Raw genomic sequence first — 144,179 nt, 5'->3', positions numbered from 1 at the left:
CTGTTGGTGGGGATGCAAGCTAATACAACCACTCTGGAAATCTGTCTGGCGATACCTCAGAAAATTGGATATAGTACTACCTGAAGACCCAGCTATTCCACTTCTGGGCATATACCCCAGAGACACTTTAATACACAACAAAGATATATGCACCACAATGTTCATAGCGGCTCTATTTATAATAGCCAGAAGCTGGAAGGAACCCAGATGTCCATCAGAAGACGAATGGATACAAAAATTGTGGTACATATACACAATGGAATACTACTCAGCCACCAGAAACAATGACTTAACCAAATTCTTACGAAAATGGCTGCATCTAGAGAATATCATCCTGAGTGAGATACCCCAGCCACAAAAGAACAGACATAATATGCAGTCACTGATAGTGGGAAGCTAACCCCAGAGGCTTGCACTCCCCCAGAAACAACTCACAGACTGTATGAAGTCCAAGAAATAAAGAAAACAAATATATATATATATATATATTTACAAAACAAGAAGACTTTGACTATTTCCATGTTGCATTTTGTTTTGCATGTACTTTACGCTTATTGTAACTATTAGGTTTTCAATGCATACTGTCAAGCCCTTGAAAAAAATCAAGTACTGACTAAAAAATATATTCACATAGTTTTATGTAAAAATTATTTTAATGTCTGAAAAAACAGTACTGACAAAAACGTATAATTTTAAGCAAAAAATGTTTAAAATCTGTACATTTATCTTTGTTTTGTAAAATAAAGTCGTTTAAAAAAAAAAAACAATAGGAGCCAGAAATGGAAGTAGACATTGTTAGCACGAAGCACAAAATGGGTCATGATATAAGAGACACATAGTCCTATGGCATTGCATTTTCTGTAACAGAAAAAAAAATATGGTGTCAGGCTGATAGTTTCAATGTTATAATTACAAGAGTAGGAAGAATGTATGTCTGGTTGATTCTCCATGTGGCTTGTTTTTTCTTGTCCTTCAGAATTATATTTCAGTGTCAGATCATTCGTGAAGCCTTCCAATGAACCCTTCCATTGATCCTAAATAAACCTTTCTGTCAGAATCTCAACTTTATCACATTGTATAGAAACTTTCAGTGCAAGACTTAACATCAGAAATAACAGCAAGTACCTGAATCTTGGAGTGAATGTCTTGTAATTGCAAACCTTCTGTGTTCAATCTTGACTCATCATGCATTCAAAGGTGGACTGAAGGACCAATGGATGGATGGATAGATGGATAGATGGATAGATGGATGGATGGATGGTTAGATGAATGATGGGTGTATAAGGAAAAGCATGTGGATCAAGGAATACTATTGGAATGTTAAATAAATGGGGGAATTGTAAACATGAGAATAAAACATGGGGTCCAAGAAACTTCAGGAGAATTGATTTGTCTTATAAGTATATGGGTAGAAAGGTGGCAGGAAATAACCACTGATAATAATCGATGGAAATAATCTGAGATCTTTCACAACAGGTAACACTTAGATTGAGGTTTTCATTGACAAGAAAAAAACACCAGAACTAAAAAATAATAATAATAATTAATAATAATAAGAAGAAGAAGGAGTAGCAAGAGGAGAAGAGTGAAAAAGGCAGCTAAAGCTGTGTGTTAAGTGTAGCCCCTTAGCAGAGTGCTGCAAAATCCAACAAAGTAGCAGCTAATCTGCTTCCTGCACCAGCCTGCTGCAGCCATAAATTACCCTTGCAGGAACTGTCAAAAATGGCAGTTCCTTTTTTGCTTCTAATTCTTTTTCTTAATTACTTACTATTTATTTAATGTATATGAATGTCTTCAGACACTCCAGAAGATGGCACCTTACTATTCTGTCTCCTGGACCCTAAGTCTGCCTACTCCCCAACCCTACTACTCTCTCTCCTACTACTAGTACTTTCTCCCAGATCTCAGTCTTTGCTGACTTTTTTAGATCTTCTCCTGTTCCCAGAAGTCCAAGGCCCAACCGACACCATAGAGCAGAGTAACATTACCAAAGCCAGACACATTAAGTATTTCATAATACAGACTAACAATCAGGATGTTTCTTTATGTATGCAGATTCCACAGAAAAGGCAAACTTATGATTTAAAAAGAAATACAAATAGAAATTTTGTCCCTGGACAAGTGTTACAAGTATGACGAGAATAGATATCATCATTCTCAAATCATTTTAGACTATGTGAGCCTTTATAACATATGACATTCTATTCTTCAGGAAAGTGAAACATTAAACAGAAAAATATCTGAGTCAGTCTAGATACATTCTCAAGCCTTGAACACTGTATAGTGTTTGAAATATTGCTTGTGAGTTAGCCTAGCTTAAAAGTTTGAAAGCTCACTCATACTACAAGCTGACTAGTCTCAATTCATTTGCTTTCTCTTGTTTTTTTTTTTTTTTTTTTTTTTTTTAGTTAAAAGACCTCACTGTAATTTAACTTAATGTGAGCCATTCTTTGTATAATTGAAAAATTGTTATATTTCTTTTATATTAAGTTCAGGTCACTGCACATATTATTAAAGGTTATTTTGGGCAAACTACCTTTGTAATTAAAATTTTCTTTGCATGGAGCAGTGGCCTATAAACTACTTATAGGAGGGAGCCTGTAATCTGATCTGTTGCCAAATCTATTGTATCTGAGTTTGCTTAGGGGATCGTGTGCCAAGAAAACTCTGGGGCTACCCAACTTTTTTGTTCTTTTCACAATGAATCTGAGTGGGGCCAGATAAGGTTACTTCTTTTGGAGCAGAAGTAATTTTCTTGGAAAAGATGTGAATGAAATGTAATGTAAAAAGTCTCCCACAAATGTGACACATACAATCCGAGACCTACAGTGAAAAACAATACCATGGCAAAGACAGCATCTGGGTCAGGTTTTTTAGACTGGGTCAAATAGCTGTGCTAGCTTCATGGCCCTGGCTGTTTTTCACTACTCACAGCTGTACCAGTGACCCTGCCTTTAACCTCCATGCTGAAAGACTGACTAGGTTTTAATGCTGATATAATTTTTAGATCGTACATTTATCCAAAAAAAAACTCTCTTAATATTGTGTCAGAATAGTTTAATATTTGATGTGTAATTAATTACAAATAAAACATTACAAATGAAAGTATGATCTTTTGATGATTCAGTATTTTTAACAGCCATGAGCCAGTTCTATACCATTTTGTGCCTAATCAATGAGAGATAACTTCAAATCATTTCACCTTAAAACTGTAAAGAGACATATACATTGTCATTAAGTGTGCAAGTCAAATTGTTTGTATTTTATATCTGAGATTTACTGAACTTACTGCCTATTAGGAAAGTAACAGCAATAAATACAAAGTTACAAAAACAGTATTACTGAGAGACACAGGATTTGTTACTAACTTTTTAGAAAGCATATGTTCAATACTCAACATCTCAGGAAAGGAATGGAGGGCATTAGGATTGAAATATTTTGAGGAGAAAAGGAACCACATTATTAGAAATATGCCATTTTCTAGCTCTGTTTGAAAATTGAAAGATACTGTTAAGATATTTCATTTGTGTGAACAAATGAAAAAGAAGATGTCTTGTGGATTTTCATTTTCTATATTGCTCTATGGCTTGAAAAATTATTTTTCTCTTTCCCAGAGTGAATGAAAAGCCAAATAAATACACAAACAGAATAAAGCAATGAAGGCTAAAGAAACAAGTGTCCTCTCTTCATACATGTGATACAAACTTGTCTAATAATTATAAGGGTTATGGTGAAGACACTTTAGGAATTGTTCTCTCCCAGACAAACCTGGAGCAATGTCATTCCTCACTTCACAGAAGCTTATGTTTCCCCATTAATTTTATCAGTATTTCAAACCCGTCAGTCTCCTGCCTCTGAAAGCACAGATTATCTTCCAAGAACTGTTTACATCTTAAGCTCCCAGAGAAGGCTTCAGAACAGTAACTTTAATTTCTTTTGTTTTACTTGTACTATTGCTCTGCCTGTGTGTTATTGTGAACCATGTGCATGCCTGACACTCAGAAGAGAGAGAGAATTGGTGCCCCTGGAACTAGTGGCAAACACTTGTGATCCACCTTACAAGACTGAGAAAATTAACATGGTCTGCTTGAAAAGCTGCAGGGTTAACAACTCAGCAATTTCCTCTAGCTTTAGAGCCATAAGGTTAAAAAATGGAACTATTTCAGAGAGGTATCAACAGGAAGAGTAAGGGTCTCCTTGAAACCAGCCACTGTTTTTATTTGATATAAACTTATAAAACAGAAAATTAAAAAAAAAACATTCGTGAGCCATTTTATACAATATCGGATGAATTGTGTTTATTTATAGCCTTTGTTTTAAATCTTAATGAAACGGTTTCCAAATTCAATCATAAGTAACATTCTAATCTATGCGAAAGAGCCTGTCACAGAACAAAATACCATTCACCAGGTTAACTTTACATCAAAACAGCCACAACCAGTAACACCCTATAGAATCAGCAGCTGCTTCACGGACAATATAAAAAGAAAGGCTAAGCTAGGTTGTCATCCAGCCTTCCATGTCCCGTGGAGCTCACAGCTCTACTCATCCAGAACAGTGGACACCGTGGTGTTGTTAAGCTCACTTCCCACAGAAGCTGAGGTCAGCTGGATGCTCCTGTCAACAGTGGGGACTCTTCCACCAACAGTTTCATCAGTGTTCCTCTTTGGCCTCAGCAAGATAATGAAGCACTTGGGAAGAAATAAACAGCCTAACAAGCCATAACTGGATGCCAAAATGGCAAATATCTCCACAGCCACTTTGAATTTGCCTTTGGTGCTCAGGTAAGCAGGGACAAAAGAGATCCAGACAATGAAAAAGACCAGCATCCCAAAAGTGATGCATTTCCCTTCATAATAGTTATCTGGCATCTGGCGAGCCACAAAGGTTGTAAGGAAACACAGCAGAGCCAGAAGAACATCAACCCCGAATATGGAGCACAGAAACTCTATAGAACCTTCATTGCATTCAAAGATGATCTTTACATTCTGAGGTTCAATGTTCTTGAACATCCTTGGAGGATCCAACACCAAGTAAGCTGCGCATACACCAACCTCCCCTACAACACAGATCAGTACAATGAGTTTACGACAAATGGGGTGCATGGATATAAGCCAGGTTTTAGATATGGAAATCCTGTAGGCAAAAAAGAGTGAGATAGTCTTTCCAAGAATGGAAGACAGACAAAGGCAAAAGCCCAGTGCCAGAGTGACCTGGCGGGCCATGCAGGACCAGTTGTGTGGTTTTCCTATGAACAGCATGGAGGACAGCACTGTGATAACCAGAGACATCTGAATGAGGAAGCTCAGCTCCCGGTCATTGGCTTTCACCAGTGGCGTGTGCCTGTGGATCACATACACAACAGTTACTGCCAGGACCACAAGAGCTCCAAATATGGAAAGGATAACAAGGGTGAACCCCAGAGCCTCCTCATAAGCTAGGAATTCCACAAGCTTTGGCACACACTTGTTCTTCTCTGCATTGGACCAGTCATCTTCACTGCATGGATCACATTCCCTTTGGCCTATTGAGAAAGAACAGGGAATTGAGTTCAGTGGGACCCAGTTGTCACTTTTAACTGTGAACAGTCTAGAGAAGTTAAAGACCTGAACAATGTTTACTGGAAATCTGTTATAAAATAGATATCTTATATTTAATAGTGGGGTGGAAATATTCTTGGTATCTATATATGCATTGACAGATTTCAGGTTGTTTTCAACTGCAGAACTTGAGAATTTCTTCTCAATTTCAGCCTTTCTTGAACCTTTTCTCCTTTAACTATCTATTGAAGAAAGAGGTATGTTTCTTCATCAACTCCAGAACAGCCCAGGAATGAGAGTCACAGCTTCTGGGGTAAGTAACCAAAGTGACTGGGGCACAGCTGCTCAAACCCCTTATGCTTTTGTCTCTCATCCAATATCCTCTCATGGAAGAGGATCAATCGTGCACGTGTTCACTCAAATGCCCCCAACTCATGATGCTCATTCCAGTGAGTGATGAGGGAAAAAAGACAAAACCACCAATCCTGGCCCCGAGGCTAAGAAGGCTAAGTCTGGAGGGGGCTCTAAGAAGAACCATTGGTGAACAAGGCAAAGCTAGTTGAGCTGAGGGTTTGCTAGATGATGAAATGGGTCTATTCAATGTTAAGTTAGAAAGTCAGGTCAAGAGTGGTTTTTCTTTCAACCACTCTGACTCCTGGTGTGGACATCTCTGAGTGTGATTCTGTGTGTGGCCTGGGAGAACAGTTGCCAGGTAGTTGTGCAGGTTACCGGTGCTTGTTTTTCACCACAGGCCATTTTATCATTTTTTACACAATTACTTTGAGGACTATCTGACAAAAGACAAAAGCAGTTTTGGTTCTTCAAACAAAAACAAATGGAAATATAAGTAACCCTGGTCCAACTGTGCACACAACAGCAAGCCGGCCCAAGTCACCTTCAGAGAGCTGTGACCTGGCAGGCGGTTACAGCAGCTCATCCACAGCAGCCGTGCAAGGCATGTGCTCTCAGTGCCTTCAACCTTAAGGCCAATGGGTGACCTTTTCCCAACTACTGCTAATGCTGCGTCTACTTAAAAGGAAGTAATGTAAAGATTTTATGAACTTGCTTATATTTCACATTTTATTTATTTTGTTTGGTGTCTCTTTATTAACTTGTTTTGTGGTAGATCTTGTCTTATATTAGAAGTGAAAACCAATGTTTCCTTTGGTCACAGTGCACAGTGATAAATTGTGTTTGTTTCTTGACTTTTGTTATAGGCTGCTTATATCTTTTCAAAAGACTTATAAGAAGTTCCCTTATAACATCCCTTGGATAATTTAATTGTATTACTACCAATGCAAAAATGGCCATGTCTACCTGGTGTCTCTGACACATATCCATCAGCACATGGGATGCAATCAAAGCAGCATATGGGCTGCCCCTGGCGAATCCCCTTCCGGGTCCCTGGAGGACATACTTGTGTGCAGAATGAATCTGGACGCTAGCAAAGACAAAGACAGTAAATATTTTGAAAGCCTCAGAACTTTCCCACTTGTGAAATGTTGTTAGTTCTGGTTTGTATTCCCATGGAGTCACGTCTTTTTTAATAAAAGAAATCAGCCCAGGATACTAAGAAAAGAGAGCAGACAAACTATGACACTATGGAGAGCCTAGAAAGAACTGTGGCTGAAGAACAATATTTCTCTGACTCTGGAATTGCTGAACTAATATAGTGACAGCTCTTTGTCACCTTGGTGACCAAGAGTAAACTAATGTCACATGGAATGCTGCAGATGGGACAGTTTGCTTAGTCTGTTCCCATTAAAAAGAATTTAATACTAATAATCTTCCTGAAAACCTGAAATACATTTCCTGCCAGCATAATCACCCTAATATAATATTAAAATTAAAGATGTTTTATAGATGGTAAAAAAATTAAATTAAGTCAGTTCTAGGGAGAAACTTAAAACATATACAGAATTGTTGAAGAGAAATTGTTCAGAAATATTTTCTTGCTAAGACAATTTATAAATTTTTATGTCAAACATGGAGGGACCTGTCTCATATGTAGCAGAGAATAACCTTACTGGACATCAACGGGCGGAGAGGCCCTTGGTCCTGGGAAGGTTCATTGCCCCAGTGCAGGCGAATGCCAGGGTGGGGAGAGGGGAGGAGGTGGTTTAGGAGGGAGCACCCTTACAGAAGCAGGAGGAGGGGGAACAGGATAGGAATTTCCCAGAGGGAAATCCTGGAAAGGGGATAATATTTGAAATGTAAATAAAGAAAATATCTAATAAAAATTTTTGTTTCAAATACAATCCTTTCATAGCATATATTTTTACAAAGATATATACTTTGAAATACTGAATAAAGGTTATATTCACAAATAAATTTATATCATATTCTAGACATGAGAAAATGTTTCTTTTTTTACTTAATTTTTTCATATAGTAGATTTTGATGATCTTTTTCTCCTCTCATCTCTTCCTATATCTTCCCCTTCTTCCTACCCAGGTACCCTCATGTTCTTTCTCTCCATTTCTTAAGAAAGGAGAAAACAAAGCAAAAAAAAAAAAAAAAAAAAAATATATATATATATATATATATATATATATATATATAACAAAATAAATTCTGAAACAAAACAACTGCCTGAACATACACACACACACACACACACACACACACACACACACACACACACACACACTGGAATTCATTTTGTGTTAGTCACCTATTTCTGGGCATGTTCCTGAAGTGTGGTTGATATATCCAGTAACATTCAATTGAAGAAAACTGATACTCACTTTACCAGCAATTGCAAATAATACTTTTGTTCGTGGTGGACCTGGTACCCACTTCCCACTCCCCATGATGGGATCTCACCCAGTCTGAACCGGTCAGCTCCTGTCCTACAGCACACGCCTCACCACCACACAGATAGAAAAAATGACTATGCTCAGAGTACTTGAGAAGGAACATAGTGACTCTCATGGTTAATAGAAAAATCCTAGTAAATATTCCACAAGTTAAAACCATGAGTCATGTTATATTTTTAAGTATTTATTAGTCAGAAACATTGAATTGTATTTAGAATAATTTCTTAGATTTTAGCCTTCCATTTGTACCTTTAAAAATCTATAAACTTCTATAAATATAAAGAAGATAATATATCAGATCAACTCACTCTTGATGACTCAGTGTTCCAAAATATTGTAGAATTTGTTGGGATAATGAGCTCATACATTCCAGGTCTGAAGTTATATCTCCCAACTGTCATAAAGGAAATTCCTCCATTGTCGTCTAAATGCCAGTTTAGGATATCATAGTGTCCATATTTCAAATCTCCACTATCATCCAGAACTACCCATTTTCCCTCGTGTGATTTAAATTTAATTTCCTTCATATAGTACATTAGCTAGAAAGCAACACAAAATAAAAAAAAACAATAGAAGAAAACATTTTGTAAAAATTCAGTGGTCTAAAAATAATTTTGTATAGAAAATCACTTCGAATCGTTTTTTAATTCATGAAACCACAGTGCTTGTTCTCGGTCTCTCTTTCTTATGGACTGTGACAACCTCTATCCACAGTGTAAATGAAACCCGAAGCATGGTTTGGAATGTGGTGATGTGCTTTAAATGCCAATGTGCACTGCTTCGTAAAGATTTCACTCGGAAGATTCTTGCCAGGTGGTGGAAGCGCTGCCATGTAGGCTAGTCAAAGAATAGGGGAAAGGCAAGAGTTGGTTCTGAGGCTTGGATCTGGAATCTGCGTATGAGCCCGATTGGTTCTTGATCGATTGATCAATAAAGATTCTAGCTGCCACTGGCTGGCAGAAGAGATAGGACTTCCATATTCCCACAGGCAGGCTAGGAGACAGAAGGAAAGAAAAATTCGCCATGCTTTGAAGGGGGAGAGAACCACCAGCCAAGTGAGATCTCATGGGGCGTGGCCATGCCTCTTCCCTGATTTGGCCTGGGGTAGCAGGAGGGCGACTGGAAAAGCAGCTAAGCTAAGGGCAGATTTAAGGTGCTGAGCAGTGAGAGTATAACGGGGTAACTAAGTTGAGGGCAGATTTAAAGATGTTAATCTGGACTAAAGGTAACTTAAGCAACTAAACTGAGGCCAGAATTAGAGGTGTTATGCTGGGGGTGAAGGTAAGGGCATGTTAGCCATGGGAGGCTTAGAAGTGCCTGGCCATTGAGCTAAAAAGCACATTAAAAATAAGCTCTATGTATGTGTGTGTGTAGAGTAGTAGAAACTGCGTACTACAAGGGAAAAGTAGACTTCAGACCAAAAAGGGAGAGCTTCAGAAATCCAGAGAGGAAAGAAAACCGTATGTGAAAGGTGTAAAGAAAAGAGATCAGGACGGACCATTTTGGGGGACTCTGCAAGCTGCTGTGTTCTCTGTCTCTTAGAGATGAGACTAAGGTAGCCGTAGATGTGGCAGGGAGAGAATTACTCTCATTTTAGATATTGTCATCAGTTTTTCTGCTTTGATCACACTCCAGCCCCAGATCCTCCTTACTGATATCAATGGCAGGCTCCAACCAGAGAGTTTATATCCCTGTTTCCCTGCAATGTATGCAAAGCTTTCTGTTCTGGTCCTAGGAATTGTTCCATTCCCTTTCTAAGTAGACAGACCTTGTCTAACTTTCAGGCTGATTTAAATCTCTGTGAAGCTCCAGAGCTCTTGATGCACTTCTGATACCAAGCCCATGTCTCATCATAGCACAGAGTCATCTGGAGCCTCAAAGGGTCAACATACATGGTCTACTTTAGACCCTATGTCACGCAACAAGTTGTTCCTGCAGTAGGAAATTCGTCCACTCCTACCAGCAAGCACTACTGACACAATTACTCTTAAAAAACCACAACATCTTCTTCAAAGGCCTAAATATCTTTTAAAGCTGAAGGCACATTCATAATTTTCTGACTTACTGAACCACTGTAATTCTGTGTGACATCCCAGACTTGGCAATAAAATTGTGAGATAGAGCCTACGGAAGCAGCTGTGAACTGAAGGCCATAGATGAGGCTGTAATCACACTTCACCCTTCTTCTTGGACAGGTAACCTCTAATACCTCCTGATTCACAGTGTCAGCCTTTAAGCCTGCCGTTATCTGTAGTGCCACACTGCCATACTCTCAAACCGCAGTGGCCACCAAATGGATTACCTCTTCACCTAGGTTATCCAACAGCTTACTTTGTTACCTCAAGAACCTTGATGTACTTCCTACCTCTCCGGGCAAGTCTTAGCCAAAGACCTGCCCTCTCTTAACCACCTCCCCCCAGGAGATTAGGCCCCTTCAGGGTATAGATGACTTATTAATCTTGCTGCAGCTCAGACTAATGTACATCGTATCAGAATACTATTCTAATTCTTTACAACTTAGTGGTACATGGATATAAAACTTCTTCAAAGGCCCAAATCTCTCAGCAGAAAGGTCTGGCTAGTTCTTAGGGCTTATATTCAACTGCATGTACATGGAGCCCAGCTAGTCAGGCTTTCAAATCAGAGGCCAGAACATGGTTCAAAAACCACCAACAAGATCACTGGAGCATTTCTCTGGGGAACAACCAATCTGATCAGCAGGCAAAACAAGGGGCATAGCTTCTCCTTCAGGCTACTTTAGTTCCAAATTCCACTCCCCAGTATCCTCTCTACGTCCCTAAGTGGACTCAACAGATTTTAAACCAGGACATCACAGCAACCTTGGGGAATGGTTGCACAGCCCAGAAAAACAGCCTGTTACTCCCTGTATCCTCCCAATGAAAGATTTTTGTTTTCATCAAGCCACACTTCCGGGACCACAGCCATCCATGTTCTAGTTGCAATATTTTCACAAGCACCAGAGGTCCTTGTGGTTCATTTCCAAAGCTTTCCTGGACTGTTGTCAGGCCAATCCTAAACAAACCCTCAGACCACTTTCCTTTTACAACTTGCCCAACATAGTAGAGTATGCCAGAACAAGATTAGACAAAACAGTTCATTCACCTACCTCCATGCAAGGGACTCAAATGCCTGTTAGTTCTTCTGAACACCTTCAGTAGGTGGAGAGAGGTATTTCCCACAAAAATCAAAAGGATCTTATCATTTTTAGAATACATTATCCTTCACTTTGGGATCCTCTGATCCCTAAATTCAGATACTCACCCAGCTTTTGTTTCTAATATCATTCTCAAGATTAAGTATTATTTCTATGTATCCTGGTACCCTCATCTTTGGGTTTTCGTTGGTGGTGGTGGTAGTGGTGGTGGTGATGGTGGTTGGTTGGTTGGTTGGTGTTTGTTTGTTTGTTTGTTTGTTTGGGAGAGTGTCTCATTACAGAACTCTGACTTGCCTGCAACTTGCTGTGTAGACCAGATTGGCCTGGAACTCAGAGGGATCAACCTGTCTCTGTCTCCCAGGTACTGAAAAGGTTTGCACCACCAGAACTGACGTCCTCAGTCTTCCAGGAATGTCGACTGAGCTAGTTAAATTCTTGGAAGAAATCTTACTAAGCTTGTACTCAAGCCAACATTCTTGGTCTATTCTTCTCCCAATTATACTGTCATGATCCTGTATTACTCCAAAATTTTCAACCTATCTCAACCTCACTGAGGTTCTTTGTGGTAGTAGGCCCTTCCTCAAGTCAAACCTTCTGCTAGAACCAGAATTTATTATCTATCTCAGCATGTTACACTTTTCAGATACATGATCAAGGTTGCCGCTGATAGCCAGGACAAAAATGGCCACAAACATGGCTCCACACTTTCAGGATCCCTTCCTTACATTAACTTAAGAGACTAACTAGATCTATCTTAAAATCCTCTTGCATAATAAATGACCACTCAAATCTATGTGAATAGAACTTAACTGAGTCTTCCTTCCAACTTAAGCTACAAAGCCTGCCATTGTGAATTCTTTCGTACGGAGTTAAGAGTGTTCCACCCCCAGAAGCTCATACAATCTCTTCCTCTGAGTATTTTGGAAATCTGATTTCCCATCTGACAAGACTCAGGAAAAACACATCTACAGATACTCCAATTACGCCATGAGTAGCCAGGAAAGTCTGTTATCTCACTGAGCTTTGATATAAATTTATAATTACTCTTTCTCTCTCTCTGTCTCTCTCTCTCTCTGTCTCTCTCTCTCTCTGTCTCTCTCTCTCTCTCTCTCTCTCTCTCTCTCTCTCCTTCTCTCTCATACACACATCCATTCATTATTCTAATAAACAAGATTCTACGAAGTTTGAAGAGTTCACTTTAAACCTATTTATTCAGAGAGGTCTCCTGGATTATTTCTGGACAAAAGTAATCACCTTTAGCTAAATTGTGTTTCTACATTTATATAGAAAGACAAAAATGATGGAATACTGTGTTAAAGACCTGCTCATTGTCTTTTTACTCATATGCCTCTGTCATCAGGAGCTGAACCCACCACCAGAAAGGCACACAATAATAATAACAAACAAGTTTTGAGGAAGAATTATCAGTGAGTAATAAAACTAGTGCACAAAAAGTATACTTAAAAAGCAATACACATTCTCAAATATTCCCAACAAGATAATTATTATTTTCCAAGAGAAGCACCAACTTCATACAGAAAAAAATATGGTGATACTACTATAATTAAGTTACCAAAGTTAATATTACCAGCAATAATGAGAGATATTTATATAATGTGCCTTCCTTTATTTTAATATTTTTATGTAGCCCAGGCTAGTCAGTATATCACTAAGAATAACATCAAATATCTGGTGCTCCTGCCTCTAATTCCTGAATGCTAAAATAATAGACAGGCAGCACATGCTCAGATTTTGTGTGGTCCATGGAATTGAAGCCAGGACTTTGTACATGTTTGAAAAGTGCTCTATCTACTGAGCTATACCTCCAGCCCATGGTATGACTTCTGATAGGCAGAATTTGACAAGATGCAGTATTACTTTTGTGTTGTTTGTGCCAAAAATGCATAAACTCAACCAAATCATAAAGAAGACAAAGCCAAATAGAAAACATTGTAAAAATTGCTGACCAATCCTGATCAAAATTATCAAGTTCAGTGAAAAAACTGGGGGGAGGGTGACACCACAGAGTACTGACTAGTGAGATTTTAAAGTAGAAGGCAAGCAATTGAAAGTCATAGACAAAGGGAAATTCATAGTGTCCAGTCACTGTGGCCTCGGTTGGATTAATAGATTATAGAAGAACCAAGTGGTGGTGGTCAGACAAGGAAGAAGTCACAAGACAGAGATGCTAAGTGGACGTCCTGCAGGGCTGCCGGACCAGAGCAGGATTCTCAAGCTCTGTCTTTCCAGGTAAGGGTGAGAATGTTGGATCAGACCAGACTGTGTAAGACTCCCCGGGCTCCTCTAAGCCAACTGGAATTGCTTAACATGAGATCAAGGGCAAGAAGCACAGAAATAAGTCTTCCAGGGAATGTTGCAGGGACTTCACCCCTGGAAGACACAGCATCCTACATTTCTCACACTACATAAAGACTCCATTCTCTACTGCCCTTCAAGCTAGGTAAGACCACATGACTAAAATATGGCTATGAAAATGTAAGAAGAATTGCATATAACTCCCAGAAATGACCTTCATGCCTTTTACTTCTTGCTGTTAAAAGTACGAGCATGGCATGTGGAACTCAATTATGCTAGACTACAAAATGAAGTCCCATTGTGTGGGTAGGAACAGGAAACTCGAAAAGGCTGGAGTCTCTCTGCCATTTATTTAGTCCTAGAATGTTTACCTTTGGTTTTTATCTATGATTTTAAAAATCAGCTTATCTAGTAAAGGAATTATATTTTGTGAGGAATATAGATTCGATTAATAACAAACCTAATACTTGTGTGGATAAATGAGGACTTAAAACACACATTCAGACCAAACAGGGAAACAATTTCTTTTAAATGGTCATACAAGGAAACTGTGACTATCAAATACAGAAGCAAATCGCTTTAATGGCTATTTGTATTAATAGGTATGAATAGCAGGCTATACCATGAAGTAAAACAACTTACCTGCCAGAATTCAAAGGTAGGTATATACGCACATTCTTTATTTGTACCAAATGGTCCCCGTCCTTCTTGACATCTGCTGAGGAGATCCAGGGCATGAGCTATAGCATACACAGCTTGTTTGACATTGTTCGTGATTCTTAGCTGAGTCAAATCCAGATAGGTATTTTTCAGATCTTTCAGCTTCTCCTCTCCAGTGCAGAGCTGATCAGACATGGCATACAATCTGTCTTCTTTCCCAGTCATATTCACTCTGTGGTCCACATTGTAAGGCACACTGCTGTTGGGCCAGGTACAGTTAAAAGCAGTTTGCCAGAATTCCATGGTCAAGACATCATTTGGATCCTTGCTAGGGTGTACATCATAAAGAAATTCTTTTAATCCTGGTATGACACTTCTGGGTATTGCAAATCCAATGGTTCCACCAAAATAGGGAAAATACTCAGGCTTTGCAATGAGAGCTGAGGTAATCCAGGCTTCGCTGGCTATCCATGTCCTGTCCGTTATGTTATGATGAATCACTTCCAGCACAAAGGGGCTCAGGTCAATGTCAGAAGTATAAAGCACAACGACTTTGGCAGTGGAACTCTTTACTGCCTTAACAGCTTGTTGCATTTTCTCATTGGAGTATACTTTTGGAATGGTTTCAGAGAAAGCAACACAGAGGTTGGCATTCTCCATATTTTCCTTAAAAGTCTTTACTCCATATTTTCCATAATCATCATCAGCTGCAATAGCACCTACCCAGACCCAACCGAAGTGTATGATAAGATTAACCATGGCCTCAGACTGGATCTTATCACTGGGTACCACACGAAGATAAGTTGGAAACTGGAATTTGTCACTAAGAATTGAGCAGGAAGAAGTATAGCCCACCTAAAATTGAAAATATTTATAATTACTAGAAATCCAGAACCAAATCTTAAATTAGAGCTTTCTGAATGTTTTGAGATAGATGGAGCCAAATAGTTCTCAGTTTCCTCCCATTTTTCCATGAAAAATAACTTTTTCCTCTTACTCAATGAGTGGGAACTGCTGATGGAAATTCTTTGGCCTGGGCTGTCAACCCCAATAGGGTTAAGGCAGCCGACAATTGATAAAATTCAGGAGACTAGTTTTCATGGATGGCACTGACAGGTCACTGGCTCTTCCCTTTATCCCTCCTGGAAATATGGTGACTTCCCTGAGTTACAACATCCAGACTCGCCATGACCTTCAGTCTCTCATGCATAAGGGATTCGTCCATACCCCATACATTTGACAGCAGTACTTTCTCTGCTTACACTGTCTCACGCCTCTCCCATCTCAATCAGTTTTGTTCTTTCCTTTCCTTTTTATTTTAAGGAGTTTTTCTTTATTTATCTCATTCTGGCAGGACTTCTGCATGAGTAGATGCTAAAACTTGGATTAACAGAAATACTTCTAACCTCAGGTCTAAGCAATTTTCTACAACAAAATTTCTTAACACTCTCATTTTATAGGCCCAAAAGTATGCCCAGCAGCAAATCACTTTTGTAATTTCCTCAGTAATCCTTACATTCATTTCTCATCTTTAGGGAGTTGATAATGGAAGTTAGGTCACTCACCATATGTGGGTGACCTTTTTTATGCATTTCTTTATCTTAAGTCTCCACATCACTCATTCACTTTCCTATGTTACTAATGCATCACAGTCAGTAGGGTCTTCTCTAGAGCTGTCAGCCCCTTCATGAAGTCAGTTTACTCCCATGTTCTCTTTCTTAGTCTTTGGTTTGATTCTTAATCCTTTGGCTAACATCTATACTTTTCTTTAGAATCATACAATCAGCAAGAGCTTAGAAGCTATCCACAGGAAAGTACATTTTTGAAGAAGCAAAGACAGGACTAAGGTGGGCAAAGATTCATGGGTAAAGTGCTTGCCATGAAAACCTGATGACTTAAGTTTCATCCCCAAAATCTAAGTTAAAAAGAATAGATGTAGTGGCATATATCTCAGCATTTCTATAGCAAGATGGAGGCACAGAGAGAAGAATCAGCCAGAAGCTCATGGGACACTTAGCCTGGAGTATACTAGACAGCAGCAGCAACAAGAAAATCCCTGCCTCAACTAAGTGGAAGGCAAAGGCTTACTGTAAAATTGTCCTCTAACCTCCATTTTTATGCCGTGGACAATATTTATGTATATAGTTGCACATGTACAATAAGTTGTAAAGTTGTTTCAGCTTTTGATAGTATCCCAAATGATATCATTTTGTGAAACTCTCAAACCCATTTTAGAATGTGAGTATGATGACTTAGGTCATGACTAATAGATACAATAGAGACAAAGGAAAAACCAAAATATAGCCTTTTTCAGCTATTGATCAACTGCCAAGTGTTTATTCAGTACTGTGGAACTTGGTGAGTAGTGAGAAGTATGTAATCACTGCATCGCAACTCAGTCAAGTAACTGAAACCACCTCTCAGTAAGCTCCACCTCTCATGGCTGAAGCTTAGTAATACAGTGTCACTAAGAACACCATCCCACCCATCCTAGACTTAGTTACACAATGTCACTAAGAACACCATCCCACCCATCCTAGACTTAGTTACACAATGTCACTAAGAACACCATCCCACCCATCCAAGACTTAGTTACACAATGTCACTAAGAACACCATCCCACCCATCCTAGGCTTAGTTACACAATGTCACTAAGAACACCATCCCACCCATCCTAGGCTTAGTTATATATACAATGTCACTAAGAACACCATCCCACTCATCCTAGGTTTAGTCATACAGTGTCACTAAGAACACCACCTCGCCTATTCTAGGCTATATCCTAGCTTATCTCAACTTCTTCTGCCTTTCTTATTTTCAATAATATATAAACCGTGTATTTTTTAAATATTTTTGTTTATTTTTTGAGGCAGAGTTTCTTTGTATAAGCCTAGTTGTCTGGAAACTAACTCTGTAGAGGAGACTAGCCTCTAACTCAGAGTTCTGTGTACCTCTACTTCCTGAGTGCTGGAATTAAATGTCTGCCACCATTGCCACCGTGTGGGTGGGTGTTCACGAATGTGTATGTGCATGTGTGCACATGGGCGTGTGCGTGTCCATGTGCATTTTCGGGCTTTCATGAGTTTATGTACTGCATGCATAAGGAAGCCTCTAAAAGCCAAAGGGTGTGGGGGAAGGGGACCTTCAGATCCTCATAACTGGGGTTTCAGATGGTTGTAAACTACCCTATCAGTTCTGGGGACTGACTCTAAGTCCTCTGCAAGAACAAGTACTCTTAACTTCTTAGCCATCTCAAGTACTCAGCACAATATTCTGACATACCTGAGGCATATAATACAACCCTAGAACTCTTGAAGCAGCAACTGACAAGGATGATCCCCCTGCTCCAACCATAGCTGCCAGAATTGATCCAGTGCTGTTTCTAAAATTGGGTTTGAATTCTTCCTGCCCTGTAAGAAACACCAGAGATGACTCCATTGCTTTGGAGATAGTATAACAGGAATCAAAGATCTGGTAGCCCAGAGTGTGGTTGGGCAAAATGTCCTTCCTCTCATTAATCTCCTTGATGGTGTGGATCATGGTCTTCATCCAGCGGAAACCCCGGAAGTTAAACCTGGAAAGGAAGAGCTTTTGTGAGGCACTGGTAGTTGAGGTGGGGGTGGGGCCTTTCAGGGAAGGAGATTCAGTTCAATGAAGGATTACAGCCTTTTGGTGAAGCAACAGTGGGCATCTCAGTTGTCTGCATGCATCAAATTTTATTCAAGTGACTCATATTCACTATTGATTAGTAATCTTGGCAAGCAACTTTTGGATTTTTTTTACTATATATCTTTTATATGATGTGGTTTTCTGAAATGGTCAATTCTCTCTCTTCTAGTCAGAATATTCTTTACCAGCAGACAGATACACAACAGTCTCTTTGAACATATTTTCCCCATTCACTGAAAGTCCATGAGTGCTATATGATTCTTCTCCTTACCTGAACCTATGCTCTTCTGAACACTAACTGTAGTTATAAAAACCCTAAAATACATTGAAGCACTTAAGACGGGAGTACAGTAAATCATGACAAGAATTATGTGTAATACAATTGTAATTGCATAACCCTTCTCTGAGATTTTAGTTTTAATATTGCAGAATATTTATTGTTTCTCACATATAAAGAGAATCATGATGCATCAGACTTTTAATTCTTTAGCAATTAAAAACAATATTGCAGTTCAATATCACATTTTTTCAATTCTCCCTATGTTTGTCAACTAGCTCTTCTATTTTCTTCTTTTTCCAACATAAAAGCAAATTTTAACTTATTAAAGCCAAGTACCCCAATATGACTTCAATGTGTCTTTAAATCTTTTATAAATATTTAACCTTGTCTTCTGTTTAGTAAATTTTTTATTAAGTATCCAACAACAGAATACTGGAGAGTTGCTCAACATTTAAGAACATTTGTTGCTTTTGCAGAGGGTCTGGGTTTAATTCCCAGCACCCACATGGATGTGACAACTATTCCTAACTGCAATTTCAGATCTGATATCCTCTCCTGGTGGCCTCCACATGCTTCACACATGTACATGTTACACATAGATGCATGAAGACAAAACAATAAAAATTTATATGTTAAGGATCACACACTAAAAAATAAATCTAACAATTTTAAAAAATATATCAATAACAAATATCCCTTTGGAACAATGAAATTCCCTTTCATGTCATCTTAATTGAATTTTCATATAGGATGTAGTTTCATTGGTTTCTCAGACAGTATCACACAATATTAAAAGAATAAGCACAGAAAATTAGCCAAGCAGTTAAAACACCACAAAATGGTAAATGCAGCCATCAAGGTAGATAAGGAACAGTGAGCCTTGTAGGGACGTCTAGCCCTGGAGGAACACAGCCAAGCTGAGGCTTAGAGGATGACACGCAGAGAGAAGGAAAATTCTCTTTTTTCAAACAGTGTTGGGGCTCTGCAACAGGAGAACATGTTATTATCAAGGAATGGGAAAATCAGTAATTAGGGGAGATGAGGGTGGAGAAGTGCAGTAAAGAAACAAGAGAGCAGGAAACGCCACAGCAACACCCCCGCTGCTGTTTCCAGACTAACAGTAAGACCATCAGCGTTTAAAATAAATGTAGCTGTATAGTTTTTAAAAGAAGATGAAATTTTAAGAGCTAAAACAATATTTGCCTGCTTTGAACTAGTGACTCCAACCCTTAAGACATTAACTGAGAAAGTGCTCTTCCCACAGGGAGAAATCTACCCCCAAAGGGCAGTACAGAGGTTTTCATAGTACTGTAAAACTAGAACATCTAACGTGCTCACTGATAGAGCCTCAATTGTATAAGAATATTTCCCATCATTACAAAACACTCCATTTAGAATCTGATACGGCAGTAAGAAGACAATTGTAAGAGAAATGGACAGTGTGAAGACTTCCTATAATCAGTGCTGTGTGAGAAGTGTTTTAAGGATTAGCAGGGAAATTACTTTAAATCATTATAGGATAATCACTAAAAGGATGAGATTTGAAATAAATCTTCCTTTATTGATTAATTTTTATTACAATGTTCACAACATTTCATATCTAAAACTCCTCTTATGACTATCAAGCAAAACGTAAAATACTCCGTTTTTTCTATTTCATTATTTTTTCTATTCAAGAAACATTTTCAAAATAATACAATGTCTTCCTGTTTTATATACATGGACAGCTGAAATTAGTATTGAGTTAAAGTTGCTTATTTCAGAACAGAATTTCTCCAAACTCCAAGTTGAAGCTCTTAATCAGCTAGTTAAAGCTTATGATTAAATATATAAAATTAATATTGCTTAATTTGACCTTGGATTCTGAACACTACGTAGACCTTTGGAAGGAAAAGTTGAATTATATGGAAGAAAAATAAGAGGCTTGAAAAGCACTGGGGTCTGGTAGATAGAAGAAAATGCTGATGAATGTTTGTGGAAAATAGTTATAAAGATCTAATTTTAAAGAAATATATTTTAACATTGTAAGACCAAGATGTAACCACTCAAATCATAATTTCAACAATTAAACAAATCCCAAAGTAACCCTAATTAGGGAATTATTTTAAATAGGCCATATTTGCTTCTCTCCACTCCTTCAACTACAATATAATAAGATATTTTTAAACAAGAGAAATGCATATTCTGAAATCTGTGTACTAGCCTTTACCTAGTAAGGGGGGAGAAACCTTTGGAAGTTCCAGTGCGGGGTGTAGCACTATCAGTGTGCTCCATTGCGAAGTGCTCTAAGTTCTCATCTCAAGTTGTTGGCAATTAAAGTGAGAACTCCTGATGTAAAATAACACTGAGGTAAAGTAACTACAGTAATCTAGCTGTAAGTAGTGCGGTGTCTTCTTCCTCCATTTCCTCTGCTTCACTATAAGAGTGGGAAACAGTCCTAGGACTGGGGTGGGATACAGCAGGAACCTCTGTATTTTCTGAAGATATAGAGATGATTATCACCCTCCACACAATGACATATCACATATGGAGCATGGAACATATGAAAGAAAAGCTGTGATCAGTGAAGATGTGAGCTAGCAGAAACCACTAGATACACACTGTGCACTGGCAACTGTAATGGCCTAGAAGCTTCAGGGAAATGCCTGCTGTGTTAGGTCACATTTCCAACTGTGTGTGTGTTACAGTTACAACTATGCAAAGGCAGAATATATGTGTTTGTATTTATATATACATTGAATGTAAAATATGAATATATATAAATACAAGAAATAATACAGAAAGAGGAAAAATGTTGCTTTCTAATAACAATAAACTTACTGATAATTGCTTTGCTTTATTAATATGTGGCATTCATGTGTGTGTGTGTGTGTGTGTGTGTGTGTGTGTGTGTTTGCGTTACACATAGTTGTCCTATCCATGCTTTGCATTTCTCACAACAGATTACAGATTATAGTATCAGGCACGGATCTTATTTCCTAAGGTGGCAACGTGGAAGTACCAATACCATGGACAAAAGCCTGCCAGGGTAGTTCTTGCTCAGATACATCAGTGCTCCCCTGCAGTGCGCTTCTCTTGAAAAGCATTTTAGTCTCAGCTAGTAAACAATAAAGCTGCAATGCTTCATAATTCTGCATCTGTTCTTCTGAAACCTCAGTGCACACATGAATCAACAGGAGTCTTCTAAACACATAGGTTCTGGTTCTGCAAATCTGGGTGGAAATCCTTAACTCTACACACCTAGTAACCTCTTTGCTGCTGCTGCACCACAGAGCACTCTGTGAGAAGCAATGTTCTGCACAGCATCAGGACCCCAGCTGGAGACCCAAGCCCACGCTCATCACCACTCCCACCCCTACCTGAATCGACAAGAAAGAAGATGGCTTACCCTTCACACATGGGTGAAACCGGCTCCAAAATAGACTCATCTACTGGGATGATTCTGGAGTGGATAGGAAACAGTCCTGCAATGACAAGTGAATGGTTTTTGGCATCTACATATCCAGACAAATTAAACTTGGCCATCAACCTGCATTGTACTTCCTCTGTTTTGTTTTGAGCACCCAATTCAGCCCACAAAAATGCAAGAAATCCCAGTGCTAAGCATATCTTGTTACTGGCCATTTTAATATGATGAGTTTTAAGAAACTGAGTAGCCTGGAAACCACACACGCTTTAGTGAAGCTCCTTGATTGAGTGTATATGCGGATGTCCCAGTGGACTTGGCTTGTCACTACTTGCTACATAATTTTCATGTCTCAATCACAGGCCTTGCAATCACTTGCAATTTCTGGATCTGGACTAGGAGCCGAGTAACCCTGTGAGAAGAACTTTGGAAGATCCCCGTATTCTTTGGAATAATAAATGATAGAAACGTGGATTCTGAGTTTAAGATTCATTTTAATGTAGAAAGTATCCCCTTTTGTGTAGCATTGAGTCTCACTACAGCCAATTCCATGGTCTTCTCTACTCCAAAGGTAAGGAACAAAACCCTACTTCATCATAAAACACCAGAAGAGGTGACAGGAGTCTTGTTACTTCATTGATGACTAGCACACTAACAAAACACCTTAGAAAAATTCTGTATATACTTAATGAGCTTTTTCACACATACCATTTTCTTTATCCTTTAACATCAGAAGTACTACTCTCGGCAATCACTATAGACTCAGGCTCAAATCTCTGGTTTCTTCTAAAAGGAATCTTCCTCCCTACCTCCCTCTTTCCTTCCCTCCAGTCTCTCCTCTCTCTTCCTTCCCTTCTCCCTCCTCTTTCTCTCGTTCCCCATTTCTCCTTCTCCTTTCTAATCTCTAACCCCACCCCACCACCATTCTAATGCTGAGCCACACAATTCTAGTACATATGCTTTCTTTTTCACTAGACTTAGCTCAAAGACAAATCTCACTTAAAAGATCGATTTGCTGTTCTTTCAGTCCTTTCCAGTTGCCCTCTCACCCCCATCTCAAACATCTCCTAAGCCCTTTGTCCTGGGAAGGCTTGTTTCCCCATTGTAGGGGAATGCCAGGGTGATGAGGTGGGAGTGGGTGGAAGGGAGGGGAAGCATCCTCATAGAATCAGGAGAAAAAGGAATGAGAGAGGGGGGTTAACATTTGAAATGTAAATACATAAGCTATCCAAGAAAAAAGAAAAAAAAATCTCTCCTTGGAGTATATATAAAATATAAAATTAATATTTTCAGAAAACAGCCCACCCAATGTATTAGATCTTGATATCAGTATAGACCCTTTTATTATGCAACTGGTCTCCACAGCATTACTCACAGACGCAATAAAACCTTTACAAAATGGATGTACACTGGAAATGAATCTAGCTTTAATTGCCATCCTAAGGCATAGAATAAGCTAAAAGTATGCAATATGGAGATTTTGGGTTATATATGGTCTAGTCAAATGATGGAGTGCAAAGCCTTTTAGACCTTGTTCCTAAGAACAAAAATACACAAGCAGCTGGAGAGATGTGCCAGTAGTTAAGCATGCACACAGAGGCCCTGCTGTACCCACACTAAGTAGCTTACAACAGTTTTCGATTTCAGTTCCAAGGGGTCTGACACCTCTTCTGGCTCAGCGGGCACCTATATGCACACTATCCACATAGTTTATATAAAGGAACACATACACTCACCACTAATTTTTAATTAACCTTCAAAAACACAGAAGAAAATCTCACCATGTGCATAAAGTGAAATTATAGTCTAAGTTTCTAGAATTTACCAATAAATGGTAAGACCTGTGTATTTCTTTCTTAAAAGTAAAATAAAACTGCCAAATAGAAATCAGAAGAAACAGAGTTTCCCTGGCCATACTACTTTAACAGACCAACCAGTTTTCATGATTCCATGTTCATTTCTAGCCCTAGGCAGTGCTCATGCGGTATTCTTAGGTCAATGTGCAGATTTTAACTTTCTCTTTTATATATTTTCCTATACAAAATCAACAGTGTGGCACTGGGCCAATGTGTCAGTGGTCAGAGCCATTGCTCTATAAGTATGAGGAGCAGGGTTTGGATCCTCAGCATTCATTGAAATGTGGAAAAGGCACACATGACAGACAGCCTGTAGGCAGAAACAGTATCCTAAGGACAAACCAGCAAGCCACCCTAGAAAAATTGGCTCTTAGTTTAAGTGCAAGACTGCTACAGTTTGTAAAGTGGAGCACGGGAAGGAAGGCAGCCAATGTCAATCTTGCCTTCTAGGCAACAGGCACACATGTGTGCATGGTCCTGCCTACACATACACAAACACATACCCCCCACACATCCCTCATAAGATAGTACATACATATTGTGTGTGTGTGATACATACATATGTGTGTGCATTTTATATGTGTATACATATATATTTATATATAACAAAAATATACTAATATAGACTTTCTACTACAAGCATGCTCCCTCAACTGTTACTCTCAGCACATTTTGCATATGATCCTATTATTATCACCTGGGTCGCCATTCATCCCTAGTATATGATTTCTCAGTTGTTGGCTAAGCATAGACTCCACTGACCAGGGGGAACTCCCAGAGAACCCATGCCTGGTTCACTGGTGAACTGTGGGGGAAATTCTCATTTTACCACAGCAGGCTCAGCCTGCATAAGTGACCGTGAAGGTGGCTGTCAAAGTCCTCACTAGTCTTCTTTTTCTGAAATGTGGATGGTTCATGTGTTCTCCCTTCATACTTCCCAATGCTGGTAGCCAGATTTAGTGAATAAACTGATTCCCAAAAGATACTCCCTAAATGGCTTTAAAGTTTGGCTCTGTCCAAACTGTGCTTGTTGAAATACTATATAATGGAATAATGACTCCTCACTTCTAACAGCATAATAATCCCTACTGAGTTTAATTAAGACTTAGTTTACAACTTTCTCAGAATGTCCTTTCTCATGTTTGCCCTCCCTTTCTTACCTTGGCATCTATTTCTGAAAAATTACCCTTTGGTTGCCAAGGGTTGGAAAAGGCATGCTTATCATTCAGGAAGATCAGTCTTTGAGACCACAAAATCATTGGTATACGTTGTTATCCTAGTTTTTAATGTTTTTGGAAAATGTATTCATAATACTGTGGAAGTGTGTGTTTGCACATTGTCATGTACACAAGAGCACAGGTATCCTTAGAAGCCAAAGGCATTGGATCTCCTGGAAAGGAAAATACAAATGGTTGTGAACAGCCTGACCTGGGTTCTGGGAAGCAAACTCAGGTTCGTGGAAGTGTATCAAGTGTTCTTAACTGCTGAGTCAACTCCCTAGACCTTATATTGATATTTCGAAACTATCTTTATACTTTCAAATAGTCTCCACATTCCTTACCCTTTTTCACATAATGAATTAGATTTGGGTTGAGGAGGCTTCTGATTTGTGCACTAATATCTGTTATCCAGCTTTAAAACCTTCAGAATGCTGTTCTATTTCTACCAGAGGCACAGTGATTGCTTTCTTCAGATGCCACAAAGATCAAATGAAGATGGCACAAAGCCACCTCAGTACTCTCACAGGGAGGGGTCTTATGAAATGCACACTGATAGGTAATCAATGCCTCATTTCTTAGAATACCACCTCAGGTTACTTTATTGGTTTCTTCACTTCACAAATGAACAGATATAAGATCCCATGGAAAATGCATGCTGAGATACAGGAACCAAAGCCCATGATATACTTTAGACCTTGTGGAAAGGAATATGTCATATCCTAGACATACATTACTGTTGCACTCCAGAGTGGCCTGCACTGTCTGAAGGAAGGTAGCTTCACACAGCCAGTCTGGGGAAGGCAGCTTCTGGAGTGCAGGTGTTCAGGCTAGGAACAAATCCCAGCGGGGTGCCACCAGGCCTGTAAACTCTGGGTGGGTCAATGCTCAGCAGGGTGCTGAGATTAATGCCCTTCCAGCAGGGCTATTAACCCCAACCTGACTATCAGATAGCAGTGGAGAGCCAGCAATAAGGCTCTGGAATAGAGTGTTCACAGAGGACAAAGGAGTCAGGACCACAAAGGAGACAAGACTGAGAAGATTTCAATGTGTGTCTTTGCTTTTGCATTCTTCTCTCCTTTGTTCTGTTCTTTTTAAACAGCCTGGGATCCAATCACCCGCTTCCCATTTGTTTGCCTCTGAGATTGGCCATAGTTGTTTGTGTAACGCTACCTGTGTGTGTGTGTGCGCTCGCGAGCGCGCGTGCGTGCGTTTGTGCGTGCAGGGGAAGGATTAGGGAGTGGCTGATCTGGCTGGAGTCTACATCAGTCTCTCCTGTGGAGGCGGGATTTGGGTTATAGCTAGATCCTTGCACATCTGCCCCATTGAGGATTTACAATCGGGAGTTCAGAAAGCACCTATGGGTTGATGATTATTTGCATAACCGTCTTCGGGGCATCTACAGATCTCAACCTTTTGTACTTTCTGCCCCACACATTACTGCAGATCTTTCTCAGAAACTAAAGACTTAATGAAGCTGTGATGTCCTGCTTGTGTGTGGACATTTCTAAGGCTCCAACTGAATGGCACTTTAATAGTAATGTTGCTATTACTTGCAGTGGTAGAATTTCTTTTATGGTACTTTGAGACAAAATATAATTTTCACAGAATTCTGACTTCAAGATCCCTTAGTTCAGAAAAACATAAATGACCTTGGGTGTTTGATCACATGTGCAGAGCCCAGACTCCTGGGTCAATACACTGACTATATTTTCTGCACTCTCCTAGCCTTGTTTGATTGATCCTTGAAGGTCTGAAGTAGTCAGGCCTCTTTTCAGAAAGACTGACAGATTCTGTTTAGACTTGTCTTTGCCTCCAAGTTAAGAACACACCTGAGCCAGGAAGGCTCTGAAAAACCAACTGCCTTACTAACACTTACTAATCATGCTTGACAGTGTTTGAATATGAAATCTCCACTATAAACTCATGCCTGATTCTCTAGCTGGTGCTGCTGACAGAGTAGGTTCTGTAACTCTTAGGAAGCAAGGCCTAGATATAGAAAGGCCTACTTTCTGTCTTCCTGACTGCTATCCCAGTGTAGCCTGCCACAAAACTACAAACTTAGGCAAGAGCTCCAACCGTTAAGATTCTTCATCATGAAATGGTCTAAAATGAATCATACTTTCTCTAACTTACTTCTGTCAGACTGTGCTGGTGATCTGTACCTATACTGGAAAACAATACTGAATTAAATAATTCTGCATAGGTGATATGGTGGTATACATAAGTAACTCCCAAAATCCTATCAGAAAACTCCTACAGCTGATAAACACCTTCAGCAAGGAGTCTGGATACAGAATTAACTCAAGAAAATCAGTAACTCTCCCTTATGTAAATGATAAATGGGCTAAGAAAAAGATTAAGGAGAAAACAACCCTCACAAAAGTCACAAATGATATAAAACATCTTTATTTAACTCTAACCAAGCAAGTGAAAGACTTGTATGACAAAACTTCAAGTACCATAAGAAACTGAAGAACATCTCAGATGATGGAAAGATCTCCCATGCTCATGAATCGGTAGGAATAACACAGTGAAAATAGTCATCTTACCAAGAGCAATCTACAGATTAAATGTAATTCCCATAAAAATTCTGACACAATTTTTAGAGAACTTGTTTTTAGTTTCAAAGAACAATTTTTAGAAGAACAATTCTCAACTTTATATTCAAAAATAAGAAATCCAAAATAGCTAAAACAATTCTGTACAATACAATAAAGTATAAAGTTATCACCATCCCTGCCTTCAAGTTGTACTTTAGAATAATAGTAATAAAAACCACACGGTATTGGTATAAGAAAAAGACAGGCTGATCAATAGAATAAAATCAAAGACCCAGAAATAAATCCACTAACTCACAGACACTTGGAAAAGGGTTGTAGATCTGCATATAGAAGAATGCAATTGATGAATATTTATCTATATCTTATCAATATTATCCTGCACAAAACACAAGTTCAAGTGGATCAAATAACTAAACATAAAACCAGATACACTGAATCTAATAAATCAAAAAGTGGAGAATAGCCTTGAACTCAGAAGATAACTTCCTGAACAGAACATCGATGGCTCAGGCTCTACTATCAACAATTGATAAATAGGACCTCATGAAACTGAAAAGCAAAGGACACCATCAACAGGACAAGATGACAGCTCAGAGATTGAGGAAAGACCTTTATTAACACCACGTCTGACAAGGGCTAATATACAATATAGATAAAGAACTCAAGAAGTTAGAAACAAAAAATCCAAATAACCCAACTTAAAAAACAAGGTTCAGAGTTAAACAGAGAATTCTCAACAGAGGCTGAAAACGCTTAAAGAAATACTGAATGCCCTTAGTCATCAGGGAAATGCAAATCAAAATGGCTCTCAGATTCTACCTTACACCTGTCAGAATGGCTAAGAACTCCAAAGATAACACATGCCACGGAGGTATGGAGCTAGAAAACACTCTCACATTGATGCTGGAAGTGCAAGCTTCTAAACCATTCTGGAAATCAATTTGGGGTTTCTCAGAAAATTGGGAATAGTTTTAAACCTCAAGGCCCAGCTATGGCACTCCAGGACTCTCCGCCATCCCACAAAGACACTTGCTCAACTATGTTTATCAAAGCTTAATTCATAAAAGCTAGAAACTGGAAACAACATACATGTTCCTCAACTGAGAATGGATAAAAAAAAATCTGGTTTTTTTACACAATAGAATGCTACTCAGTGATTAAAAACAAGGACAACATGAACTTTTCATCCTGAGTGAGGTAAACCAGACCCAAAAGGACATGCATGGTATGCACCCACTGATATGACTAAGTGGATATTAGCCATAAAGTACAGAATAATCTGAGCTACAATCTTCTGACCCAAGGAAGAGAGACATTAAAACAGGAATTGACACAATAAAGAAAACACAAAAGAGATAACCCGAGAGGCAGAACACCAAAAAAAGAAATCAAGAGTCACAGAAGCAAGCATTTCAAACAGATTACAAGAGATCGAGGAGAGAATCTCGGGGGCAGAAGACAACATTGCAAACATAGACAAAAGAGCCAGAGAAGATGCAAAAAACAAAAAGCTCCTAACCCAAAATGTCCATGAAATACAAAAAACAATGAGAAGACCAAACCTGAGGATAATAGGAATAGAAGAGGGAGAAGAGTATCAACTAAGAGGCACAGTAAATATCTTCAACAAAATCATAGAAGAAAACTTCCCTACCCTCAAGAATGAGATGACCACGAGCATAAAAGAAGCCTTCAGAACTCCAAATAGGTTGGACCAGAAAAGAAATACCTCCCGACACATAATAGTAAAAACATCAAGTGCCCAAAGTAAAGAAAGAATACTAAAAGCAGTAAGGGAAAAAGGTCAGGTAACATATAAAGGCAGACCAATCAGACTCACACCCGATTTCTCAACAGAGACTATGAAAGCTAGAAGAGCCTGGACAGACATCATGCACTCCTTAAGAGAGCACAAGTGCCAGCCCAAGCTGCTATACCCAGCAAAACTATCAGTCACCATCGATGGAGAGACAAAGATATTTCAAGACAAATCAAAATTCACACAATATCTGACCACAAACCCAGCACTACAATGAATTATAGGTGGAAAACCCAATACAAGGAGGGTTTTACAGCCTAGTAAAAACAAGAAAACTCCTAAACAAGAAAACTAAAAGAAGAAAAAAACACAGACACAACTCAACCCAAAAAAGCAAAAATGGCAGGAAACAGAAACAATTATTCCTTCATATCTATTAACATAAATGGTCTCAACTCCCCAATAAGGAGACATAGACTATCAGACTGGATACATAAACAAAATCCAGCCTTTTGCTGCATACAGGAAACTAATCTCAGAGACAGAGACAGACACTATCTCAGAGTAAAAGGGTGGGAAAAAAACTTCCAAGCAAACAACTCCAAGAAGCAAGCTGGAGTGGCTATTCTAATATCGAATAAAGAAAACTTCCAACCAAAAGTTATCAAAAAAGATAAAGAAGGACACTTTTTACTCATTACCGGGGAAATCTGTCAGGAGGAACTCTCAATCCTTAACATACATGCTCCAAATAAAAAAATCACCCACATTCATAAAAGAAACTCTACTAAAGCTAAAAAAATACATTTTACCCCACACAATAATAGTGGGAGACTTTAACACCCCACACTCACCAATGGACAGATCAGGGAAACAGAAACTGAACAAGGACACTGCAAAACTAGCAGAGACTTTGAACCAACTAGAATTAATAGATATATACAGAACATACTATCCTAAAGTAAAAGAATACACCTTCTTCACACCACCCCATGGCACCTTCTCGAAAATTGACCACATAATTGGACACAGAACGAGCCTTCATCGATATAAGAAGATTGAAATACTCCCATGCATCCTCTCAGATCACCATGGTCTACAGCTGGTCTTTAACAACAACAAATACAACAAAATGCCCACATACACATGAAAACTAAACAACGCTCTGTTAAAGGATAGCAGGGTCAAAGAAGAAATAAAGAAAGAAATTAAGGACTTTCTAGAATTCAACGATAATGATAACAAAACATACCGAAACCTATGGGATGCAATGAAAGCAGTATTGAGAGGAAAACTCATTGCCCTAAGTGCTTCCAAGAAGAAACTGGAGAGAGCTCACATCAGCAACCTGACAGCACAGCTAAAAGCCCTAGAACAAAAGGAAGCAGATACACCCAAAAAGAGTAGACGGCAAGAAATAATCAAAATTAGGGCAGAAATAGACCAAATAGAAACAAAAAAAAACCATTGAAAAAATCAACAAAACAAAGAGTTGGTTCTTTGAGAAAATCAACAAGATTGATAAACCCCTAGCCAGACTAACTAAAGGGCAAAGAGAGAGTATCCAAATTAACAAAATCAGAAAGGAAAGTGGTGACATAACAACTGAAACTAAGGAAATTCAAGAAATCATCAGATCCTACTACAAAAACTTATACTCCACAAAATTGGAAAATCTGGAGGAAATGGACGAATTCCTAGACAGATACAAGGTCCCAAAGTTTAACCAGGACCAAGTAAACCATCTAAATAACCCTATAACACCTAAAGAAATAGAAGAAGTCATCAAAAGCCTCCCAACCAAAAAAAGCCCAGGTCCAGATGGGTTCAGTGCAGAATTTTATCAGACATTTATTGCGGACATAACACCAATACTCGCCAAATTATTCCACAAGATAGAATCAGATGGAATACTACCTAACTCATTTTTTCAGGCTACAATAACGCTGGTACCTAAACTACACAAAGACCCTACAAGAAAAGAGAACTTCAGACCAATCTCACTTATGAACATTGACGCAAATATATTCAACAAAATCCTTGCAAACAGAATCCAAGAACACATCAAAACGATCATTCATCATGACCAAGTAGGCTTCATCCCTGGGATGCAGGGATGTTTTAATATAAGGAAATCCATCAATGTAATCCACCATAAAAACAAACTCAAAGAACAAAATCACATGGTCATCTCACTAGATGCAGAGAAAGCATTTGACAAAATTCAACACCCCTTCATGTTAAAAGTCCTGGAAAGATCAGGAATACAAGGTCCATACTTAAATATAATAAAAGCAATATAAAGCAAACCAACAGCCAACATCAAACTTAACGGTGGGAAACTTGAAGCAATCCCACTAAAATCAGGGACTCGACAAGGCTGCCCACTCTCCCTCTACCTATTCAACATAGTACTGGAAGTCCTAGCTGGAGCAATTAGACAGCAAAAGGAGATCAAGGGGATACAAATCGGAAAGGAAGAGATGAAAACATCACTCTTTGCCGATGACATGATAGTGTACTTAAGTGACCCCAAAAACTCCACCAGAGAACTCCTACAGCTGATAAACAAGTTCAGCAAAGTGGCTGGATACAAAATCAACTCAAACAAGTCAGTAGCCTTCCTATACTCAAAGGACAAACATGTGGAGAAAGAAATTAGGGAAAAGGTACCCTTCACAATCGTCACAAAAACGATGAAATACCTTGGTGTGACTCTAACTAAGCAAGTGAAGGACCTGTACGACAAGAACTTCAAACCTCTAAAGAAGGAAATTGAGGAAGATCTAAGAAAATGGAAAGATCTCCCATGCTCATGGATTGGAAAGATCAACATTTTAAAAATGGCCATCCTACCAAAAGTAATCTACAGTTTCAATGCAATCCCCATCAAAATTCCAACACAGTTATTCATGGAATTGGAAAGATCAATGTGCAATTTCATATGGAATAACAAAAGACCTAGAATAGCGAAATCTATCCTCAACAACAAGAAAACATCTTCGGGAATCACTATCCCTGACCTCAAGCTATATTACAAGGCAATTGTGCTGAAAACTGCATGGTACTGGTACAGAAATAGGCAAGTGGATCAATGAAATAGAATAGAAGATCCAGAAATGAGCCCTCACATATATGGTCACCTGATTTTTGACAAGGAGCTGTAAACATTCAATGGAAAAAGGACAGCCTATTCAACAAATGGTGCTGGTCCAACTGGCACTCAACATGCAAAAGATTGAAAATAGACCCGTTCTTATCTCCTTGTACAAAGCTCAAGTGTAAGTGGATCAAAGATCTCCACATTAAACCAGATACACTGAAAATATTCGATGAGAAAGTTAGGAAAACTTTAGTACATATAGCAACAGGAGAAAATTTTCTGAACAAAACACCAATGGCTCAAGCTCTAAGGTCAAAGATTAACAAATGGGACTTAATGAGATTGCAAAGTTTCTGTAAGGCTAAGAACATTGTCAAGAAAACAAAACGGCAGCCAACAGAATGGGAAAAGATCTTTACCAACTCCACATCAGATAGAGGCCTAATATCTAAGGTATACAAAGAACTCAAAAAGCTAGGCACTAGAGAATCAAATAACCCTATTAAAAAATGGGGTACAGAGCTAAACAAAACGTTCTCAGTTGAGGAATATCAAATGGCTGAGAAATATCTGAGGAAGTGCTCGACATTCTTAGCCATCAGGGAAATGCAAATCAAAACAACCCTGAGATTCCACCTTACACCAGTCAGATTGGCCACGATCCAAAACTCAGATGACAACAGATGCTGGCGAGGTTGTGGAGAAAGAGGAACACTTCTCCACTGTTGATGGGGTTGCAAACTAATACAACCACTCTGGAAATCAGTCTGGCGATACCTCAGAAAATTGGACATAATACTACCTGAAGACCCAGCTATTCCACTTCTGGGCATATACCCCAGAGACAGTTTAATACACAACAAAGATATATGCACCACAATGTTCATAGCAGCTCTATTTATAATAGCCAGAAGCTGGAAGGAACCCAGATGTCCTTCAGAAGGTGAATGGATACAAAAATTGTGGTACATTTACACAATAGAATACTACTCAGCCACCGGAAACAATGACTTGACCAAATTCTTAAGAAAATGGCTGCATCTAGAGAATATCATCCTGAGTAAGGTAACCCAGTCACAAAAGAACAGACATAATATGCAGTCACTGATAATGGGATGCTAACTCTAGAGGCTCGCACTGCCCCAGAAACAATTCACAGACTGTATGAAGTCCAAGAAATAAAGAAAACAAAACAAAACAAAAAAATCTTTATACAACAAGAAAACTTTAACTATTTCCATGTTACATTTTGTTTTACATGTACTTTATGCCCACTGTAACTATTAAGTTTTCAATGCATACTATCAAACCTTTAAAAATATCAAGTACTGACTAACAAATATATTCATAGTTTTATGTAAAAATTATTTTAAAATCTGGAAAAAAAGTACTGACAAATATGTATTGTATAATTTTATGCAAAAAATGATTAAAATCTGTACATTTATCTTTGTTTTGTAAAATAAAGTTGTTAAAAAAAGATATAAAATGAGTAAACTAATGGAAAAACTGTTCTGCTTGAGTCAGTGGTATATAAATGAATGGCAAATGTCCCTGTAAGATCTGGCATGCAGACAGTTGGCTCCAGTTGGTAGCACCATTTGGCAGAGTAGTACAGCACTGGAAGTAGACTTGGAGTTTAAAGCTGCAGTTTCTTCACTCTGGGCTCACTGCTTTCATTTGAAGATCTGGAAATTCAGCTCTGCCAGCGTGATCGTCAGTATTTTGCTTGAGACAGAGTTTCACTAATGTAACTCTGGATGGCCTGGAACTCACAAAGGTCTATTTACCTCTGCCTCCTGGGGGCTGAGATTAAAGGTGTGACCACACTTGGTTCATAATGTACTCATATCCCTCAGGAACCATAAACTCAAATAAATTCTTTCTTCTCCGTGTTGTTTCTGGTCATGGTACTTTAACATAAAAACAAAATTAGTATGATAAAATAAACTTGAAAAACTATGTGGAGACTGAAGTGGTTAACTTTGCTTCTGCCAGGGAATGGACCAGAAATAAAGATGTTTTCAATCAAGAGTTAAATCTAGGGCTAGAGAGATGGCTCATTGGTTAAGAGCACTGACTGTTCTTTCCAAGGTCCTGAGTTCAATTCCCTGCTACCACGTGGTGGCTCACAACCATCTGTAATGAGATCTGATGCCCTCTTCTGGTGTGTCTGAAGACAGCTACAGTGTACTGATATATAATAAATAAATGCATCTTTAAAAAAGTTACATCTAGCCTTATTTTTATTTCAATTTTTATTTAAAATGTTATTCTAGGCCAGCATGTTGGTGCACGCATTAAATCCAACCTCTCAGGAAGCAGAAGGCTCTGAGGCCTGTCCTAAGGACACAGAAAAACCCTGTCACACAAAGCAACTTATTCCAGTTACTAAGAAAAGAGTGAAGTATAGGGGTGGTCTTGGTTGAAGAACTGTTACAATCTTTAAAAAGTAACATGTATGCTGTTCTCTAGTGGGCAGCAATGTCAGCAGTTTCTTAGACACACTCCCTGATGGCTCCTAACTCACTCTAGCTCAGCTTGAGTCTTAAACCCTCCACTGATCTTCAAGGGCACTTGCACTCATCATATGCACATACTCACATACAGCCACACACATATACACAATTTTGAAAACAAAATCTTTTAAAAAATTCATCAAAAAACTATAAATTTTCACTGATAAAAGAATATTCAAGGATCAATTGTCATAGAATATCATTAGTGAATGGCGATTCACCGTACTTTTTTTTTTTTAATTGCACTGTCCTAAGCTTTGTATTTTAAATTTTTCAAGTTTAGAGAAGCTTGTGGAGTGATCAGTCCTTGATGTATGTGTGTCATGTGTATAGACTTCTTGATACTTTCCCAATAAAATGCTTTAAGAATTAGTTCAGTAATTAATGTCTTCACCACATATAATCAAACAGAAGCTGCATTAGAAAGAATCACAAGATTCTTGCACTCAGCTAAATACTTTTTATTCCACAAATTAGAGTAAATGACAGTCACTGCGATGCAATTAGACAAAGACACCTTAGCAAGGGGCTCATGTCTATTGTTATTTTACATAGCCACTTAAGTAGAAATTTTTAAATAGTTTTCACTAACACAGTTTAAAAGAAAACTTAAGTGTATTTGGCAGTGATAGGTTGTCTAAAAGAATAGTGTTGCAGGCACAGCATTCTATTTAAAAACAAACTTGGTAAGGATTTAACTTAATATCAAGGTTAGGTAAGGATCTCTAAATTCTTAGGATCTAAATAAAGTCTTGTAATATATATCACAAATATCTTTAAACACGAAAAAAAAAAAAAACTTGCCCATGTTAAACATGGTGTTTTTTAAGTGAAGAATGACAGTTTTAATTTATGAACTCTCCAGATTTAAACTCAGAAACATTTTTTTAAGCTGTGGTAAGATATTAACAAATTTTTCAAAAATAAAGTTGAATTTGTTTTCTGTTAGCAGAAGGCTCTACCAGGTCAGATTTGAAGCACTAACAACTGGCTGTCAGCACTGTCGCTGTCCAAGCTCTTCTCTAATCCTCTCTGACAGGAGATGGCTTTGCTCCATTCATAACACAGCTATAAACAAATATGAACCCAATTCACATGATATAGCTGTGAAAATGCTTGCACATCAGTCACTGGGCTTTACTTGCAGCACTACAAAATACATAGATTAGTAAATTCATTTTGAGAAGCTGAATAAAGATTTACATAAAATCAATATTTAGATCATCAAGTCTGTGGCTAATCTTAAAAGCATACATGCATACACATACTTTTAGATGGTCATTTAACTAAAGAGCAACAGTGTGTGTCCACTGTTAACATTGTACAAGATGTTGACATATTACTACACACCTAAGGGAAGTTGATTCATCTTCTGCTCAGAACCCTTGATAATATATGCAATGTTTTGACAATCTGAACATGTCAGGTCCTTTTTGGTTCTTGCTTCCCTTTTTGATAAACACCAAGACAAACACATGACAAATTATGAAATCACCATTTACTCCTTTATGAAATTTACTGAAGACAGAAGAGATTTTAGTTATTCACATTAATTTAGCAAAGCGATTTTATAGTCAATATTGTTGCAACATAAAATACATGGCACTCACTAGCAATTATACAGCAACTCACAAAAACTACACTATTCATTTCAGCTAACTAGTAGGGCTTTATTTTCTGAGGATGTTTACATTCACTTTATGTAAATAACAAGGTTGTGATAGTTACAGTTGATCTAAAAAAAACAGTACAAATGTGTTCCACAAAGGTTTGTGACTCCAGTAGATTCCACCCAGTTCAGGCTTTTCAACTCATGTTTTGCTGTTTCTGAATGTAACACATAAAAGAATAACCAACCTCTTTTGTGTCTTTACTAACTCTAAATAAGACAAAAAGCTGCCACAAGGTTCACAGAAAACAAAGACTTTAAATAACTAGTTGATGTGTCTCTAGTTCTAACAGCTAATAACCAAATGGCACAGGTCCCAAAGGGTTGTTTCTGTTTTCAGCTATGTAGGGATAGCTCAGCCTTAGCTCATGACCTGAGCAATCTCAGAACTTCAGGTGGCTTCAACACAAGGGTAGATTTCTTCTCTTTAAGAGGAAATAAGAAATAGGAAGAGAGTGAATTGGTCCATGTGTGTATATAGATCTCAACGTGGGTAACAATGTTAGTTACCCTTCAGGTTCCCTGCACAGGCTGTGGAACACAGATGCAGTCAGATCCAAAAGCCTATACCCAGGACTCTCCAGTTTTCATTCCTCACCTGCTTGACTCTAACAAGAGTTATAGCCCTTAATAGTATCTTTTCACTTCTGAGAAACTTATAACTACACACACACACACACACACACACACACACACACACACACACACACACACACACACACGCAGAGATGACAAGCAACCAAGGCTGGGATCCAATTAAAAAGGTGGACATTTCCTCGGGGTGTTGACTGTTCTGCATACAAAGTGCCCACTGTTGAAAGGTGGTGCCCTAATATTCTGGGAACTCATCTGGCTGCTATATGTTCACAAACATCCAACTGGATCTAGGTTCAATTCCCAATGACGGTCCCCAACCCTAACAAACATGCAGACACAGCAAAGCTTCATGTGATGATAGTTTTCCTCTTCCACCTGCTACAGCTACTTCAATCAAGACAAGAGGAAGTTGTCAAGTCAAAATATTTAGCTTGTACTCAGTTAAAGGAGTATCCACCACTGAGGTAATGGTGAAGGCTTGCCTGCTAACATCACTCTTCAGTCTTGGAGAGTGAAGAGGGGTGAGATCATGCAGGAGTCGTGTGAAAGCATGGTCAAAACACTGGGAGTCAGATGTTGGTATCATTTCTGAAAGGCAATGGGGCTCAGAGAACTCCTGCTAAGAGTCAATACTGTGACAGTGGATTTATTCCTGATTAGCTGTACGTAGAACCTCAACAGAAAATCAGAAAGCCTGAATGCAGCTCTTGCTCTGCCAGCAGAATACTTATCTGTTGTCAAAGCATAAACATATCCTAGCAGCTCTTCCAAACACACAGTAAAGAGACTGTCTGCAAACAAGCATTTTTAAGAATGACCGAATCTTAATGGGATGTTCTTCATGTGGTGGCAACAGATCAATGTGTTTGTTTAAACAAAAAAAGTAAGCACTTTCCAGCGTCTCCATCTCCTGCTATGCCTTTTCCTGCTGATAACTGAGAATGCACCTAAGCATGTGGCTCAACTGGTAGTGTTTGCAAACATACACATATGGTTCTGGGTTCAATTACCAATAGCATTAACTGAGCACAGGACTGAGGTGGTGCAGGCAAGAGTGACAAGCTTCAAGGCCATCCTCAAATGCATGAGGAACTTGAGGATGAGCCACATGAATGTTGTTTCAAAGAGACAGAAACACTCAGAGTTGGGTTGATGTTAGATGAACTGACCTTTCCCGGTTCACACATCCTTAACAGCAAGGCAACCAGTAAGATGGACAGTGTTCTCTATACAGAATAGAACTCAGGTATTCTCCACAACTGGCCATCAGAAGCTAAGTCCCAACACAGCAAGGAAATCAATTTTATAATTTATGGTTGCATGCAGCTACTACAAAAAGAAGAGAGGGGAAAAAAAAAACAAAAATCACTGATATATCTAAACTTATGTCAGGGGCTAGAGAGACGGCTCAGTGGTTAAGAGCACTGTCTGCTCTTCCAGAGGTCCTGAGTTCAATTCCTATCACCACATGGTGGCTCACAACCATCTGTAATGGGATCTGATGCCTTCAGTGTGTCTGGAGACAGCTACAGTGCACTCATAAACACAGAATAAATTACTCTTAAAACTTAAAAAAAAAAAAAAAAAAAAAAAGCAATAAACCTTATGTCAGGTTGCTACACCCCATGGAACAGACCATCACTGACAGGTCCACTAAGACAGGGCTAAGGTTTATTTATTTGACTTTTAAATTTTTCTGGTCTGCCAGTTTTGAAATAAATCTCATTTCACAGATTTCACTCTAATAGTTACGAAGAAATAAAATTATGTAGACAAGTGTCCCAAGTAAAGGAATAGGGTAAGCCAAAACTGCCCAGGATATCAAGTGATAAATGTTACTATACACAAACCCCAAACAAAAAGTAAACATCTGGTAAGGTCAGGTGCTTTTAGGGCTGCAATACACATAATAGAAGAATGGCTCCCTCTAAGAAAACCGGGCAGTTGGTTCTTAAAGTCCCTGGTAACCATTTCCAAGTTGAGCTTGTCTCCTTGACTGTAACTATTTTCAGTGGCCCACATGAAACACTGTGGCATCAAGTAAGCTCTACAGTACAAGGCAGAATACCTCACAGGAAGATAGATAGTAAACATGAAATTATCTCAGTCTCACAGTTTCTATACCATGTGCACATATGTTCTGGGGAAATTTTCTTTTCAGCATTAAGGATTCCATAAAGGCATGAAAGAGACCATATGAGAAAACCAGTAAGAACATTTCACCTCCAAGCTTTCGGAGTATTATATATACCATCAATGTTCAGAATGCAAAAGCCACAAATAAGCAGCACTTGAAAAGATCACCTGACCATGGCAGTGACCAGGATGCCACAAAACAAAGCTCAGGGTAAGAACATCTATTCTTCCTGATGCTTGTTGTTTGCACCAGTTACTTTTGCTAGAACAAAGTTTTTTTTTTATGTAATCAAACATGCACTGATACCTTGGCAACCATTCTCTATTTGGCAGCTCCCACTCAGAAATAACACAACCCTCAATCTGCAAAAATCTATCACAAAGAACTTTCTCGATAGGATAATGAGCACTTAACCTTGTGTAGAAGACAAATACTGTTTCCTGTGTGGATGTCTCTGTTAGAGATCTTTTCCTCTTGGTTCAGTAGCAGTTTCTGACTATCCTCTAGACTATCCAAAAAGATGACTTTTGCTATATGTCCTTTTGGTTTCATGTAACACTAAATCTAGACAGAAACTGGTACTTGAGTAATAGAAGAGATCTTCTAGTCAACAGACTGCAACCTGGAGCAAAAGTGAGAAAAACATGGTAACATTTCTTAAACGTTAACTTTGTACTGCCTTCTTTCTCAGGCCTGTGTGGCTGTCAAAGAACCTGGGAGAACTATTGGCAATGACATCAGGACCTGCACTGCTCTTGAATCCTCCCCAGAAGTGAGCAGAAAAGATGTTGGCAAATACCCTACATCAACCAAGACTCCTGAGCAAGGAGTAATGAGCCGAGATCAGACCTAGGTGTCCTTTTACAGCTCTTTCCTAAGTAACAGAGACATTTCCTCTCCCAAAGAAAAGGAACAAGTCTGCATCTCTTAACCTTTTCTGAGACAGCTCTTTTGGGGAGAGAGTCTCTGAGACGGCCCTGAGGACAGACACAAGACTGGACGGAGATGACAGTGAAAAGCATGGCATCTGTAGGAAACATGGTCAGTTCCGTTTTACCCATGGCTATGACACCAAACTCTAAGTACCTCTATAATAAATTCTTGGTGTGCTACATATTTGAAGCATCTTATCTTTTACTTTACTCGTATCGTGCCAAAAAAAAAAAAAAAAAAAAAAGTTGAAACAGCTTTCTATGGCATGAATAGGTTTTCCTCACTCGTTTAAGAAAAAATAAGCATTAAAAAAATTTTTTTAAAAATTCAGATTCTTCAAAAGGCATACAAAGTGAGCCATACTGGTAATTAAAGGGTGTTTTGGTTTCAAGAATCCATACAGAAGAGTCAGTGAGAGAGACAAAAGCAAAAACTCTGTCTGCATTTGGCAATGGTGCCTTGATCATTTACCCAGACAACTAAGTATTCCTTCCCTTTAGTCATCCTCAGGCCCCACACGAAACCATGGGAAGCCATGGGTCCCTGCTATGAGAACTCAGACATGAAGTAGCTGCTTCAGTAACATTTTCCACAGTACCGCATGTCAATAACAAGTGGTATCTAATGAGCCTCAATTACACACAGTTCTTCAACAACACATTTATTACTCCCACTCCGTGGTTCCCGGGGGCTTTGATGTTAGGTCATACATAATTCTAGAAATTCCAGGAATCTTCTTTATCTCAGTGACCATCTTTAGCACCACCTGTTTACCAAAACAAAGATTACAGGAAAAAATGAGAATACACCACATGCTCAATAATCCTAAAGGGCTATGCTTGCATCTGAAAACTAAAACATGATCCGTTTTAGCTATTACTCTTCACATATGAGAGATGGGTCTGAATAAACTTAAGATTATTTTTCTCCATAGATATAGTGACTTTGAGTCATTACTCCTCAAAGTGTTTGAAATCAGAGCATATCACTTTATGTGTTAATACAATACTTTGTAAATTATCTATGGCTTAAACACACAACTCTAGCACTACCAAAATATCACAGGAAGCACTCTAATAACAATCTGTCAAAGACAGTTTGAGCACCTGTCTGTCAAGATCTGACAAAGTTGGCCATAAGAAATAGGTGCTACGCATCGTCCACCCGGCCATCCAGCAGCCCCCAGAGCCTCGGTTGTGCAGCAGTGAAGAGCTCTCTCCACTCATCAGAGCCCCAGTCCCCTTTTCACCAGCTGCTGACAACAACTCCTGTGGAACTTCACTTTGGTAAAACAAGGAGAGTGGTGAAGAACAAGAGCTGTAGGGTTCAGTCCCCAGCAGGGTGGCACATGCCTAGAATCCCAGCACTTGGGAGAAGGCAGGATGATCAGAAGTTCAAGATCACCCTCAGCCAGAGTAATTGTAAATATCATCAAATCTCATTCTTCTTTCTCAAAAATCCCAACTTTTCTCCACTCCTAGGAGCGTGTCCTTTATATGAGAAAACTATTTATAGTAAGTAAATAATCAGCAGGGTTATAATAATCAGAAAGGCAGGTATCTCAAATTCGTATTAGATTTAAAGTCCCTTTCAGCTACACTGCATTAAATTAGTGAAAACAGAAAGAAAAATAAGCCTGCCTTATAAAGAACCAATCCTAGAAGTACAAGCTGTCATGGCCTGTCTCTGTTGCTGTGCTGTGTAATTATGAGGCACTGACATACATGTATATTAGGAAAAGTAACATAAATTACCTCTACGGGAATCTCACTGCCAGGTGTTGCAGGTACCCCAGTCATGAAGTCACTAGTAATGAAGGTTCGAATAACCACAGACCTCTGGCATGAAGGCTGCTTCTGAAGTGGATCTCGGTCGAAATGTAATGGGGTCAAAATCACTGGCATCTGGCTGATTTTCCCAGCATACCCTAAAGAAAAACCATGTAGTGCTTAGTTAGTATCATCCCTCAACAGAAAAATACTCTTACCCTAACTCAAGAAAGTCCTAGCAAAGAGTCTCTAATTACCTCTCCCTGCTCCCTTCCTTGCACACATAACACTCGTCATACATGGAGTTCAACAGTTTTGAAAGTGAACACAGCAGAATTGCATGCAGACGTGGTACTTCACATCTATACTCACACCACGTGAGAGGCTGAGACAGGAAGGTCTCAAAAGTGAGAGCTACCCAGACTACAGAGAGCCCCTCACAAAAGAAAGCAAACATAAGCAAATGAATGGTTCGTCCACAGCAATGAGAGACATAAAAGAAAATCAATTCTGTTATTCAATGTAGTTTCACATTCTACACTGTGAACACCAACTTAGTGATCCACAGCCCACTTTTCCCAGAAGTGGAAACAGGAATAGGTTCCTATAAACCTACAGTCAAATGTGCTCCCTGCAAAATAATGCCTTGAGTGTATTTCTGTTTATAGACATCTAATTTATTTATTATTAACATTTATTTATTAAACTTACAATTAATGGAACTACAACTCCTGCCTTGATTATCTAATACCTGGATCTTCACATGAGTTACAGCACAGCTTTCTTGCCAGCTTTTCAGCATTTCACTTCAGGGTGATTTTTCAATAGCAAAATCATCAACAACAAAAGACCCTGAAAATGTTGAAAATATATCGGCAAATAGAGCATGAGAAGAACAGTTGCGTACAAGCTCAAACAAGAACTGTTGCTGTAGTCCACGTCAGCTGCTGCGAAGACAAGCGTGGGTATGCACATTTCTTGCTACTCTAAGTGTCTGTGAATAGCCGAAAAATTAAAGTAATTGTATTTAAAAAGCTATATTATGGAAACTCCCATAATAAACAGCAAAAACTACATCCTACTGTTTGAAATTATTAAGGCCAAATTTCTAAAAACCCTGTTTTTATGCATATGCAATGTACTGTGAAACACAGAATGAGCACTTACCAGACTCCCTGAGAATGTTGTGGGCCTCAAAGTCAGCTTGGCGTAAAGTACTGAGCACCCCGGTTGTCAGAAACGTTGGGGTGACATCTGTAGGAGGTTCTTTAACTGGCGGGCCAAAGATATAGACAACTCTAGATGGAAAAAGGTCAGAGGAAACACTACTGTGAGAAGGTCTATGTGGGACTTTCAATCATCTGAGGATAGTTCAGGGTGGCATCTGCCTATGGATTTGGAATTCTGGCTTTCCTAACTCTCTCCTCACCGTTAACAACTCTTCCAGGTTAACCCTATCTGACACACTTCAAGTTTCTGTACAAACTAAAGACAAAAGAAGTTACAAGCAACTCTTGTTGGCTAAGCAAATAATATATTCATGAAAAAAAAACTGGAAAGAGACAACTATGAAATAATATTTAATTAGCAATTCTGACACTAAACAACTTGACTTTTTTGGTAAAAAGTGTTAATCATCCATTATTTGATAATATATACTACACTAAATATTGAGTAATTCTTTGATAATATAAACCACACTAAACTGCCTTTCTGTAAGCAAAAGTAAACACTTTGAATTCGGGGAATCCTAATTAAATTGGCATAGTCAAGAACAATAAGGACAGATGCTACCTCATCTTTAATGACCACAGACACACAGAAGCGTTCTGCTTGGTCCCCAGTGATTCCTAAGCATACTGTCATAACCAGTGACATAATCTAAGTATTAATCCAATCTTTGAGGTGGCATCATCAATCCATATGTGTGATATGATGAGCGTTAACAGTTAATCCAGCTTTATCTTACAATGAAAAGCAATGACAGTATTTATGGAAGTAGGATTACTACTTTGAGAAATTATATTCACTTTACTGCAATCCAATTTTACTTAAATCTGGACTGTCCAAAAATTTTTTCTATAAGCTTTTTATGATCTGAGTTGAAGCCTAATATACAAATTGCATTATGGTAAAGACTAAAAGACACATGATTATTTTTGCTTTGTAATAAACACAGTGGCTATCATTCATTAGTGGCCTTTTAAATTCATTTTTATGTATATAAGTGCACTGTGTCTTCAGACACACCAGAAGATGGCCTCAGATCTCATTACAGATGGTTGTTAAGAAACCATGTGGTTGATGGGAACTGACCTCAAGACCTCTGGAAATGCAGCCACTGCTCTTAACCTCTGAGCCATCTCTCCAGCCCCATTAGTGGCCTCTTTAAAGATAAGCTATTAAATCTGCATTTTCTCCCTCCTTAATTCCAGCAGTGACCATTCCTTATCCAAGGATGCACTGTTGGGATTCTCAATACTCTCTTTGAGTGTTTCCTTCCTCTACCCTGTGCTCTTGTTTGGCATCTGTGTAAGAGAATCCAGTGGCCTGACATGTCTTCCTAGCCAGACTATGGAGGTTCAATTTAATCCTTCTTCAACAATGCCCAATTTTAATTTGCTCTCCAGTAACCACTACCACCACCCCCAGCACAAACATTACTGCTCCAAAGCCAAACACTAGTTGTCTAGGCCAAAGACATCCCAGTTTACTATTGTCTTACTTATGGCTTCTATTGCTGTAATAAAATACCATGACTAATGGCAACTAGGAGGGGAGGGTTTATTTCTTATACTTCCAGGCAACAGTCTATCACCAAAGGAGGGCAAGGCAGGAACTCAGACAGAGAAAAATCCTGGAATCAGTAAGTGATGCAGAGGCCATTAAGGAATGCAACTTACTGGCTTGGCTTGGTCATCATGGCTGGCTCAGTTTGCCTTCTTATAACACCAGGACTTCCAGCCCAGGGCGGCACTGGCTTTCAATGGACTGGGCAGTCCTACATCAGCCACTAATTAAGAAGATGCACTACAGGCTTGCCTACAGGCCAGTCCAGTGAAGTCATGTTCTCAGTTGAAAGTTCCTCCTCCCAAATGACTTAAGCTGATATCAAACTAGACTTTGGCTTTTTTGGATGCATATATATTGTATCACATGTATGGAGGTGAGAAAACAACTTGTCGAAAATCCTTCTCTCCCTGCCATGAGGATGCCAGGCATCTAACTCAGGTCTTCCAGCTTAGCAGCAAGAATGTTTTCCTGCTGAGCCATCTACCTAGCTCCCAAAATTATTCTTTCTTTCAATATTTTCTTCATAAATAAGCAAAATAATACTATGAAAAGGGATTAAAATATAGGATAAATTAAGTATTCCCCTAACAATAGCCAAGTTGCCCACAGCACATTACAAAGGGATGTGAGTATACCACTCTCATCTCCTATCTTACTCACATGGGTAAGTAAGCCTTCTAATCCTTCATTCAGAAAAGATCTCCCAGTACACATTCTCCCACCACCCATGGAATATACCTGTTAATGTTGTGACACATTCGAGGAATAAGTCTGGCAAGGAAAATAAGAGATTCCCAGTCAGGTTCATCTTTGCTGGAGATTCCACACACATAACTGTAAGAACGGCAGTCACCCTGTACAAATAGATATAATCAACTTTTAACAGTTAAGTCAAAAGATGGACTAGAAAATGTTCTTTAAAGTGACATTATCAGTAGTAATTTGTTTTTTGCTTTTTAATATATATCTGAAAAGCATATTCTACATTTGTCTAATAATAAAACTTAGGTCTTAAATTAAAACCCCTCACTAAATCCCACCTCGATCAATTCAGGAATAAACCATCATGGACATTTCAACAATTTATAAAACATGCAGGAGTCCCCTTGAAGTCATTCCAAATGGCTGCCCAACTATGACAAACCAGCATATTTAGTTTGACAGACAAGATCTATTACCTATATTTATCGATTGAGTAAAACAGAATGGAAACAACTTAAATATTCATCAATAGAACTGAAAATTTCTATCTACATATCTATCTATCCATCCATCCATCCACCCATCCATCTATCATCTATCTATCTATCTATCTATCTATCTATCTATCTATCTATCTATCTATCTATCTATCTACCTACCTACCTATCATAGTACAATGAAATGCTATTCAGCCACTGAAAAATGAAATCCTTTCCTTTGTGTAGAACTCAAGATCTTTAAAGTAAGATCTGCACCCAAAAGACAAGAAGCACGTGATTACACTCACAGATAGAACTTAAAAAGTTTATCCTACATAAGTTGTGAGAACAATAGTGGTTGCCAGAGGCTGAGGAAGGGTTTATCAAAGACATAAGGTTACAAAATTAAGATTGAACAGTCTAAATACATGGCAATAATAAATGTCTTAAGAGCAGACTTAAGCATAATACAATTTACACGTGCACCAAAGCCTCAATCGTCAGTAGCTGGGAATGGTAGCAGGAAGGCAACTCTTCCACAGCACAGACCTGCACTTGAGATAACCGCAATCAGGACAAATAATACCCCAAGGCGTACACTCAGAAGTCTAAGAGGGGTGAGAGGCCCAGCCCAAATAAGGCTCCAAGGTCTATGCAGTGCCACAAGAAGGAGTTCCTGACGGGCAGCAGCTCTGCACTGCACATTTGCCTACCACACCTACAGAAGAACAAGATACATAGGCTACAAGCTTAACCAGTGCTCCACCTGCCATGTGAAACCGCCCTTCTCCAAGCTACAGCACTAAGAAAAAAGACTGGTCCAATACATCATCTTTCTACAGTGATTTACATTGGTGGTAGAAAGGGTGGCGTGGTGGTATCCAAAGCCCACCAGATGCCCTGGAGCTAGAGTTAATGCGCTAGGGACAGCCTGACTGAGGATCTGCTCGGGTCCTCTGGAAGAACAGCAAGTGTTGTCACTGAGCTATCCTCCTAGACCCTAATATTTCTTTAGTAACATTTTAGCTTTAGAGAGAGGGGTCTTTAAGGTATGATTATTTATTTGTTACTCTTAAAGATTTGTTTTTGACTGGACTAAGATGTAAAAGTAGATGCTTTCAGTGCCAACAGCCTATGTCTCTTGTAATCAGTTCTGATATTTTTCTTCAGCTTCCTTTATTCTCTTGGCCAATAATTTAACATATCCTACAGTGTCCTCCTTGTTTCTTGAGAGCAATACGCCAGCATTGTTGTTCCACGACATGTGGAGTGCCATAATGCTAAATCTTGGGTGCTCTGGTCATGGGCTTCTTACCTTCTTTGTTTGAGGGCTAACTACATATTGGTAGACGTCATCTTCTTTCAGAGACCAAAAGCTTTCTGATTCTGCTAGTTCTTTAAGTTCCCAATCAATGAGGCACAGTCCTGTCTGTCAGTCCTGGTATTTTTCTCTCTTTTTTTAACAACAATGAAATTGAGAAACCCTCAGACTGGCACCCACAATGCATCTGTGAACTGACTTGCACTTCCGCTCCCCAGTTCTCCTTGGTCTATAATATTAACGCCCCTTTCTCAACAGCAGGAGCTCTCTGCCACGGGTCAAAATGCCTTGCTTCGTGGAAAAGGCTTACTACATTTCCACCGCCAACTCAGACCCCAGAACCCTTCCACTATTCATCTAGAGGATCAGCAACTGCTTCTATGGCCATAAACTTCCCACAGAACATCAAAGTCTGTTCATCGTCCACATCAGAGTTTCTGACACCTGGTGGCAGGGAAGGAGATACTCAGCTTTATCCTGACACAGCCAACCTCCTAGCAGGCACCACAGCAAAAGAGCTATTCTATTTTGCCTGTTGTTTAATATAGTTATTCTGATTTTCATTATATTGGGGTTTGGGGCTTGCTTTTTCTTGGCTTTACACCTGTTTTTGTTTTTAATCCCCCTTCTAGTTATGTAAAATTGGTCATGTATTTTTTCCTTACCATTAGAAAACCTTGTTTTAAAAACTAGCAAAGAAAAACCAAAAGAATCTCTTGTTCTTTTCCCTTTTGCAACATTCTCTATTTTTATTCTTTTTTAACTTAACTTTATTTCTTACGATTTTTCCCTCTTCCTGCCTCCTCCTTTTATCTCATTTACTATTTTCCCTTTACCTTAAGTAATTTTTAATGCTACAACATACTTTACAATAGTTTTGCCATCTCTCTGTTTTGTCTTCTTTGTTGATATACTAACAGGTTTATTGAATTTTAGGTGTCTTTCTGTATCCTGTACCATTTGATGTTGATGCCCCTTTCTTCTGCAAATGGTACTAAGGATAGAATTCTGAAAAACAGGCTGCTTGGCTGGTGTGCTGTCACTTGCCTATAATGCCAGCATTTGCCAATCAAAGGTGGGAGGTGGTAAATTCAAGAACAGCCTCCATTATGTATAGACTGAGGGCAGCCTGAGTCTCTGACACACACACACACACACACACACACACACACACACACACACACGGGGGTTGGGAACAGTATCTTTTAAAAGATCCAGATTCCTCTCTTGCTAAACACAAAAGTACTGAATAAGGTGGGATGTCACAGGTAGTCTTCAAAGATAAACTAATATAAATGACCCACGACCTCACATACAAATAAGCTGACAGAATTCCATCTTGGATCTGTGGGGGTATTCAACATAGAAGAAAAAGCAAAAAAATGGATGAAAAAGCCAGCAATAAAAGAAATATTCTGGAAACAAATTAGAAACAATAAGGACAAACTTAAGCTTAACCAAATAAAAGGCACAGGACGAGTATCTAACAAACTCCAAGAAACACAAAGAAAGTAGACAAGCCCTAGAATCACAACATTCGAACATCAGGAAAGAGGGAAACTGGAGAAGAACATGACACTGTTCAGGACTCAGACAAACAGACCATGGGTAGAGAAGTTTACAAACAGTATGATGGTTTGAATACAAAGGACCCCACAGCATCCTAGAATTGAATGCTCTCTTCCTAACTGAAAGAGCGGTTTTGAGAGGATTTGCTGTCTTGTTAGTGTCACCAGGAGGTGTATTTAAAAATAGAAACAAACGGAAGAGCTGACTGAGTGGCCCAGGGCACTGGCTGCTGCTGTAGAGCCCCTGAGCTCAGTCTTCACACCCACACGTAGCTAACACCATAGTAACATCCGTTCCGGGGAATCTAACTCCCTCTCCTAGCCTTCAAGCAGACATGCAATCAGGCAAAACATCCAATACACACTAATAAAAAAAAATTGAAAAGAAATCAGTCATCAAATACCAAGAATAAATATCTATCTTAACAAAAACTTCTTGGGAAAAAAAAAAAAAGTAATAGGGAACTATTTTATCTTCACATTTCACAGAAATTACAAATAGACAAGTTTCTTTAGTAAACTCTCCTAAGGGTTTAACTAGGCAATAGTGGCACACGCCTCTAATCCCAACACTTGGAAGGTAGAGGAAGGCAGATCTCTGAGCTCAAGACAACCCTGGTTTATAGGACCAGTCTCAGGGCAGCCAGGGCTACAAAGAGATCACTGGGGTCTTGAAAAGCCAAAACAAAATGTGGTCTTTTACTACTGTTGTTTTAACTGTATTGAGACTGAATCCCACGTGCCATAAGAACTAAGAAATGTTTAAAAAAAACCAATCTACACTTTGACTTTTATAAGATATATTTGACAGATATATTTGCAAATATCTGTCTATAAATATCAGAGCAAAGCTCAAAAACTCCCTGAAGGGTAATGAAATAGAACTTAATGTGGTCACTTATCAACAGCATTCCAAAACCCAACTACCATTATCCTCAGTTTTACACCTAGAAAAAGCAGAATAATCATAATTTTAAAAGCAGTGTGTCACAGTTAAAAGAGATGACACATTAAAGAGGAGATAATACTGGGCCTACAAAATCTTCAATGAAAATCTTGGAACATTGAGGCACTAGTGTACAAAGTTCACACTCAAGTTGCATGCAATTAAATCATAACAACAAAACCACAGGCAGGTGAGGTGCTCAGTAGGTACTGTAGCTAGCCTTGTAAGCCTAAGCACCTCAGTTCAATCTCTGGAATCCATGTCATATAAACATAGGCAAGTACTGTGATACACATGTAATCTAAGTACTCTTATAGGACATAGGAGAGAGAGAAGAATCACTCACATCACAGTCCAGCTGTGGCAGAAACAAGAGACCCTGCCTCAACACACAAGACAGAACTGATGGCTAAAAGTTGCCCTCTCATCTACAACACACACACACACACACACACACACACACACACACACACACACACACACACGTACTGTTGTATACAAGTGTGTACATACTGTGGTATATGAGTATGTACACACACACAAATCTCGATGTTTTAATAAGCTTATGATTTTGTGTTAAGTTATATATGCTTGCATATATAACTCAGTCACATATGCTTGCAGAACAGAAGCTAAACATGTACACATTCATCTGATACCTCTTGCAGCTAAAGAAAAGCCTTCTCAAGCCACAGCACATATAAGTGCACAGATAAACAAGGACCTGACCTTTATCAGCAAACTGTGAAGTAAATGGTTCTCTGATCATTTTCCTTTGACTAGAGGACAAAACAAAAAACTAAAGCTATAAAATCTTTGCCTAAATGTTCAGTTTTTATAAGTTTATTCACTCCATTAACCATCTATAAACTTATTTTACCGCTCTAAACTTAGAATATACTTAGGATATAATGTCACACTTAATTTTCCAAAGTAATTTCAAACTCAAAACTTTATAAATCAAACAGCAGAAAGTTATATCCCAATATGTGAAATTATATAACTCACCTGCACACCCACAGTCTTAATTGGAAGCAAGAAAGCATTCAATGAATGCTGACTTGTAATTTGCATGAGCTTCTCCTGGTCCTCTTCAGTCGTGCAGGCTTTGACTCTTTGCAACAATGTATGAGGCTGAGAAAACCAAACAGACATTTTTGTTCAAGTTGTAAAAAAATCATAATCTTATGTACCTGCTAGTTTTTAACAGTAGATCATGTAGAATATGCTATGTGCTACATACTACAGCAGAAATTCATTTGGGGGGTAAGAAATATAAATTAAATGTCTATATCCTGATGTTTTTACTTCCCTGTCACCTTTTGTGCATTTTGTGTGTTGCCTTCCCACTTTGTGTTTTGCCCCTTTTGCTTTTTTGAACTGGTGATTCTCCCAACTCACTGCTTCTTTACTGGCTTGAAGTTAAACCCTTGATTTCTACATGATACTTAGTATCACTACTTAAATTGAATCAACCTTTCTGTCCTCTTGGCAAAACAATCATTTTTAATGCTTTATGAGTTAACAACTCACATTTGAGGGACTAAGAAACTGCTACACATTCACAATTTGTAGCTAAAGTGTTACTAAGAAAACCTGTTATCTAATGACAGTTCTTTTCTGGTCCAAGATCTCTTATTCAGATGGAACTAGTAAAATGCTGCCTTCAATGGAGCACACAGCCTTCTTAAACTGACTTCTACTTCAATCGTGATTTACTTTCTTACAGCCTATGAAGGCGCATCTTATGTAGCTCACCTGGAACTCCTATGGACAGAGGTATGCAGTCTGGTTGCTTATACAGACATATCTACCTAGCCTCTGTGACATGATTTTTATATAGTCATTGTGAGTAAATACTGCTCTGAACATGAAATAAATTCATTTTAAAACAAGAATACAAAAGCAATCTATCTTGTCTAGATATGTCAAATCATTTATTACCTTCTTAACACTCGCAGAAAAATCAGCTACTATTTTCAAAATATTGTTGGTTTCAGGAAAGTCTTTACAAATATAAGGTTCTTCAGCACATATTACTCTGATTGCCAGGCCAGGACCTGAAGAATAACAATTTTGAACATAAAATCTATAAATTTTAGTTTTAATAGAAAATTGACACTATCTCTAAAACATAAAACCCCTATAAATTAGAATCTAACTGCCATGACGGGGTGCTTTGTTCTCCCCTTTTTATCTTAAGAGTGTTAGGGCTCAAACCCAGGCCATGGCGCATGCTAATATATAGTCTACCATTGACTCCTAGCACTCTAATTTTCAAGGTCAAAAATGTAGCTCTTTGGTAGAGCCAATATTCAGTATGCATGAACACATAGGGGCTCAATCTAAAACTGTATCAAATGAACACAAGATATTTAATTTCAAATATATGTATTAATTTCCCATCCAAACTGACTAATCTATGTATTCTCACAAAAATGTTCCAGATAATATTTTAATTCATACTATATATACAGTAATGTACTGAAAATCTCATTTGATGATAAAATCTATCATACACAAATGTGAAAAATGTAAGAAACCACCTTATCTCATAGGGTATTTAAAATTAAAATATAAAAGTGAAAATATTGTTTAATGCAAACATGTGAGCTAGTGCTTTCATTTACCAAATAAATAATACTCATAAAGTAAGTAAGTAGGCAAACAAGCAAGTAAATGAGTAAACAGCAGGGTAGAGAGGTCACTGGGTAGTTACAAGTAGCAGGTTTTAGTTGCCAGCACCACGTGTCTCAGGGGCTCTGATGCCCTCTTCTGACTTCTCTAGGCCTCTGGCATGCCCATGGAGAATACACATACATGCAGGCAAAAACATGTGCAAACAAAATAAATCTCACATAAAACTAAAATAGAATAAAAGGCATGCACAAGATCTGCTGCTTTACTAGAACATGCAGAAAAAACCTACTGAGGTGTCTAGAAGCAAAATGAAAATCATATTCCATCAGTTGTTCTCAAGTCTCATTACTAGTTTTAGAATAAACATCCAGGGGTTTTTCTGTGTGTGTGTATGGTGTTTTGTTGTTGGCTTTAATTTGGTTTTTTTCTTTGTATAGCTCTGGCTGTCCTGGAATCACTCTGTAGACCAGGCTGGCCTTAAATGCATGAAGTCAGAGCATCCAAAGCAACCTGGAGGTGGGAATGAGGGGAATATCACTATTTTTCAAGAGAACTATTTTTAAAAGACCCTATCTTTTTAAAATCAGAAGAAGTGAAATGAAGATTTAATTTAATACACAGTACTCAGGGTATGAAAATCCTAGATCTACAACTAAGAACTATGAAAATGTAATGAAAATCTCTCTTTGCTCTACCTCCTTATCTGGAACCAATGTTATATGCTAGATTTCCAGGAATTATCCAGTATCTAATGCAAACAAGCAAGAGAATGAGTCTCATATGGTATAAATGCAGTGCGTTCTTCAGAGAATGTGTTCCCTGTCACCTTCTTTCATGTCACACATTCCCTAAGAAGACACACAAATTCAAACAAATTCCAGCTGTATTTTTACCTGGAAAAGGATGCCTGGAAACCAATTCTTCTGGCAGGTCAAGCTCTCTGCCTAAAATCCTGACTTCGTCTTTATGAAAATCTTTTAGAGGTTCTATTACTTTTCCCTATAAAAAAGAGAGACCAGTTAAAAGATTAGACTATCATTTAAGATATTTTCTCCCATGAGGCTTAGAAGGAATTCAGTGGCATTCATAATCTTTGTTGAAACACATTATATGTATAATGCTTACAAGTCTTATAAGGAGAGATGGCTCATTGTTTAAGAGCCCTGGTTCCTCCCTTCTAGAGAATGCAGCATCAATTCTCAGTACACATACAAGTCTAGAGGTCAGTTCTAAGGGATCCAATACCCTCTTTCTAACCTCCACTGGCACCAGGCACACACGTGATGCACAGACATACACAAAGATAAAAGAATCAAACACACAAAATAAAGAAAATCTTAAAAAAGATGAGACCCATCAGCTCTCATCTATTTCTCACAGGATACAAGGCGGGCAATTGGAAAACATGTTTATGCTAATAAGTCCAAATGAGCTGGGTATGGTGGTATACACCTTAACCTTAGCAATGGGATGAAGAGGCAGCCAAATTTCTATGAGTTCTAGGTCTAGCCTGGTCTACACAAAGTGCCTGTCTTTAAAAAAAAAACAACTTTTCTAACAGTATCAAAAAATAAAAGGATAAATGGCAAATGATTAGAAGTAAATAAAATGTATTTCTTTCATGTGCATAGGTATTTTGTCTGCTTGCATGCATATACCTGTAGCACTTGCATGCCTTTCAGAACCTTGGAACTAGAGTTACATACAGAGGATTGTGAGCTACCTTGTACATGCTAGGAACTGAACCCCAGTCCTTAGCAGCCAAGTGTTCTTAACTGCAAAATCTTTTTTCCAACCCCAAGAAAAAAATAATTCTAACTGGTATCAAATTAAAACTCAGTATATGAACAAAGAAAGGGTATGAACAGTCATTTCTCCAAGATAAACAAACAAATGGCCAATAAGCATCTGAAAAGATTCTAGACATTACTCCAGGGAAATGAAAATCAAAACCACTGAGCTTACCACAGCAGTGCTTGCACACCTGCAAGTGCAGTGCTGGGAAGGTAAAACAGCAAATTCAAGAAACTCGGAGACCCTGTCTCAGTTGACAACAGATACCACTTTATCAAGGGAACAGTGACATGGCTATTAGATGGCTAATAAACACAAACACAAAACAGCCAATGACCACCACGATATTTAAAAAAAAAAAAAAAAAAAAAAAAAAAAAAAAGATGGGATCCAAGCACTACAGTTAATGCTGAGTATTTACTGGCAGGAACCAGACAGAGATGCCCCCTCAGGGACTATGCTAGAATCATATAGATACAGCTGAGCATGTTTGCAGCTAACCATCATTCTGAACTTGGTGACCCCAACGAGGTTGCTATAGAATGGACCAAGAAGTTGAAAGGGGTTGCAACCTGTGATGGTTTGCATATGTTTGGCCCAGGGAGTGGCACTAGAAGAAGGTGTGGCCTTGGAGGAAGTGTGTCACTCTGGAGGTGGGCTTGGAGATACTCCTAACTGCCTAAGGATGCTCAGTCTGTTTCTGGCATCCTTTGGATGAAGATGTAGAACTCTCAGCTCCCCCTGCACCATGCCTGCCTGGATGCTGCTATGCTCTTGTCTTGATGAATGGACTGCACCTCTGAACCTGTCAGCCAGCCAGCCCCAATTAAATGTTGTTATTTGCAAGACTTGCCTAGGTCATGGTGTCTGTTCACAGCAATAAAACCCTACCACACAACCTCAAGGGAAGAATAAGATAATCAACTGACCAAACCCTCCAAAACACCCATGAACTAAAACACCAACCTTTGAGCAACATTGAGAGACCTACTGATCCACTTTCATATGTAGCTGAAGATAGCATTGTCTGGCATCAATGTAAGAAGAGGCTTTTGTTCCAGGGAGGGCATGTTTTCCCAATGTAGGGGAATGCCAAGGCAATGGGAAGGAGAGGGGGATCAGGAGGAAGTGAACCTTTGTGAAGGCAAATGGACGGCGAGGGAGGATAGGAGCAGGCGGGGTAAAAGGATAACATCTCAAATGTAAATACAGAGTTACTAATAAATTAAAAAACAAAACAAAACAAAACAGAACTCCTGTACAACTGCTGCACATACTTCCCACAACAGAAACTTTGAAACAGAATAGAAAAAAACAAAACAATCTCACTCCTAAGTATATGTAGACTGAAGGACTGAAAGAAGATTCTTGAAGCATTAAGTATATATCTACTTTCATAGCAAAACTCACAATATTCAAAGCATAGATGTATCACAAAGGTCCGATGATGAAAAATTAGATAAACAAAATGTAGTATCCACCATGCAATGTTCTGTTACTTAGCACTTGAAAAGAAGGGAATCAGATCACATAATACAGCCTTAACATTTTAAGGACACTATTTATGCTAACTATGAAATAAGCTAGTAACAACAAGATACTACTAAAGACAGAATAAAGGAAAGACATGTTTGTATGGTGCCACTTGTATCAGGTATACAAGGGACTCAAATAGAATTTAAGTATAAGAGTAGTTATCAGGCAGTACTATAGGGACAAAATGAAATATGCTTAATGGGTAACTTTCAATTCTGCGCGGAGAAAGTTACAGAGATTCTACTATTCTATTCCGCATGGAAGGATTTATTTTATGTTTTATACAATGATTTTAAGAAGACAGATAAGTCCGGATAAGATATGAAAACTGGAAACCAAATGAAAATGTATAAATTGAACATTTTGGACAACAGTCTTTCAAAAGATCAAAAATGCTAAAGCTATTATGAAATTTGAGAATTATTTTTTGTTTTTGAAACAGGTTCACCTATAATCTAATCTTGGATTTTAACTTGGTATGTTATTGAAAGACCATGAAACTCTAGATCCTGCTGCCTGACGTCCTAGTGATGGGTTTACAGCAACGCACACCACAGTGTGCTGCTCTACCAACTCTACACCTGTCCAGCAGAAGAAAAGGCAAGTTTTACAAGAATTTGTAACCAGTATTTATAATGCCATTTCTAATGTCCTTGGCGATGTAACAAGTTAAAGGCATAAGTTACTTGAGGTCATCTTTTTAAAAAGAAAGTTAAAAAGCCAATCACAAAAGCCCAGGTGATAAAGTTAAACAAGGTGTCCAAACCAAGCAAAACTACAAAAGAAATTAGTAGTTTGAAGGGAATGATAGCCTTTAATCTCAGCATGTGGGAGGCAGAGGGAGGCAGATCTGAGTTTGAGGCCAGACTAGCTACATAGCTAGTTCCAGGCCAGCCAGCCAGGAATACATACAGATACCATGTCTCCACATGTAAAAATAAAAAAAGTGGTGGCTCATGGTGGTCCAGGTTTGACAGGAGGTGAGGGAAGCACAGTTAAAATGAACAATAACTAACTGCTACTGAGCTCAAGACGCATTGCATTCCTTTGGAGGGGGATATAAATATTCTATGATTAGTTTATAGCAATGGTTAGTTAACCTTCAAAGTACTGAGAAGAAACCAGAAAGAATGGAAAAAAGGGAATCTATGTACACACTTTATGGAAAAGTTCTCACAAGCCTTTACCTCTTCCCTTAACTTCCTGATAAGTTCCGTATCGTTGTGGTGGGTTTTGATGAGTTCAGCTTTGCCACTTGCAACAAGGGATGCACTTTCGATTAGATCAGGCCGTAACGTGCCTTGGGCAAGAAAAACCTCCTCTGGCTTCAGACTCATTTCACTGATTACTTCATTGGCAATCTGTTACCACAAGAGCAGAACAGTTTTCTGAGAAATCAATCTTTCAACAAAGTTTCAATTCGACTCTTTCTGAAGTACCAACCAGGAATGTAGGTACATCAAACTACCAAAAATAAAACACTATACATTGCAGGTGATTTAAAAATGTGTATATGAGCACTCCCTTTAATATTCCCTAAACTCTGACCCCTGGTTAACCCACAGTGCAGTGCTAGCTGAAAGGCCCGTTCCTAAATTCCCAGAACAGCACCTTAGCAACATGCATCCTCCTTAAACAAAAGTGCCCATGTGTCACGGAACACACACTGTACATATTTGCAGATACTTAAAAAACGTACCTTAACAAAAGTATCACCAATAATTTTTCTTTTCTCCTCAGGACTTGTTGTCATATTTAATGTTTTGCTTATTCTTTTCCGTGGGGTCCTGTCTTCATCTGAGATTGGTAGAGTAGTTGTCCCATTATAGAAAGAATGAGCAGCATTTATCACTGGGGAAAATGGAAGAAGTATTTTAAACTTCTGTATTTCTTTAAATAATAACTCAAAGCATAGAATAAAAACCAAGACATACCCACCATTTGATGTCCCTTACATTTTCCCATGTGTTCAAAAACCAAGCAATAAACCAGCAGTGAGAAGTCAGACCTAGAGATCAGAAATCTGACTTCATTTAGAACCTCCGTGGCCCTCGTGCCAACAGTGCTGGGTGCTTTCTCTCTGTTCATGTTGCACTAGAACAATCCTGTAGATACATATAGCCCCAGGACAGTCAAAAGCAGCAGCTCCTCTAAAGAAAACCATAGTCCTCAGACCATCACACTGATTCTTCCAAACTTCTATTTATACATTTACCATCACGTGGGTGTTCTGTTATTTATTATTATATAAGATCAAGTAACCGTGGTGTAGTTCAGTAGCAAAGTGTTTGCCTAGAAGGCTGTGGGTTTGAATCCTATCACTATCAAAAACGAGAAGCATGTAAACATAAAACACTATGACCACTATTTGGAAATAGAGCATAACTACTAGTAAGCTCCAGCATGAGATGAAGGAGGCTGCTGCTTCCATCAGGGTTCATCAGATACCTATAGCTCCTTCTTGTAGCCTGGTCAGTTACCCATCAACATTTATGCAGTTAAACTGAGCAAGGGCTGGAAGGAAGAAATCACTATTTAATGTCACTCAGTTCTGTTCCTCCTGTACAGTAACTCCTACCTGTAACCTCAACTATGGCTGGGGCACTGTTGCAAGTTCAAGGCCTCTTAGTAAACCGTTAGCTTTCTCAGGGTGAGGACAGAGGTAGCGTACTCTGCAGTAAGGAAAAAAAATTGTTTCTCATGTTTTCACACACCCTTGCTTTAGTCACACCCAGTGACCCATTTCTCCCAAAATGCAATGTTCCTAATTCCAGAGCCTCCCCTAGAAGTCTGCAGGACAAGTCAGCTTGTTTCCTATTGACTTCCTTCCCATTTTAGGCCCAAGACTTTGAACTCCTCCATTCTATTGGTCCAAGTTTCTGTCCCACTGAAGTTTCTCTACTCTGAGGACTACCTTAGAAAAAAAATGTAACTACACAAAAATGGTTTTTGCAAACCCTAGTAGATTAAAACTAAGGGCATCTCTAGGTCAACTTTTTTTAGCCTGACCTCAAAATGTTCACATTAAACCCCACATAACAGATACAGCTACACTACAGTGTGAGTGTGTGTGTGTGTGTGTATGTGTATTTGAAAATTTACTTGTATAAGATACTTACTTATGCAAGTGAGTATCTAAGTCCCTCTATAAATACAGGTTGTTTTGCAATCAAGCTCATACATAGAAAGTAAATCAATTTTTTTAATTTGTAAATTCTAAAAATATTTGGATAAGTGAAGGCACTGGTAGGTCCCTGTTGGGACTATGTAAGAAGACTACTTACAAAGTTAAAATTCATTAGCTTGTTAGAGAGAATCCTCCCTCCTCAGACACCTGCATCTTACTCTCTGATGTTCTTTGAATTGCTTATTCTTTCCACCTTTATCACTGCACCTTTGCTGTTAGTCTTGCTTCAAAAAGGAAAGTGCTTATCTTATGTAGGAGCCATTACCTTACACTCAGCCTTTTAGCATCAATTAAACTGATAATGTAACTGTGTCCAACTGTACTTTTAACCTATTGTATCCTTTCTTCATTGTAGCCATTGGTTATGTTTTTCAGAGGATAAATATAAAGTCAGCTTATTAGTGATTATCACTGCCCTTTAAAGTGGGTTACTGAGGATCCTCTTATTTTTAAATTTTGTGCGTCTGCCAGCACTCACCTACACATGACAGACATCATGTGTCTTCTTCCACAGACCAGTTTTCTAGAGTGTCTTTCACTTAAATGTGGAGCTACCAAGTTGAGCCAGATGGGCTAGCCTGCAGGCCCCAGGGATTCACCAGTCTCCATCATCCCAGTTTGGGGGATTATAGGCATACAGACACATCTGGATTTTTATATGGGTTCTAAAGAGAAGTGCAGATCCTCATGCTCCTGTGGGAAGCACTTTATTAACTGAGCTGCATACCTGGCTCACCTTAAGTCTGACAATGTTGTCTAAGCTGATTCCAAGCTCCTGGTATCTCCTGCCTTAGATTACAGATGCATACAACAAACATGTCTTGCTAATTTTAGACTTTCTTTCTCTGTATGAGCCTGATTGAAAACAACCTGCATTTGTAGAAGGGCTTAGGTACTCACTTGCATAAAGAATGTTGTAAAATATGGGAGAGGGCAGATTTTGAGAGGACAAAACGGTAAATGCAAAATGGCAACTTACAAGCTTCAGTATCCTAGTATAAACAGTCAATGAACTTTTCTTGAAACAGGAAAGTATACATATGAACTTAAAGGTATGTTAGCCTGTAGTTTATAGGGGAAGGTACATGTTTAAGATTGGACTCAGCTTGAAGAGTTAAACCCTGGTAAAAATGAACTTCTCCATGATTAATTAGTACCTTTGACCTGAATTCCAAGCTTTTTGAGGGCCTCTTCAACAGACTGGCTTTCTCGTTTTCTCATAAAGCCATTATCAATGTGTACAGCAATGACTTGATCTTTATTCAAAGCACGATTTAGCAAAGCTGTACAAACAGTTGAATCTACACCACCACTGAGTAAAACCTGTAAATAAAATGGAGAAGAAAAGCAGAATAAACAAACAAAAAATGAAGAGACATTGTTACCTTGTATAATTCTTAAAAGTAAAATACACACACACACACACACACACACACAGGAACTAAAAAGACTCTGGAGGATACAGCATACAAACTATTTGTATACACTCAGTAGTCAGGGCTAGTCAATTCTCCTCTGGAGTCCGCTATTTCTGACCTAAGTCTGTAGACTAGAAGAAGTAGATCAAACACTTACCAACACTTTTGACGTTCCTACTTGTTCTTTAATCTCTCGAATGCATTCAAGTTCTCGGTTCTGCACAGTAAAGTTCCCACTGCATCCAGCTATATCATATAGGAAATTCTTCAAGATTACTTTCCCATTTTCTGTAAGGCCAACTTCAGGGTGGAACTGTACACCATATAGCTTTTTAGATTCATTGGCTATACCTTCATGGAGAAAACAATCACAAAGCAACTTTATGTTGAAGATTTAACTAATACTCACCATCCATTCTTCATTCCTCAAAATCTTTCTCTATAAATATTAAATATATATGGCCTATTCAACTTTTAACTACAGAGAAAGAAAATAAATAACAAAGCTATGTTACTATGATCTTTATAAAGTATGCAGCAATAAAAAATATGAGATTTAGGAAAGAGCAGAGACTATTTCACTAGATTGTTATTTCTCTATCATTACTTCGATTTTCTTATCTATTTGATATAGAAAGCAACTCAATTTTGGTTCTCAGTCCTACATGACTTCCACATACACTCAGCAACTTCTAATGCCCAACATTAAAAAAAAACTTCATACAACAAACTTTTTGGTATATCCTAATATTTTCTCTTCCAGTTCCAATAACTACAAATACAGGTTAGATAGCCCTACTTGGAAATGTCTGGGTGCAGAAGTGTTTTAAATTGTCATAGTGTAACAGTTTCCAAGATTGAAACATTGCATCCTAGGAAGCACCTTAAGCAGAAAGTTAACAAACAATTCAAAAGCTTCAGGAAGTTCCTGAAATTAACCAGATTCACTAGAATCTCTTTAGGATGGGAGAAGCTGAACTACAAAGACAACCAAGACCAGGCCAGCTGCCTGGAAGACGTTTCCACCCATTTGGGCACCTAGAATAGATATTCTTCAACCACTTATTAAGATGCGAAGAAGCAGTGTTGTGTGTTCCAGATTCGCAGCTTTGTGAACTGTCACCCATGTTGTGGTACGCTTTGGTAAAGCAGCTCTCTAAATCATTTCTGTTCCTTTAAGTAGCCTCTCACTCATATTCCTATAGTAACCCCAGGGAAACTCACTGCTTCACCTAACTGAACTTGGTGATATTCATACTTTGGTCTGTTATTGGTTCACTATCAACTGTATGTTGTATCTCCCAATAGGAAAAGTTTCGTCACATGACAGACATTATTAACTTTTGGATGAGATCCAAGTACAAACAAAAAGTCACATAGATAAGTAGCCTAAAATTACACAATATTTTAAGTGTACTTAGATTTGGCTACAACTTGTCATTTAAGGACACTTAAAGAATTTGCAACTGCGACATTTGTTAATAATCAAATAGTTTTGGACTGTGGAGAATTTCAGGTATTCAGATTGGGGATATTTATTATATCGTTGCACATACTTGACAAAAGAGTTTAGCGGATTATCTGCTAAGCAACAGGTGCTGAGTTGAGGCTTTACATGGGTATCATTACCCTTAATTTATGGTTCACAGATCACAAAATTTGTCCCAACTCTTGTAACTCATGCCTGGCAGGCTCAAGATGGAGGCACTTATACTCTGTGTGTCTCCAGGACACCACTCTCAGTTTATGTATTTTACTGTTTGCTGCTTCCTACTCTTCACTGCTGATCCCTCTTCACCTGGCGAATCTCTACATTTAGAACCTGCCAGACCTCAGGCCTTAAAGATCCTCTTCATGAATTCTTAAGTGATCTCACATTCTTATGAAACTAAGATTCCATACTTCAGCCCATCTGCATACCTCTAGCATAGGTTTCTTCTCTGAACCAAGATGTACAACTGCTTACATAGACACTTTTATTTTGATGTTATTTAATAAAGCCTCCTGAATTTCATATGAAATCCCAAACTCCTAAAGCCTTTTCCATTAGGTAAGTAGAAATTCCACCCATCTGTTACTCAGGCAATAAACAAACAAACAAATCCGGCATTTAAAACTTGACTGTTTTACCTTTGCTACTCCATACTCAATCCATTAGCAAATCTTTGTTTCTGCACTGGGAGAATTATCACAATCCAAGGATATAATAGTTCATGTCTACGGTCCTGCTCCAAGCTTTACTTTTTCTTCCCTGATTGCCAGAATATATATCAGGCAGCTTCAGAAAACCCACACCACTCTCACCTCCTTGGGCACATACACAGATACACATACATTCACATGAATAAATTAATTATATTTTAAGTGTTTTAAAGCATTATATGACCTCTGAATAATTGCCTTGGTTAATAATAGATCCTACCACCTTCACGACAGCTCTAAAAAATAAAAAAGAACCCAAAAGACAGCTGAATGGGAAAAGGCACTTGATATCAAACCTGAACCTAATGGGATCCAGAAAAGAACCCTTCAGCAGTCCTCTGACCCACAGGCACAGTACATGCATTTAAAAAACAAATAAAGTAAAATAAACATTTTTAATGAAAATTTAGAATTTTTACCTGCCACAATGTTCCCAGAACGTGCTACAACCTTGAATCCATCAGCTACTTTGTCTACACTGTCTCCATGTGTAAGTAAAACAATTTCTTCCTTCTGCAGGCCCCTAAACATAAGTAAAATTTAACACAAGTATCTCAAGATGAACCAGGATTGATAGGTCAGTGAATTGTCTAGTTTTATAACAATTTGATACAAGCTAGAGTCATCAGAGAGGAGGAAGCCTCAACTGAGAAAATGCCTCCCTAATATTTGGCTGTATGAAAATCTGTAGGACACTCTCTCAATTAGAGGTTGACTATGGAGGGCCCGTTATGGGTGGTGCCATCCCTGAGCTGGTGGTCCTGGGCTGTGTAAGGAAACATACATGAGTAAGCCATGAAGAGGCAGCCATTAGGCAACACCCCTTCATGGTCTCTATGTTAGCCCTGCCTCTAAGTCCCAACCCTGCTTGAGTTCATGTCCTGTCGAACTTTCATGATGAACAGAGCTGTATGAATAAATAAGCTAAATAAATAAGTAAACTAAATAAATCCTTTCTTCCCTAAGTTTCTTTGATTGTAGTGTTTTATGACAGAAATAGTAACCCTAACCAAAACAGTCATTTTGTTTGGAAATGCAAGTTTGCTGTACGGTAAATTTTTAAAAAATTCAGGAGGTAAAAGCTATGTAGCAATGCAACACTGTTAGAATTTACATAGAATTTATATCTGAACATACACATATTATTATAAATAATGCCAATAAAAAAGATTAAATCTGAAAAGGGGGCAACTAACAAAATAGAAAACTAGGTGATTATAAAGACATCTTGATGGTTTAAAATACTTGCTTAAAACAAGCATGAGGATGAAAGTTCAAATCCTCAGTATGCACATAGAAAGTCAGTTGCAGCAGCATGTAGACCTGTAAGCCCAAGTCTGAGGGCTAACGAAACAGAAATCACAGGTATTCCCTGGCTGCCAGTCGGAGAACATGGCTCAAGAGGATAAGAGAGCAGTAGAAGAGTGTCTAATGTCCTCCTGTGGCTTCTATATGTACGCACACATGTGCACAGAGCACACATAAACACACACAACATATACCCATCATACAGCATGCACACGCATGCACACACACACATTCCATGCAGCACACACAGAATAATTTTAAAACTTGGAAATTAAACTGATGAAGCTGGACTCTAATTACACTAAAAAAATTACATATAATAAAACTGTAATTTCAGCATTTAATTTCAGCATTTCATTTCTGAGATTTTATCTTTAAAACATATTTCTTTTTTCTTTATTTTATAAAATATTATTACAGCTCACAAAATTTGTTACATAATAATATTATGAATACATGATTTTTTTTTCTTTTTTTTCCTAAGAAGAACAGAAGCTTTCACATGTTGACTTTCCTTCTTTTTTAGCTTCATAAGGTCTGTAAGTTGTTTCTTTAAAACACATCTCAATGACTTAATAGCTCACTGTCATATTACTGAATTCATCGTTACTGAATAATGCTGCTGGCACTGTTATTCGGCAGCTATATGCAGAGTATAGATACATGTAAGATGCGGGTTATTATGTAATCAGGCTGACTGCAGTGATGGCTCCATGGTTTAGAGTGCTTATTTCCCTGCTGGAACAGCCACATTCTGTTCCCAGTACCCACATCAGAGGACTCACGACCACTTATAACTCCAGTTCCAGGAGATCTAACACTCTCCCTTCTGATCTCAAGAGTTATGCACACACATGGACTGAACACACACACACAACAAAGGAAGGAAGGAAAACAGGCAAGCAGGCTTAAAAGTAAGAGATATTAAAATCAAACAGTTGGATAAAATCCTATAAACTTTTATATTAATATAAAAATCATTATATATACTGATTGTATCTTTCTAAAAAAATACATATTGCCCGACAGTTTACAAAGACACCTAGAAATAAGCACAAGCCAGCAGGCAAGGTGGAACTCTAGTGCAAAAACAAAAACAGAAGCAATGGCACTTAATTATAAGAAGGAAGCTCTTGATCCCTGTGTCCCACATGGAGAAGTAGAGAACCAACTCCTAGTTTTTACCTCAATGTACGCTCCAATGGCAAGTGTACAGACAAAAAATGAATAAATATAGCAAAAAACTCAGTACACATCTAAATTAAACACATGGGACTAGCAAGATAGCTGGGCTGATGAAGGCATCTGCCACCAAGCCTGACAAAGGAGAGAACCAACTCCCACACACTGTCCTCTACACACACACACATTGGCATACACGTATGGTTTGACTCAAAATTAAGTAAATGTAATTTAAAAATAATACCTGAATAATGAACATGTATTATCCATAGTAATGTTGAAAACTCCATCCTCTCTAACACTTTTCTTATGCACAGTGCCTCCAAAAACCTTATTCAGCATCTGTTCAAAAAAAAAAAAAAAAAAATTAGTACATGAGTATGAATCAAAAGAAAAGTTTGTATGCTAATAATTATTTATAACCTTTGTCTTCAAAATGCTGTTTGTACCATAAATATATCTGAGTAAACAAGTGTTTAATGTGTGCAGGTAACTATTATCATGGTATAACATTATAAGAGGCATGAATTTATAAGAAAATTTCAGCCAGGTGTAGTGGAGCATTCGCCCTTAATCCCAGACCTCGAGAAACACAGGCAGTGAAGCTCTGTGGGCTCAGGCCATGTTTGGTCTACATGCTGTTAAGTTCCAGGACAGCCAGACCTACATAGTAAGACTTTATCTCAAAAAGAAATAAGAGAACCATTTCTTTAATACTTAAGTAGCAATTTAATTTACAACCAGCCACAAAGGTACTTTGAGATTTAAAAGCCATTGCAGGTGAAAAACTATAGCAATAACACAGGAGTTAGGGATGAACAAAGAAAGTATGAACCACTTTGATATTATCCAAGTTTGAATGGCTGAATTCCAGAATGACAAGATGGGAGGCGGTGCAACCAAATGTATTGTGTTTAATATAAAGGGCATGCAGGCATGGCGGAGCACATCTTTAATACCAGCACTCGGGAGGCAGAGGCAGAGGCAAAGGCAGAAGGCAGAAGGATCTCCGTAAATTCAAGGCCAATTAAGTCAATTCCAGGACAGCAGAGGCTATTTTACAGAGAATCCACGTCTTGGGGGAGTGGGAACAACAACAACAACAACAATAATAATAACGGGGATGAGCAAGAGCCAGGCAGTGGTGGCACACTCCTTTAATCCCAGCACTGGAGAGGCAGAAGCAGGTGGATCTCTGAATTCAAAGCCAGCCTGGTCTATGGAATGAGTTCCAGGATAGGCAGGGCTACATGGAGAAACCCTGTATCAAAAACCAAAAGAAAAATAGGGCATGAACTTTATCTGTAAACCACAAAAGTGGCCAACTCAATCTGTTTTACCCATCATGTGGGTACAGGGATTCAAACCCACATGTTTGCTCTTAACCACTGAACCATCTCCAGCCTCTTGGCTATTCTTAAGACAACAAAAAAACCTTAAGAGTAAATGCATATACATATAAAACTAAAATTAACTGAAGACCAAGTTGGTAGGTAGTCTGTGAGGAATTTTTAGTTAACTGGCTCATTTGACATAGGAAGACCCACTCTTAAATCCAGATTGAGGGTAAAAAAAAAAAAAAAAAATCCTGTCCCCCTCCAAAATCTAGGCCACCCCTTCTCCTGTTCTCCTGTCAGCCAACATAAAGGACAAGAAACCAGCTTGGCCTTTGCCTGCTTACCTATGCTTACCTCACTGGCATTACACACTGTCTCTTTGGACTTCTGATGCATACTGAAGTCTAGCTGAGACGTACAGCCTCAGACTAATGGATTCTTTTTTTTTTCTTACAACTTTATTTAAAAAAGAGAGATACATGTACAGATTTTTAAGAGCATTTGGAAAGACTAATGGAATCTTAGACTTTACATTAAGGAGACAGCCAATGTTGGACTAGCTGGACCATACCCTGTAAGCCACTGTAATAAATTCTCTTTTGATAGATAGATAGACAGACAGATAAATTGATTCATTCATTCTATCAGTTCTGTACTTCCAGATTAATACCCTAATATGGGGAGAGGCGTTTGTTTTTTTTTTTTTTTTTTTTGTTTTTTGGTTTTTTTGTTTTTTGTTTTTTAGGTAAAAATGTTACAGCACTCAAGAAGCTTGAGCAGGAAGAGTAACAATTTTTGGGTTATTTGGACTATCCAGTTCTGTACCTAAGCAAGATGAAAGAGAGGGAAGAAGGGTGGAGAAGAAAAGGAGAAGGGGAGGAAAGGAGAGGGAAGCACAGAAAATGTGCTAATATGCAAGTAAATATAATACATGATTCAAGGATGATTTCTGGCTCTGTTTCCAGATGATCCACTCAAGTAAGCCAATGTTTAAATGTTATAACGTGAAAATCCTAGGCTTACAAGCATAAAGGTGAACTTATATGCATGGTTTATGTTTTTATTCCTTTAGATCTTGCTCAATAACCGTTTCTTTGATAAGTGGGACTGTAGCCTGTTTTGCTTTAATGTTATCTGTCTATCTATCATCATGTTTAATGACACCATTCTTGTCTAATAAGTGGTTAAAATGGCCATGAATAAGAACTCAATATATGAAAGGAGCTGGGAGAAACAACAGGAATTCTCACTGTTTGAAAGTGGACAGTGGGAGGGGCACAAAGGATCACACCTTTAATCACAGTACTTGGGGAGGCCATAGCCCAGCCTAATTTACATAACATCTTCTAGGCTAGCCAGTGCTAAACTGTGAAACCCTGTATGAAATAAGTGAATGGATGGATGGACGGATGGAAGGACAGACAAATAAATAGTAGTTTGCTAAGTGATCTAGTTACTTATGATAGGTCAGTTCCATCACAGAATAGTAATTAATATACAGTAGTACTTTGCCCAAATTATCTTAGAAACAAAGTGTTTAAATCGAAAAAAGAAAAGATTAAGTCAACTCTCAAAATCAATTTGTAGCTATACCTGCATGCCATAGCAAATTCCTAGAATAGGCTTGCCAATGGTAAATATTGCTGGATCAAACCAGGGAGCATCCTCTGCATACACAGAATTCGGTCCTCCAGATATGATAATAGCCCTATGGATGATTGAAAGAAGAGTCAGTAAACAATGTGACTACTACTTTTTAATTATTTAATACAACAATATATATAAAGGTTGAAGCAAAAACAATTACGAACACAGGTCCTCTGTATGGATCAATACTATAGTTGTTCCTGATACTCAACACACTTGGAAGACCACTATCAGCTACACCTGGGAATATGATAAAGTATGAGAACTGTGAGAAAAACTGCCTAGACCACAAGATGAGAAGCTGAGTGAGTGTGCAGCAGAGGCCTCTGGCGTACAGAGAAGAAACACTTGAGGCAGGAAAATCATGAGTTCAACCTTATCCTCAAGTTAAACACCAAGTTCAAGGCCAGCCTGGATTACATAAAGGCCTTGTCTCAAAACATAAAGAAAAACAACAAACCATACAGCTATGCCTTGTAGTACATGCCTCTAATTCTAGTATTTGGGAGGGAGGTTGAAGCAAGAGAATCACCACAAATCTCTACAATATTGAATTCAATAACAGCCAAAGAGAGCTACAAGGCAAGAACCTGTATTCTGTTTTCTTTTTATAAAGAAAGAAAAATGAAAATGAAAATGCCTCTGTGGCCAGTGAAATGAACCGTCAGGTAAAGGCACTTGCTACCAATCCTGATGGCCTGAGCTTGATCCGTCGGATTCATATGGTAAAAGGAGAAAACCAACTCCCACAAACTGTTTTCTGACTGCCTCAAGCTCACATGTAGATGTACACATATACATGCACTCAGTTTAATTTTTAAAAATAACACATTTGAAGAGAGAGACAGCACACCTAGTATTAAGTGTCAAACCACAGACAACTGGCTGAGGTGCCCATTAGAAAAAGCTGTGAACCAGAAAGCCTCACATAACTTGGCTACTTTCCCTGGTAGAAACTTGAGCCACTGGAATTAGCCTCATATGGCTTAGGTTTTTCTCCTTTAGCAGCTAGTTTTTCCGGGGTTGGAAACAAAGGGGACTCTGTACAAATCCTTCTTCCCTTTCAGCTACTCATCCAATCCAATCATCTGTACATTTTTCTTTGATTAAATGCTCTAAGAGCAATGAACACATGATCACTTTAACTGCATGTAACTGTGGCCCACAAACCACATAAAATATAAACTTCAACAAGGCGGTCAGCTATATAATGAAAATCAAGGTAAACTCCCCAGCATCATCAAAACAAACAAAAAAAAAGAATACATCTAAACTATAAATTATTCCAAATCAGAGCTACAGAAAATTTCTTACAAAACTATACTGAATTTTTATAGAAAAAGTCAATGCCCAATATTTAAAAAATATTCCAAAATCTAAACACAATCTCATTGACAATGTATCAGTCAGAAGCTACCGAAATCCTTGTTCCTTGATGGCAAAGGCTGGTGTTTCCAAGGGAAAGATTTCAGACTGCACAAAGAGCTCCCGAACTCTTCGGTCAATGACTTTCCCATACTGAGCTCCAGCATCCAGAATGACAACAGCTCCTTCGTAGTGGTAGTGACCATCCTTAAGGTCTCCTCCAGCATTCTCCGGCTACAAGTAAAACAAACACAAATTCTTATTTTGTACTCCCTCTCATGGATACGTGAACCTGTGAACACAAGGCACCATTACTGATGTGGCTACTCCTGATAATGAGCTTTAGGTACACGGTCCAGCAGGAAAACAATCCTCCTGTCCTGTGCCCTGCCTGTAATGCCAACCTTCATATTACTTGTGACTCCTCTGACAGTAAGTGATATGATCATCCCATTACGCACAGCATTCCTAAGAAACATATTAATGAGGTAATTAAAACCTGCTGCTAGAGTGTAAGTATGGCCAAATTCACTTTAAAATTTTTTACACCACCTGAGAAAAACAACACACACATCTAACCTAGAACACTTTTATTTTTTATTTTAAACTTTCAAACCTGTCGAGCATAAATTTTTAACACCACTAGAAAGCAATTTAGCAAATCTAGAATTGCGATTTGGTTTTTTACAGCCAACTGAACATAACCTAGAGTCACCAGGGAAGAGAAAATATCAACTGTTTTCTGTTTGGGCCTGTGGGCTTCTTTGTAGGGTGTTGGTCTGAGGGCTCATTCACACAGAATGGCTCAGTCCACAGGAGCAATGCCATCCATCCATACCTAAGCAGGTAGTCCTAGTGTATTAAAGAACGTTTGCCAAGCATTAAGTTTGGAAAGAAACAAGAAAGCAAGCCTGCAAGCAGCATTCCTACATGGTAAGTCTTTACTTCCCTCAATGACAGATTATGTCCTTCTGTAAACCAAACCAACCCCTTTCCTTACCAAGTTGCCAATGGTCAAAATGTCTTATCACAGAAAACTGGAACAAATGTGCTAAGAGATATCTGCCTGGACAATAATGCAAGCATAGAAGAGTGGGCGTAAGTGCAGCAAAAGTCCCTGTGTTCCACAAGCAACTGATGTTGGATGATAAACCCCATGCACTATTTTAGTCTAGGCTCTTATCTCAGCTTCTACAAGGCCTGGGACTGGGGAGAGTATCCAGAGAAGGGGCTGGAAAGGAGGAGGAAGAGAAATGGGGGGAACAAAAAGGAAAATGTAGCTCAGCAGACTGTGCCAGCCTGGAAAGTGAGAAGTCCTTTACTGGTCTTGTTTCTACTTTGCCACCATTATGAGGAAATCAAGAGCTTACCAGCACCAGAAGACACAAAGTAAAGTGGAGCTAGACAAAGACAGGTGGCCCATAAACTTCTGAACAAAGAATAATAATACAATCCTAAGTTCCTTATTTTTGTGTCAGTTAATTCATCCCCAAGGCTACAGCTAGCAGATAGGTGTAACATAATCAATATATAGTGTAGTGGTACCGCCCAGCTCCACCTCTCCAGGGCACCTTCAATAAATAGGACCATCCTATCCATAAAACAAACAAACAAACCCTCCCCACAGTCTGGCCTACAGGCCACCTGGGAGGTATTTTCAACTTCTTCTTTCCATCTACCTTCCAGATAACAAAAAGCCAAACAGAATACTCATTTACATAAAATATCCTAACAGAATTTTTAAAGGTTTTAAAAACAGGGGCTGGGAATATGGCTCAGGGATTATGAGCACTGTACTGGCTGCTCTTCCAGAGGACCCAGGTTCAATTCTCAGAACCCACATGGCAGCTCACAACTGTCAGTAATTCCAGTCACAGGGAATCTGATGTCCTTTTCTGACCTCCATGGACACACAGGCATGAATACATGGTACACAGACACACATGCAAGCATAAAACCCATAAACATGTGTGTGTGTGTGTGTGTAGGAAGCTAGCCTTAAACTGGTGTATGTCTCCACCTTGATAGTGCTGGAAATAGCATCAGTGATGGTTAAGTCTAACTGGCCAGCTTAAGAATTAGTTTGTCATTTTTATTAAGTTGTTTGCATTTTACTTTTAAGTTCCTTATAAACAGTGTTTTGCCTGCATGTCTGTCTGCACCATGTACATGCAGTGTCCAAAGGGGCCAGGTGAGGGCATTGGATCATCTAGGCAGGAGTAATAGCTGTGAATAGCTCACCCTGCCACATGACCTTGACATAAAATTTAGCTATTCGCCTTAAAAAGCAAATATATCACAAGGATCAAAAATATCATCCTAAGAAAATGTTGAAAAATGTGCTCATACTGTTTGAGAAAATTTTGTGAAAATATTCTTCTAGATCGCAGTATGTTCTATAATACCGCAGCAAACTCATCCACCATAAAAATGAATTCTTCCAGTGAGCTGTAAGATTAAAAATTAAAGACAGGTGTATAGAATTGTAAAGCAAGACTTATTCTTCCGACCGTTATGGGTGACCACGTTTGAGAATACAGGAGCTACCTCACAATGTTTATTCATATGTGCAATACAGGTTTTGAATGATTACTACATATTAAACAGCCATTCACGAGGTTGTAACAATTAAGCTCCACGGGTAGAAATTATTCCTGGCTGTAGAACAGCTATCCCCACTCCAAAGTTTGGAGTTTCATACACCCGAAGAGAAATTTAACCAGATTGCTAAAGCTAGGCCACAATCATGCACAAGAGTGATGTACACCTTCCTAAAGAAAACTGTATTTCAACACAGTAGTTCCTCCCTGACAAAACTGACTGAGGAAGGTCAGAAAGCTCTCCAGGTCAAAGACAACTTTAGGTCGGAAGGGAAAAGGAGCCAATTCAGAGGCCAGGCAAGAAAGAACGACGTCTAAGACTGGGAGTTGAAGGCCACAAACGCGCATCAACGGCCCAACGCTCCGGCGTCTAGGCTAACTCAGCCAACTTTAGCCAGCACCCAGCACCTCCGCTCCCAGAGAACGGCCCCGAGGGCGGGAAAACACGTTGCCCAAAACCAGCATGTAAGACCTACAGAGTGCGCAGGAGCAGAACCTCCGAGGATGGCGGGAGAGGAGGGTGACGGAGCACACCTGGGAACAGGAACAGAAGCTGCGGTCGACCGGAGACAGAGAGGCCTGCACTAGGCTGAAAAGAATGCAGGCCAGCCTGGCGCGCCGCAAGCGAGGCCCGGACCCTGCCCCGCGACTGAAGGGCCTGGAGTCCCCAAGAACCGCGGCCCAGGGCCGGGTCCCCTCTGCGCTGGAACTTGACGCTTTCGGCCGCCGGCGCCTCTCCCGCCGCTCGGATACACACAGTAGCAAAGCCAACAAAGCGCCTCTGATACCGGAAAGCCGCGCCGCAGGCCGGGCTGGCACCTGAGGAGCGCCGCTGACCCAGCCAAGGGAGGCAGACAGACCCCGAGGCCTCGCTCACACTACCGGAGGACGCCGGAGACCCCAACCACAGACTGACCTTGGAATCTCCGTTGCACAGGGCCATTGGGGACCAGCGCCGCGGACGCAGACCGCTGACAAGGCCTGGACGCGAGCGGCTCAGCACCGGGACCGGCTGAAGCGTGAAGCACAGCAGCCGGAACCTGGCACAGGCCTTGGAATCCAGAAGCGCGCGCTGCTCCCTCCTCCAGCTTCCGCTCCACCGCCTCTAACCGGTCCCGCCTCCAGGCCCCGCCCTCCGAGAGGCGGGGACGCGAAAGCCCCGCCCTTGTCGTCACCCAGCCTACTGAAAAGGAAAGCATCAGCCTTGCCTCTAGGCAGGGCAATATAACTGGATATGATAATTGGCATTAATTAAGTAGTGGCTACTTACCATCTCAAACCTCAGATCTTTGTAAACTGCAAGATACATTTAAGTAATGGATTCATTGTGTCACAATTGAGTGGCTCAATTTTTCTGTTGTGTTTTGTTTTGGTATTGGTTTTGTTGTTGTTCTAAATATGGTCACTCTGCAGAGCAGGCTAGCCTCAAACTTAGATCCACCTGTCTCTGCCTCTTAAGTGCTAAAATTAAAGTAGTGTGCCACCACCTCAGTTTTGAAAGAATAAGCTGTAAATTTCTCATAGAGCCTACCTTGTTGAAGAAATTACTTTCTATTCACTTGATTGCCTATTTATTTTTGTTTCTTTCTTTCTTTTATAAGAATGAATGGTAGCCAGTCACCACCACCTTTGATCCCAGCACTCTGTGAAGGCCAGACTAAAAAAAATAAGGAAAGGGAGTAAGTAAAACAAAATGTTCAGAGGCTCTTGATCTATCTCTCTCTCACTCTGGTCTGCAGAGTGAGCTCCAGGACAGCCAGGGCTGTATAGGGAAACCCTGGGTCACTGAGCAGGGTGGCTAGGGAGATGACTCAACAGGTAAGAACTACCCAACGTGGAGGATCCGGGTTTAATTCCCAGCACTCACATCAAACCCAGCTGCAGCCACATTCACCAATAAACCCAGATTAGAGATACAGATAAAGATACAGACGGAGAATAGAGATAAAAGCTCCTACAAATGTTGGCCACCACCCTAGCCTCGGGCTTAGTGAGAGAACCTATCTCAATAAAATAAGGTGGGGGTTGATAAAACAGAAAATCCAACCTTGTCCCATGGCCTCTGTGCCTATAAACACATGTGCACAGAATGCAAACATATAATTCTGGTATTTAGAAAGCAGAGGCAGGATGGAGCAATGAAAGTTTGCAAACATCCTGGTCAATATCGTGATTTTTAGTCCAGCGGGGGCTGCATAGTGAGGCTGGATTTCAATATCCATGTATTAGTTAGGGTTTTGCTGCTGTGAACAGACATCATGATAAAGTTACTCTTGTAAAGGACAATATTTAATTGGGGCTGGCTTATACCTTCAGAGGTTCAGTCCATAATCATCAAAGTAGGAGTATGTCAGCACCTAAGCAGGCATAGTGCAGGAAGAGCTGAGGGTTCTGAAGGCAGCTAGTTTAAGATTGGCTTCAAGGCAGCTGCGATGAAGATATTTAAATCCATATCCACAGTGACACACCTACTCCAACAGGGCCACACCTTCTAACAGTGCCACTCCCTGGGCGGAGCGTATACAAATTATCACAGTCCTCTTCCCAAACAGACCTCTGTTAAGATATTACACTAGAAACTGCCTCCATGTTAGCAGGTGTGAGAATCAGAATAAGAAAAAAATTACCCCAGAGAGGAAAAGTGTAGAAATCCATTAAAGAAGTGAAAAACTACAGAAGAGCAGAAACAGCATCGCACAGAGAAGCGAGCTGACACAGCCAAAACTGCTCCCTAGCCAGAGCGGACTGAAGGTGCTTCCCAAAGCAGTCCAGAGGCTGGCCCGATGAAAGCCCTGCAGTCCTCCCATGGGGACAAGCCCACATATGACCCTCATAAAGTGTCACACATTTGCTGAGAATGATCTCCCCTATAGACAGGTCAGCAGCAGAGATAAATGGCATTTTGTCGTGTTAGCTCACTTAAGAGAATGTATTATTTAAAAGCTGAGCTGTCTGACTGATGTCCTGAGACCAGAGAACATTCCTAAGTCTGGGGCCTTGCTTTGCCCTCTGAGTGTTGGAAGGCATAGTGAGACAGCTGTTCAAAGCAAGAAAAGTACAGATATCAGGCTGGTCAGTCTGAGAAGTGCACAGACAGAGACCATCACCCTCAGTGGAAACAGGTCCTATCAGGCAAGAATTCCCTAGACACTGACAGCTATGAGCCAGTGGGTAGACAAATTCTGCAAGACAGCCATCTATCTGTCACTCACAGACTGAGAGAGAACAGATGCTGCTCTCATTACAGTTTCAGGGGATCTGAGGCCACCTTCTGGCCACTGAGAGCACCTGCACACAGAGTACACACCCAGACAAGGAAGCACACGAAAACATGCACATAAATAAAGATTAATTTTAAAAAGAAAATAAGAGGGAGCTATGAATAATGGGTCAGTTTTCCATAGAGCCCTTGAGTAATACTGAAGAAAAATGCTGGTATAAAATCAGCCGTGAAGGTCATTCTGAGGAAATCGAAAATGAAATGAAAACATTACTCACCAGAAGAGGGAAACCTTGCAAATTAAACTGTGGCTGAGTATTCAGGTGCAGTGTTCTGCAGAGGGTAGAATTTGTGATACCTGTCACTGCCTAAACTAGGTGTGATTCATGCCTGAAATTCTAGCCCTTGGAAGACAAGACAGGAGGATAAGTTCAAGGTTATCTTCAGCTACATAGAAAGTTTTATGCTTCAGGCCAGCCTCGACTACTACAAACTGCCTCCGAAAGAAGCTGCAGGGACTCGGCTGCTCGACATAGTACTAGAGGAAAGTCTCCACTAGGTAGGTCTGCAAGGGCAGGATCTCTACCACAGATGACTCAAAAGCCTAGAGAATTATGATGGTTGAAAAAAAAATAATGGGCCCCACAGGCTCACAGATTTGAATACTTGGTAACCAGGGAATGGAACGGTTTGAAAAGATTAGACATGACCTAGTTGTAAGTAGTATGTCACTGGGGTTAGGCCTGGGGCTTCAAAAAGACCATTACCAACCCAGAGTCTCTCCCTGCTGCCTGTGGATCTTAATGAAGAACTCTCAGGTACTTCTCCAGCACCACATCTGCCAGCATGCTATCATGCTTTATACCATGATGATAATGGATGAAATCTCTGAAACTGTAAACGTGCTCAGTGAAATGCTTTCTTTCATAGTTCTCAAGGTCATGATGTCTTTGCATAGCACTAGAGCAGTGACTAAGGCAATGATTATTCTCAAGCCTTAAGATTTCATATAATTTGCCTTGTAATTTGGACTTACTTAAAACCTGACATTTCTTTCTTATATCTATAGATATTTGATATTTATTCTATGTCTGCTTATAACTGTACTTATTGTCTTGAGGCTGGGTCTCCCTTGGTAGCCAAGGCTGATCTGCAACTCACATTATGGGATTACAGGAATGATCCAACATTCTGGGCTCCATAACTGAATTTTGAAAGTCTAGAGCATGTATTTCATGAATTCCAAACTCAGGAGCAATTTCCCTCAAAATTAATGCTATTATCAAATCTTCCATATATATAAATAGACCCATTATCTCCTGTTGCTGTGATAAAAAACACCCTGAGAAAAAGCAATTTAAGAGAGAGAGGATTTAGTTTGGCTACAGTTCAAGAGTGTAGCCTATCATAACAGGGAAGTTCTGGTGAGGGGATCTTAGAGCATATGGTGACATTGAATCTACCTTTTATTTGAGCCTGGGGAAAGTCTTCCCACTTCAAACAACCTAACTAAGACAACCCTTTACAGGCATGCCCCGAAGCTACTAACTTAATGAGATAATTCTTTGTAGGCTTGTCTCTTTAGTGATTCTAGATTCTCTCAGGTTGACAATATTGACTATATTTTACTTAGATGATATGTGGAAGAGGCTTTGAATGTAAAGTTGATAGCAGTAAACGACAAGGCATTGGACGGATCGAATGAGTATATTTTGTAGAAGATGAGCTGATGTGCCATAAGTAGAATGATCACATCTCCCCATATTATTCTCCTTAATCTTAACCCCCAATCTTTCAATGTGGAGCCTTTAGAAAGTGATTATGTCATGAAATGGAGCTTCCAATAAAGGAATTAATGCCTTTATAAAAGAGACTCTGAGCAGAGTTATCTCAGAACTCAGTGTAGCTCGGGCTGGTCTGTAATTGTGAATCTCTTGCTTAGGTCTCTTCAGTGCTGTAATTATGACATGCATGTCACCACATTTGGCTTTCTTTCAGTTAAAAGGTTGTTTTGTTTTTGTTTTGTATTATCACTATCCATTTAAAAACAAGATTATATAAATACAAAAATGAGTTGGGTAAATGCAAAACTTTTCTCTAAAATTTTGCACTGCTAATTTTCTCTTGTTGTTTGTATTTTTGTTTAGTTGGATACAGAAACCTAACATTCAGTTGATGTATAAATTAACTGAAATGAAATAAGAACAACTATTAGCTCTGCTGGTACTGTTCATTTCCCAGAACAACTTATTTCTTGTGGTTACCTAGAACGTTGTTATAGAATGTCTTGGGCTGTTCCTATTTTAATGTTAATTCCACTTCCACAAAAAGTGCAGCCTAGTTTACCTCAACTGAACCTTCCCATTTTAATTAGTAAAATAAAGGAAAGCCAGTGTCTGGGCAGGGAAAGGGAGAGAGCAGACAGGAGGAGAAATCAGAGGACTAGGGTGAAAGTCACAACATGGAGGTCCATAAAGACCAGCTAGATCCAGGTGGGATTAATTGGCATTAAACAGCTATGAACATTAAAGCTTTTATAGGTCTAATATCGAATATAGAAGGGCAGTTTGTATCTTTGTCAACTTGATGTAATCTTGTTGTGTAGAGGGTTTGTGGATTGAGAATTGAACATATAAACCTGTATGAACAGCTATTGTGCTATAGAGTTGTGTTTGTGTTGATTTTTGGGGTAAAGGAACACTCCAGGAGGGAGGTGAAAAGCAAGCGGTAGAAAAGTGCCAAAGGAAGGGATTTGCATGGGCAAAGAGAGACCGGGTGGCAGCTTGGACTGAGTGATAGAGGAGCACTCGGCTCCATACTAAAATCGGGCCTGAGGAGTGAGAGACCTCAGGGCCGATAAAGAGATAAACCATTTGTATTTTTTAATATTTACTGCAACAGAACAGAAATAGCGAAAGCATAACAGGTCATTCCCTTTAACAACCTGGTCCCAAAAGCTTACATCTGTCAACTATAATATATGTCTTTAGAAACAAAACGCTGACTGCCAAGCAGGTTTCTGTAAAAACCTCCATTGCTTGTTCACCCCATAGAGTATAAAATGAAAATGCAAACTGGACTTGATACTGAGAGCTTTAAGGAACTATCTTGGCTTTGGTGGCATCTTCATTCAGTTCCCAGTGGTATTGGAGCACTCATTCCAGAAAGATCACCACAACATAACCACTAAAGAAAAACCAGTACTATAGCTAAGGTGTAATATTTGGAAGGAATTATTTGAAACACTGATAAATCCAGCCTGTAATGAAGTTGAGGCTAACCTGGGTTATATGAGGTCCTTTTTAAAAAAATAAATAAATAGTGTCTACTCAAAAAGCATGTTTATAAATTAAAAATTAAATCAATAAATAGGCTAATAAAATTACTTACAGATTTGCATCTGCTCCATATGAGGGAATTCATGTTTGCTATTGTAAGCCTTGTAAAAAGCCCATCCCAAGAGATCAGAGGTCCTGGGAGGGGAAACTTCCCATTGTTGTTTTATGAACTATGAAATTGCTCTCTAGATATTTATGATTATACCCATACATTTGTGCTGCTTTTGACCTTTGTCACAGAACCCTGTTTCTGCAGTGGACAGCAGTCCATACAAAAACTCAACTGATCAAAATGTTGAAAATAAGAGTGCTCAGCCCTACCTAAGACATTTATATTAACCATTCCACATCACCCACCAAGACTCAAGGTATAATCTGATAGCCACGAGAGTACGCTATAAAACTCTTCTAGACATAACATGGCCATTGTACTCATGAACTCACAGTACCTATGATTACCTGAACAAGATCAACCCAGCCAACATTACAACATTGATGAGAGAAGGGTTCAGGACTCTCCACCCCTAACTCAGGAGCTCTTGAGGGTCGTTGGCTGCTGGAAAAGGATTCATTTTTCTTTGAGTGTATGGTTGCTGGTAGGTTGCCCATGCTCCAGTGGTTAGCCTGAAAGACACATCCACTAACTGGACTCAGAAGGCTCTAAAGAAGAACAAGGAGAAGCAGATGCTATAAAAATGGGAGGGGTTGTAGTGGGGAAATGCAGAAAAAGAATTTGGATTAGATATGATCAAGATACATTGCATACATGTAAGGTGTTTTCAAAATATTAAGAATAAATTATTTGTTTGACCCTAGCACTTGGGAGGTCAGCCTGGACTATATAGTTAGAACCTGTCTCAAAACAAAAGTACATTGATGTTGTGTCCATAAAATCAATACAAATATAGTATCTACTGAGATTGGTCTATAAATATCTATTTGTATTTCAAGGATTTGTATCCTGGAGAATAGAGTTAGACCTAATAGCAAGGTCACATATTATATGATCTACTCATCCACTTCTTCAAATGACATACATGTAATGAGAGAAAATAATACGAAATGCAGTGAATAGGGAGGAGAGGGGTTGGTACAACTGTAAAGGTTTGATACCAAATAGCAACAGCACTTAAAAGTTTAACACAGAATACACACACATGTACACATGCGTGAGTGCACATACATGTTCAAAAGTGAGATCTAAATAAAATAATTTTAAATAAATAAAATTTAGCAATTCTATTAATTGCTAAACAAGGCTAGAAATTACTGGTCTAGATTCTACTTTATAGGTGTCTACTTCCTATGTTTCTAATATTAAAGTTAATGTAACTTGTTACAAAGCTTAATGAAATTGCTTGCCTACTTGGTGAATCCCAAGCATCATCTCCAAATGGAAATGGGGATGGAGATGGGGAATTGAAAGCATCTGAGGAACAACACCCAAGGTTCTCTTCTGGTCTTCCTATGCATGTGCATTCATGTGCACATTCACACACAAGTGTATTCCCTCCCAACACAAGAACACTCATAGAAATGGTCTGGGTTTAATTCAGTGGTATAACTCTTGCCTAGTATGTGTGGGGCTTAAGGTTCAATCTCAAAGGGGGAAAAAACAAGTAGAAATGCAAAGTAATTTTTTTCCTCAAAAATAGAAGCCAAAAAACCTACTAATTCCATAGCTTTTGTCTTAGTCAATGTTCTATTACTGTGAAGACACATCACAGCTACAGCAACTCTTAGAAAGGGAAGCACTTAATAACTGGGATTACTTACAGTATCAGAGCTTTAGTCATTATTGTCATGGCACATAGCATGCTGGAGAAGGAGCTGAGAGTTCTATGTACAGACCCATAGGCAGTAGAAAGAGAGAGCTATTTGGGCTTGCCTTGGGGCTTCATTTCTGGAACCTCAAAATGTACCCCCAGTGACACACTTCCTCCAAAAAGATCACACTTCCTAATCCTCAATCATGTCACTTCTTGATGACTAAGTATCCATATATTTGAGCCCATGGGGGCTATTTTTATTCCAACCAACAGAGTCTTGTATGTTACCTCCCAATAGCCTTGCAACACTAAAATGGATGTGATCATCTTTATTCAGTATTCATTGAAATTGAGACTTTTACAGGAATGACAACACATGCCTGTAATTCGAGGATTTGGGAAGTGGAAGTAGGAAGGAACACTTGGAGAAAAAAAAAAATCAGAAACAAAAACAGGGCCAGGCAGACTATATTGTCCATCCCTTAATCTAAGAATAAAGGAGATCAGAGGACCTCTGTCAGATTAAGTACAGCCTAGTCTACAAGGTGAGTTTCAAGCCAGTTAGAACCATACAGTAAAACCCTGTTGCAAAAATAAATAAGAAAAATAAGTTGAGACTTTTGGTCTTGCTTAAATAACACTATAAACTGTTTTCTGCTCCAATTTTTGAGACAGGGACTTGCAACACAGCCATGGATGGCCAGGAACTTCATCTATTGAATAGTCTGGATTACAAGCATGCACTACCACAACCAACTCTGTTCTTTAACAAAGGTTAGAAGACTTCGTGGTCACTGTTTTCTTTTATTTAAAGACTAGGTGTGGTGGCTCATTAATATAATCCTAGGACTCTAGAAATTAAGGCAGGAGTATGGCCATAAGTTTGAGACCAGCCTGGGTACATATGCTAGTGTATATAACCCAGGACCCAGGATCAATACAATGATAATGAAAACCAAAAAAACCAATAATCAACAAAGTCTCAATTCCAGTGCATATGCAAGGGCTGGAGAGAGGGTTTACTGCTTGTTCACCAGCCTAACTTCAGCTTCAAAGTACTCTTGTCTTCTGGTCCCTGGGGGCACCCCATACCCATGTACACATTCATTTGATTTCTCCCCCACCCCTGCTCCTGACACACACACACACACACACACACACACACACACACAAACACACACACACACACACACAAACAAACACACATGGGAAGGGGGAGGAGGGAGGAAAAGAAAGGAGACAGGGAGAATGAAAAGAGAATACGGAGAGTCAGCTAAGTGATTAATAAACTGTAAAAAGAAGAAAAATTCGAAGGCAGCAAATGCTCTAGGGAATTTAAACTTTTTAAAAAAAAAAACGAAAAAAGCATGTACATTTGTATTGGTGTTTGAAAACTGGCCATTTTTGGAAAACTTATTTCTTTGGTATCACTAAAATACTAAATCTAGTATCCCAACTGTTAGGAAAATGACAAAGAGAATGGGGGGCGGTTATGGCCCATGAAGGTGCAGTGAGGCCTGGGGGCAAGGGAGATACCTCTGGGGGGGGCCCATGTTGGGAATCCCTTCCCCCTGAGCCACATGAGGGTACAGTACAGAATAGAGTTTATTCAGGTCATGGGAGAGGGTAGTAAAGGCAGAGAGAAGGGAGTAGAGGAGTAGAGGCCAGCCATGAGCCTGTGGAGGGGGTGGGGAGAGGAGGGGTAAGGGAAGGAAAGCAAGAGAGAGAGAGAGAGGAGGGAGCAAGCAGCCAGCAGCCCCTTTTACACTGTCAGGTCACTGGGGCGGAGCATACCTGGCTGTTGCCAAGTAACTGAGGGGTGGGGTTTACAGAATCCCAACACCAACATTTCCAGCTCCAAGAGCTTCCAATGATTCACCAAAACCCAAAGGAAGGTCACTAAAAATGCACAACCACGGATGACAAGAAAGGAGAAAGGTGATTTCAAGAAGTTTCCATTGGCATTAATATAAGATGCATCAGATTGAAAGTTACCTCCTTCACTCTGAATCTAGCGTTCTCCTACATTTCTTCCTTCACATTGGGGAAAATGGACAGCCTTAATTCGTTCTGTGTATTAGGTACCAGTGTTTCCATTTAGTCGGGCACAGAGGACTCACATCTTTACACCAAAACTTAGTAACCTTTCTGGCAGGTTTACAAAGCAGCAGCATTACACAACTACAAGCCAGGAAGTTATGTATTGAATTAAGTGAGTACAAACTCTTCTACAGACACTGCAGCCTCTGACCATGCGCAATATTATTACCAAAGCCGAGGCCAGTCCAGAAAACCCGCGCTCACGTGTCAATGAAGGCCCAATGGCCGAGGCACACGAGTTCCTTTCAGGCGCATGCGCAAACGGAACCTGAGTAGTTTGGGCGCTCGGTCCTGGACGCTCGGTACGCTGGCTTTATTCCTCCCTCGGGGTCAGAATTGTGGGAATTAATGGTTCCTAGCAAACGTTGTTTGTGGTCGCCGCCATCAGAGCTTGTTCTGATTCGCTGGCTTCAGCGCGAGGCACGGAACCCATTTTGGCAGGGAACGACTTCCCGAAGCGCGAGGCAGGAAGTTATCCTTTACCTCTCGTGTTCGCCGAGAGCGCCCGCTGCAGTGTCAGCGGAGACCTAGTGGCAGGTGGGCGGGCGAGCGTTCGAGTCCTGCCGCAGTTACTAGCAGACTCTATCGCAGAGCCACGGCACGCTCCGCCAGCCTCGAGCCCGGCGCGGCAGCACAGGAAGCTCTTCCCGGCTCCCTGAAGTCGCTCCTGTGGGCAGCGACCCAGGCTTCGCCTGGGCCACCGGCTGGGGATCTGGCTCCGTGCTGCAGAACAACGACTAGTCTCTCCTCGCCCGCCCTCCCGGCGTTGAACCACCGAGACCCTGGTTCAGAGAGGCTGTCTTGGACCTGGGACTAAACTGATCCAGCCTCAGGCCTCCACACACCGGGCTCTGCGTTGTCTCTGATATGTCCCCGACCATCTCCCACAAGGACAGCAGTCGGCAGCGGCGGCCAGGCATGTTCAGCCACGCTCTGGATATGAAGAGTGGCCCGCTGCCACCGGGCGGCTGGGATGACAGTCGCCGAGACCCGGTGGGCGGGGAAGGGGACCGGGAAGTTCTTCTTGGGGATGCCGGCCCCGCTGACTTCCCAAAAGCCCCGCGGAGCTATAGAGCCGAACTAAGTAGCATTTTGTTACTGTTCTTTCTTTACGTGCTTCAGGGCATTCCCTTAGGCCTGGCGGGGAGCATCCCCCTCATTTTGCAGAGCAAAAATGTTAGCTATACAGATCAGGCTTTCTTCAGTTTTGTCTTCTGGCCATTCAGTCTTAAGTTACTCTGGGCTCCCTTGGTTGATGCCGTCTACTTTAAGAACTTTGGTCGTCGCAAGTCCTGGCTTGTCCCTACTCAGTATATACTAGGAATCTTCATGATATATTTATCCACTCAAGTGGACCGTTTGCTCGGAAATATTGATGGCAGAACACCGGATGTGGTTGCTCTCACTGTGACATTCTTTTTGTTTGAATTCTTGGCTGCCACACAGGACATCGCTGTGGACGGTTGGGCCTTAACTATGTTATCCCGGGAAAACGTAGGCTATGCTTCGACATGCAATTCTGTGGGCCAAACAGCAGGCTACTTTTTGGGCAATGTTTTGTTTTTGGCTCTTGAATCTGCTGATTTTTGTAACAAATATTTGCGGTTTCAGCCTCAACCCAGGGGAATCGTTACCCTTTCAGGTAGTGTACTTAAACTATTATACTGTTTAGGTTTATTTTGTGCTTTTGAGGAAACATTAGACAGGAGCTCTCATTTGCTTGCATGTTTTTTGTTTGTTTGTTTGTTTTACTTTTAAGGATGCACAAGATATTTTGATTCATTTCCCTTTCAAATTAACACAATATTGGGTTCCATTATGAGATTTCGTACTTTGCTCACCTATAACAGCCTGTTCTCTCCACCTCCCTCCTAGTCCTCTTCCTTTCCTAGTCCTCTTCCTTTAAATAGTTCAAACACACATTTTGTTTTTCTTCCAGATTCTTTGTAGGAGAGAAACCATGTGACATTTGTCCTGCTTTTGGAGTATTTCTGAATTCTGTTTACAGGATTTTTAAAAGGCTCTATATATCCAACTTGAGACTGGGCCCCACTTCACCCTCCTGAGTGCTGATATTAAAAGCATGTGCCACTACAGCTGGCTTGTGTCCGTAGTGGGCTTCTGATTAGGTTTAAAACATTTTGAGTTGGAGATTTTAATTTTAATGCTTATACATACCACATTACTAGTTTTGAGGTTTCTGTAATTTGGTAATAACATAACTAGATTCTGTGTGTTCTGTTTCTATTTGTGTGTTCCTGGTTCTGGGAAATGAACCCAGTACTCCTACATAAAAGGGAAGCCATCTTCTAAGTACCAGTCTCATTAACCAGTGGGAGTTTTTCCTCTCTCAGTGCTAGGAATCTATTTTTGACCTTGGTTTTGTCCTTAGTTTTCAATAGGAGTCTAGACTGGTCTTCAGTCCCCTAAGGATCCATGTAGTTAATTATGCACACCACGCTGCCCAGCTTAACTGCCTAGTGGCTTTGAGGAATTTAAAGAACTCGGAGTCGTAAGAGGAAAATACCATTGCCTGGGTAGTTAAAGAGAAGATACAAACACTATCTAGAAAAATCTGTGTATTGGAAACCATAACTTGAAACAAAAAAAACAGACAAGGGTTTGAGAGATGGCTCTGCTGATAAGAGGTCTTGAGTTTGGTTCCCAGCACCCATATGGTGGCTTACAACCCTCTGTGACTACAGTGTTAGGAGATGTAGTACCGTCTTCTGGCCTCCAGACACTGGGAGTGTAGAGTGTGAAATACTAATACACATGAAAGTAAGCAAACCTTTTTAATCTTTGTAATTAAGTACAGGTACTACAGGAGGAATATAGTGAGGAAGACCAGGTCGACATTTAAAAAGCAGTACTATAGACAGCAAGGAGAGAACAGGAATGATGGGATGAAGTAACGTCTGGAGGAAACTAACCTTGATTCTAGTGACTGGCCTTTTCATAGCTTTATAACATTTTGAACTTTTTCTCTCAGTCCGTTTGTTTTCCAAGAACCTCAGGGGCAAAGAGACCTTTAAATAGCAAGGGTTGAGTGATGGGCAGGACAGAAGGATGCAGTGCCTGTTCTTCCTTACTGCGATGAGAAGACTGCTGTCTAGAGGCTGCCTAAAGATACATGGCCTTGGAGTTAGCTGTTTGTAGCTTTTAATCTGGTATTTTGCCTATAATTGGTAAGAAATTAGAGAAAGCCTCAAAGAAACCTTAAAATCTAACTAGGTGCTGATTGAGCCTTTTTTTTTTTTTTAATGGGACAAATATAACATTGTGATTCCTAAGTATCTGAAAGCATCACCCACTTTTAGAATGCCTGATTCTTAGAAATGCTAGGTTAAAGTTTTAATTTTTTAACTAGCCTAGGCTGAGCCACCTTGTGGATTCTTGGAACTGAGCATGAATCCTCTGGAAGAACAGTTAGAACTCTTAATTGCCGAGCCACCTCTCCAGCCCCCATGTGACTTTTAAATTTGTTTTAAAATAAATATACAGAAGTCAATCAGAGAAAAAGGCCATAATGGATCTAAATCATATATACACTAGTAAAGCACTACGTTTGAGATAATATGAGATAATAATTTTGAACAAGGAAGGAAGCAGACCAATTTCTCCTTAGTGATAAATTTGTCTTGCAGTACTCATTAACATTTTATGTAACAAATGCTTTTTAGGATTTAAGCCTGATTGGTTCATTACTAAATAGGTAAGTCATTCTTTTTTTCTAGTATTGTCTATAATTCGTCCTTTAGGATTCATGTTAAGCTTAAAGCATCTCACTGGCAGATAGCTCAGCACATGATAAGTGCTTGTACCTCAAGCCTGTGGCGTGTGTGTGTGTGTGTGTGTGTGTGTGTGTATGTGTGTGTGTGTGTGTATGCAGGTATGTATGTACGTACGTACGTACGCGCACGCCTGTGCATAAACAGAATAAGAGCAATAATAAACAGGACAGTACCTTTCCTTCAATTATGTGGGAATAAGTTAGGTGATCATTGAGGGTGATAAAGCTTTCTTGTACTGCTAGGGATTAAACATTGAACTTAAGGTAGTAATTTGAAGTTAGGCATATGCTAAAAATTCATTCAACTACACCAAATTTAAAGTTTTTGGTTTAACATTAAAAAATTAAAGTTTTGGTTTTAAGAGCAAAATTTATCTTAGAAAAATTAAAAGTTTGTTTTTTGTTTTGTCTTTAATCTTAAAACTCAACTTTTGGATCTGAGAGATGGGTCCGAGGATTGTTCTTGCATAGCTAAAGTTGCATTCTTAGGACCCGTGTTGGGTTGTCCAAAGGCACTGTCATTCTAACTCCGAAGATGTGGTGTCTGTGGCTGTCCTAGGCCCCTGCGCAAGCATACAGATACACACTCGCCCTTACACATAGTTAAAATAAAGTTTTAAAACTTGTCAGCTTTTAGGGAGGCACTAGAGAGACATAGGTCAGCAGCCCGATTGTTTATTACTCTTCCAGAGGACGCTAATTAACTGCCCTTAACTCCAGCTCTGGGAACCCAGCAGCCTCATTTAGTGTCTACGGGCACCTGTATACATCCCATACATTCAAAAAACACACCCACGTACACAGAAGTAAAATTGATCTTTTTAGGTAATATTCAATGTGAATGATACGAACACTTTGAATTTATTCATTTTGCCTCCAAAGAGACCAGGTGAGGAGCATGGTGAGTCTTTCAATATAGGCAAATATAGGAAGTTAGGACCTAACCTCAAATGTTAGTAACAAATGAAGCAGTGGATTCAGGGAAGATTAAACACCTGAGACCCACCCCTCAGGAAGAAGGTTGTAAAGGCATTTTTGTTTTGTTGTTTTCCTTTTCTATTTCTTTTTTTTTTTTTTAAAACACAAAGCGAAGAGAAGAAGGCACTGGCTGCTCTTTACCAAGTAGTATCTCGAAAACGCTTTGTATGAAAGGCCCCTCTACACAGCATACTGTGCACTTAAAACATATTTATTTAAAGTATATTCTGAAATTCACTTTGGTTTTGGGGGTGCAGGGGACTGAACCCAGGACGTCCCGTGGGTAATGTGTACCATGCAGATGAGCTCTGGCACTGTACAACTAGCAGACAAATGTGTCCTGTTTTCACTTTTAGTGTGTTCATAGGAACTATTTTTAGTTGACAGGTTTGTGTGGCAAGCACTGTCACCTGCTAGACCACCCCACTGTTCTCTGTTCGTTATAGTAATGTGAAATAGTTCATGTATTAAACAAGTGTTTCATCACACATCCATTGGAGGATTCTCTGCACTTTCCAGTTTGGGACTTGTCCTGTCTGAAAATGAGGCTTGATTCCTGTGATGGATGCTGAGCCTTTGCAAGTTCCACTTTCAGTTTGGAAAGGCACTGCTATGTTCTCTAGCACAGATGGGCGGGCAAGTTAGTCTGTTGTCCAGGCTAGCCCTACATTCAGTCCTCCACTAGCATCTCCAGTGCTGGGACTATAAGGTGCACCATCATGTGTTGTGTTTGTACTAACCCCCAGGGAATAACTCGTTCTCTTTCTATGCTTTGTATTCTTGCTGTTTTTCATTTTAGTTACTTTCATAGTTTTACAGATTACTATGAATTATAAAAGAATATTGGAACCTGATGTTGTGTTTTAGTTTTGAGACAAGGTTTTATGCAGCCGTGATAGTCTAGAGTTGCTGTGTAGACCAGGCTGGCCTCAAATTAAGAAAGACCCACCTGCCTCTATCTCTGCCACTGCCTCCCACATTTTGGGATTAAAGGTGTGTGCTACCATGCCAGATTCCAGTATTTCCTACTAAGCAATTTTCCAGTAAATTTGATGTTGGAGAATGTCAATAGCATAAAGTACCAGCCACTTTAACAATGCACTGAGCACTATAATGGTACTATATATGAAAATGCATGAGATGAGTTCTTTAAAACATTTAAGATTGATATTTATGTGTGTGCACCTCTATGTGTGCCTGTGGAGCATCTCAGAAGACAACTTTTTAGAGTCAGTTCTCTTTTACCTTTATGTGGGTGCCAGAGTTTGAACTTAGGTAGTCAGGCTCATAAAGAAAGTACCTTTCCCAAGCTTCAACCTTGAGTTTCTAATGAGTTGTACTGCTTTTTTCTTGAGTTTATAATTAACACTAGGGTGCTTGCCTTTACAGAAGTTTTGTGTGTGTGTGTCTGTGTGTGTGTGTGTGTGTGTGTGTGTGTGAGAGAGAGAGAGAGAGAGAGAGAGAGAGAGAGAGAGAGAGAGAGAGAGAGAGAGAGTGAGTGAGAGAGAGAGAGAGTGAGTGTTTCTGAGATAGTGTTTTTCTGCAAGATACTGGCTATACTAGAACTTGCTCTGTAGTTCAGGCTGGCCTGGACTTAAGAAAGACCCCCCTCTCTCTGCCTCTACTTCCCTAGTGCTTGGATTACCATTTGTGTATCACCATTTGGCTAGCCTTTATATTTTTCTTTATCAGCAGTGAATTGCTACATGTTCTTTATTTCTGCATTTGTGGGTACATTAGGCACATTTTTATAGGCACTTCGAAATATGTAGTCAAAGCTCATGCCTGTGAAAGTGTGACAGGAGCTTTGCCATTCTGGCCTTGCATCAGTGTAGACAGCCACGTTATAGAGCTGACGGTGCACACCGAGTGATTGATGCGCTGTGCTATGGAACTGCTGTTAATAAACACTTATGCTTAGAGCAGTGACCGAGCCTTCCTTTCTGAGCTGCTGACGTTTCCCTCTGCTGTATGTGTGAGGTGCAGAGGCTCTTCGGATTCCGGTTCAGTCAGTGTCCCATTGTGACTCTTTCCTATTGTTCATGCTGTTCTTTTTCCCTTAAAGCACAAGGAAATCAGAAGTACTTTTATCTGTGCATATTGCAGAATCTTGTTTCATTTATTAACATCTTTCTATTGGCAGTGAAATAAAGGAATTTAAATTCTAGATGATTTCTTTACATTAAAATCATCAAGTTAAGATGTACTAAGCAAATTGTTTTCCCTTGCATTTTTCCTAGACAAATGAAGCTCCTAAAATATAAGTGGATCATCTTTATTTGTTAATCAACTCTTACCAAAAGACTTTTAATTGGACTTTCTGTTGACAGCCTTATAAACCAGCAACAAAGGCTTTCTTAATGAAAATACTGGTATAAGTGAAACTCTCTTAAAAAATCATCATTTGCCTCATTTCAGATTCATTTTTATTATTTTTCATTGTGAATGTAGGGGTGGGTGAGTACAAGTGTCTATTAGGACAGAGACACTGGAGCTGGAGTTACAGACCACAGGTTGTGAGTGTCTGAGTGTGAGTGAAGGGGGGTGGGCTGCTCCATCGCCAGCTTCTTTGAGCTCAAACAGCATGTGACAGTTTATTATAGAATGTGTATCACAGAGGGGACATGTAAAAAATGCTGCACACGTTTATATTGTACAGCATGTGCTCTGTTAGTCCTTCTAGCTATGATGAAGGTTCTCTGGTCATTATTCTCTCCCACCAATACATCTGTAAAGCTCCTTCAGTGAAACAGTACAGACCGTGTGCCTTGTCTTCATTTGTCCTTTTCAGGTACTGCAAGGAGGTCAGTTAAAGAGTTTAACGTGCTGGAATGTTTAGAAGTAGAAATGAAATATCTGAGCTGGCAGAGCTCAGTGGGTACTCCCCACGCAAACCTGGCCATCAGATGCCATTCATAGAACCTACAGTAGAGGCACACTTCCCAAACTGTGCTTTGACTTCTACTTGGATTTGCATCTGCTCTCTCTCACACACACACTCAAGGGACTGGGGGGGGGGGTTCTAATACAAATAATCATGTGATCAATTTGGGAAGGGAATTTACTTTTGTTCTAAAACAGGACTACATATATCCAAGGCTGCCTTTAAACTCGCTGTCTAGTGAAGATCCTTCTAGCTATATCTCCCAAGTACTAGAATTATCGGCACCTTCCAGCACACCTGGCTTTTATTTTTCTTTTTTGAGTGGGGTCTTGCTCTGTGTTTCAGACTGGCCTTAAATTAACTTTGTAGCTCAGGCTAGCCACAAGCACTCTAGCCTCAGTTTCCTGAGTGCTGGGGTTACAGTGCTGAATTATCATAATTTAGCATGAGAACTGCTTCAGTATGTAAATATAGCTTATGAACCTTAAGGCTATGAAAATCATTTTCTTCCCTTACCTACTTTTTTCTCTGTATAAAGTGACAAGTTAGGCATACAAAATTCAGTTACAGCTATAACCCCACACGCCACCTGGAATAAGTGTCAGTCAATTTTGAGTCTCTGTGCTTAACAGAATCAGTACTGTTTCATTCATTTGCTATGCTTCAAACCTAAAGTTAATAGCATAATTTAAAAAAAATCTTAGATTAAGAAAAGTTGTTTTATTTAGTATTAGTGAATTAATTTTCAAAAATTAATCATAAACAAAACACTCTTAATTTCAGATTTTCTATTTTTCTGGGGAACTGTATTTTTAATAACAACAACATTAGTAGCCCTTCTGAAAAAAGAAAACAGAGAAGCGTCAATAGTAAAAGAAGAGACACAAGGGATCACAGACACTTACAAGCTGCTGTTCTCAATTATAAAAATGCCAGCAGTTCTGGCATTTTGCCTTTTGGTTCTAACTTCAAAGGTAAGAGATTTTTCAACAAGTTTATCATCATGAATACTTTGAATGTCTTTTCATAAGTCCCTTTCTAATACCATAGTATTTAACAGTGCAAAGCAATAATTCCTGCCTACTAAATATATTTTAAAAGTGATGATATCAAATGTCACTTCTAAGTAAGCTTTCAGCCGTAGAATCTTGAAGAGTTATGCCAGTGTGAAGGTACTGTTCCAGACAGTAGTGGTTGGGATGAGAATGATCACTGTGAAGCTTTCTGCCGCCGTGAGGAACGTGCCCTTCATACTGAGTATGAGAATGTGGCTAATAAGAAGAGCAAGTGTATGAGTATTTACCTTAAAACCTATTGAATTATTTTTTGAAATACAGAAAGGAAATTGGCCATAAGACAAATGAGATTCCTGGTGACTTACATTCTTCATTAAGATGTCTTTGCTTAGCTGGGTGCCAGGAGCGCACACCTTTAATTCCTTGGGAGGCACAGGCAGGCAAATCTCTGTGAGTTTGAGGACAGCCCTGCCTGCAGAACCATTTCTAGGACAGCCAGGGCTACAGAGAGAAACACTGTCTTGACAAAACAAACAAACAAAAAACAAGAAGAAAGGTAAACAAGTATAGTTTGTCATAACAGGCCGTAGCCTCTTTCTAAATTTTCTGTGAACACTCCACAGCTGTCTCATGACAGACCTCATTGTCTTCATTCTAATAAGGTCTTCTCTTCAATAATGGAAAGTGAAGTTAGAAGACAGGCTCATGGAAAATAACATTCAGTCATGTTATTTAGGAATGAATATTTTTTGGCACATTGTTTTGTATTATTCTTAGATATGGTCTCACTATCTAAACTAGACAAGCCCTTGCTTGTCTAGAACTTAACATACAGACTAGGCTGGCCTTGAACTCACAGATGTCGTGCTGCTTTTCTGCCTTTGAAGCAGTAGTTGATTCTTTTTGAGCTCTTTCCTTTTTCCTGTTATATTTATGCATACATCTGTATATACATATTTCATATATGCTTATACATACGGTTTAAAAGTGGAATTGAATTATACTGTATATAATTTTATAGTTATTTGGTCTTACTCCAAACAATTCCTGCATCATTCAATATTTTTAAGTATGTTACATTACATTAATTACTATTAATTTTATGTTTGCCTATTTTTCTTTTTTTGAGGCAGAGTCAAAGTTTGTAGCCCTGGCTGTCCTAGAACTCATTGTGAAGATCAGGCTGACCTCAAACTCACAGAAATCCACCTGCCTCTGCCCCGCACCCCCAAGTGCTGGGACTAAAGGTATGCACCACTACAAGAAGCTGCTGTGGGTTTTTAAGGAGACAATATTACTTAGCTCAGGGGTTGTCTTTGAACTTAGTATGTTGCTGCTGATGACAGTGAATCTTTTTTAAAAGATTTATTTGTTTGTATTTTATGTATGTATGTGTTTTGCCTGTATGCATGCCTGTGTACCACATGTATGCCACACTTGTAGAGCCAAGAAGATGATGTCAGCTGAAGGTACAGACAGTTGTGAGTTGCCATGTGGGTGCTGGGAACTGAATCCTGAAGAGAAGCCAGGGCTCTTAGCAGTCAGCCTTCTTACAAGCTTAATTCTGAAGTCCTGAGCTCTCTACCTCCGTCTTCCAAGTGTTAGTTAGGACTGTGGTTTCTTCCCTGACTACTTATGATGTTATTTATAGTGATTGTTCATTTCATTACTCTAAATTCCATTTTATGGATAGGTCAGTATTTATTTTTCAGAGTTATTTAGATTGTTGTGGTTTATTATGATTATTCATAAAGGTGGGTTTTTTGGGAAAATATATGCTTACTGACGGGTAAATATTGAGAAATTAAATAATCAGGAGTAGGAATTACATTGTATATACTTCTAGGCAGGTTTTTTTTTTTTTTTTTTTTTTTTTTTTTTGACACTTAGGACAACGAGGTGAGGCCATAGAGACCCGTTTCTCTTTCTACCTGTAACAGACTGAGAAGCTCCTTTTCAAAGAAAACAAACAACGTTTTTATTGATTATTAGGAATTTCAGACAATTCACCATGATCAGTCATTTTCCAGTCCTCCCAGGTCTGCCCACTACCCTTATGACCTCCCCTTCACAAAGAAGGAGAGGAGGAAGAGGAGGAAGAGGGGAGATAGGAGAAGGATGGGGAGGAGGAAGAACAGAAGGAAGAAATAGGAGGAAGAGGAGGAGACTGTGTATGTATTTTATACACGCACATACACATATAAATATATTTTCCTTTTCACCAATTTAAAGACAAGGCACAACTTTAAATAGTCAGACAGCCAGTAAGAATGTGAAGGATGCTCCACTTCCTTAGCCATCTGGCAGGTACAAATTATAGCCATAACACGGGCCACTGCATGTTCAACAGAAATGCAAAATTAAGTTAATGTGTTTTTAAGGCTGTGAAACAATGGACCCACACTGTCCGGAGTCAGGAAGTTGGAACCAAGACAGAGAGGGGAAACTAATGTGACAAGGGAAGTGAAAGTCCCCTTACCTGGACCCTGTTGAAGTCGCTGCCAGTTCAGAGTCCAGCACACAGGCGAGAGTGGTGCAGGCCTCTAATCCCAGACCATGTGGATATTTGTGAGTTTGAGGCCAGTTGGTCTACATAGAGAGTTCTACCTCAGCTAGGTAAACATCATGCCTGAAAAATAAAATAACAAGAAATAAAACGTCCAGAGCAGCGCCTTTGAGGTCCCGTGGATTTGGGTCTTGCTTCAACAGTGTTTGGACAGAACAGTCCTGGGGACTCCCACTTTATTAGCCACCAGCCGCCTTACAAGTCTCTCCAGTCGCAGCCTCTGGGACCACATCCTTGCTGCCTTCAGTTCCTAGGACCAGGCAGCACTGTCTTCGAGGTTAGCCCCATACTCCGGATCAGCCATGACTCCGATTCATCACCAAAGTGGAAGCTGCTATGAACCGCCTGGTCCACCTAACCTACGGGCCTCCTACACCTACCTCTCTCTGGGCTTCTTTTTTGATTGGGATGACGTGGCTTTGGAGGGCGTAGGCCACTTCTTCTCGAATTAACTGAGAAGAAGCACAAGGGCGCCAAGCGTCTCCTCAAGTTGCAGAAGGATCGATTGCAGGGGCCGTGCACTCTTTCAGGAAGTGCAGAAGCCATCTCAAGATGAGTGGGGTAACACCCAGGAGGCCATGGAGGTTGCCTTGGCCCTGGAGAAGAACCTGAACCAGGCCCTCTTGGATCTGCATGCCCTGGGTTCTGCTGTCTGTGACTTCCTGGAAAGCTACTTCCTGGATAGGAGGTGAAACTCATCAAGAAGATGGGCAACCACCTGACCAACCTCGTTCTGCTGGCAGGGCCACAGCCAGCGCAGACTGGTGTGCTCCAGGGATCACTGGGCGAGTATCTCTTTGAGAGCCTCACTCAAGCACAACTAGGAGGCCTCTGTGCCTTCCAAGGGGCTCCCTCTGCACCAGTCGCCTCAGGACTCCGCCTGAATGAACCTCTGAAGCCACTGGGCAGCTTTGTAACTGCCCTGGAGCCTCTCCCAGGTCTGGGACCAAGTAAGAATAAAGCTTTTTGAAACAAACAAATTGAAAAGAAATAAAACATCCTTCATAAGAACTGACCCAGAGTCCTCCCTGAAGACTGGCTCTCACAGTATCAAACAGGGCTATGCATGCTGCCAAGGGAGAGGGGTAATCGATGACCTACCTGTTTGTAAATCCTGTGACACATAAGAAGCACAACAGAGACTGGACCAACAAGAAATCTACAGTGTGTAATCGTGGGCACTTCTCTTCAGCTGGTAATAAACAGCCGTCTTACTGGACTTGAGGCTCACTCAACAATAGGAAGTTCATGCATTATACTGAAGACCTAGATAACTATCTGTGACTGGAGACATCATATAGAACTGACACCTGAGAGAAAAACCTATGTGTATGTGTGTATGTCTGTTAATGTGGAGAACACAGGGACCAGAAAGATGACATCAGATCCCTTGGAGCTGATGCTACAGGCAGTTGTGAACTGCCTAATATGATGCTGGGAGTGAACTCAGGTCCTCTGGAAGAACAGTAAGCACTTTTAATGACTGAGCCACCCCACCTCTAAATTTGTGTGTGTGTGTGTGTGTGTGTGTGTTTGTGTGGTGTGGTGTGGTGTGTATAAATTCCAGAATAAGTGGTACATATCACAAGGTGTCCTAAATAACTTAAGTGTATATTTCCCGAGAACAAAACATAATTCAAGAAAAATGGTAGTTCACAGTTGATAGTGGAACACATTTGTAATTGAAGTCAGAAGGAGTTCAGGGTTATCCTCAGCTTCATAGTTTTTAGTTCCTTGGCAACATAAAACCCTGTTTCAGAAAACAAAACAAAATCAGTATAGTTCAGTGAATAATTAAAAACCTTTTAAATTAATGTATTACCTGTCGTAGTTAGGGCTTCCGTTGCTGTGATGAGATGCCATCACTATGGCAATTTTTGTTGAAGAAAGCACTTAATTGTTGCTGGCTTAATGGTCCAGAGGCAGAAGGCATGATACTTGCAGGGAGACATGGTGCTAGAGAAGGAGCCAAGAGTTCTACATCTTGATCAGCAGGAAGCAGAAGAGATACTCTGAGCCTGCCTTGAGCATTTGAAACCTCAAAGCCTACCTACCCCAAGTGACATAATCCTCCTACAAGGCCACCCCTGTAACAGTGGCTGTAGGGGCATTTTCCAGTCACTACACTACCACAGCTTACATCTCATTATATTTTAGTATTGCCCATTGTTCAGAAAAGGTCTTTCTCATGACACGCTTTGTGGCTGTGATACAGTTCTGAATCCCATTCAGCGTGTAGGTTAAAGTTTGACTGCAACTTTGAGATTTGTTTGCTTCTAAGAATACAGACCTGTTTAGAGGGAGGCATGGTGGCTCACATGTCTAATCTTAGCATGCAGGAGGTTGAGGCAGAAGGATTGCTTTGACTTCTATGTCTAACCTGGGTTACACAGTTCCAAGTCAGTTTGTGCTACAAGAGAGACTGTTTAAAAACAAATAAGCCAAATAAAACCCAAACCCCACCAAACAAAAACTAACGGCCAGATTTCTATTGAACGACCTTCTGTTTACATTTTAATTTAGATTATGTGATATTCAGTTTATGCATAGGTTGAGGAATATCACAGATTAGTTCATTGTCTTTGGAAAATTATATAGGATTCACATAATGGTGTTATCCCCTACTGTTTTTTATATTTTGGCTACTTTGTTAATACTTTGGGAACTTACTGTTTTTCCTTTTGAGACTAAGAAGACCCTTGAGACTGTCTTATCTCAGACTTTGACTGTTCCTTTTATCATTCTTACTCTTTATTGACGTTTTAAGAATTAATCTAAGTAATTATACTTTTTGTTTTGTTTTCTACTTTTTTTTTTTTTCAAGCTAGGGTTTCTCTGTAGTCTTGGCTGTCCTGGAACTTGCTCTGTACAGACCCAGCTAACTACAAACTCAGAGATTCACCTGCCGCTGACTCTTGAGTGCTGGGCCTAAAAGACATGCACAGCCTTTCTAGTATACTGTTACCTTAAAATTGGTTTTCAAATGTTAGATATACTTATAAATTTTTATTCTAATTTATAAAAAAATCATCAAAAAATAGATATCAGTGATTCTTCATTTGAATCACATTTACTTACAGTTAACCAGAGACTAATAAATATGTGATACACAAAGCAGAAAGTAAGACATTCAACTTGTGATAGATTGAGTTGGTGTTGGTTGGTTTTGTTTATTTTGTTTGTTTGAAGACAGGTTCTCTACATAGCCCTGGCTATCCTAGAACTTGTTATGTAAACCAGGCTGGCCTCAAATTTTGAGAGAAGTTCCTGCCTCTGCTGGAATTAAAGACTTGCCACTTCAACCAACTGGGGATTTGTGTGGGTGGTGGTTTTGTTTTGTTTTGTTTGTTTTCTTTTGTTTGTATTTTTTAGACAAGGTCAGGCTACTCACGGTATAGACCAGGATGCCAGGATGGCCTAGAACTCACAGCTCATGCCACCTCCTACACACTAGGATTAAAGGCCAGGATTTAATTTTTTTTAAGTGAAAATAGTCGTAAAACTATCTACAGTTGTACCAATATTGCATTTTCTATTATTTTCAGTTGTAATGTTAGTAAACCATAATGCATAGACCTTCTATAACTTGGCAGCTATGCACTTGTGACTGACCGGGGTCAGTGGTGAAGTTGAAGGTTTATAGGACTTGCAGGTGTTCTGCTAAGACGACTCATGTCTCAGGAGCTCAGCCATTTCTGTTTTATGTTACAGATCGGTTTTTCCGCAGCAGATGCCGTGACAGGCCTGAAACTGGTAGAAGAGGGAGTGCCTAAAGAGCACCTGGCTTTACTGGCTGTCCCAATGGTCCCTCTACAGATCATCCTGCCACTCCTCATCAGCAAGTATACCGCAGGTCCCCAGCCTCTGAACATATTTTACAAAGCCATGCCCTACAGGTAACAGAGCCTGCTAACAAGTTGTCTTTAGTATAGTGCACATCTGGGTAGAGCATGTAGCTGAAACCGGGGAGGCATGACCATCTTCGGGGTCAGTGTCATTCGGGTGGGTGTTCTTTCTCTCTTTTTAGTCTTCTGGCACAGCTTTTGTTGGCGGGCTGTGGGATACGATGTTTTGTTATTGTCATTTTGAAAGCAGTGTATTTTTGGTTGTTCTGGAACTTATTGTGTAGACCAGGCTGGCCTCAGAGATTCATTTGCCACTGCCTCCTGAGTCTGAGACTGAAGACCTGTGACACCATGCCTGGGTCTAGCCATTTTTAATACAGGTTATTCTTTGACCTAAAGTGGGTGTCAACATAGTGTTTCTCTTTTTGTAGATTATTGCTTGGGTTAGAATATGCCCTACTTGTTTGGTGGACTCCTAAAGTAGAGCATCAAGGAGGATTCCCAATATATTTCTATATTATAGTGCTGCTGAGTTACGCATTACATCAGGTAAGCCAAGGTAAAGTGCTGGGTGAAGTGAAGGTGTATTTGTGTGTGCATGATATACACATGGTTATGTAAGTATGTGGGCCCTTGGGCACAAACATAAAGGCCAGAGCAGGATGTTGGCTGTTTTACACTGTCCATCTTATTACCCTGAAACAAGGGCTTCTCAGGAAACTGGAAGCTTGTCATCTTCACTAGGCTGGCAGGACAGTGAGCTCATTGGTGACCTGTTTCTCCTCCAACAGCTGGAGTTACAGGCGCTCGCTCACTCACTCACGGGTGAGGATGTGAACTCAGGTCTCCATGGTTGTACAGCACGCTCTCTTACATACCGGACTCTCTTCTAGTCCCTGAGGAAACATTTTCACAGCTACTTTAGTGAAGTTGAAGGTTTCCATGTGAGTTTGACAATAAAGTAATTTGATGGTGAACTTGTCAAATGTCTTTCAACTTTGTGAATTTTAGTCATGAGAAGTGAGCTTGTTTCTTTAAGTTGTTCACTTATTAAGAATTTATTATACTTAAAAATCTATTCCAACTAAGTTTACTCCTACTAACTAAGTATACCTTGGTCTGTTCTTAAATGTAGGAGAAGAAGCTTTTGTTTATTTTTGGTTTTGATACAGGTTCTGCCCATATAACCAACCACCTTAGGTTTAAAATCACTTCCATTGGCCTGAAACTAGGACTCATATTGATTTTCCTGCCTAATGTCAGTCCTCCAAATGCTAGGGTAATAGGCGAATGTGTACAGGGCTCAGATTTGGATTCTTTTTTTAATTTTTATTGTCTTTTCTTAGGCTAGAGAGATGGATACTGGATTGAGGTTGTAGTCTTTGACTTCAATATTGTATTAAAAGACTTAGTGTGAGATTTTTCTGGCATTATATGATAAACTGCCTTCTCTTTCTGTATTGTCTGTGCTTGCAGTCCACACAGGAAGGGGTCTCTACTTTAACCTCATTTAAGTTGCTGTTTCAGGAGAGAGTTTGATTCTAAATATAAGTGACTCAAGTAAATGGCAGAGGCTAAGCAGTAAGTTTTGATACTCAACTGTGATATGACTAATATATATTAAAGAGTCACTACATTTGGTTTAATAAAACCTAGTCTAAATTTTTTGAAAATAACATATTAACTTCTTGGTTTTTGGCTGGAACCTTAACAGTCTCAAAAGTTTTTCCCCCACACACAACTAAATAATTTAGAATACAGAACATTTCAGAGGTGGAGGCAGGAAGATCTGGTGTTCAGGGGCAGTCTTAGGCTAGCCTGAGCTACATGAGACCATGAGACTCTGTCTCACAAAACAAACAAACAAAAACACTCAATAAAAGAGAATTCCTTGGTGGATCATATGTAACCAACCATTTATGCTTGTAACATTATTAAGGTCAGTGTGTCAAATACATTTTTCTTTATGGCTTTCACAAGTTAATGCTAGGCACAGAGCAGAAATGAAAAAGGGGAGCTTGGTACAGTCACTGTCTCACTGTCAACCCAGGGAAAGAAATGTGTGGACTATGTTGTTATAGAGCAGAGGATCTTCTCTTTAGCTTTTGCTTTTCGTGGAGAACTTCTCCAAGTGTAGTCAGAGAAGCTTAGGCAGTCACACAGGGCTTCAGGAGAAAAGGTTCAGGCTTTGTAGATAGGAGACATGTGTGACCTGTGAAGCACGGCAGCAGCATGGTCACCCCTGACGTCTGCGTGAAGCCGCTGTCCTGAGTGCTGAGTCAGGCCAAGATCGTTGCCTGTTGTGGGATTTAGTATTAAAGTTACTAAGAGTTTTAGACCGCTTACCATGAAAGGCACTTGTTCAGTTTTGTGGAATGTAATGTCTTCAGTGTAACATGACGTTGTTCAGCACTGAGCTGCTCTCTCTGCCTCTGCATTCACATTCTCGTCCTTTTCATAAGCACCTCAGAGAACTAGGAGGGATATTATTGTGGAAATAATTTCTATCTTTCTAATTCATTTTTGCTCTTTTTTGGTTATTTTGGAGACAGTACCCCAGACCAGCCGTAAACATGAAATCCTTCTGCCTCTTTCTCCCAAATACTAGGATTAAAGATGTCTGTCTCCATTCCTGTCTCTTAAGTTTTATCTCCTAAGTTTATTTTTTTTCCCCTCTTTCTTCCTAGTTTGGGTTATAAATTTTGAAACTATTCTTCAATATCATTTATCACTATTTTTGGAAATATAACTATATATCCATGTCTTGTGTTTACATCTATAATGGAGATATATAAATGTATATATAAACATGTTTAGGTACAGAACACACAGGAATTTTGCCTTTTACTGTGTGTGCCCTTCATTGCCCTTTCTTCCTCCTCCTCAGTCTTTTCCTTTGACTGTTTATGGTACAGCGGATCTTACACCTTTGTCCTAGGAGTACGGTGTGTGCACTTCCATACTTATATCGGCATTCTCCTAAAGTGTTGCCTGTAGTGTGTGTACTCAAATGCTTATTGAGCTGAATTTAGTAAAAATTATGAAAATTTAATTGTTGTGATATTGATGCTCCTAGTTTAAGCACAGTTTTATAATTCTGATCATAGAAGTCAAAAAACAGGGCTGGGCTCTCGAGTTTATGCTTCCTGCTTGGTACCCCTGGCCCCCATGCTCAATTCTGAATATTCTTTCCACAAATAGAAAAGAAGAAAAGAAAATTTCCTTCCAGCTTTCTAATGTCCCCTCTTCTCGCAGGTCACTCTGTACAGCATGTATGTGTCGATAATGGCTTTCAATGCCAAGGTCAGCGACCCTCTAATTGGAGGAACATACATGACCCTCTTAAATACCGTGTCCAACCTGGGAGGAAACTGGCCTTCCACAGTGGCTCTTTGGCTAGTGGATCCTCTCACAGTGAAGGAGTGTGTAGGAGCTTCAAACCAGAATTGTCGGACTCCTGATGCTATCGAAGTGAGTTTTAGTTTTGGATAACTGAATAAGTTTTGAGATATGATTGCTGTGTCTAAAAGTAATATATATACCCATAGTTTTTAGTATGAAAATTATACATTTTAGCTCTATCATAATGAAGAGTAATTACAAATCAGTATCTGTAAGACTAGCTTAGTAAAGGTGCTTCTCAGCAAAGGAAGACATTCTCCCATACCGAGAGCTGCTGAACTGCATTTAAATGTAAACATAATAGCTAACAGTGCTAAGAAACGTGGCAGATGTAGCTGAAACTGAACTGTGAATGATTGACTGGCAAATTACTTCACAGTAATACTGTAAATTACTCTTGGGCCAGATAGACTGAGGAAGAAGCAAGCCAGTTGCCCTGAGCTCCAGGCCAGCCTGGTCTACATAAGGAGTGCCAGACTAGCTAGTCTATACAGTGAAACACTTTCTCAGAAAAACCAAGCAGGTTTGTTTACTTCTAGATTGGAGATTTCTTCACAGTTTCAAATATGAAAATCTCCATTTTGAAAATCACTATTATTTGCAGTAAGGGCTTTAAATTATTTCTAATCCTATTCATAGCATTGAAAAAATTAATTTTATGAACAGAGGCAGTAGTATATGATAATCCCAAAACTCCAGCCCGAGATAAGAGAATTGTGAATTTTGGGTCAGTGTTTTTCAGATAAGCCTGAGCCACATAGCAAGACCAAAGCAAAGAAAGTGGAACGAACTTCAGTATATCTTCCCATTTGGAATAAGTGAAATATTGAAATACTTTCTCAGGATGTATTTGATTGATCTCTGTAACACAAAATAGAGATATTCATTGTTGAATGTTTCCATGTAAAACTTTATAGAATGTAGACCCTGAGTATAACTCAGTTGGGTAATGCTCACCTAGCACGCACAGAACACTGAGATTTACACCTACAACCAAGCTTTGTGATGTGTGCCTATTGTCCCGTCACTTGAGAGGTGGAAAGAGGAGATTCGGAAGTTCGGGACTATCCTTAGGTACACAGTCTGAAGCTAGCTTAGGCTGAGACCCTATCTCTATAAAGCAAGCAGTAAGAACAAAAAAGTTATAGAATATTTGTATAATTTTATTTTTACAGCTTTGCAAAAAACTTGGCGGCTCGTGTGTTACAGCTCTGGATGGTTATTATGTGGAATCCATTATCTGTGTTCTCATTGGATTTGGTTGGTGGTTCTTTCTTGGTCCAAAATTTAAAAAGTTACAGGATGAAGGACCGTCCTCATGGAAGTGCAAAAGGAACATCTGATGCCAACATTACTGGACATTCTAGAAGGTAACTATAGCTTAGTTTTACTGAGAAGCTATGATAATCAGTGTGCAGGAGTGTAAAATACTGTTTTAGGACACTTAATTTAAAATGCCAAATAGTTGATAAAAACAGATTTCTTTGTATGTTTGATCATAGTTTTCCTTGCCTTATCAATGTATTTAAAGTTTACTTAAGGCTAGGAAACAACCCTTTTGGTTGTATCACTTGATTTCTGTTAATTTACTGACCAAAGCATATTGTAAGCTGCAGTGGAATGTTCTTGGGAGGTCACCATGCTGTCAAGTGTTGTTAGTGCCGGGCATTGAGTTGTACTTGACTGTGGTACAATGTATCTAAAGTGGAGGGAGCTCAATGGTCAGGTACTAACTAGCTAGTTTAACCTTATTGGAAGTTAATTCTCACTTGGAATTGTAAATTTGTAAAAATTTATGTGAGATTTGATGCAAAGAAAATGTAGAGTGCTAAGACATTGAAGTTTTTTTCCTGACTATAACCACATTGTACAAACGAATCTGTTAAAAATAACTATTTTAAATGTACTTTTTGCTTTTGTAAGCATGAAAGATTTATAAGAAGATTATCTGAACTATTTTTTTATAAAATGAGAGCTATGGTTTTTAATTTATTGATTTCCCTATCTCGTCCTCCCTTTTGGGGAAGCTCTTTTGATTTCCTGTTAACTCTTGTCCTAGGTTTACATATGATTTTGTCACAAGTGCATCATGGCACACAGACAGCTAATGAGGGATCAAGTTTGTGGTGCATATGTGATTATGGCTGAGTTGTAAGACTAAAAATTTAATGTTATTCCTACTGTAGAGAAGAAAATGTAAACTGACAACTAAATAAAATTTTACATGAGTAACACCAAATATCTCAAAGCTGTTGTTTTATAAAGAGATTTCTTTTGTTCCTTTGACAAATTAAATCATTCTCTAGAAGATTATTTCTTTTTTTTCTTAAAACTAAGCATTTTATTAGAGAAAAATTTTTATAATTACTTTATGCCAAATCAGGAGTCATATTTCTGTTTCTTAAAACACATGCTTTCAGTTGTAAGGAATGAGGCTCAGCTGAGACTTGCTGGGCCGGAGAGTTAGAACAAGTGCGACAGCAGTGTCCAGGCTGCTGCGTGTCCCGCGTGCTGTAAAGAAAGGCTCCGAGACAGGTTCCCGCTGCCCGGAACATTCTCTGTGAACCAGACCTTTGTGTGCTGAGAGTAAAGCGGCACACCACTAATCCAGACAGTTTACACCATAGCTCTGTGAAATTCATCGGTATATGTGGTGAATATATGGATCTTATGCCATCCTGTCTCAGAAGAAAATAAAGGGAGAGAACTGGGCATGATGGTATATGTTTTAATCCCAGCACTCAGGAGGGAGAGGGAGACTTTGAGCACAAAAAGAAAACTGTTGGCCGCTAGACCGTCTCAGGAAATGTGAGGAACTGCAGAATGTGTTAGCTCTTTCGGGAGGTGAAGTGATGCTTCCGCCATCACTGTGACGCATTTCCTGGCGAGCGTCCGTGGGAGGAGGGGGTTGCTTTATTTTCTGTTTTAGAGAAATATTAGTCCATCACAATTGGGATACATGGCAGGATGCCTCAGTCCTGCATTAAGAACCTATGGCTCCTTGTTCACCTAGCAGCAGACAGGAAGCAGAAAGTGCATGAAGGGTCAGGACCAGGAGTGTCACCAGTCAACTCTTACCTTTTAAAGCGTCCATGGCATGCACGATAGCAGCACAGGCAAGGGGCCAACTTAAAACAGCCTAAAAGGGGTATTCCAGATTCAAACTACTAAAACATTCAAAGCAAAGTACCAAGACGGGGTAACTTTAGAGATTTTTTATTTATTTTTTAATTCCAGAGGCTAAAAATCCAAGATTAAGGTGTTGGTAGTTAGGGAAGACCTCCCCTGAGGTCTTACTTAGTTGAAAGTAGTTGAGAGTCACCCTCCCAATATGTCTTCACACAACCCTCTTCCACTGTATGCAGTGATCTTGGTTTTTCTTCCTCTTAGATTGGTTCTGGGTGGTCAAGGTTTATTCTTATTTGCCCTATCTCTAAATGCAGTGATATTGGAAGTTAGGACTTCAGTTTATTGATTTTGAAAAGATACACAATTCAGACCTAAAGAGGTTTTGTCATATATACACATCTCAAAGGAAGATGTCACCTGGTGCGATGAGACATCTTGATTTTGAAAATCTGGAGAAATTGAATTTTGTCTGCTTTCTAGAAACAAATATTTCAAAGGCTAAAACCCTCCCAGCCTTGACTTGGGGAGTGGTTCTGAGAGAAGGGCTGTTTGAGAGCGAGCGGCAAAATGAATAACCTGAAGTCGAATTGTGGGTCCAAGCTTACAGCCTGTGTTCTGCTCGAGATAGCTTTCTAGATTGCTCTCCGTGTTCTGATCTCTCTCTCTCTCTCTCTCTCTCTCTCTCTCTCTCTCTCTCTCTCTCTCTCTCTGTCTGTCTGTCTGTCTCTCTCTCTCTCTCTCTGTCTCTCTCTCCCTCCCTCCCTCCCTCTCATTGCTCAGGCTTTTTTGCAATCCTAAAACCTCTCTGGATAGCTCATCTCTTACAGATCAAAAGTCCAGTCTTATTTACATATCAATTCAATCATTAACCAAGGATCTCTTTTGATTATCCCTTGAATCAGCATCCCTCCACCCCAGCCCCTTGATTGTAGAAAGAGGCAGCAAACCGAAGAACAGACTGTAAGATAGCTGGGTGGGACCCTGCCCCACCCTGCCCCACCCTGTCCTGAAATTGCCATTACCCGGACCTAACTCAGCTAGGTCTCAGACTGACCTTGCACTCAAGAATCCACCTGTCTTTGTTAGCATAAACAAATAATTTAGCTGGGTGGGATGTGGGGCAGTGGACTGTGCCCCCAGATAGAACTGGTAAGGGAGTAGCAAAGTTTAGAACCCTGACAAAACATATAATTGAGAACGGAAGGAATTTAAACTAGCTCCCAACCAGATTTCCTATCCTGGAATACGTGACCATGACACCCCATGAAGAAGACCATGACAACTTATCAAATAGCATAGAATTTAGGGTTCTTCATGCTAATGAGGTATCTAGATAGGCTCTGAGTGTTTAGCCATTGAACTTCTCTTCTTGGATATTTCTTCAAAGTGTACTTAGACTTATTCACCCTGAGTAAGTCTTATACATTTTCATCTGCCATGATGAAAGTAGTTTAAACAAGCAAAGACTTTCTTTTATCAGGAACTGCCTGGGGTGTGAGGTGGGACATCAGGGAATCTCAACTGTTCATGGTTCTCAGCAGCTTCTGGGTGCCCAGGAATGTAAGAACCATGGAGTCCATCCCAGCCCCTTCCTTTTTTCACCTGGAAAAACATGGGCTGGAACTCCTTAGAGTGCACTTGGACTGCACTTGGCCTTTCCTGAGCTGTGTGTCTGCAAGTAATTTGACACCCCAGTGACGAGGTGGAAATGCAGACCCACTGTGGGATCTAGCCTTGTGATCACTATTTTCTAAATCTCTTTATCTCCTCCCTTAGTATCTTTTTGACAAGTTGGCTTATAGTGCAGCTGCCTCTGTTCCTTTAGATGTGTGAAGCTCTTTATACAATTCATATTTCATCCTTACATTTTGCTAGTTGAGAATGTATATTTTTTAAACTCATGTTTTCAGGGTTCTTTCCCACAGCCTTAAGGGCTGTCCTGAAGGTCACAGCATTCCATCATTTTGCTGAAATATAGATATGCCCTTGCCTCCTGAACTCATAATGTCTCTGATTATCATGGAGTCATTAATCTCAGCAGAGAGAACATCCACGAAGGAGGACTGTGAAAATATGTACACCATTATACAAACACGCCTTTCACCCATGGCAACCATCCGGGGCAGGAACCATGTCATGCCATCCCTTACACATAGCCAAACAGGACTCAGAACCCTAAGATAATCTGTTTTCAGCTAAGAACCAATGAGTCTGTCCATGCTACAGAAATATGTGTATTTTTAGGACAGTATAAATATAGATCTTAAAAACAGGCATTTTAAAGCTGAATACTAGTGTATACCTGAAGACCAAGCACTAAGGGTGCAGAGACAGGAGGAGCAGCAGAAGTGAATAAGACTGTCTTTGGTGGGTTAGGGGAGGAAGAGATAGTGTTGAAGGTGGCACATGCCTATAATCCCAGAACTCAAGAGGCAGAGGCAGGTGGATCTGAATTTGAGGCCAGCCTTGTCTACATAGTAAGTTCTAGGACAGCCAGTGCTACATAAAGACACCTTGTCTCAACACCCACCACAACCTTTAAATTAACTATTAGTCAAGCCATTAACTTCAGTTTTCTCCTACTTGAAATGAGACAGACTATCAAAGTATTATTATCTATCTACTTTTTTAAAGGGTAAGTATTGTACTATAGCCCAGACTATTCTGAAATGTTCCGTCTAAACTGGTTCTAAACTCAAAGAAAACCTCTGGCCTCATTCTCCCAAGTTCTGGGATTAGAGACAGGATCCACCATATCTGACTTTAAAGTAGTGTGGGACACTTGGCATAGGTTCAGTATTTTAAATTAATATCTTAGTAGTGAGGTAAGAGGGTTGAGGCAAAATTTTGAAGTTTTGTATAGGGGTGGTCATGTTCTCCAATTTGTTTTTGATCTATCAGTAAAGAAGCCATGGGACAATTGATGGACAGAAAGAATAGGCAGGACTTTCAGGTCCCCAGGGGGCAAGTAACAGATACAAGAAGAGAGAAGAGTTTACCATGCTTCTGAGGGAGAAAAGGTGACCAGCCATGTGAGATCTTGGATGGAGCGGCCACAACTGAAGTTGAGGGCAGGTGGAGAGGTGGAGCGCTAAGAGTATTGCTAAAGGCACACTTCTCCAGTGTGGAGAAAAGTAGCACCCAGCAACTGTGCCAAAAAGACATTGAAATTGAGCAATGTGTGTTGTATCTGTGTGTGTGTGTCCATCTATGTGTGTCTGTGTGTCTTTAATCTGTGGAATCAAGGGAAGTTGGGTGGGAGCTGATAGCGCTGCCCATTCCTGGAACTTAGGCCAGGTAGGAAAAGCTACATACAACAGTTTTGTGTGGAGATATCCAATTTTGTAAGTCAAGGAATGAATTTTATACAAAAGCAGAAAGAAACAGCTGAAGACTTTTGTTGTGGAGAAAAGGCCATCAGACCTGAGACTGTAGGAGAGTTGCTAGGTCAGATTTAGAGCCTGTTGTGCTGAAAGAGTTAAAATTTCAAGTTAGCTCCCACTAACCCTGCTTTGAGGTAAAGTATGCTTCAAAGCTAAAAGCAAAATAACTTGTTTACAGAAATAGCCCAAACCCAGACCTAGACTTGATAAGGTCTGGGCTGGCCTTGCAGTCCTAAGAGAAACAAAGTATGAAGGTCAGTGTGTCCCAAAACAGAGTGGTCTAGAGTTGAATCATATCCAAAAGCAGACAGAGAGTGCTAATTTGAATAAACCAATGAAATTATGTGCTTGTTGCCAACTGCTTATGTAATTTTCCCTATAAATATGTCCCCCTAATTGAGTTCAGGGTCGATGCCTCTGTCCCCTGCGTGAGATATGTATCGGCCCGAAGCTCCGTCATTAAGCTACCTCGTGCTTTTGCAGCAAGAAGGTCTCTTGCGTTTCATTGGGTGACACCGTGTCCTGAGACTCGAGTGTGGGGTCCCCGAAAGGGGGTCCTACAGTGCTCTACTACTGAACCACACCACCAGCTCAATAACTGCATTTTAAAAAGAAAGGATTTTATTTGCTTTTATGTCCATGAGAGGTTTGTCCACATATATGTACAATTTTTCTATATCTGATGTCCTCAGAAGCTAGAAGAGAGCATCAGATCTCCTCAAACAGGAATTACAGAAGATTGTGAACCATTATGTGGGTGCTGGGAACCAAACCTGGGTCTTTTTATGAGCAGCAAGTGTTTCTAACCATTGAACATCTCTCCAGTCACTAACTCTGAATTTTATAAAAAGAGGAAGAGGTGCTGGAAAGATAACTCAGTAGTTAAAAGCATTTGCTGCTTAATCGTGTGGACTGGATATTAGACCACAGCACCCACAGTGTGCCAGCTTACAGCTGCCAGCTCCAAGTATCTATCATCTGTTTTCCTCAAGACCTGTACATGTGTACAAGTATCCATACATGAAGACGTATACAGATGCAAACAGGCACATAAAAATAATTAAATTCAGATAAAGAAATGAAGTCATGATAAAACACCTTTATATTTTTTAAAGAACATTTAAGTTTCTCAAGTTAATAATTTTTGATGAGAAAAGGTGAAGGAGTTGCCTTCTACCCTAAACTATAACACTTACCCTTGTTTTTTTTTTTGTTTTTTTTTTTTTTTTAAGTGTTTTATTATGTAGCCCAGGATGGCCTCAAATTTCTCTCAGTCCTCCTGCCTCATCTCCCAAGTGCTGAGATTATAGGCATGTGCTCTAAAAGAGAATAGCAGACAAGAAACAAACTGTAATGGTAGCTTTAGAAAAGGACAAATAAATACAAATCGAGTCCAGAAATTGTGAAGGTAAGTTGGAAGGAATTTGTTACCTCTAAGAAACAAGACGATAGCTGTGTAGGGGTGGCTAGGGACTGTTCCTACACGTGTGTTTTTCTAAGCAGTTGAAACTGAATATTGTCTTAAATTTAGTGAGTCAGGAAAATAAGAGCACAGGGTGTAACAATTTTTAGGCTAAACTTGTAGAGACAGAAGGGTAAAGACTATAGTGTGTATGCTTATTGTTTTTTATTTTTAAGATTATTGTTTTTTGTTTGTAGGAGTTTTGCCTCCATGTATGTATGTATATGCAGTGTGTGCATGCCTGGTGCCCAGGAAGGCTGAAAGATTATTTGATCCCCTTGGACTGGAGTTACAGAGAAGTGTGAGCTGCCATGTTGATTCTGAGAAATGAATCCTGGTCCTCTGTAAGAAGAGCAGGTGCTCTTAATCCCCCGAGCCAAATATCCACCCTCAAGAAAATAGTCTATTCCAATATTTTATCATTATAAAAAATTAACTGATTGGCTTTACTATTTTGTCTTTTATTTTTAAAAAATTCAAAGTTGTTTATTCTTCATGGCCAGTGTCAATGTAGTGTTGCTAGTTGCTCCTCATGTCTAGAGCTAGCTGTACATCAGTCCTCTGGTGGTGCTCCCTTTCTCAGCAGTCCTCTGGTGGTGCTCCCTTTCTCAGCAGTCCTCTGGTGGTGCTCCCTTTCTCAGCAGTCCTCTGGTGGTGCTCCCTTTCTCAGCAGTCCTCTGGTGGTGCTCCCTTTCTCAGCAGTCCTCTGGTGGCGCTCCCTTTCTCAGCAGTCCTCTGGTGGCGCTCCCTTTCTCAGCTCTAATATTCCTCACTACAAGTATGTATATTTCCTGTAAAGTGTAATCAGAAAATAAAAACTTCTTTTAGGACAAATGGTGTCTCCTGAGTGCTGAAATTATTCTCCATAATCTAAGCTGAATTCCTCAACAAATCTTGCCCATCATAATTCTGCCGACCACCTGCAATGAGAATCCCAGGTTGAAGAAGAGCTGGATGTTCAAGATAAACTAAAGAACATATTCTATGGGTACTTCTCCTTTAACATTAGCAGTGGGAGCTAGAGGCGTGGGCAAGCAGTCTAGAGTACCGTTTGCTCTTCCAGGAGACTTGGGTTGATCACACCGTCCATATGGTGTGGTTCACAACCCTCTGTGACTCCAGCCCCAGGAGATGTGTTGCTCTCTTCTGGGTACTGCATGCACTTGGTGCACATCCACACATGCAGGAAAAATATGCCATTGTATATAAAAATGAACAAATCAATAAAAGATTAACAACTTTCAGTTATTAGTTTGGCCCCAGCACTACAAAAAGTTAAATAGAAGAAAACAAACAAACCTGTCCACAGCGGCCATGACCACAGGTTCCTGAGTGCTGGAGCAGCCAAAATCTAGCACTTTATTCAAAACACCATTCAAAATCCCTCATATAAATGAGTCAGGAGGACCCATGATTGTAAAGGTAGTTGTCTGGTAATTTCCTGTTTTACACAAAAAGCAGGCACATAAGAAGGTATTCACTTGCTTGTTTACTTGCTTGCTTTTGTTTTTTGTTTTTGTTTTTCAAGACAGCGTTTCTTTGTATAGTCCTGGCTGTCCTGAAAACTAGACTGGCCTCAAACTTCTGTGACTCCCACGTTCTGGGACTAAAGGTGTGTGCCACCATGCCCAACTTAATGGAGTTTTCTAAAGACAATGTAGCAGTCATCTCACTGGGAAAGTTCTGAGCTGCTGCTGCTGCTCCTGTTGACAGCTCCCCTGCCTCCATGATAGCCACCTAGGCACCGTCCAAATTAGCTCCTAAACAGTGACAAGATTCATATCACATCTCTCCTTCTTAAACCAGTATACCGACACCCAGTTTATATCCTTTAATTTATAACCTTATTCTGAACTTAGAATAGCTGCTCAAAAGTGAACTCTCCCGTCTCACACGCCGAGATTCCACATAACCAGCTCTATGTGGAGAAAATTAGTTGAGTAGATTGCACATACATAACTAGATTTATGCAAGAGAGACTGAACCTAGGGCTGTGGGTGGTTGAACAAGCATTCTATCAACTGAGCTACATCTTTAGCGACAAGGGTGAACTTCTAATTTAATTACATATCAATGATGAATTTTAACTAGAAGAGACATCATCTTTTGAGTTTGGAAAGCATGGGAAATTTTAATAATAATGTTAATGAAAAAATGTTATGGCCTGATCTTGATAGAATAGCTGTGGCTGTTTTGTTCCATGCCATATTGTTGCTGTGACATGCCTGACACTCAGTGACACAGAGAAGTGACTCGGCTCAAGGACATGCTGACCATATACCCTGTTTGGTTCTATATGTTCTGAATCTTCCATTTGAGGTTTTCTATGTTAAGAAATTTTACAAAGTTTTACATAGGACCCATCAAATCAAAGGTCAATATGAACTGTTATATCTAAAATATCTTGAGTCAGAGCTGACCACTGGGCAGCACTTCCTGCACCTACATATGATCTCACTGTGGGTTTTGTGACTGACATGGAAGAATGCTACTAATAAGCCCAAAAGTATTGATAATAACACTCTTGCTCTGTTGCTTCAATGTCCTGAAATTCCCATTTACCACTCCTCCTCCCCCTTACCGTACTCGGGACCAATCGGTTTAAAGGGTAGCTGATCACACTTTGCCTAGGAAGCCAACTACTCCCCTCTTTGCCCTTTAAACTTTTGAACCTGGTTTCCCATATAAAAAGCCAGCCCTGAGGACAGACTACTGCCACACTTAGGAGTCTAGTGTAGTGCTGCATGTCCAACAAGCTCCTTTCATTAAATGATACTGGTGTATGGATAGTTTGTGTGGCCATTTCCAGACCCCAATAAAGAAGATGTTAAAATTGGGGGAGCTGAGGTAGTTAAAAACACACACTGTATAGAGAGCCTGAAATCAGTTCCCACTACAAGTATTTTTTTACTGTTGCATTATGATTTAATTTAATTGCACACAAAAAAAAAACCTGAAACCAGAACTCCTCCAGATTTCTAACATGCCTCCATATTCAACTGTGCATTGTTACAATTAATTATATTGTGAATTTTACATCGTGATGGATGTAACACCTCAAGTTATAAAATGAAATTAATGTAAACACTTTGTTGAATGTTTTCATGCTGAAGATCAAAGCCATGTTTTATGGGCAACTTAAAGAATTACAATATACCATACTGGTGCTTACTTTAACATGTTAGTCACTAACTGCCATGATCCTGAACTGACTTCCATGCCTAAAAAAATGGCAAACTAACTCTCATAGGTAACAAGCAAGGGGGAAAAATTCCTTCACTAATGCAGTGCCTGCCTCTCAGTACTGGGTAAGCAGCTGCTTCCCAGGGTAAGAACAGTGGCAGTCATGGGTTCACCCGACTGATTACTACACAGCTATGCTAGTGTTTTATTAATTCAAAAGCACTTTACAAGAAAAATATAAGCATGGCTTCCAATAGGAATGTTACACCTGGACTTGATACCAAGCTCACAGAGTGGGTGTGCAAGGAAAATCGGGCTTTCAAATTAAACAAAAATTTATAACCAAAATTTTAATCCCAAGGGTTCTCATAAACATATTACAAATGGGGCTGGTGAGACAGCTCAGTGGTTAAGAGCACTGGCTGCTCTTCCAGAGGTCCTGAGTTCAAATCCCAGCAGCCACATGGTGGCTCACAACCATCTGTAATGGGATCTGATGCCCTCTCCTGGTGTGTCTGAAGACAGCTACAGTGTACTTATAATAAATAAATAAATTAAATTTAAAAAAAACATATTACAAATGACAGCGTGAAAAACAAGATCTTACACAGTAACTGTTCAAGCTCCGCAGTGTACCCTGAAACTGATAGGACCCGGGTATCTTGGTTTTACATGTCCAAATAAAGACGTTCCCGCATACAGCAACCAGGAGGGACCGGCTTCGCAAACCTCCCGAGTGCTGACCCTACCCTTCCCCTGCTGGCTGCGTTCACAGCAGCTCTGAAAGACTGCTTACCATTTGACCCAGCGCCACAGTCTCAGTTACTACAGGAACCACAGCTTTATTCCGCTTTTTTCACTGTCTGACGGTGCTTTATATCATTAGCACATCACACTTAAAACTGGGCAGGATCTAGATTTCTTTCAGTCTATGAAAAACTAAAATTCAAAGAAAATCCAACCTCGCTTAAGGGAACATTGTAAAGTAACAGTTCTTGGTATCACATGCCTATATGATCCATTTGAAACCATAGAGAATGACATTGTTTTGTGTGTCACTGTTCCAAAAGACAAAACAAATTTGAACAGTTAAACATCTTTAAAATGCACCAGGATTATGAGGTCTCAAACAAAATTTTAATTTCCTGTACATACTTCTGTCAAATGAAGTTATTTCCTGTACACCATTTTTGTAAACTCTTCTTCTATTTCCTTTCGTTTGACCTAGATCCGCTAGACCTAGAGAAGGATCGTGACGGCTTGTGATTTCTCTCACCAGACAGAGAGCTTTCTTTTCCCCTACCTCTAGAAAGTGACCGCTCACTTTCTAGATCATGGATTCAACAGGCCAAGCTTAAACCCTAACGCTCCGGCAGGCCCACCCGCTCCCCTCTGGATCTGCTCCCACAGCCGCTCTCGGTCCCGCAGCATCCACAAAATGGCCTTACAAATATTCTTAAAAGTCAGATTCTGAGTTTTGATGTAAGTAAATTGAAGGTCCCACGGGTGAGTAGGAGGAGACGCCTGCAGGGGCAGCAAGAGGTCCTGGGACCGGTCCCTGACCAAGGGACGAATGAGGACAGCAAGATGTGCTGAAAAACAAGGCCGGAGGGACAGGCAGATGGGGGACAGGCAGATGGTGGACAGGCAGACGGGGGACAGGCAGAAGAGGAACAGGCAGACGGGGGACAGGCAGATGGGGGACAGGCAGAAGGGGAACAGGCAGACGGGGACAGGCAGACGGGGGACAGGCAAAGGGGAACAGGCAGACGGGAGCAGGCAGACGGGGGACAGACAGACGGGGGACAGGCAGAAGGGGGACAGGCAGACGGGGGACAGGCAGACGGAGGACAGGCAGACGGGGGACAGGCAGACTGGGACAGGCAGACGGTGGACAGGCAGACGGTGGACAGGCAGACGGGGGACAGACAGACGGTGGACAGGCAGATGGGGGACAGGCAGAAGGGGAACAGGCAGACGGGAACAGGCAGACGGGGACAGGCAGACGGGGGACAGGCAGACGGGGGACAGGCAAAGGGGAACAGGCAGACGGGGAGAGGCAGACGGTGGACAGGCAGAAGGGGAACAGGTAGACGGGGGACAGGCAGAAGGGGAACAGGTAGACGGGGGACAGGCAGACGGGGGACAGGCAGACGGGGGACAGGCAGATGGGGGACAGGCAGAAGGGGAACAGGCAGACGGGAACAGGCAGATGGGGGACAGGCAGAAGGGGAACAGGCAGACGGGGACAGGCAGACTGGGACAGGCAGATGGGGGACAGGCAGAAGGGGAACAGGCAGACGGGAACAGGCAAAGGGGAACAGGCAGACGGGGGACAGGCAGACGATGGGTTCCACTGGAAATTAAAGCTAAGGCTGGAGTTTACTGTGGTATTTTTGAGATGAGATTAGCCAACTTTCGTTTTCTAATTTTCTGAGCAGTTCTTGGAACTCGAGGGGCTGACCCATGGTGACTTAGTCCTGTAGGTATGAGAGCATGACGAGAGACTTCAACCCTTCAGTGGACTAGATCACTGTTGTCCGCTCACGACGATATAGGAGAAATGCCCTCTTTTCCCGTCTGGTGCTTTTGACACATGGACCTGTGTGTGCACATCATGTAACATAGGCTTCCCAAGGGAGTGCCACTGTCATGTGGGGGTGTGGAAACGCTAATTCACAACCTTACAGATTTGATTTCTGTAAGCCAAGTCTATTATATTTTTTTTCATTTTTTATTTTATATTTTTTCAATGCTAGGAATCTAGCCCAGGACCTCACATGTTAGGAGACTTCTCCTGTAACATTTTGAACATTATATTTAAATAGAGATGATAATATAATGAACTATGCAGAGTTAAACAACTTCTAATACTTCTAACACCAACTGTAAAGTTTGGGAATATCCAAGGACATTTGGTTTAAAATTTGTTTTAAGATCAGCTGTGGCAATTTGTTTTAAAAATATGTTCGCTTATGAAGTCATGAACAACAGTGACTTCCCTCAGCAACCATGTGTGAGAAATCGTGGAACACGGAACCAGCGATGCTTCCCCACACCTGCGTGTAGAGGTTTTTATTGTATACTAGCTGATCGGTCTCTTGCCCCTTTGAAGGTCAAGCTAAGGTCAGACTCAAAGCCTCCACTATATATAAGTGAAATATTAGATTTTTTACAGGCTCAAAAGCCTCAAGGTAACAAATTATTTTATCAGGTAAGATATTTTAAAATTGCCCAGTACAGTGGGAAAGGCCAGATTTCTCTTTGGGCCAAAGTTAAATTTATTACACGATGCACATTTCGGCTTAACAATTAAGTATATCTCCATCTCTCTTTTCTTTATTATTCTTGGCATTAAAATTATTTAGAAATCCGGGAACACCGAAACACAGCAGCAGCTTCTGTATGGGAGAAGCTGAGGTGAATGGTTAGTACGGTGAAACAAAGATTAGAGCCCAGTGAAAATCTGCCCGATGTGTGGAAGGTTCTGGGTTTGCTCTCCAGTACCGTAAAATATGGAAGGTGGATCTCTGAGTTCGAGCCAGCCTGGTCTGCCCAGCTAGTAACAGGGCAGCCAGGGATACACAGAGAAACCCTGTCTCAAAAATATGAACAAAAACACAATAAAAACAAGCTTATAGAAAACGAAGCAAGAATCGTGTATATTTACACAGATTTCCTAATTCTTAATATTTCACATTTTTTTTGTGTTGTTTTGAGTCAGCGTTGTTCGGCTGCCCTGGCTGACCTGGTGCCACTGAGGTCACACATAGACCAGGGTGCAGGCGCCCAGGAGGGGCGGGGACCCCGAGCCGCGGAGCGCAGCGCAGCGCCCCCTGCCGCCCACCGGAGGGACCCGCACAGCTCGCTGGACGCCGGAACGGAACATGGCGCCGCCGCCCGCGAGCCACCGGGCGCAGGCGCCCGACCGCGACCGAGGGGAGGCCAACGTGATAACGCGGGCGTCGCAGTGGGCGGACAACCATCTGCGCCTTGTCCAGGTGCCACGGCCCGGCGGGGTGGGCTAGCCTGGGCGGGGTGAGGACCCGCAGGAGCGGAAGGACAGCCCGGCCACAGGGGCATGGCCAGGGAGGCGACATCGCCTCATTTGCCTTCCCAGTCAGGCCTGGAGGCTGCCGCGGGGCTGGGGACAGCACGGGGGTGGGTCCAGAGGTAGCTCCTCGCTCAGCAGGGTTGGCTGGAATCCTAGTAAGAGCAGAGAAGCCCGGGCGGCCTCGGCAAGAGCCTTGATGGGTTTTTCCGAGGCTGGTATTCGAACTTTGATAAGCATTGTAGTGCTAACGGCTGAACCAGGTCCCCAGTTGTGTTTTGTTTTTAAATGACACAAGAGTCACTGAAATTCAATCAGAGAAGGGATACTTAGCCCTCCAGGCTAGTACTAGAGAAAGGACTGCTAAGGTCCCTGTGGTGGTGATGTATATGCTAGGAGGGAGGTGCCCTTGGGTTGATGGTGGTGATGGCGCTGCAGAGAATGGTGTATTGAGAAAAGCTGTAGAGTTCTTGGACATTCAAATGTGGAGACTGTGATCTTGAAGGTAGGGCATTAAACTTCAAAGCGCAGCCGCAGGTAGACGCTGTTTGAGGTCACAGCGTAGTTAAGTATTCGAGGGAAATGAGGACTGGTCGTGTAGCAGAGCGAGCTTCGTAAGCCTGAGAGTGGGTACCGCCCTGGTCTTCACCGACGGCTTGAAACAACCGCAGGAAGGTACCGAAGACGTTCTAGAAAGGAGGGATTCTCTGGGGACTGGAGGAGGGCAGAAGCAAGATCTGACGCACACAGGGAGAGGGGTCACTAGGAAAGGGGGGGTAGCCAAAAGCCAGAAGCACAATGCATTTGGAAGGAACAACAAGTTTTTAAAATTCCGCTAAGAATTGGAGGAAGTTGAATTTTGCAAATGCTTTGCATCAAGGCAGCCTGAGGACCAAGGCCACGCCTGCTGACATGCCATTGTAGTGCCTGCCACCGTAGAGAGATCTAGTATATGCCACTTAGTAGCGCGTAATAAATACACGAGTTGTTACCCACTATACTAATATAAGTGCTCAACCATTTTTACACACACACACTTACCAAATATGTTTGCCATGATGCTGTGTTCTAAGGTTTTCTACCAAGTACATAATTCACCATGGATGTAAAGTTAGCAGTGCTAGGCCGTGCGTGCCAGATTGTTAAGGAAGGGCTGGGAGGAATGCTCCAAGAGCTGAAAGACAGGGCGGAGCAGGTGGGACCCAGTGTGGTTGGAAGAGCCGAGCCACCATTTGAAGCATCTGTGCTATTTGAACCGTTAGTGGTCATGAGGACAGTCTCCTTCTTTTTAAGTTAGTGCCCTGACGGTTGTAAATGATGATTAGTGAGAATTAATCGTTAAATCTCTTCCCGTAGAACATCAGCACGGGGATGGCCATAGCTGGGATGATATTACTAATACGGAGTGTTCGTCTGGTGAGTCACCAACGGGACGGGCAGCAGCTGGCTCGGTCTCATTGCGGGCTGTTTGGATTCGTATGGGAAGATTTTTAATTGTATTGCAGAATAACAAATATACTTTAAGATCTTGGTTAAGATTTAAAACAGACTTTATTTTAGGGACATAAAAACGTGCCAAATTTTACTGACTTAATTCTACAGACTATTTGCATAGTCATATTTTTAAGACTTAAAATATGATTTCAGAAGGAGTTTAGTTTGCTATGAAATAGTATAGTCACTGAACTTGGAAAGCTGAGGCAGGATTGCTGCCAAGTTTATAACCAGCCTGAACTGCTGATGAATTCCAGGTCAGCCTGGCATGGGCTAGAGGGAGATCTTGTCTCAAAACAAAAGCCAAACACACTAGGATTTGCTTTGTCTGGTCTGGGTAGGAAGTAATTGGTACTGATGAAATCTTTAGGCAAAGCTGTTTCTCAGGTGTTTAGTAAATAAACTATTAGATGTAGATAGAAATGCAGGTTCTGATGTGGCTGTTTTTAAGTTACCAAACCTAAACTGTCAGATCATAAAAGTATCTATTTAATTTGAAAGGTTACAACTTTCCAGTTTAAATGGAATGATCTTTTGAGATTCTGCCTAAGAATATATATAATATTATATAATAACACCCATTATATATAAAATAACGTGATATATTATCTCTTGCCTCTACATCTATCTATCTATCTATCTATCTATCTATATATGTATATATATATATATATATATATATATATATATATATATATATAGAGAGAGAGAGAGAGAGAGAGAGAGAGAGAGAGAGAATATCTAAAGAATGTGGGTTATCATTATGACTTTCATTTTAATGAATATCTGAGAACAAAATACACATAAGTACTTTATGTATTCCTCCCCTACACACACACACACACACACACACACACACACACACACACACAATCCAGAATGGTCCTTCTGAATCCCAATTAAAAGTAAGTCCTGGGGCTTTGAGATGGCTCAGTGGATCTTGTACAAACAAGCCATGGAGGCGGGAGTTTGATCCCAGACCCCACGTGAAGGTGAGAGAGTATACTCCACAAAGTTGTCCTCTGATCTCTGTACAATGTAGCATGTACACACACACACACACACACACACACACACACACACACAGAAATTTTAAAAATTCTGGTTGATAGATGACTGGAAATTTCCCCGACATTTAGATAAAGCTCTTCTCCCTTGCAGATAAAACATGCTATCCACTAAATATTCTGTCCTGGTAAAGGAAACAAATCTGGTGTCAGGCAGAGTCCTCACTTAGCCATGACTGTGCTGCTTCTTGCATAAAATACCTACTAACCACGTGTACTTGTCGGGGAAGTAAATATTCAGTGTCGGCCTCTGTCAACAGGCTTTGCTTTGTCTCCTAAATGAGAGAAGCCAGCTAGTCGTCATTTAAGTTGATACAACTGTGCTCAGGATTGATATTTGCCGTCATTTATATAGTAGCTTGACATGGGAAGGGCCGAGTAGTGGGTGGTAAGTTAAGTCTCTATAAACGTTTTTACAATTCTTATGTGTGTGTACATGTGTGAGTTTATGTGCACCAGGTGCCAGAAGAGAGTGTCGGCACCTTGGTGCTGGAAACTAGACCCATCTTCTGCAAGGGCATCAAGAGACCTAAGCTAATCTCTTAAGACTAAGCCATCTCTCCAGACGCGATAAACACTTTTGATTAAATATTAAAGTGTTAATGTCAAATTAAAAACCAAGTTAAAACTTTTCAATAGCTGTCTATGCCTTCTTGTTAAACATTTAGATATCTTTACATTATAATTTTCATTTTAAGTGAAAATTAATCTTTTTCTTTGTAAACCAACAGACATCAAAATTTACAACCTCTTCAGATATCCCAGTAGAATTTATAAGAAAGAGAGTTAAACTCCGTGGCCGATTACAGCGGATAACTGAGTGTGGTCTAGAAATTGAACATATACCTATTACTGTACCTTTCATATCTTCTTGGAAACGTAAGTAAAAATCAAGAACTGTAAAATGGGATAACTACTGTAGTTATTACTGTGGTGTTTCATAACTAGATGATATTTATAAAGTAGCAAAAGATTCTAATTCTGATTACTTTCTATTGTCTATGAAAGTCTGAATCGTCATCTGATTTACAAGAAATTATTTAGGTTGGCTCTAGAGTTCTTTCCTTTGAATGCTCAGTCTTTCATTTAGGCAACCGGCTGCTCATCCCATAAATGATGACAATCTGTTATGGCCTAGGACCTAAAATAACTGGGTATGATGCTGAATTAAACAAGCGCAGCCCTTCTAACGCTTACAGTCTTGGTGGGAGATTGGATAAATTACATGTGAAAATTTGTCCTAACATCAATGAAGACAGTCTTAGGATACATAATTATTGAGGTCTGGTAGGTTTAAGGAAGTATGCTTATATACAGTAGTCAGAGAAGGCCTCGTTGAGGAGCTGTTATGTAATCAGAGACCTGAACATTGGAGTGAGCTAGCCTGGAAGAGCATAGGGAGGAAGGAGCCAGAGGAGACTAGATGTGTAGTAGTAGGTGCCACATTGTTTTTCTACCTACTATTATTTCACTCTGCTTTATATTAAAGAGCCCAAGCACATGCACATTTCTCCTGCAGATGCAGTCTCACGACCACAGAGATTTGGAGGGTGACCCTATTTCAAAACAAACAGACAGATAAAGAATAACAGGAGTGTGGTGATGAAGCAGACTCCCTGGTGATGGTATTTATCACTGAGACAGTGCCATTCTGTGTCATTCTCTGGTTTTCCAGTTGTTCATATTCATGCTCTCATCTGACGTACTTTCTCCTTTCTCTGATTCTGTGTTCATCTGTAAAACTCACATGCTATCTTTTTGACAGAATACTCTACTAGAGCCATATTACTCTTTCTGCTACCTTCTAGCATTTCTGTATCATCCCATGCAATGTGGATTGGACTCTTAAGAATGTTTCCATGCAAGATTTATTAAGGGGCCTGGAGAGATAGATGACTGAGGGCATCTCAGCAACGGTCATGAAGGCTCACAACCATCTCTAATGCCATTTCCAGAGGCTCAAGTTCCCTCTTCTGACCTCCAAGGATGGGTGCACATATACACACACAGACAAAGCATTCATACACATAAATCTTAAAGAAATTAAAGATTTAGTGAAGAACTAGAAAGGCAAAAAGATTCATATCACAGAATGAATGGGTAGGCAAGATGGCTCAGCACGTTAAGCTGCTGCCGTCCAAGGCCTTCTGGTTGAATGCAATCTCAAGGACTACATGGTAGGAGAGAAATAACTCCACATGTTATACTCTGACTTCCATGTGCAGTACACACACACACACACACACACACACACACACACACACACACACACACACAAATAAATGGAATAGCTAAAATACCCAAACAGATAGATAGTTGAGGGCTGGTGAGGTAACTCAGCATATAAAGATATTTGTCACCATACTGAAGACCTCAGTTTAGCCTCTGAGGTGACATCATAAAAGAGACAACTGACTGACACATGCTGTCCTGTCATGTCTGCATGCGTGCTGTGGTAATGCACACACACAATAAAGAAATGCAATAATTTTTTAAAATATAGAAATAGTATGGTTTCTTTTTGCTATTGTTTTGAGACAAGTTCTCACTACATAGGCCTGGCTGGCCTGGAGGAGGTGACTTGAAACATGTGACAGTATTGCTTCTGCAGGTTGTAGGTAATGCCCAGCCAAAAATTACAGGTTTCTGAAAGCAACATTTACACTTTCAAAAATATTCAAAGGTTTTGGTGAAAAATCCATTAACTTTAACTTTGTCCTTTTATTATTAAATAAAATAATTTTTATTTAATGGTTTATTACATCATGACTTCATTCTTATTGACTGCATCATAGTTTGAGTGTTCAATAAGAAATGTTCTTATTTTAAAAAACGCAGTGGCCTTTATTATGGGAAGAACTGAGGCCCCAATACTAAAGCTGACAGTGTTGAATTAGACTCAGAACATCCACTTCAAGTTTCGGTTACCTAATCTTTGGTCTCACAGACCACAGAAGCTCTTAATGGAAGATAGACGAGACTGGCAACTTCAAACACTAGGAGAGCCCTCATAATTTATACTGATGGTAGGATTAATCAATGGTATACCAATGGCTTATAGTCATCCAATGTTTAAAACTTGTTTATGTTTTTGAGGTAAAATGGTGTAGTACAGCCCAGGATGGCCTTGAACTGTGAATACTTTTGCTTCTGCCTTGCGAGTGTTGGGATTATAGACATGTGCTACCTCCCCGTAGAACACAGTGTGATCTGTGCTGTGTGTTCCGTCTGAATCTAATTACATATCACTTGGATCAAATACTTTTGCTAAGGACACACCTATCTGCTCATTGATGCTTCTTACCTAAAACTCCGGGGACAGGCTTTAGGGAAGCCAAGTCTAAAGAGAAGTGTTTGCTGTCATCAGCATAACTGAGCTTTAGAACATCTTTCCTTTTAGTGCAAAATATAAATGTAAAGTTTATTAAAATACCCACAATATTTTAAAGATGTGAGGAGTAATACAGTTCACAAACTCAGTTGTTTGTGTAAATTATAATAAAGTACAAATCAGTAAAGGATACATACTTGCAACTTCTAGGCACCCTAAATTGAATGTACTGAAACACTGGGGGAGAAGGAAAGGGGAAGGAAGGTGGTAACTCAGGAGACAAACCAATAAACTGGATGAAAAATATAACAAAAAGATAAAAAATATACAAAATAATATTATCAGCACAAATTTACTGTACTAATATAACTATAGTTTAATAATACACATCCTATTGCCTTAAGACATTGCAAAAACCTACCATTCATCCATCAACCCCAGATAAATTTCAGTTCAAGTAGCCACAGTTTACAAGGTCAAGACGGAATATCCAAGTATGGTTGTTAAGTTCACCTCCATCAGAAGCCAAGTAACCAAATGGGAATTCAAAGAGATAAAAACTAAAACTCATCCAAAAGGTACAAGGGTTCTAATCAAGTCCAAAGCATTCATATGCTGTGAGATAACTGGTCCTTGCTTCTTTAAACACAAGAAAAATAAATCACTTCTGTCTCTCTCCCCCATCCCCCAAAAGAAAAAGACAATCTACACTGGAATCAAGATAATTTGGGATGTCCAGATGAGCCAATTAGTATCTGTCCCCATGTGAAGAGTGAGGGTTCCCTGAATTACAAGCCGTCTGATTGAGGGGAGTGACTGAGCCTACAAAGAGCATCTCTGATACCAGAAGAGAAGCAGAGCAGGCCACACAGTTCACTGATCCTCAGGCATGAAGCCCAGAACCCTAGAACATCTTTTATTAAAAAATAAATAAACAACAAAACTACATCACTAGGTTTGATGGTGCATGCTTTAACTCTTAGCAGTCAGGAACTAGAGTCAGGAGGATCTCTTTAAGTTTGAGGCTAGCCTGGTCTACATAGAGAGGTCTAGGCTGTGTCAGAGTATCACAGTGAGACCTTGTCTTAAAATATTTTAAAATTACACTTTCAGTTGTGTGTGTGTGTGTGTGTGTGTGTGTGTAGGGGCTATGTGACACACTATAGGTGTGAGGGTCAGAAGAAAACTCACAATCTTTTCTTTCTACCATGTGGGTCTTGGGACTTTAACTTAGGTCAGGCTTGGCTGCAAGCACCTTGCCACCACCTCCAGCCTTCCCACTTGCCCTTAGGACATCTTTTTAAGTCAATTTTTTTCCACCTAGAAATAGAAAATTAACCCTAGATTTTTTAAACCTCTTTGTAAGTTCTCTCTATATTTTAAGTATATAATTTCTTTAATTTTGTGTGTGTGTGTATGTGTGATGTGTGCTTCTGAGTGTGGCCATTCATGTGCCATTGCTCACTTGTAGATGTCAGAGGACAACTTTTAGGAATTGGGTCTTTTCACTGAAGTTCTGGAAATAGAACTCAGGTTGTCAGACTCACAGCAAACTCTATTACTTGCTGCTTTGGTTGCTTTACATGTTCTTTGAAACAAAAATAGCTGGCCAAAGAAACTTAAAGGAGAAAAGTTTGTTTTCGATTACAGTTCCAACAGGTTACAGTTCATCATGGTGAAGGCGTGGCAGCCAGAGCATCATGCTCGCTAGCCAATCATGTTGCCTCGACTGTCAAAAAGCAGAGAGAACATGGAAAGTGAAACCCAGCTTTCAAACTTCAAAGACCAGTTAATCATGGTGGACACAGGCTTTTAATCCCAGCATTCAGTAGACAGAAGCAGATAGATCTCTGTGAGTTCAAGGCCAGCCTTGCCTACGTATCAAGTTTCAGGACAGCCAAGACTACATAGAGAAACCTTGTCTCAAAAACCAAGCAAGCAAGCCTGAAGGCCCACCCCAGTGGTGTACTCTTCCAGCAAGTCTCCAGCTCCTAAAAGTTCTAAAGTTGTCTGCTGGGCACCAAGTCTTCAAACACATGAGCCTGTGGGAGACATTTCACCTTCAAACCAGAGCATTACACCACTAGTCCCATAGGTGTGTGACTATTTCATGAGGCAAAATAAATTTATTCCAACTTCTAACCTTTTTACAATCTTTAATAGCCTCAATATGGTTCACAAATTCAGAATCCAAAGTTTCTTCTAAAACTCAAATCATCTGTTAAATGTTGACCTGTAAAAAACAAAAACCAAAGCAAATTATTAGCTTGTCCTGGGGGCACATGTCTTTAATCTAAGCACTCAAGAGACAGAGACAGGTAATCTCTGTGAGTTCAACTCCAGCCTGGTCTACGTAGAAAGTTGCAAGCTAGCTAGAGGCACATGCCCTGCCTCAGAGCACACACACATTTACAAATAAATTATTCTAACATACTATAGCACAGAGTAAACATTCTTATTCAAGGGGGAGAACTAAGGTATAAAAAATGATACCAAAGCAAAACCAAACTCTAGCAGGGATAAAAGACATACACCAAATGTCCACCATCTGAGATGCGTAATGTAGTCAACTAGGTTCAAAGGGCTTTGATAGTCCTGTTCCTCCAACCCTGGTACCTGCAGCACATAAAACCTGTCTTAGGCCTACTGGATCCACTACTCTAAGTCTGCAGCCCTCTCTGTTGGATGACTTATGATCCTAGTATCTTTTGCATCTGAAGTTTCACCTGCACAGCAGTCTGTTGGGGCTTTCTCCTGTCTCTAACCCTGCCACAAAATACCTGGCATCAGCCGTTCCTCATGACTCCCTCATCATTTATTCCTTGAAAACTAGTGTGGAAGATGCTTATAACACTGCCTCATCCTGTAGCCACATCAAGATGTAGGCAAGCCCCCTCTGGCCACAGCTGTCTCAGTACCGTGTTCTTAGGAAACATTTCTCTAGGTGGTTTACAGAAACTGGAAACCTCTTTGGCATTCTGAGTTTTGGCTTTTTCCTTTTAATTGAATTTGCATTTTCAAGGATTGTTAGGTTCAGGGCAGAGCAGGGAGGTTCTCTTTACCACACTGATCTCTAACAATTCCTTGTCTAAAAACATTAATCTGACCACACACTTTTCTTTGTTAAGCATCCCATAATGACCAGAGCATAAGCTGACTGGTCACCTTATATCAGCACCAAGGAAGTAGAAAGAGAAACCAGGAAGTTGGAGCAGGTATAAACCTCAAGGCCCACACAGTGATGTACTTCCTCCAGTAAGTCTCTGTCTCACAGAAGTTCCAACACTTTCCCAAATAACATTAATAAGTCTTGAAATTAGGAGCCTATGTAGGACACTTATATTTAAACTATAACACCTACTGAGCCATCTCACCAGCCCTTCCTTCCTTCCTTCCTTCCTTCCTTCCTTCCTTCCTTCCTTCCTTCCTAAGAAATTGCTGACCCATTGTGTAAAGTTATAAACATTTTTCTGAAGTAATATCTCAAGGTAGTTAGAGTGGTTTGCATTCAGAGTTCCACAGTCAAGTAGAAGGTCACTTGGACCTAGGAGAGTACTTGGCCAGCCTGAACAACACAGACTGAGCCAGTGTCCTGAAAATATAATTAATGAATTAAATAATTAAAGTTAGGTTGATAACGTCTTTTCAAGGATTTGAGCAATACATGCATATACACATACATATCCATATATGGTCTTGATTATGAATTGATAAAGTCTTGTTTGGAAGTCAGTTGTGCAAAATGTTTTTATTTTTATTTTGAAGTAATCATTGGGCTATGACTCAGTGGTTAAGAGAGTGCCCTGCTGTTGCAGAGGACCTGACTTCAGACCCATGTTGTAAGGTTCACAGCGGCCTGTAACTCTAGCTATAAGAATCTAATGCTTTCTTCTGGCTTCCATGACCACCTTCACACGTGCATGCAGTGTATATTCATACAGATACACATAATCAAAAATTAAACTGTTTTCAACAGGTAAAAAAGCTGACATAGTTGTTTAGATGGGAAGCTGGTCTCCTTAAGATGTAATTCACAGCTGGGTTATGGTGGTTTATGACCTTAATCACACTATTCAGGAGGCAGAGGCAGGCAGATCTCTGTGACTTCAAGGGCAGCCTGGTCTACAAAGCTAGTTCTAGAACAGCCCAGGCTACACAGCTGTATTTACTTATATCAGTGACCACATCATTAAGCTGCATTGCTCATACACAGGTAGAGACAGCTCTGGCATGTTACAAAGTGAACTTGGCTAAATCTTTTCAGTTATGGAGTATAATCTAATGGGTTTTAGAATTACTCTGTTCTATACTTGTATGAAGATTTTTGTTTGTTTGTGGGATTTTGTTGTTGTTTTTCTTTGTTTCAATGCAGTGAAGCCCTGCCTGGTCCTGAATGCCTTATGTAGACCAAGCTGGCCTCAAACTCACAAAGTTCCATGTGCCTCTGCTTCCTGAGTATTGGGATTAAATGGTGGCTATACTCGTATTATTTTAAAAAATTATAAAAAAAAAAAAAAAGTGGTCCTAAGTTTAAGGCTTGAGTATTTTTAAATAACTACAATGTATTGTTCTGTGTTTCAGAGACTTGGAGGGAAATGACTTTGGGATCTGCTTGGTAATCTGCCCTTGAAGCTAAATTCCTTCTGAATTACTTTCTTAGAAGAACCGTGTGGCGTTTTGCTGGTTAAACTGGCTGGAGTGGAACTCACAGAGACTGGTAAGGTGTGGTTACAGGAAGAGCTGACGCCTTCCCAGCTGCTATGGTTCCAGCTCCTTGGAAAGGAGAATTCGGCGCTCTATTGCTACCTCTTCGTTAACAAGGTAAGCAGTGTGAAGAAATCACTGAACGTCTTTTATTCTTAACATAAGTAAACACTTATTAGCTTTTGGATGCTAATTATGGCTAGATATAAAGAAGAAGAGGTTTCATATATAAATTTCATTGCAAAAATGTGTGGATGTTTATTTTAGTCAGATAGTATTTCTAAAGGGGCTGGAGAAGTGGACCAAGCAATTATGAGCTCTTTCTGGACTTGCAGGGGACTTGGGTTTGGTTTTTAACACTCACTTTGGGCAGCTCGCAACCACTGGTAAGTCTAGTTCCTGAAGATCCAGTTCCCTCTTCTGGCCTCTGCGGGCACTGTGCTCATGAGCATTGACACAGAAATATGCCCTTAATCATAACAATGAAAGTCTGAGGCCTAGGGCTGGTTGAAAAGATGGCTCAAGGGTTTAAGAGCTCATATTGTTCTTGTGAAGAAAGTGAGTTTGATCCCAGCATCAGCATCAAGCAGCTGACCAGCTCCGTAGGATCAAACTCCTCAGGCTTCTCAGGCTCACGCATACACATACATCAATAAAAGAAGTAAAAATAAATATTTTTCAATTAAATAGCTAAAAGGATAGATTTGAAGGGAAGGCTCACTGGTTAAGCACACTTATTACCTTTATAGAAGACTTAGGTTTGGTTTCCAACACCCACATGGCAACTTACAAAGCTCTGTAACTGAGCTTTCAGGGATCCAATGTCCTCTTCTAGCTCATGAGGACACTAGGCACACATTCAAACAAAGACTTGTACACATAAAATAATAAAAATAGCCGGGCAGGGCTGACGCAGACCTTTCATCCCTGCACTCTGGATGCAGAGGCAGGTGAATCTCTGTGGGTTTGAGGCCAGACTGCACTACAGAGCAAATCTCAGGACAGCCAGGGCTACACAGGGAAGTTGTGTCATAAATAAATAAATAAATAAGTAAATAAATAAATAAATAAATATACAAAAAGGAAGTTAAAAAAGGAGAAAAGCTTTAAAATTATTAATGAAGTTAGCCATTGCTAAGTGAAAGCCTGAAAGACCATCCCTATATATTTACATATGCATGAGTTATTGTACCACACTGTTACTAGAAGGCATTTCAGAAGTGTAGCTTAGCAACTAGAAGCAAGTCTTCTATGAAGAACAAGGATGTTTCCACAGGTCAGTACTGCTCCATCTGCTCCACTATCCGTGTGCTAACACACAGAAGCTATAAAAGTAAATGCCACACATGTTACTTCACGTATGCCAAAACTACCCTGTGGGGTTGCTGGTCTCCATTACCGTTAGGGCCCTAATGGTGGTGATTGTCTTGCCCAGACTAAGCAAAGGGAGAGTTCTTCCTGGCTCAAAAGCCCGCCCACCTTCATTCCACACCCTCACATTGTTTCCTAGGGAGCAACCATACTGTGCACATGGTGTGACTCAGTTACTTCTCCTGCTTGAAGTCTCCTTACACGTGAGACTGAAGTTTAGTTCTTTGGTTTGGCTCAAGGAGATGAGCTTATAAAATGTTTAAAACAGAGACAAAGAACTCTTTTGTTGTCATGAACCCAAATTTACTGTGCCTAGAAAAATAATGTTTTCTTTTTAATTTTGTATTAAAACCTTTTTCTTTTCCTAATGATTACTTAGTTTTTTAGAATCTTAGAGAATATTTCTGTGTTTAAGCCAGGAACTTTGACATTATAGATTAACTTCACATGAACAGTGACTTACCTTATTAAAAGTGTGTATGTGTTCTTGTGTGGATGTCTGTGCATCTGTCTGCTTGAGATTATGTGCACATGAGTGTGAGTGCACATGTGTGTATGTGTTATACGTGCATGCACATAGATAAGCCTGCTGCAAGAGGACATTTAATCCTTCTGTGTTGGAGTTTAAGTAGAGGCAGAACACTGGCACGTGGGTGCTAGGATCCACTCCAGTTCATATGATTGTGAAGAAAGCACTTGTTTTGTTATGTTTTGGTTTCTTAGGATTTGTTTTTATGTGTGTCTACATGTATGTAATAAACATGTGTGTGTAGACACCAGAAGAGGGTGTTGGATTTCCTAAAGATACAGACAGTTCTGAACTGCCCTATGTGGGCATTAGGAACTGAATTCCAGTCCTCTCCAAGATCAGCAAACACTCCTAACCTGCTTAGCCATCTCTCGATCCCTGTGATTTCCTTTAAAACAAAGCTGTCAGTGCTTGATTTTAATTAGCTTTGTTAAAATAAAACAGAATCTGCTTTATTCCCATCAATTCCTATTGGGGTGCTGCAGGATTCTGGTGTTTACTGGACAAACCTGTTTCTGGTTGTACTGTGTCTCAGCACACACCATTATTCCCTTTAGTGGGGATACAGACACACCCTTAGTACACACTTGTAATCCCAAACAATGATGCTAAAGTTAGTTGAAGCAGTCAAGATGTCTAACTGGGTGGCAGACAAAGTGATAAATCAAAGAAAGATTTGACAGAACAGGATCTGCCCAACTCTCAGGAGAAGAGAGAGGACAGACAGAGAAGCTGCTTAGAGCAGTGCAGAGAGGAGGAGGAGGTTTTACTTAGACAGTTGGACAGAGACAGCTTTCAGAGAGAGAACAAGCTAGACACAGGTTTGAGTCCAAGCAGAACAAAAAGCCAGCGGCCAAGTGAGAAACCAAATTGAATCCGTCAGTTTGGAGAGGAGTTTGAACCAGAGCAGCTGAGTTGAACCAGCCAGCCAGAGTTCAGGAAGAACGAGAAAGGGTGAGCTTATTCTGAAGTAAGTCTTAGAGGCTGAAATATTCTAGATAAGGTTGTATGGAGGCTGGAAGCTTCCAGGACTAGGCCTTGGTTAGCAGACTGAGGTGCTAAGCCTTGGATACAATAAATACTGCAAGAGGATGAAAGTTACTTTAAAGGAAGGATCATTTATTGATTGGATTACAAGTCGGAGATTCCAGAAATGAAAAATTTAAGGTACAGATTTAAAAATTATATGGAGAAGGTATTTTTAAAATGCACATACCTGGGGTTGGAGAAATTGTTCCACAGTTAAGAATGATGACTATTGTTACGGAGGACACAGCCCTCAAGTAGTCTTACAGCTGTAACTCTAGTCTCAAGGGATCTGATACCTTCTTCTGGCTTCTGCAGTCACTAGGCATGACAGTGACACACAGACATGCAAGAGGACAAAACACCCTTACACATTAAAAAGTAAACAAAAAAGCTACTTATCAGAGCCCCAGCCCCTGTGACTTTAGGTTAATAATTTAATGCTGCTCAGTTGGCTATGACTTGTTTACCTGTTAGTTTTGAGTCTACTTTATTTTCCTATGGGTGCTCCTTGTGTAAATCTTGTGCTCCATTTTCTCGCTACATAGCCAAGAGCGCTAACAGCACCTTTTATACTTCATCATTTCTATGTGTCTTTGCGTTAGAGATCAGTGAGCATCAGTTGACTTTGAGCAAAGCGTGCATGAATATAGTATACCAAAAAACAAAATCTTGGGCTGGAGAGATGGCTCAGCGCTTAAGAGAGCCATCCTGGGGTTTCTTCCAGAGGTCATGTGTTCAATTCCCTAAAATAAAGATGGTTCACAACCATCTGTAGTGGACTCCAATGCCTTCTTCTGGTGTGTCTGAAAACGGTGACTCAGGTGTGTCTGAAGACAGTGATAGTGTACTCATATAGATGAATAATAAATCTTCAAAAGAATAAAAGAAATCTTTCAATTTAGCAAGGGTGATTTAAGGTCTTCATCCCTTTTGTTGTTACAAGTGTGTGTGTGTGTATGTGTGTGTGTGTAGGGAGGTTCATATGTGTATACAGATGTGCACTCTTGCGTGCACATGTGTGAAGTCCAGAGTTTGATGTCTCATTATTCTGCTCCTTTATCTTCTCTTTCTGATCACCTACTCACCTATCAGCTGGCTGGCCAGTGACACCCAGGAATTTGCCCGTCTCTGTCTCCCAGCACTGTGAACCTAAGCTGCCATGCCTAGCCTTTTGTATGGATGCTGGGTATGTCCACGTCCTGTTTTATTGTTACCGTTTTGTTTGAGACAGCATCTCTTTTTTGTAGTTCAATCTGGACTTGAGTAAGTAATCTTCTTGCATCAACCTCACAAATGCTAGGATTACAAACATGTGACTTTTGTGTTACATGTTTTTTGGTTGGTGTTGTGTGTGGCAGCGGTGACGGTGATGTTTTTGGTTTTGATTTTCTTTTTCTTTTCTTGCTGTCTCTAAAAGAGTAAAATTGCTGCATTTTAAGGTAAATACAATATTATGGATATACAATCACAATAATCAATCACTTCCTAAGTAATCAGTTTCCTCCTTTTTATCCAAGGGTGGATATTTTAACGTGAATCTGAATGAGGAGATTTTGAGAAGAGGCTTGGGGAAAACCGTCCTTGTCAAAGGGTTAAATTACAACTCCGAAACCCACTGGAAAATTCACAGAAACTTACTTAAAGCTGAATTGACAGCATTAAAGAAAGGAGAAGGAATATGGAAGGAAGAGTCTGAAAAAGAAAGTTACTTTAGAAAACTGAAAGATTCCTGGAGGGACAGATGGACAAAGGACAATGATTTACAGATAAGTGGACTGGGTCTCGGCTCCACCGAAGAGGGTCATTCCGACAGGCTTCTCGGGGCTTTCAGAAGCTGGAAGGACAGTGTGGGCAACTACTCTTTAGTTCTGAAACTCAGAGAGCTTGTGAGTCGCTTATGCTTTCGGAGGAAAGTGTGAAGCTCGGTGAGTTCTGGACATAGCCCCCGAAGAATGCCGTGAACTGTGAGCACTTTTCATTTGAGACAAAATGGAGATTCCTGCAGGTGATCAAAATCCGAGTCTCATGGTACTAACACATTCCAACCATTGTTAACATCAGCATCAATTTGAATGAATTGTGATCAGTGTAATGTACTTTTAGAAAGAGGCACTGGAGTCAAGCGGCGCACTGTAAGTGAGCTATATTACCAGCCCTGTAGTGCTAATGTCTGAAGAGAAAGTTTAAGTATTGACTGTTGTATTCCTATTTGGGGCAGCCATATTTAACATTTGTTTTTCAATCGTTCAATTTTATAATAAAGGAATTAAAAAAAATTTTTTTTTCTTTCTGAGGTCATTCTTTTTCTCCAAGCACCTTTCTAGTTACTGCTGAATTAGGACCACCGACCCAAGAGATATGGATGTGTAACAAACACAGCCACATTCACCCTGTTGTTAGGTAAGATTGCCCTTCAGACAAAGATGAGGATGGCTGGACAGAGGACAGAAAGGAAGGATCTCTGGGACATCACTGAGCCCCTGAACTCAACAGTTCTCTAACTAACCCTGCTTTCCAACTCCTAGTTTCCCAGGAGAGGAAGCTGCCTTAGTAGTAAGGCTAGTTTGGAGTTGGATGTGGTGGCACGAACCTCTAATCCCAGCACTTGGTAAGTAGAGACTGGAGGATAAGGAATTCAAGGTTATCCTTGGTTTGTACCAAATTCAAGACCAGTTTGAGCTAATTTATATGAGACTTTATCTAAAAGTCAAAAATAACAAAAGCAAAACCACCCTCAAACCACTTTAATGTATGTATTAAAATCTTCCTGACAGTGTAAGCCTCTCTCACAAGCCCAACAATATTTTGCTAACTGTTGGGACTTGGCCTAACAATGGAGTCCTTCAAGGGGAATTCTGAAGACTTGTGAGAAAACTCCAAGGAAACAAGAGTCTTGTGACCTAAGTTTCTTCAAAAACACAGAATTGTTTCTGAAATGTGCTTTCGTGCCTCCCATGTATTGCAGGTAGTAGTGAGCCTGCTCCAAGTATTGGCTACAGCTGGGCGTTGTTCCTTGTTTATATGCCTCTTTAGTAAAACATGTTTTTGCCACACGTCCTTGTGATTGTAAACTTTGTAGGTGACTTGTCTTAAACCTCAGAGTATAAACCATCTGATGCTCTGAATAAAGTTTGGCTACTGCATGAGATTTTAGTCTGCCTCATCTTTACACCACAATATTCCAGGTTTACACTGCCAACTAGAGTGGCTAAAATCCTTGAAAATCTATATAAAAAGGTTTTTGTGTTTTGTTTTGTTTTTGTTTGTTTTGTGGTTTTGATTGAGTCTCATTACATGGCACTCACTATGTGGACTCTGCCTCCCAAGAGCCACCATGCCAGCCAAGAAAAAAAAAAAAAAAAACCCAAAACATTGTGATACCACCAACAATCAGACAGAAAAGGCCCAAAGGCTCTCTTGGCCTCTCCTGCCCTTGTGCTCTTGCAGCCTTGCTCTCCCCTTTCCCTTCCCCCCTCTGTCCCATGTGCTCATGGCCGGCCTCTACTCCTCTACTTCTCTCTCTCTCTCTGTCTCTACCACCCTCTTAACTCTCCCATGACCTGAATAAACTCTATTCCGTACTAAAAAAAAAAAAAAAGAAAAAAAAAAAAAAAAAGAAAAGAAAAGGCCCAAAGAACTGGCTTCATATACAATGCATACTACAGGCGTCTGTCTTGGTTACTTTTCTATTGCCTTGACTGTTGGAGTCTAAGAGTCACCCCACAAACCACACAAATATTGATCTTAGACAGGGACGGTCTATTAAACACCCACTCTGAGACTGATCGATTAGAGAGGGCCGTAACTTAGAATTTGGGGGCTGAGGCTTCGACCCTGAACATCTTTCTGCATCAGCTTATAGAGGCGAAGTCCACAAAAACAAAACCAAAAAACCCACAATGAGAGCATACACAGGTGCTGGAAGTACTGCCCAGTGGTCAGCCCTGACTCAAGCCACTTTAATTTGATGGCTTCTACATAAAGCTTATAGCTGTGGAATTTTTTAAGATTAACAAACCTCATAACATAGTGAACATAACGGTATGTTATATGGTCAGCATGACCCTACTGAGTCACGCTATGTTTCTATGTTAATGACTGGCAGTCATATTACAGCAACAGTATGAAATAGCTGGATGACATGAAATAAAATGGCTACAGTTATGCTGGGGACACAGACCTCAGCATTGACAATACACCATGACTAAGGTTTGGGGTTCATGGATCTAAGTGGTTAAAGTCCATGACCGTCATGGTGGGGCATGGCAGCAGGTGACAGTCACAGTCCTGGAGCAGTAGCTGAGAGCTTACATTTTGATCCACAATCACAAGGCAAAGAGCTAAGTGGGAATGGCAAGGGCGTTTGAAAGCTCAAAGCCTACCTCCAGCTGCACACCTCCTCCAACAAAGCCACAACTTCTAATAGTTCCCAAAGAGCTCAACCAACTGTGGACTAAGTATTCAAACATGTGAGCCTATGGGGCCCATTCTCATCCAAACTTCCAGAGTCCACTCTGCATTTAGCATTAGCAGCTACCTGATTCCTTGTTTAAAACCCAAGAAGAGGGTTCTGAGCCTCTAGGCATTAATTTCTGTTGAGTTCCCTGAAATTCGGAAGCATCTGTGTGTGTGGATGTAGTTTTGCATCCTTACTTATTTTGGAGAAGAAACCTGTATTTTAGTTTTTGTTTCCTGCTCCCAATACCTCAATAACTTTCGTCTTGTTTTTTCATAGAAGTTAACATTTAAGTTCTTGCATTTTATTCTTTTTCCTTTCGGCACATATAATTCAGTGGTCTCTGACATTTTAGCTATTACACTGTTGCCTTTCCGAGTATGACATGGGATGATCTGGCTTTTCAGGTATTTCACCCAGACTAATCTCCCCTTGATACAGGGACATTAGGGAAAAATAAGCAGGAAGATCCTTAAATGGACTCCATTGGCTAACGTCTTGTTCTGTACCTAGTAGTAACACCTTGAAGGTCTTGTGGTTTCTGGAGGAGAAATTTCATTGGCTAGCAGTTTTTTGTTTTTGGTTTTTTTGTTTTTTTTTTTTTTTTTTTGGATCTACAGATCTACTTTATTGGGTTTATCACTGGTCTATGTTACAGACCAGTTTTTCTTTTTAACAGTACAAAAGCCAAGATATACTGGATAACCTCAGACACTTTGGATCTTTGTCCCTGTGGCTAGCTCTATAAAGCCTATTTGGAAAAAGTCTCAATTAGCCCAGATTGCTGAGCAAAACTGTTTCCTTTGTACGAGTTGCTTGTGCCATGACTCAAAGCATGATTTTTCCAAAATACAGTACCTAGGCCTAGGCACACTCAATATTTTAAGGTGAAAGAAATTAAAAACAAAACAACAAATAAAAAATGCAGAAACGGGAGTGTGAATTTCTGGCCTCCTCGGGTTTACATTTTATGGTAGCAGATCCAGAGATATTCATTCTGAGATAAACTAAGTCGGTGTATCTCCTCTACGGTATTAGCAAGTGTCAAACAATTCTACAAAATATTAAATATTCAAAATCAGTATTACTACATTTATTCATATTTATTATTACTACTTTGAATTATGTTTATGTGTGCCTGTCTGTGGGCATGTGCATGTGTGGGGTGTTTGTGGAGGCATCTGTTCTCCTGGAGATGAGGTAGAGGGGAGTGTGAGCTGCCTGACATGGGTACTGTGAACCAAGCATTGCAGGAACAGTGTGTGCTTTTAACTGCTGAGCCACCTCTCCATTCCCAATCTTACTATTCTTGTTGGAAGCACGCCTTCCAAGGCTTATTTTCTTGTAAAGAAGTGAATATGTAGGCGAAGAGGGTGACTTGACACCTGTCGCTCTGGCTTCCTTATGAAAGGATTCTGTAAAGTCTGTTGGATGTCCCACATGCTAGCGCCATCCGCTGGTACCATTCCACAGTGCCTGAAGCTGTGGCCAAAACAGTCATTTATCAATAGTTGCTTTTGCCAAAAACATTGGCTGTTCACTTGGACCCACAGACAACACAAAGCTTTGTGAAAGCCTGGTTTGTGCCTTTACCTTGTGCCTGTCTCTTTTGGGTCAGGTCATCTGCTTAACTGTTTGAGTCATTAATCATTCAAGGAGTGTTTGTCTAACCTATCTCATCCACCTTTAAGGCAGAGGGGACTATGATAAGTCATTGTTCTAAATTTGTAGTTAACTTGGATTTCAAATAGAGAAAAACCTCATGGGAAAGAACCCTGCCTCCCCCCCCCACCCTCCCAGAAGATGGCAATTATACTTGAGTATGGCGGCCCTGTAGTAGACACAATCTCCCAAAGACCACTTTGGACCACCCTGAAGACACCTGCGACAAGAACCGGTGGGACACTCTGACCGGGATGACTCAATTATACATATCTCCTGCCGGGCTTAATCCTGGCAGAAGCAGAGACAGGCATTTCTTTGAGTTCAAGGCCAGCCTAGTCTACCAAGTAAGTTCCTGGATAGCTGGGGTTATATAGAGACCCTGTTTCAAAAATAACTAAAGAAAAAAGGTTTTGACCAATGCCCTGGAGACAGATGTGGGCCATTAGAATCCTTTATTTATTGTCCAACGTGGCTACATCGGATAAGTCATACCTCTCTGCCTTCCCTCCCTGCTCAGCTCTTCGTCTGATCTACTGAGGATGAGTGGCTGGCTCAACCTAACCTGCTTCAGCTGCTCAAAACCAGGAACAGATCATCATGTCCAGTCGTTTGCCGGCTTTTTGAGACGTACTCATGTATCTCAGGCTGGCCTAGAACTTGGTATGTTTCTTAAAATGGCTTTGGGCTTCCGATTCTCCTGTCTCCATTCCTGAGTGAGGAATACGGGCACGTGCTGCAGTAACCTCTCCAGCCCAAAAGAGCCCGTGCAAAGAAAACACAACTCAGTTAATATGAATACAAGCTGTGCGTCTCTGTTCCCCAGCTATGAGATCCCTTACCATTTCCGGTTCCTCCGGGCCACGAGCTTCAGCTTCATTTTCCTTCCACCTCCTCTTCCTCTGTCCTCCCCCACCTCTTCCCACCTTCTCCCTCAAACTCTTCAGCTCCCCCTTCCCTTCCCCTGCTCTAATCACATCTCTCACCTCTAGTTTACAAGTTTACAAGTCTGTCATACATCTTGTCTGTGGAATATTGACACTGACATCAGCTATATTATGATTAATGGTGAGCAAAGCAGAAGAGAAATGGGTACAAAATGTACACATATACATGAACCAGAAGTGTCAGTGCTCCGCTGCTAACTGCACAGCCCCACGCAACACCCAGCAAAGGAAGAGAGACAAGAGTCTCCTTACGGTCCTGATGGTTTTTCTCTTTTCTGTTAAAAAGTTACTCAGTATGTGTGTTTGTGTGCACACACACTAGAGAGTGGGGAAGGGAGGGAGAGAAAAGAAACACACGTGTGTATATACCACAGGGCATATGTGGAGGTTAGAGGACAACGTGTGGGAGTAATTCTGTCCTATCATGTAGGTTACAGGAGTCAAACATAAATCACAGGGGTTAACATAGAGATACACGGGGAAAGAGTATGGACTGTTCAAGGGAGAATGCCTTAGCACTGACTTTCGGTGGCCAATGGGTTATATCTCAAAGGTTGCTAAGAACATCCCCCCCATATCCTATTCATTTTAAATAAATGAGATCATAGGGTGGCTCCCGAGGTGCCTTAGAATTGTAGCTTGATTAAGTAAAAGGGGAAGCCACTTGTGTTGCACAAGGTGGGTTTTGGTGAGGCTTTCATCTGGAAGGCAGCAAGGTCTCAAGCAATTCATCGCTAATTGATAGTCTTGCTTCTCAACTGATGATGGGGTTCCACCAGACTTTGAGGCATAGAGCAACTTTCTCTTACCACAATTTAACCTCAGTCTGTCTATCTTGCTTTATCAAGACTGTCTTAAAACAAAAGGGCAAAACAAAATTTAAAAAGCAGAATAAGAAAACAAAGGAAGGGAAGGGGAGGGGGAGGGAAGGAGGGAGAGAAAAAGGAACCCAACAGAATACACTATCTGCTTGCAATACAAATCTGAACTTGGGAAGAGAAAAAGCCTGTGATTACTTAGTCTTATTACCATCTTGGGGCTTCTCAAATCACACCAGTAGAAAGGAGCTTACACAGAAGTCCAATTCTGGCAGATTCTTCCACACTGTCTGAAGAGATTGTAGAGGCTGAAGGCATTATTCTGCTACTATTTATGTGGAATTTTGATGTAATAATGTCTTTTGAGATGAGGCTAGCTTCAAACTGATAATTTTTCCTTTGTTTCCCAAACTGTAGGCTTACAGGTACACAGATAGAGGAAAGGCAATTCATAGTCAGAGGCTCCTTAGAACAGCAGTTCTCGACCTGTGCATCCCATGACCCCTTTGGCAAGCCTCTATGTTCAAAACTATTTACACTATGATTCATAATAGTAGCAAAATTATAATTAGCAAGTAGCAATGAAAATAATTTTATGGTTGGGGTCACCACAATAGGAGAAGAGATATTAGAGTATCTCAGCATTAGAAATGTCAAGAACCAGTGCCTTATAGTCTGTTTCCTGGCTCCGATAAATAAATGAAAGGGTTTTTTGTTTGTTTGTTTGTTTTTGGTTCAGAAGTGTGATTCTTGAGTCTAGTGCCATTGTGGGACATGTGACTCCAACAAACCTCATTATGTTGTTGGCATGTGGCCATCTGACATAAACTTAGAAAAAGGAAAGAAGGTATGTCATATTGAAACCATTTAGTCTGAAGAAAAAAGTTTCACTTTCCTATAAAGCCTCAGTCTTATCCCAAACACCTCCTCCCCAAATTCATGAATGAAAGAATGAAATGGAGTATTTTTGACCTAAAACCTATTTTTCTTTTTGGTGGATTTTGTTGTTGTTTTTGAGACAGTCCTCACTGCTGAGTAGCCCTGGCTGGCTTGGAAGTCACTCTGTAGCTCAAACGGGTCTTGAACTCACAGAGATCCACCTTACTCTGCCTCCAGAGTACTGGGGTTGAAATCATGTGCCACTGTGCCTAGCCTCTCCCCACAACACTCCTGTGTGTGTGTGTGTGTGTGTGTGTGTGTGTGTGCATGTGTGTGTGGTGTGTATGGTGTGTATGGGTGTATGTGGTGTGGTGTGTGTGTGGTGTGTGTAGTGTGTGTGGTATGTGTGTGTGTGATGTGTGTGTAGTGTGTGTGGTATGTGTTTGTGTGTGTGTATGTGTGTGTGCATGTGTGTGTGTGGTGTGTATGGTGTGTGTGGGTATGTGTGGTGTGTGTGTGGTGTGTGTGTAGTGTGTGTGGTGTGTGTGTGTATGTGTGTGTGGTGTGTGTATGTGGTGTGTGTGTAGTGTGTGTGGTGTGTGTGTGTATGTGTGTGTGGTGTGTGTATGTGGTGTGTGTGTAGTGTGTGTGGTGTGTGTGTGTATGTGGTGTGTGTATGTGGTGTGTGTAGTGTGTGTGGTGTGTGTGTGTGTGTAGTATGTGGTGTGTGTGTGTGTGTGGCATGTGTGTGGTGTATGTGTGTGTATGTGTGTGTGGTGTGTGTGTATGTGGTGTGTGAATCTGTGCACTTGAGTCTCAAAGGTGGCTGTGGAGACCAGAAGAAAGTATTGGACCCCAGTGCTGGAGTTACAAATAGCTGTGAGCCACTGGATGTGGATGCTTAGAACAACCTTGGGTCCTGGGCTCCAGCCCTCACTCCTAACTGCTGAGTCCTATTGGTAGCCCCAATGAACCTATTTTTCTCACCTAAGCCTTCCTCTTCAAATCCCATGATAAAGGTTTTCTTTAACTGATCATTTAAGGAAAACAATGCTGAGTTACAATAACATTCATTTCAGTTCCTGCCCAGCATGTTTGAAGGCCTTGGTTTCATGTTTCAAACCAGAAAATAAGAAAAAAAATTCAATGTAAATAAATAAAACTAGCCTATGGTTTATTCTTTTTTCTCTTCCTTTTTTAAACTGTACTTTCTTTTTTTTACTATAACCTATTGTCTTCCTTAAAAATATTTGTTTATTTCATGTACACTGTTGATGTCTTCCAACACACCATAAGAATCCCATTACAAATGGTCATGAGAACTGAACTCAGGACCTCTGGAAGAACAGCCAGTGTTCTAACCACTGAGCAATCTCTCCAGCCCCCTAAACTGTACTTTCACCTTTACTATGTTTGTGTGGAAAAATCTAACCATTTGCTTTTTTGGCTAAGAAAACAAAGCAAAGCAGATGTTGGTTAATAAAAAGTGCACCCTACTTGAATTTCAAATGGAAAAAGTGTCCTTGTGTTATATAAATTGCTTCCTGCTGCTTTTCAAAACTCTAGGTTTCTGTTTGGTTTCAGTGCTTTCTTTATCATCTTCCAACATTTGTTTCAGTTTATTCCAGCACTTCATTGCCTGTCATCAAGGTACAGTATTCACACCGTGGAATCCACGACAGAAGTGTGCAGCCGCCAAGCTTCACTGTTATTCCCTCCTCTGAATAACGCACTCCCTTTAGACATCTTGTCTACCCCAAGCACTAGCCAGCAGAGGCTGGCTCTGAGGGAGGGCTTTCTAAAAACAAAAATCCCAGAGGGCCTTTCTAAAGTCCCTTGAGGAAAGGGCTCTGTTCTTCTCACACAATTTTGTTTCCTGTAAAATACTCAGGTCCCTCGAGGAGGAGGAAGAGGAGAAAAAGAAGAGGGAGAGAGGGGGTTCACTTTTCTTTTTTCTTTTATTTTTTATTTTTGCTTTACACTCAGGTTTATATATCCAACTCTCAATCCACAAACCCTCTACACAACAAGATTGCATCAAATAGACAAAGATACAAACTGCCTTTCTATATGAGATATTAGACCTGTAAAATCCTTAATGTTCATAGCTTTTTAACACCAATCAATCCTACCTGGGTCTAGCTGGTCCTTGGGAAGCTCCAGGTTGCTGTGATCTTCCCCCTCAGTCATCTGACCTCCTCAGACCACTCAGCCCTCTCTACTTCCCTCACCCCTCCCAGTCACTGACTTTCTTTTATCTTACTAATTAAAATGGGAAGGTTCAGTTCTAGTCATGTGACTAGGCAGCCCTTCTTGGGGAAGTGGAATTAACATTAAAATACAAACAGCTTCAGGACAATCTACATTTCCTCCTTTTTGATCCAGTTAAAAAGTTTTTCCCCAACAATAAGATGAATATAACTGTTACTATTTTACAATTTATAAATTATAAGACAGCCTTAACATCTAGCCTATCAATTTTGTCTATTAAATAAATCACCCTTTTATCTATTTTGAAAGACTATAATTCTATATCTGACTTATATCTCTGTTTTAGATTGTAAGTCATCTGAAAATCACTTTTTGAGATCTATATTAACTTTCTTAATGCCAAACAGCTGGTCCGGCTAAGAGGCAACCAGTCTGCAATGTCAGAAATCTCAGAATGACTAATATTACCTGATAATGAGAAGCACAAAACGGAGCCAATAAATAGAGACTGCTGCTGATCCTTGGACAGTCCCAACTCCTTCAAAACATTGGAGCATCAGTCTTCAGCCTTTTGACCCAGGATCATTTATGACAGACCTTTTAATGCAGAAATTTGAAGGCCTGATTCCGAAAAACTGTCCCTTTCTGGACAGTATTGCCTGTAGATGAATAAGGCAATTCTTGCCAAGTGGCTGTCTCACCACAACTGGAGCAACTCCATTGATGCTCAGTTTCATCTTAGAATCTAAGCAGGGGTGCTGTCAGGAGCAGACAGGTCTCTAGTCAAATGATCTTTAATTTAAAAAAAAAGTCTATAAATAACATATTCTGTGGACTTCTGACACCTTTGAAGATTATCTATCTACATAAAGCACCTTAATCTTTGGGTATCTTAAATTGAAATTGTCTTTTTAAAAAGGCACCTTTTTAATGACTCAGAACCATGAGCTTCTTATCTAGCCCTCAACTAGATTATTTAACCAACTAAATACAATGTTTAAACTTTAAATCTGTATCAAATCAACCTTTAGTACAGTAAAGATTATAACCTTAACTTTGTGTCAATTAGAAAGATACTTACCAATGAAAATAAGTCTTTAGCTTAGTTACCAAAATAGAATTATGACTGTATAATCAAATCTGGCTAATTCTTCCCTGTATTATTAGGACTATTTATAAATTCTTTATAAAACAACCTTACAATACCCACTTCCACCCCCCCCCAAAGTCCAGAGAATCAGGCAACAACTCATCATAAGTTTCTTCAAGCTGAATAGATGAGTGTTGAAAATTTAGAAGGGGGGAGGGGAATGAATTAGCCAGACAGGCCTCAAGAAAAAAAGCCACACTGATGGTTGTTGTAGTCTCAGATGTCTGGAATCAGACTAGTTCAGCATTCTGATGACAAGCTTTATAATAGTTGTACATTCTGAAGCATATATAAAACTCAACAAAAATTTTTTAGTATCAAGAGATATTTTGTTTGATTTTTTTTTAAATTCAGTTTTTCAGGTTGTCTACCTCTATCAAATCTAATCCAAATAACTGTGGAGGGCACATAGAGCTGGATCACACCTTTTAAAGATCCAAAAACAAAACCTTTCTCCCAAAATAGTATGTCCTTAAGTTGGCAACTAGAGTATCTTGTATCTTGTATTCTCTCCTACAGAAATAATATAAACACAAAACTCAACATCATATCTATTTTGAAACAATATAAACAATTAAGATAACTATAAATCCTCACTAGGTGGCATCTGAGGAGCCATGTGGCCTTAGTGGGTTAATTAACAAAACAAACTACTATCACTTACAAATCAATAAGTAAGCAATGTGTAAAACCAAGACCTTGATTTATGTAGTTTGATCTGTCTTGCTCTCAATCTGGAGTATCAGATCTTTAATTATTAATAACTTCCCTAATATCCATCTGTATTCACTCTTTTGGTTACAGACTTATCTTAGTTCTGAACTGCTGGTGAAAATTCCCATGTGATTCAGATAAATTCTCTCTTTCTTCTCTCTCTCTCTTTCCCTATCTCTTTTTCTTTCTCTTTTCTCTATCTCTCGATCTCTCTCACTTTCTCTCTCTTTATCTCTGTGTGTACCTGAGTTGCCTGCATTTTTTTGCCACAGGACACTGCAGCCTGTCAGCAAAGGCTGTCTCTTTAAGGTTCTGTACCCGCAAATCCCACATAAATACAACTCTACAGCCCATTGTTTTTCACTCAGGTTTATATATTCAACTCTCAATCCATGTCTTAGTCGGGGTTTTTATTCCTGCACAAACATCATGACCAAGAAGCAAGTTGGGGATCTAGGGACACAGGCCTGGAGAGACTGCCCTGTGAGTGGCCAGGACTCAGAAACATGTGGGCCAAGAGTGCGAAAAGTGCGGCCCTCTGATTGGTTCAGGGGAGCATGAACCCTGGAATAGGGACTTGCCAACCGCCCAGAAAGCCTTCGCAGGCAGACCAAACACTCAGGCCATTTGCCACTGGAAACAGCGAAGATTCAGGGACATAGGCCTGGTAGGACTGCACTGTGAGTAGCTGGGGCATAGAGAGGGCTAGGCCTAGCGCGCGGTGCGGCCCTCCAGTTGGTCCAGGGAGCAGGAACTCTGCCATAGGGACACAGTGTCCACCCGGAAGACCCTTGCGTGCAGACCAAACATTCAAGCCATTTGCCAACTAAAACAGCGAAGATCCAGAGACAAAGGCCAGGTACACGGGAGAGACAGGAACCAATCACTGACAACAAGGCCACATATAATCACAAACAACAAGATGGCAAGAGAAAGAGAAAGAACTTACCCAATGGAAACCAAAACAACCTGGCAACATCAGAACCTAGCTCTCCCATCACAGCAAGCAGCAGAACGCCAAACACTCCAGAAAAAGAAGACTCAGACTTGAGATCATACCTCAAGATCATGATGGAGATCTTTGAGAAGAGCATGAATAATCCACTTAAACAAGAACGGTAGGAAAACCATAAAGAAAAAAAGTGAAGCTTTTAAAGAAGAAACACACACACACACACACACACACACACACACACACACACACACACAACCACTCCAAGAAATCAAAGAACTAGAAGAAAACAGAACCAAAGAGATGAAGAATTTGAAGAAAAAATTGAAAATGAAGATGGAAAAAATAAAAAAAATAAAATAAAAGAGACAAACCTGGAGGTAGAAAACCTAAAAACAAATTCAGGAGTCACAGATGCAAGCATCTCCAACAGACTACAAGAGATATAAGAGAGAATCTCAGGGGCAGAAGACAACATAGAAAACACAGACAAAACAAGTCAGAGAAGATGCAAAACCCAAGAAGCTCCTAACCCAAAATGTCCAGGAGAACCAGGACACAATGAGTAGACCAAACCTAAGGATAATAGGAATAGAAGAGTGTGAAGATTATCAACTAAGAGGCACAGTAAATATCTTCAACAAAATCATAGAAGAAAACTTCCCTACCCTTAAGAATGAGATGACCATGAGCATAAAAGAAGCCTACAGAACTCCAAATAGAGTGGACCAGA

General features: G+C 40.1%; 4 protein-coding genes across 8 annotated transcripts; 2 read left to right on the top strand and 2 right to left on the bottom strand.

Annotated features, from left to right (window-relative positions):
* Positions 1 to 4,541: 4,541 nt before the first annotated feature.
* LOC308419422 (vomeronasal type-2 receptor 1) lies at positions 4,542 to 22,083 on the bottom strand (the record flags this gene model as incomplete). The annotated part of the gene is made up of 6 exons (XM_080915150.1): positions 4,542 to 5,524; positions 6,858 to 6,981; positions 8,668 to 8,898; positions 14,493 to 15,365; positions 17,793 to 18,084; positions 21,848 to 22,083. 6 exons carry the CDS (start codon positions 22,081 to 22,083, stop codon positions 4,542 to 4,544), a joined length of 2,739 nt encoding a protein of 912 aa, XP_080771276.1.
* Positions 22,084 to 40,593: 18,510 nt separating this feature from the next.
* GMPS (guanine monophosphate synthase) lies at positions 40,594 to 73,113 on the bottom strand. Its single transcript, XM_080915515.1, has 16 exons — positions 72,930 to 73,113; positions 69,466 to 69,647; positions 67,995 to 68,109; positions 65,309 to 65,406; positions 62,994 to 63,097; positions 60,530 to 60,723; positions 60,112 to 60,277; positions 57,467 to 57,618; positions 56,955 to 57,128; positions 53,331 to 53,436; positions 51,742 to 51,857; positions 50,806 to 50,931; positions 45,520 to 45,635; positions 43,156 to 43,286; positions 41,974 to 42,146; positions 40,594 to 40,985 (listed from the first exon to the last, which is right to left on the bottom strand). Exons 1-16 carry the CDS (start codon positions 72,954 to 72,956, stop codon positions 40,884 to 40,886), a joined length of 2,082 nt encoding a protein of 693 aa, XP_080771641.1. The 5' UTR covers positions 72,957 to 73,113; the 3' UTR covers positions 40,594 to 40,883.
* Positions 73,114 to 82,852: 9,739 nt separating this feature from the next.
* SLC33A1 (solute carrier family 33 member 1) lies at positions 82,853 to 113,380 on the top strand. 4 transcript variants are annotated; one of them, XM_080915803.1, is made up of 7 exons: positions 82,853 to 84,082; positions 90,879 to 91,069; positions 97,389 to 97,573; positions 97,954 to 98,071; positions 100,778 to 100,993; positions 102,100 to 102,294; positions 113,310 to 113,380. In XM_080915803.1, exons 1-6 carry the CDS (start codon positions 83,308 to 83,310, stop codon positions 102,265 to 102,267), a joined length of 1,653 nt encoding a protein of 550 aa, XP_080771929.1. In that variant the 5' UTR covers positions 82,853 to 83,307; the 3' UTR covers positions 102,268 to 102,294; positions 113,310 to 113,380. The 4 variants fall into 4 exon arrangements, with proteins under 4 accessions (XP_080771929.1, XP_080771930.1, XP_080771928.1 ...); XM_080915804.1 differs by lacking the exon at positions 113,310 to 113,380 and adding an exon at positions 102,984 to 103,069; XM_080915802.1 differs by lacking the exon at positions 113,310 to 113,380 and having other exon boundaries at positions 102,100 to 103,106.
* Positions 113,381 to 115,968: 2,588 nt separating this feature from the next.
* On the top strand, positions 115,969 to 131,924 carry LOC308420403 (protein C3orf33 homolog; the record flags this gene model as incomplete). 2 transcript variants are annotated; one of them, XM_080916411.1, is made up of 5 exons in its annotated part: positions 115,969 to 116,082; positions 117,489 to 117,548; positions 119,425 to 119,572; positions 126,685 to 126,845; positions 131,175 to 131,924. In XM_080916411.1, 5 exons carry the CDS (start codon positions 115,969 to 115,971, stop codon positions 131,574 to 131,576), a joined length of 885 nt encoding a protein of 294 aa, XP_080772537.1. In that variant the 3' UTR covers positions 131,577 to 131,924. The 2 variants fall into 2 exon arrangements, with proteins under 2 accessions (XP_080772537.1, XP_080772538.1); XM_080916412.1 differs by having other exon boundaries at positions 115,974 to 116,082; positions 126,688 to 126,845.
* Positions 131,925 to 144,179: the final 12,255 nt, after the last annotated feature.

Source organism: Micromys minutus, assembly GCF_963924665.1.
Source record: "Micromys minutus genome assembly, chromosome: 4".
Taxonomy (NCBI): Eukaryota; Metazoa; Chordata; class Mammalia; order Rodentia; family Muridae; genus Micromys; species Micromys minutus.
This window is presented reverse-complemented; position numbering and strand designations above follow the sequence as displayed.

Bases quoted from the DNA above. Each gene is read 5' to 3' on its own strand.
- GMPS (XM_080915515.1), bottom strand. From the start codon at position 72,956: ATGGCCCTGTGCAACGGAGATTCCAAG. The intron at 68,110-69,465 runs GTAGCTTCTGAC...AATCATCCATAG, and splicing joins ATCAAGGAACAAGGATTTCG to GGCTATTATCATATCTGGAG. The intron at 57,129-57,466 runs GTACGTTTTTTA...TTGTGGTAACAG, and splicing joins TTGGTGATACTTTTGTTAAG to ATTGCCAATGAAGTAATCAG.
- SLC33A1 (XM_080915803.1), top strand. From the start codon at position 83,308: ATGTCCCCGACCATCTCCCACAAGGACAGCAGTCGGCAGCGGCGGCCA. The intron at 84,083-90,878 runs GTAGTGTACTTA...TCTTAATTTCAG, and splicing joins GGGAATCGTTACCCTTTCAG to ATTTTCTATTTTTCTGGGGA. The intron at 98,072-100,777 runs GTAAGCCAAGGT...CTCTTCTCGCAG, and splicing joins TGAGTTACGCATTACATCAG to GTCACTCTGTACAGCATGTA.